The sequence below is a fragment of the Triturus cristatus genome, chromosome 1_1, assembly GCF_964204655.1.
Source record: "Triturus cristatus chromosome 1_1, aTriCri1.1, whole genome shotgun sequence".
Classification (NCBI taxonomy): Eukaryota; Metazoa; Chordata; class Amphibia; order Caudata; family Salamandridae; genus Triturus; species Triturus cristatus.
In genome coordinates, this window is record NC_140579.1 from 3,875,469 (window position 1) to 4,019,647 (window position 144,179).

General features: G+C 47.6%; 1 protein-coding gene across 1 annotated transcript; it reads left to right on the plus strand.

The window, feature by feature from the left end:
* Window positions 1-1,068: 1,068 nt before the first annotated feature.
* On the plus strand, window positions 1,069-104,350 carry LOC146869057 (E3 ubiquitin-protein ligase TRIM39-like). The gene is made up of 6 exons (XM_085650258.1): window positions 1,069-1,534; window positions 13,113-13,208; window positions 31,770-32,000; window positions 70,869-70,891; window positions 95,736-95,785; window positions 103,525-104,350. The coding sequence occupies exons 1-6, from the start codon at window positions 1,124-1,126 to the stop codon at window positions 104,034-104,036; spliced, it is 1,323 nt and encodes a 440-aa protein (XP_085506384.1). The 5' UTR covers window positions 1,069-1,123; the 3' UTR covers window positions 104,037-104,350.
* Window positions 104,351-144,179: the final 39,829 nt, after the last annotated feature.

Consider the following 144,179-nt stretch of genomic DNA (forward strand, 5'->3'; position numbering starts at 1 on the left):
CTTCACACAGGAGAGGTGCAGCACAGACAACAGCAGTGCAAGCTTCCCTCGCCCACAGAAGAGGTGCATCACATGCAACAACAGTGGAGGCTTCCTGCACACAGAAGAGCTTCAGCACAGACAACTGCAGTGCAAGCTTCCGTCACACAGGAGAGGTGCAGCACAGACAACAGCAGTGCAAGCTTCCCTTACACACAGAAGAGGTGCATCACATGCAACAACAGTGGAGGCTTCCTGCACACAGAAGAGCTTCAGCACAGACAACAGCAGTGCAAGTTTCTCTCACACAGAAGAGGTTCACTACAAGCAACAGCAGTGCAAGCTTCCTTCACTCAGGAGAGAAGCTGCAAAAACAACAGCACTGGGAGTTTACCTCACATACAAAAGTGCAGTACAAACAACAGTAGTACAAACGTCCCTCACACACAAAAGAGGTGCGACACAGACACCAGCAGTGCAAGCTTCCTTCACACAGAAGAGATGCAGCACAAACAACAGCAGTGGAAGCGTCCCTCACACACATAAGTGCAGCACAAGCAGTGCAAGCTACCCCGTGCACTGAAGGGTACAGCACAAGCAGCAGCAGTGCAATCTTCCCTCACACACAGAACGGTTAATCACAGGCAGTGGCTACAATCTTCTCTTAAACACAAAACTTCAGTTTTAAAGGCATTAACAAGTGAACATGTACAAAGTACAGGTGGAGTTGCGATCTGATCTGGACGGTTATTTACTGGCCTGACTAGTATTTGTATGCATGGCTGGAATAGATTAAAAAACATGAAGCAAAAGAGGGTACTTTGCAGGCTTTAAAACCTTAAGGTAAAATTGCAAATGCAGGAAGAAATTGCCTAAAAAGTATTTTAAAATATGTACAATTCTTAAACAATGATTACAATCAACATATTTAAAAAATACAAAGGATTTTACAAAACATCGTTTTTAAGTGCAGCTCCTGAGACCTGCAGAAAGTGAGAACAAAACCCAGTGGCAGTTCCGTCCTGCTCTGACTGTAACATGAACCCGGAAGTCCCAGCGCAGCCAGAGAGGGGCAGACGCACAGACGCACCCACTGCACACAGAGAGAAATGAAACTTAACTTTACTTCCTGCATCTCTGAATCATGGCGGCGGCAGCTCAGCTCGGGGACCTCAAGGAAGAGGCCACTTGTTCCATCTGTTTGGAATATTTTACTGATCCGGTGACTATTGATTGTGGACACAACTTCTGCCGCTCCTGCATCACTCAGAGCTGGGAGGGAAGAGATGAAAACTTCCCCTGTCCACAGTGCAGGGAAACATCTGGGAAAAGCCTCCGACCCAACAAGCAACTGGGGAACATGGTGGAAATTGCAAAACAGCTTCAGCTGCCCCCCTTGAGGCCCCCGGAGGAGAATCTGTGTGAGAAACATCACGAGAAACTGAATCTGTTCTGTGCAGAGGATCAAAGGATGATATGTGTGGTGTGCTGGGAGTCCAAGGAGCATACAACACACTCAGCAAGTCCTCTAGAGAAGGCTGCAGAGGAGTACAAGGTATGTCTATAGGCATTCAGGGATCACAGTGTCACACTATGATCCCCATTGAGGAACCTGCATATCACTATAAGGGGGAGGGGGGGGGGGGGCTTGTGTGCGTGTGCTTGGGTGTGTGTCAATTGAAGATCAGGGGCATGTCTGTGGACATTCAGGGATCACAAAGTCACTCTGTGAGCCCCATCAAGGAGGCAGTCAGAAAGTACGAGCTATGTGTGCACGTACTTAGAGGTCACAAGTCACTCTGTGTACCTCATAGAGTCGGCTGCAGAGGAGCACAGGGTATGTGTGTGCTCAGGATTCACTAGTGAATACACTCCTGGAGGCCTTCAGAAGTTTCAATGTCTCTGGGTCTTCAGTGATCAAAGGCGCCCTGTGAGTCCCATAAAGATAGTTGTCCAAGAGCACAAGTTTTGTGAGTGGGTGCTCAGAGCTCACTAATGAAGACATGCAATGAGTCATACAAAGGAATACAAGGTAAATAAGTTGGATTTTAGGAAATCACAGGTTGTTCAAGCCTCAAAGAAGGGTCTGGAAAAGAGGACAAGGCACGTCTGTGGGCATTCGGGGATCACAGAGGCACACCAAGCCCCAATAAAAAACCTGCAAACAAGGTGCGTGTGGGTGTTTAGGAACGATAAGTGAAGAGCACAAGGCATGTCTTTGAATATTCAGGGAAAACAAAGTCACCTGGTGAGCCACACCAAGGGGCAGCCGGAGAGCACAAGCTGTGTGTGAGTGTTCAGAGGTCAAAAGTCACCCTTTGTATAGGATGACCAGATGGCTCGTACTGGAACGCAATTTTTCTATTCCTGGACTTTGCTTTTATATATATTTTTTATCTGGTGTGTTGAATCAATCGGATTCAGTAAAATGAACCAAGACCACAACTCCCAGAATGCACTAATATGTTAACTCAAAAGCTCAGCAATGGAAAGTTTGAGTGCCTGTGGCATGGCGTCATCTAGTCACCCTCCCTGTGTGCGCCACTGAGGAGACTGCTGAAGAGAACAGGGTATGTCTGTGGATGTTCAGGGAATCAAAAAGTCACCGGAGAGTCCATAGAGGAGGCTGCTAAGAGCTCTTTGTATGTCTATGATTGTTTATAGGTCGTAATGTACCAGAGGGCCCCAAAGACAAATCTGTGCAAGGAGTGTATGTGGGTGTTCAGGACTTACAAGTGAAGACACTCTGTAAGTTACCCAGAGGAAGAACCTGCAGAGGAGCACAAGGTAGGTGTGTTGGTGTTCAGGTACCACAAGTGAAGTCTTTAAGAGGATACTAAGTATGTTTTCGGGTGTTAAGAGATCACAATTCACCCTGTGGATCCAATAGAAAAGTGTGCCCAAGAGCACACAGTATATATGTGGGAGGACAGGATTCCCAAGTAAAGACATCCTCCGAGTCTCACAGGGGAATACAAGTTATGTATGTCTGCTTTTAGGGATCATAGGTGGAACACTATGAGCCTCATAGAAGAGGATGCAGAAGAGCACAAGATATGTCTGTGGGTATTCAGGGGTCAAGTAGACTCTGTGGATCCCCTAGAGAAGACTGCCCAAAGTCACAAGGTATATGTGTGGGTGCTTAGGGATCGTAAGCAAAGGCACTCTGTGAAACCTATATAAGAAACAGGAAAAGAGCACAGTGTGGCTGTCGGAGCGCTGAGACCACAGGTGTATACCTTGAGCCACAGAGGCGGCTGCAGAGGATCAGAAGGGATGTGTGTGGGTGTTTTTGGATCTCACGTGGTACTCAAAGGGTTCAGTGTGGCAGTCACAGTTGTTGGTGTCAGAAGGCTTGATGCAGCAATGTAGGGTGTAGCACACAGGCCTACAAGGGTATCAGACACAGCAGAATATGTGCAGCAATGCAATGTGTAGCACACAGACCCAGAAGGGTATCAGACACAGTAGAATATGTGCAGCAATGCAATGTGTAGCACACAGGCCCACAAGGGCATCAGACCCAGCAGAAGATGTGCAGCAATGCAATGTGTAGCACACAGGCCCACAAGGGTATCAGACACAGCAGAATATGTGCAGCAATGCAATGTATAGTACACCGGCTCCCAAGGGTATCAGACACAGCAGAATATGTGCAGCAATGCAATGTGTAGTACACATGCTCCCAAGGGTATCATACACAGCAGAATATGTGCAGCAATGCAATGTGTAGTACACAGACTCCTAAGGGTATCAGACCCAGCAGAAGATGTGCAGCAATGCAATGTGTAGTACACAGGTTCCCAAGAGCATCTGTGCAGGTGACTCCCAGCAATGCAATGTGTAGCGCACAGGCTCTCACGAGCACCTGTGCAGATGACTCCCAGCAATGCAGGGTTCATCAGGCAGAGGTTCAGCTGAGATGGTTGCTTGTCACAGACCCCGTTGGAACCTGCCCTGATGTACACTCTCTCTGAGGGCAACTCCCTGATTCCGGTCATAGGCCCTAGAGCGGCTGATGTCTGCTCCCTATCTCTTGCTGTCTGTTTCTTGCCTTCTACTTTGTGTGGTGTCTTCTCTCTCACAGACCCTGTATGAGGCTGGCACCTGCCCTCTTGATGTAAATGTGTGTCGTCTGTGTACATGGCGCTGGTGTCTGCTCTCTCACTTTGGCGGTCTGTTTTCTCAGTCACAGGCCCTTTATGAGGTAGGTTGGTCTCCTGCTGTGCCTGTCTGTTCTACATCAGAGATCCTGTAGGAGTCTGGTACCCTCTCTCTCACAGACCCTGTAAGCTGCTGGCACTTGCTCACTTTCTGTGACTGTTCTGTATCACAGACCGTGTAAAAGTTTGGTTCTCGCTCTCTCATATGTGTTGTGTGTTTTCTGTTGCAGACCCTATATGGGGCTGGCATCTGCTCTCTTGCTGTGTCTCTCTTTTCTCTGTCACAGGCCCTGCCAGGGGTTGTGGCCTGCACTCTTCCTGTGCCTGTCACAGACTGTGATCATTTCTTTGGTTGTCTGTTCTCTCTCACAGACCCTACATGGGGCTGGCACCTGCTCTCTCGCTGTGTTCCTCTATTCTCTGTCACAGGCCCTGCCTGGGGTTGCGGCCTGCACTCTTCCTGTGCCTGTCACAGACTGTGATAATTTCTTTGGTTGTCTGTTCTCTCTCACAGACCCTGCACGGGGCTGGCACCTGCTCTCTCGCTTTGTTCCTCTATTCTCCGTCACAGACCCTGCGTGGGGTTGGGGACTGCACTCTTCCTGTGCCTGTCACAGACTGTGATAATTTCTTTGGTTGTCTGTTCCCTCTCACAGACCCTGCATGGGGCTGGCACCTGCTCTCTCGCTGTGGCTCTCTTTTCTCTGTCACAGACATTGCCTGGGGTTGGGGCCTGCACTCTTCCTGTGCCTGTCACAGACTGTGATAATTTCTTTGGTTGTCTGTTCCCTCTCACAGACCCTGCATGGGGCTGGCACCTGCTCTCTCGCTGTGTTCCTCTATTCTCTGTCACAGGCCCTGCCTGGGGTGGCGGCCTGCACTCTTCCTGTGCCTGTCACAGACTGTGATCATTTCTTTGGTTGTCTGTTCTCTCTCACAGACCCTGCACGGGGCTGGCACCTTCTCTCTCGCTTTGTTCCTCTATTCTCTGTCACAGACCCTGCGTGGGGTTGGGGACTGCACTCTTCCTGTGCCTGTCACAGACTGTGATAATTTCTTTGGTTGTCCGTTCTCTCTCACAGACCCTGCATGGGGCTGGCACCTGCTCTCTCGCTGTGGCTCTCTTTTCTCTGTCACAGACCCTGCCTGGGGTTGGGGCCTGCACTCTTCCTGTGCCTGTCACAGACTGTGATCATTTCTTTGGTTGTCTGTTCTCTCTCACTGACCGTGCATGGGGCCGGCACCTGCCGTCTCACTGTGGCTCTCTTTTCTCTGTCACAAACCCTGCCTGGGGTTGGGGCCTGCACTCTTCCTGTGCCTGTCAGAGACTGTGATCACGTCTTTGGATGTCTGTTCCCTCTCACAGACCCTGCATGGGGCCAGCACCTGCTCTCTCGCTGTGGCTCTCTTTTCTCTGTCACAGACCCTGCCTGGGGTTGGGGCCTGCACTCTTCCTGTGCCTGTGACAGATTGGTTGTCTGTTCCCTCTCACAGACCCTGCATGGGGCTGGCACCTGCTCTCTTGCTGTGTTTCTCTATTCTCTGTCACAGACCCTGCCTGGGGTTGGGACCTGCACTCTTCCTGTGCCTGTCACAGACTGGGATCATTTCTTTGGTTGTCTGTTCTCTCTCACAGACCCTGCATGGGGCCAGCACCTGCTCTCTCACTGTGGCTCTCTTTTCTCTGTCACAGACCCTGCCTGGGGTTGGAGCCTGCACTTTTCCTGTGCCTGTCACAGACTGTGATCATTTCTTTGGTTGTCTGTTCCCTCTCACAGACCCTGCATGGGGCTGGCACCTGCTCTCTTGCTGTGTTTCTCTATTCTCTGTCACAGACCCTGCCTGGGGTTGGGACCTGCACTCTTCCTGTGCCTGTCACAGACTGGGATCATTTCTTTGGTTGTCTGTTCTCTCTCACAGACCCTGCATGGGGCCAGCACCTGGTCTCTCGCTGTGTCTCTCTATTCTCTGTCACAGACCCTGCCTGGGGTTGCAGTCTGCCCTCTTCCTGTGCCTGTCACAGACTGTGATCATTTCTTTGGTTGTCTGTTCTCTCTCACAGACCCTGCATGGGGCTGGCACCTGCATGGGACAAGGTCAAGGGATGGTTCATCAGTCGAGGGGGTGTATGTTATGTTACATCCATTTAATAAAGCTCAATGAATCACACCTGGAGGTGCATCTTGGCACTCGGCCTGATCATAACTCGCACCTAATAACTGAAGCCGTCCGGTTTTCAACAGTTTTTTTAATTTAGCAAAATCCGAGCAGCAGCGGCAATAGAGTGGAAGCTGATTCCATGCTGCCGTGCAGTGTAGGAGAACGCTCTGCCTCCATATGTCGAGGCACGAATGCGAGGAATGGAGCACCTTGTCGCTGGTTCTGAGTGTGCGAGCAGGACAATGATAACGTAATGGGCCTTTCAGATACAAAGGAGAAATGCCCATGAAAGCTTTGTGGGTAACGCAGCATCTTTTGAAAGCAATGCGCTTTCTGATCGGAAGCCGGTGGAGGGCCCTGAGGATGGGGGCAGAAGGAGAGCCTGACGGGGGGCTACAAACCAAACAGGAAGCCGTACTGTGCACCACCTGTAGGTTGTTCATCTTGTAGTGGCTATGTGGCTTGTCATAGACAATTCCTGGTCTATTTTAATAAGTGTTTTTTGCAGATTTTCTTGGAGAGGGGACTGACCCCAGTTCAGGAGGCCACCGGTCATTGTCTTGGACAGGGGACTGACCCCAGTTCAGGAGGCCACCAGTCAGGAGACCAGAGATGCTGGGCTTTGCCAAACAGCAGACCTGCGTCTTCTCTCTGTTCAACTGAAGACAGTTCTTAGACATCCGCGCTGCCATATTCCTCATACAATCTCGAAATCGGTGTATGTCACCGTCCATGTCCTGTCCCAGGGAGATGATCAACTGGGTATGGTCGGTATAAGAAATGTCTTCAAAAGCAGAGGCTTTAACGGTCTGAGCCAAAGGAGCGACATAGATGTTAAACAGCGTCGGGCTCAAGGATGAGCCCCGTGGTCCTCCTTTGGGGATGGAACCAGACGAGATTTAAATGGACCCAGGGTGATTATTTGAGTCCGGCCATCTAAAAAGTCTAATAATTTAAGGAGAATTTCGGTTGCTGGAGGTGAAATTAGCACAAGATTATCTGTGTATGATGAACACACTTTTGAATTCCATTTTAGAAAATGTTTTTCAATGATTGCCAATGGCTGTGAGATGTAGCCGCTCATATTAATTTTGACATGGCATTGAAGCACGGGTTTCCACTACATGGTCACTTTCCATTTGACATAAGAAAAATGCACATTATGTCACAGGGTGAGGATTATTAAGATTGTATGACAAATGTGTGGTATATGTATAATGGGGAATTTCTGTTTTATTTCGAGCCCTGACGAAGTAGTTGGGCGAGATGCTCAAAATGACGAAACACGAGTTGGCAGTGGGCAAGGAAAAGTAAAGAGTGAACATGGAACAAAAATGAACTTCTTATTTGAAACCTAATTTCAGAAATTGCTTGTATAAATTCACGTGTGCATAAGACTGTATAATTATTTAAAAAGTCAGCCGACCACTGAAGGACAGTACCTCTCACACCAATCTCATGCAGTCTGCTGAGGGTCCAGCAGCACAAGCATAGCAGGGGCGCCCACATCCAAAGAACGGCGGATGGAAGCAGCGACTGCAGCCAGTGCAGTCTGTGTGCTGTGGGCCACTGAGGGGTCCAGCAGCACAAGCATAGCAGGGGCGCCCATATCTAAAGAACGGCGGAGGGAAGCAGTGACTGCAGCCAGTGCAGTCTGTGTGCTGTGGGCCGCTGAGGGGTCCAGCAGCACAAGCATAGTAGGGGCGCCCACATCCAAAGAACGGCGGAGGGAAGCAGTGACTGCAGCCAGTGCAGTCTGTGTGCTGTGGGCTGCTGAGGGTCCAGCAGCACAAGCATAGCAGGGGCGCCCACATCCAAAGAACAGCGGATGGAAGCAGCGACTGCAGCCAGTGCAGTCTGTGTGTTGTGGGCCGCTGAGAGGTCCAGCAAAAGACACCCAATTGCTGGACGGAATGCAGAACAAATCAAAACATTCACTCCCAGTCAAGAGATCTGGGTTAAATCCATCATTCTTTTGCTCACCACGCCACCACAGTTTAGACCTGGCTATATGCAAATCAGTCTTGACCCTGTGCCTCATGGGAACAGTCCAGACCGAACTGCCAAGCCAGGTCCTCCCTGGACTGGAAACACGCATCCTAGGACCGGTTTCGGGGTTTCACCCCTCTTCAGCCAGGATAGCTTGACTCCAGTGGCACAGTGAGCCCAGGACTCACATCTGAGCATACCTGGCGCACTTAGGGCGAGGAAGCAAAAGACACACAATTAATGGACGGAATGCAGAACAAATCAAAACATTCACCCCCAGTCAGCACAAGCATAGCAGGGGCGCCCATATCCAAAGAACGGCGGATTGAAGCACTGACTGCAGCCAGCGGAGTCTCTGTACTGTAGGCCGCTGAGGGTCCAGCAGCACAAGCACAGCAGGAGCGGCCACGTCCAAAGAACAGCGGATGGAAGCAGCGACTGCAGCCTGTGCAGTCTGTGTGCTGTGGGCCGCTCAGGGGTCCAGCAGCACAAGCGCAGCAGGAGCGGCCACGTCCAAAGAACAGCGGATGAAAGCAGCGACTGCAGCCTGTGCAGTCTGTGTGCTGTGGGCCGCTGAGGGGTCCAGCAGCACAAGCATAGCAGGGGCGCCCACATCCAAAGAACGGTGGATGGAAGCAGCGACTGCAGCCAGTGCAGCCTGTGTGCTGTAGGTTGCTGAGGGGTCCAGCAGCACAAGCATAGCAGGGGCGCCCACATCCAAAGAACAGCGGAGGGAAGCAGTGACTGCAGCCAGTGCAGTCTGTGTGCGTTGGGCTGCTGAGGGGTCCAGCAGCACAAGCATAGCAGGGGCGCCCACATCCAAAGAACGGCAGATGGGAGCACTGACTGCAGCCTGTGCAGTCTGTGTGCTGTGGGCCGCTGTCAATCCAGATTGATAGGGATCTAGAATAGCACGATCCTCCAACAGTGTCAAGAGCTGTTTGTTTACACAGGTTTTGAGCATTTTCCCCAACAAAGTGAGGAGGGATATGGGACGATAGTTGGGCTCCATGTTAGATTTTATAAGTGTGAGGAAGAGCACCAGAGCCATCTTCCAAGCTGCTGGTGATATCGCTGACTCTAGAGAAAGGTTGAATAACGATAGGATGGAGGGAGCGAGCACTGCCGATAGAGCATCAAAAGGGATGCTGTGCCGGATCCTGGGAGCATGAATGCAGACGGATTGCTGTCTGTTTTTTCCTTCTTGCGTTGTTTTGTCTCCATTCTGGTGTTATCCATGCTCTTGGTCTTGGGTGTCTCCTGGACGTGGCTAGTTTGTTTGCCGGGTAAGCTGGGGGTCTTGGTATTGATGTCTTTATAAGTCATGCAAAGGATCTGAAGATGATCTGGGCTGGGCAGAGCAGCCAGTGTAGGTCTTTTAAAGTGAAGGTGATATGATCTCTTCAATCCCACGATGAGCTGCGCCGCTTCATGTATGCTGGCTTTCAGGGGTGCTAGGGTGGTTTTGGGGCGACTGTTGAACAGGGCCTTGCCTCTGCCCCCAGGGGAAAGGACTTGTAAGTAAGTTCTGAAGTCATCTTCCAGGAGAAACAATTTCACTTTCTTCAAGAGAGAACATTGAAATCAACCTTTCTTAGTCTTCTTCGCAGTGTGTTGCTTGAATGAGAGGTCTGTGCCGAGGGTGGGGGTAAACCCTGGTAGGTTTAATTCGGAGACCCAGGCTTAAATCTGGGGCTGTTTTGAGCTGTTGGGATACAGAAAGAACTCAGTCTTTTTGGGGTTTAACTTTAATACATTTGTTGACATTCAAGACGGGCGGGATTTGAGGCTGTGGCTGGGTGAGGATATTTTATGTAGCGTTGAGTATCATCTGCAGACTGATGGATCCTGATGCTGCTGTCTGTCAGGATGGATCCCAGAGAGCCCATGTATTTTATGTAGCGTTGAGTATCATCTGCAGACTGATGGATCTTGACGCTGCTGTCTGTAAGGATGGATGCCAGAGATCCCATGTATTTTATGTAGCTTTGAGTATCATCTGCAGACTGATGGATCTTGATGCTGCTGTCTGTAAGGATGGATGCCAGAGATCCCATGTATTTTATGTAGCTTTGAGTATCATCTGCAGACTGATGGATCTTGACGCTGCTGTCTGTAAGGATGGATCCCAGAGAGCCCATGTATTTTATGTAGCGTTGAGTATCATCTGCAGACTGATGGATCTTGATGCTGCTGTCTGTAAGGATGGATCCCAGAGATCCCATGTAGAGGTTAAAGATGAAGAGAGAAAGGATGGAGCTCTGAGGTACTTTGCAGGAGACGGGGATTTTCTGTGGTCTTGCAGAACCTATTTGCATGAACTGGTGCCAGTTGGTGAGGTTGGATGTGAACCATTTCAAGACCGGGTCTGAATATCCCACTTGTTGTTTTAGGGTGTTGATCAAAGCTGGATGGTCGTCTGTGTCGAAGGCTGCAGAGAGGTCCAGGAGCAGGACCATGATGTCAGGAGTTTTTCTTGTTGTTGAGGAGGGGGGTGTTGTCGTCTGCTTGGAGTGTGGCTGTCTAAGTGTTGCAGCATGATCTGAAGACAGATTGGAAGTCCTGTAGGATATTAGCCTTGCTGCTCTGGAGTATGGCAACTGCTTTCTTGTTGATCTTCCCTATAAATGGAAGGTGCTTAATGGGCCAGAAGTTTGTGAAGTCGGCTGGGCCCTGGGATGGTTTCTTTTGCAGTGGAAAGATATGACTTCTCTTAACAGTGCTTGAAAGTGTCCTATGTCTGAGGGAGATGTTGACAGTGTGGTAGAAGGGCTTAAGGGCCTCTCCTTGATGCAATTTGATGATAGATGAATGAAGGGTCTCGTCATCATCGGAGGTTTCTTAGACTAGAGTTTAGGAAATTGGGGAGATCCATGCGTGAGACTGGATTGAAGAAGGTCCATTGGGTGGCGTGGCAATCGGGGATGGTTGGAAGCGGATCGAGTGTGGAGGTGGTGATAATGTTGATCTGATTTGTTTGATGGCATTGCATTTGTCGACTGATGCAGGGACTGTGGGTTTTGAGAGAGGATTGGTTCAGTGCTTGACAGCCTTGAAGAGGGCTTTGCTTCTGATGGTTGTCTCACTGATGATCGTTTGGTAGTAAAATAATTTAGCTGCGATGATGAAGGACCTGCAGTTATAGTTAGTGTTTTTAGTAGGGTGTTTGGCTTCTCCTGTTTTCGTATTGCACGTTTGTTTTCGTTACGCTCTGACATCTGTGGTGGTCTGAAGTGTCTGGCAGGTCATTGAATGTATTACAGAAGGAAGTCTGATGGAGTGGAAGGTGATTATTCTTGTTTTCGATTGTCCTTGATACTCTGGTGTAGTATATGCATTGGTCAAGTTGAGGATGGAAAGGTGGTCAGTCCAGTCGAGGGCTATAGGTGTCTAGCTGCAGATATTGGGAGATGCTGATAGAATGAGGCCTGGTGTGTTGACTTTGTGTTGGGTTATTGATAGCTGTTTCATTTCCGGTGTCTTTAGAAGTGTGTAGAATGCGTCCTTCATGTATTTTGTGTTGGAGGTGGAAGTCTTCGAAGAATGTGCGGAGGCTGCGTTGAATGGAGGCCGTTAGTGTATACTGAGGATGCTGTTTTGGAGATTGCTAGAGGTCAATAGCAGGAGAGGAGCTTGAAAGAGTTGGGTCTTGTAGAATTACTAACTGTGAGGGTCAGAGTGTCTGGTGTGTGACTTCAAGCCTCCCTCGTCCCGGTTTGAGTGTGATCTATGTATGGAAGCATCTAATTGTAGGGCTGAGGACGCCCAGGGTGTGCGTGAAGGAGGGTGTGAACCAGGCTGGAGGTTGAAACTAGGTTGTATCACTGCACAGTATGCATTAATGAACATCAATCAAGAAATGCACATACAATGTACCTTTTTCCATTCTTTTAGCCCAAAAATGCTTCCTGTTTATTCTTGGCATATGGGCTGCACACATGGTTATTGCACTGATAAAAATGTGTTAGATTAGATATTTTCACATGGTTGTGTGTTGTTCTGCCTATTAAAACCTTTACCTATAATTGGTCAAAAAGGGATGATAAAATCTGCCCAGGTTGTTGCATCCACGATGAGGAAGAAATTCATATTCTGTTTTTTTGCTCAGTCTATAATAGACCAAGGAAATACTGGCTGGTTCCACTATGTAGAAACTTGGGCATAAGGAGTCATTTGTACTCGTTCAGAATATTGAAAACGAGCACTGCTCCCCACATAGTCTTTGCAGTTGCTAAATTTTTAACGGCTATGTGGCAGATAAGGTCCAAATTACTTAAAGTCTGACTATTGTGGTAATGAATTCTAACTGTTCCTTGCAATTTGATATCTTTTGTATACTGATTTTATGGATTTTATTAATGGTTTTTACTACAAGTGTTTGTTTTATGCTGTTACTGTATATTTGCATCTTTTATGGCCTAATTGGCCGAAATAAAGAATTATTGAGTTGAGTTGAGTTGTTCTAAAATATGTCATAATGTCTCTAGGACAACGATTGTTTTTTAAAGTAGTGCCAAGTCTAAATCTTTCCATGCAGTTAGGCTTAAATTGAGCACAGTGTCTTTCTAGGCAAGAACAGGACCAAAGAAGTGACACCGTTGTCTGTGTCCTTGTCTGTGATACTTGGCGCTGGTGCTTACACTCCTGATATGTGCGACTGGTACTTACAATCTGCATATGTGTGGCTGGTACTTACACTATTAATGTATGACTGGTACATACAGTCTAGGCACGTGTGGCAGATACTGTAGTGACTCTTTTCTGTAAGTAAGACCGCACTCTACAGATCTACACTTATTTCTTGCGCTCTCATCTCTGCAGGTAAAACTTCAAGAGTGGCGGCGTCTCCTGAAGAAAGAGGAGGAATATATTCTGGAGTCGAAACTCAAGGAAGAGGAACCATATAAAACCATGAGGGTGAGAGGCTGCAGTGAGTGCTGTGTCGGTGTGTGCCTGTATATGTCTGTGCCCGTGTCTTTGTAAGGACACACAGAGGCTGATGAGTCGCCCTACAGACTGGGTCATGGTCCCCACCAAATAAATATACTGACCGGGGTCACTGTGCTTGGATATTGGGACTGAAATCAGCCAAAGACTCATCCTAAAAAAAATAAAAACAAGAATTAAACGTCTGACCTTAAGGTAGCACTTATTTACTGGTGTGTGTTATGTAAATGTGTGCACAGATATCGCATTCGCTGTCAGTGAGTAAATACCAGTGTGTGTGTTTGTGTGCGCACGCATATGTGTGTGCGTGCATAATCATGCTTTGGTGTACGTGTTGTTTATGTATTCATGTATGGATGGCCCTGGAGTTATTCATGGGAGTGCATGCATGTCTACTTATCTCTGTGTTTTTGTGGGCATGAACGAGTGTTTCTGTGTGTCTTCGTATGCATGTATATATTTTGAGCCATAGAGTATCCAGACGCATGTGCTCATATATGTACAAGTGTGTTTGAGGGTTGTGTATGCTTCAGTCTGGATTTATTGGCTGTGAGTTTGTACTTGCATATGTGAATACCGGTCTAGGGGTTTGCTTATAGCATAATCTGGTGGTATTTGTGAGTGGGCAAAAACATGGCATCTGTATGTGTGTGCGTCTGTGAGCTTGTGTGTGCATAGATCTGGAGTTGTACATCAGTCTGTATGTGTGTGCATCTGTGAGCTTGTGTGTGCATAGGTCTGGAATTATACATCAGCCTGTATGTGTGTGCGTCTGTGAGCTTGTGTGTGCATAGGTCTGGAGTTATACATCAGTCTGTATGTGTGTGCGTCTGTGAGCCTGTGTGTGCATAGGTCTGGACTTGTACATCAGTCTGTATGTGTGTGCGTGTGTGAGCTTGTGTGTGCATAGGTCTGGAATTATACATCAGTCTGTACGTGTGTGCGTCTGTGAGCTTGTGTGTGCATAGGTCTGGAGTTATACATCAGTCTGTATGTGTGTGCGACTGTGAGCTTGTGTGTGTGCACAGGTCTGGAGTTATACATCAGTCTGTAAGTTTGTGCGTCTGTGAACTTGTGTGTGCATAGGTCTGGAGTTATACATCAGTCTGTATGTGTGTCCGTCTGTGAGCTTGTGTGAGCCTCAGGTCTGGAGTTATACATCAGTCTGTATGTGTGTATTTCTGTGAGTTTGTGTGTGCATAGGTCTGGAGTTATACATCAGTCTGTATGTGTGTGCGTCTGTGATGTTGTGTGCATAGGTCTTGAGTTATACATCAGTCTGTTAGTGCGTGCGTCTTTGAGCTTGTGTGTGCATAGGTCTGGAGTTATACATCAGTCTGTATGTGTGTCCATCTGTGAGCTTGTGTGTGCATAGGTCTGGAGTTATACATCAGTCTGTAAGTGTGTTCGTCTGTGAGCTTGTGTGTGTATAGGTCTGGAGTTATACATCAGTCTGTATGTGTGTGCGTCTGTGAACTTGTGTGTGCATAGGTCTGGAGTTATACATCAGTCTGTATGTGTGTGCGTCTGTGAGCTTGTGTGTGCACAGGTCTGGAGTTATACATCAGTCTGTAAGTTTGTGTGTCTGTGAGCTTGTGTGTGCATAGGCCTGAAGTTATACATCAGTCTGTATGTGTGTGCGTCTGTGAGCTTGTGTGTGCATAGGTCTGGAGTTATACATCAGTCTGTATGTGTGTGCGTCTGTGAGCTTGTGTGTGCATAGGTCTGGAGTTGTACATCAGTCTGTATGTGTGTGCGTGTGTGAGCTTGTGTGTGCATAGGTCTGGAATTATACATCAGTCTGTACGTGTGTGCGTCTGTGAGCTTGTGTGTGCATAGGTCTGGAGTTATACATCAGTCTGTATGTGTGTGCGACTGTGAGCTTGTGTGTGTGCACAGGTCTGGGGTTATACATCAGTCTGTAAGTTTGTGCGTCTGTGAACTTGTGTGTGCATAGGTCTGGAGTTATACATCAGTCTGTATGTGTGTCCGTCTGTGAGCTTGTGTGAGCCTCAGGTCTGGAGTTACACATCAGTCTGTATGTGTGTATTTCTGTGAGCTTGTGTGTGCATAGGTCTGGAGTTATACATCAGTCTATAAGTTTGTGCGTCTGTGAGCTTGTGTGTGCATAGGTCTGGAGTTATACATCAGTCTGTATGTGTGTGTGTCTGCGAGCTTGTGTGTGCATAGGTCTGGAGTTATACATCAGTCTGTATGTGTGTGCGTCTGTGAGCTTGTGTGTGCATAGGTCTGGAGTTATACATCAGTATGTATGTGTGTGCGTCTGTGAGCTTGTGTGTGCATAGGTCTGGATTTACACATCAGTCCCATCAGTCTGTATGTGTGTATTTCTGTGAGCTTGTGTGTGCATAGGTCTGGAGTTATACATCAGTCTGTAGGTTTGTGCATCTGTGAGCTTGTGTGTGCATAGGTCTGGAGTTATACATCTGTCTGTGTGTGTGTGCATCTGTGAGCTTGTGTGTGCACAGGTCTGGAGTTATACGTCAGTCTGAATGGTGTGCGTCTTTGAGCTTGTGTGTGCACAGTTCTGGAGTTATACATCAGTCTGTGTGGGTGTGCGTCTGTGAGCTTGTGTGTGCACAGGTCTGGAGTTATACATCAGTCTGTATGTGTGTGCATCTGTGAGCTTGTGTGTGCACAGGTCTGGAGTTATACATCAGTCTGCATGTGTGTGGGTCTGTGAGCTTGTGTGTGCATAGGTCTGGAGTTATACATCAGTGAGATTACATATGCATCTCTGTGTGAATATGTGTATGTACGGGTGTGCCTATGTGAGAGTGAATCTGGTGGGTTTGTTTATACACAGTCTGGAGATATTCATCTGTGCATGTGCACTACTGAGGTCATTTGCCTCTGGTGTCCTGAAGTCTGTCCTCCTATGGCTCGACACTGGGTCAGGGACATCCCTCTCTGCCCATGACTCCCAGGATAGCGAGGTCGAGCAGTCAAAGGCTTCTCACGGAGGTGGAGGGCGGGGCAGGCATTCAGAACTCAACAGTCAACCAACAGATGCAATAATGTTATGTCTGTTATGTTATGTTATGTTATGTTATGTTATGTTATTATAGAGCGCACGATTACCATTCCGGTGTCCTGACGCTAAGCATCAACTACCTAAGATGATAACATAACTAAAACTGGGGAAAAAAAACATGTTTTAAGACCCTTCCTGAAAACGCAAAATCAGGGGTGTTTCTTTACAAAAAAGGAAGTTCATTCCAGATTCTGGATGCACTGGTTACAAAGCTTCTGCCTCCCCATTTATCTTTTTTAAAGCAGGGAGTTTTCACTACTTTAGCGCCCGTTGATCTAAGGGTTCTAGACGGGATGTACCAGGAAAACTTGTTTCTTAAAAACTGTGGACCGGTCCCGTTCAAGGCTCTGAACACTATACATAGTGCCTTGAATCGGGATCTCAGATGAGTAGGGAGCCATAATAGCTTTTTTAGTTCTCCTTTGACTGAAACCGACTTAGGGGTCCTGGTCAGCAGTCTGGCAGCTGCATTTTGAATAGTTTGAAGCCTATTTTGATGTTGAGCTTGTATATTGACATAAAGACTGTTATAGTAGTCAAGACGTGACAATATAAGTGCAGTCACCACCGTTCTAAGGTTACCCTCAGAAAGAAGGAACCTGATTTTCCTAATCAATCTCAATATCAGAGAACATCCAGATATCACCTTGCTGACCTGATCTCCCATATTAAGTTTTTCGTCCACCACAACGCCCAGGTTTTTAACTTTCCTACAAGGTGTGGGACAGAGGCCAAGATCAGCAGGCCACCTGTCTGGTGTCCACATCAAGGGGTTGTTGCCAAATCTCAAAACCTCTGTTTTAGCTGAATTCAGCTTGAGGCAATTGGCCGACATCCAGCTGGAGATCGCACCCATACAGTCTGAAAAACGTACTCCTGTTTCTTTTTCAGCTCCCTCCCTCACTGACAGTACAATTTGAGTGTCGTCCGCGTAGGAGGTGGGCTGAAATCCAAAAGATCTGATAATGCCAGCCAGGGGTGCAACATAAATATTAAAAAGAGTGGGGCTAAGAGATGATCCCTGCGGCACCCCACAAAGCAGAGAAAAGGGTTCGGAGGAAATACCGTTGAGTTCAACGGTTTGTGACCTGTCCTTAAGAAAGGAGTTGAGCAGATTCCATGCTTGACCTCTAATCCCGATCTCTGATAGCCGATTAAGTAATACCATGCGATGCACGGTATCAAAGGCCACAGATAGATCTAAGAGAATCAGCATCGCGTTACCTCCCTTATCCATCACCTCTCTGATCTCCTCTGTTGATTTAAGGAGCGCCAGCTCAGTGCTGTGGAAAGCTCTGAAGCCGTATTGTGAGGAGTCCAACAAGTTGTTGTGCTGGAGGAAGTCACTAAGTTGCCTGTTTATGGCCTTTTCCAGTATTTTGGCTGGTAATGGGAGTCTAGAGATGGGACGATAATTTGATGGGTCCTTAGGATCTAGAGACTGTTTTTTCAGTAGTGGAAGCACTGAAGCTTTTTTCCAAATATTTGGAAAAAATCCTGATAGGAGTATGTCATTAAACAAGGGTGTCAAGACCCTACAAGTGGTATCAGCTATCTGTTTAATGATCCATGTGGGGCAGGGATCACTCGGGGCACCAGATTTTATGCTATTCATAAGTTTCACGGTGTCCTCGTTTTGCAAAGGAGAAAAGCAGTCCTAGGTGCTGCCAGAGGGATGAGAGATTTCCGCTTTGACATCATTTAGATTTATATCAATCAATTCAGACAAAGAAATAAAGATTGATTCGACTTTTGATTGAAAAAACGCCCCGATGGTGTTGCAGAAGTCCGGAGCAACAGAGTCGTTCGGCATCCTAGGATTTGACAGTTTAATAACTGTTTTAAACAGCTCCTAAGAGTCAGATTTAGCTTTCATGATTTGAGTGCAAAAATATTCTTTCTTAGCTGACATGAGAGCTTGTTTATAATTAGAAATAGTTAGTTTAAAATCTAATTTATCAGACATAGCATAATTCTTCCGCCATATTCTTTCAGCCTGTTTGCATAAAAGTTTTTTCTCCCTGAGCTCTCCTGTATACCAAGGAGCAGTAGGAGAGGCCCTTTTCAGTATCCATTTTTTTGGAGGTGCCAATTTAAGACATGCATCCATTATCCAGCTGTTATAAGAACAAGTGGCTTCTTCAATGTCCCGTGGAGCTGTATACATAGTGTCAATGAGAGAGGATTCCAGTTGTTTGACATCTAATTTACCCCATGCTCTAGTAGTGATTTCCTTTTTTGGTTTGGAGCCAGTAGGATACTTCGTAGCACATTTTAATTCAAAATTAATTATAACATGATCAGACCAAATAATCAGAAGAATGGAGATATTAGCTAGATCACAGTTATTGGAGAAAATCCCGTCTAAGGTGTGTCCTTTGGTATGAGTCGGGAAAGAGACCAGTTGTTCAAGACCTCCTATGGCCATAATATTGTTAAGTCTAACAGTATCTGGGTCGTCAGAATTTTCCAGGTGAAAATTAAAATCGCCAAGCATCACAAATGATTTTTGACTCAAGCCTTCTTCTAATATCCCGTTTAGGGAGTCCATAAATCCCTTCCTCTCTCCTGGTGGACGATAAATTAGGATCCCAGAAAAAGGCTTATAAAGTGCTGAGAAAATTTTAAAAGACAGTGCTTCACAAGCCTGGACACAGACAGGTGAGAAATGTGGAGTGAGCGACTCATGATATATCACCGCAATCCCTCCACCCCTTTTCTGGGTGCGATCCAGAGAATGACAATGAAAACCCAATGGAATGGCTTTCACCAGATCCGGACCCGAAGTGCTGTCTAACCAAGTTTCTGTAACAAAGGCCAGTTTGATATTATTGTCCTCCAGAAACAGGGCACATTCCAAAGAGTGTTTCACTAATGACCTTGCATTAAATAAAATACATTTCAGTTTGGCGTCTCTTCCAGTACCCCTATCCAAAACCTGAGTAGTTACTCTAGGTTTGATAGGTAGGTTAAGTAACTCTCGGAGCGGTGTGAAACACTCCCTACACACTGAACTCCCCCTAGCTACATCTGCAGCAATGTTGTTTTCGTAGAGGGAACACGGGGACAGTTTGTGACAATGAAAGGCTGTGTCCGCCTGATTTAACATGTGCAGTTCCTCACCTGAATAGTATCTTCTGTCCGGTGGCGGAGGGCCAGGGGAACAGGCCCTGCGCCCGGCCCGAGCACGGAAGGGCGCAGATGGGCTTGCCTTAGGCGTGCCTTCGGCGCGCCAGCGGCGTGCCCGCTGCGCTCGTCCGCTGCGCGGGCGCGTCAGCATGTCCGTTAAATATGCCCCACCTAAACCACTGGACCGCTAGCCGGCGGAAGTGGTGTTTTGATGCCGGAAGAAAGATTCCAACCAAAGTGCTGAGTGCAACAAAGCAAATACACAGTAAGCCCTTAAAATCACTATAATTTAAGAGTACATAAAAACGGGTTTAAAACATACAGCAATCACCAGAGCAGTAGCTTTAGATAGCGTCACCAGCGAGCATTTCAACGCAGCTTCGCTGTCTAGCCCTGTTCTTAAGAAATAAAGTCCTTTAAGCCCAAATAAAGGGAAACACCACACAGTTCAATAAAGATACAGTTGCAGGGTTGCAATGTACAATCCCCAAAAAAGCACTGCACCCCCTCTGGTGCCCTTCTCCCTCTGCAGAATTTTTAATGTCTGTGGTCTCCTGTATGTTCTGAGCACCCAGGTACCCTCGTAGGTGATTAGCCGCGTTCTATAAATCCTGTTTGATTGGTTGATGTCATATGGGCAGACTCCGTTCGCTCTGGGTCACCCCACTGGCTGCTGCGTAGATCAGTTCAATGGCTTTTGCCTCAAAGAGCTCATACAGGCAAGATCTATATTACTCAGACCGAAGATTTCTCTGCCCTGCTATACCTACTCTGCGGTGGCGTGCTCGGAGTGCCCATTCCTGTATCAGCGGATTCAGCCACGCGGATCTGTAGGGAAGCCTCATTTGGGACAAAGACTGCTGGCGATAATCAGCTCAGCAGACCTGCACGGCGACACTTGTCTTTGGCCGCTGTGGCCTCTTAGGCCCGTTGCACACAGATACTCGCTCATAGCAGTTGCAGCCTCAGGGTCTAGTCTTCAGCGGATGGTCATCATTGGCAGTTGCGGCTTCCCAGGCCGGATCAGTTCTTTCCATCAACGCTGCTGGTGGTTCTTCCTGGGCAGGTTTGATATCAGGCAGCAGCAGGCACTTATCAGGGCATCGTACAACCCAGTGGTGATTCTCACTTGAATGATTCAGCGCTGCCCAGGGAGATCCCACACAACACAGATAACTCTTGTCCTCTCTCCGACCGGCAGTCACTTTCTCTGGATGTTTCTCATGCCGAGGATATGCTGGGCTTCTCTCCTTGACAGGCAGTACTCTTTCAGCACGTGACACTCTCCTTCCCTCTCTCACAGTCAGGCTCGTAGGTGCCCGGCAGGTCCTCAGCTCTTCCTGAAAGTGATGCAGACTTCAGGTGCTTTTCCCTCACCTCTGGGAGACGGTCTGTTGTGCAGATACCAGCCCTGGTCACACAGCGATCCGAGTACCGTACAAAGCACTCCCGTCCTTGGTCAAGATGATCTCAAAAGCGGGGGATCTTTCCTGTGTTCGTGACTCTGTCGGTGGATATTGCTTGACCTGGCCGTTGTGTCAAGGGTCCCTGGTTCTTGCTCCTGCCTTGTGTGTCTCCCTCACGCCGCCGCGTGCATCACCTTCGTGGCCGCGCACAGAAGGGGGACTACGTCTTCCAGCAGCACCTGGGGCACCTGGGGCGGAAGCTCACGCCCATCAACACCTGGAGGCGCTATTAAAGTGAGGACAGCCCCGGTGGAGCAGGGGATCTTTCCTGTGTTCGTGACTCTGTCGGTGGATATTGCTTGACCTGGCCGTTGTGTCAAGGGTCCCAGGTTCTTGCTCCTGCCTTGTGTGTCTCCCTCACGCCGCCGCGTGCATCACCTTCGCGGCCGCGCACAGAAGGGGGACTACGTCTTCCAGCAGCACCTGGGGCACCTGGGGCGGAAGCTCACGCCCATCAACACCTGGAGGCGCTATTAAAGTGAGGACAGCCCCGGTGGAGCGGGGGATCTTTCCTGTGTTCGTGACTCTGTCGGTGGATATTGCTTGACCTGGCCGTTGTGTCAAGGGTCCCTGGTTCTTGCTCCTGCCTTGTGTGTCTCCCTCACGCCGCCGCGTGCATCACCTTCGCGGCCGCGCACAGAAGGGGGACTACGTCTTCCAGCAGCACCTGGGGCACCTGGGGCGGAAGCTCACGCCCATCAACACCTGGAGGCGCTATTAAAGTGAGGACAGCCCCGGTGGAGCGGGGGATCTTTCCTGTGTTCGTGACTCTGTCGGTGGATATTGCTTGACCTGGCCGTTGTGTCAAGGGTCCCTGGTTCTTGCTCCTGCCTTGTGTGTCTCCCTCACGCCGCCGCGTGCATCACCTTCGCGGCCGCGCACAGAAGGGGGACTACGTCTTCCAGCAGCACCTGGGGCACCTGGGGCGGAAGCTCACGCCCATCAACACCTGGAGGCGCTATTAAAGTGAGGACAGCCCCGGTGGAGCGGGGGATCTTTCCTGTGTTCGTGACTCTGTCGGTGGATATTGCTTGACCTGGCCGTTGTGTCAAGGGTCCCTGGTTCTTGCTCCTGCCTTGTGTGTCTCCCTCACGCCGCCGCGTGCATCACCTTCGCGGCCGCGCACAGAAGGGGGACTACGTCTTCCAGCAGCACCTGGGGCACCTGGGGCGGAAGCTCACGCCCATCAACACCTGGAGGCGATATTAAAGTGAGGACAGCCCCCGCGTCGCGGGACCGCGCGCGGGCGGCGCCGGGCTGAGCCTGGGCAGAGGGCGGGCTGTCCGGGGCCGAGTGAGGCCGGGCCGGGCCAACTCTCCAGGCGCCTTGTCCTTGCCTTAGGACGGTATTGTGACTATCTGACCATTAGCTGTTGATTATTGACTGCATTGATCTGGGTTTTTGACCGTTTAACATACTGGTAGCCCTACCCTTTGTAACGTACTGTCCTGATACCACCTGCCAATGGCAATGTCAACTCGGTCGGGTAGAGGAGGCACCTCAGGCGGCAATTCAGTGAGTGGCACATTAGATCATTTTATAATTCGCGTTTGTTCTGTACTCGAAAAAGAAATTGCCCTCACTGAACGTCGTCTTTCCCTTGACGTGCACCTCGACAAACGCTCTTCACTTGGAAATATCGCTTCCGTTGTGTCCCCTGCCCCAGTAAACAACATTATACTTGATGGAACGCAAATGGGACATACGCAACACATGTCACCTACTGTGGCTGTCCCATCTGTGAGACCTCCAGCCCATGGCTCAAATCCACAGATCAACTTATCGTATTCCCCTCTTTTCCCTACCACATTAGATGTTCTTGAATCTACTAACACATCCCTTTCCCCCGAAATTTGTATTTCTTCTGAGCCACCTATCTCAGCAAGACAGAATCCTATTTTGAGCAAAAGCAAAAGTGTGGGCAGTGAAATCATTGGGGATCAATCAAAAGTTTCCAAGAAATGCAAAGGGAAATTGCGTAATACTCTTGGAAAGAAAGCTGGTCGCACAGTTTCTTCCCAACCTCACCACCAGATATTACGACCATCTCTTGTACAGACCCCTAACTTAGTTCCCACAAATCCTGTTGAGCAGTGCACTTTACGTTCTGAATCACTAGAGGTTCCAGAACTCCAACATTCGCTTATCGACCAAATTAAATCACTCATTAATTCTCTTCTATTACCTCTGATGGAAAGAATGTCAATATTGGCTGAGAGGCTTGAGAAGTTTGAACAGTCCTCTTTGGATAACTTCTTTTCCCTTAAATCTTTAATCAAGCTGCACTCAAAAATGGGCCAACAAAATTGTGTAACCATTGACCCCCTGCATACTACCCGTGCTGATCCTGCTTCTAAAATAGGTTCATTACACCTAAATGTGGCCTCATGCCCAGGGGTAAAGAATGGAATTACTTCTCCTGTCATTAAATCCCCGGCATTTACATCTCAATCGGGTACTTTATCCAAAGGAAAGAAATTACCCATTGCTCCAACTGATAGCCCCATAATTCTTGAAGCACCAGCCCGTGCGGCTAATCCCGAACAGAACCCTTCTAAAACTTTTGTTAAAGGCCCAGCCCAAGATCACCTGAACAGCGTCGCCAGTCACCCTGTGGAAGAACTACCCCATATTAATCTTCCGCCCGAGTGCCAGCCTTTTGTTGCTGTTCTAACAGGCATTCCACACCTAAAGGCTGGCAAGTCGGAATCTTTCTCCGAGCTCAAAAACAAGACGTTATACTGGCTGAATTCTAATAGGCCTCTCCCTAGGCATCTGGACGGCTATGTTCTTCATGTCAGGAGGGTTTCTTGGGTGGGGAACAGACCAAAGCAAACGTCTGGTGATTGTGTTGTCATAAATTTCAGGAATCCCTACGTAACCAAGCTAATTTGTAACAACGGATATCCAGACTCTAATACCAGTGGGATACAATGTCTAGACTTAAGCCATTTTTATTTTGACCCTGTGTATTCTTATCACTCACATCCCTCTCCCTTCCACCTGCCTCAGGTTGAAAATTTCGTGGGAAATTGGCCACTTCGTGGAAATGTCCACCTTCCTTTCGTCCAAAATAGGTATTGTGCCCCTTATGGGTGCTACGACTCCTATTGACATGAATCCATTTCTTCAGGGGACAAAATCTACCCTTCTATAGGAATACAAAAAACTACTACTTTAACTGAGGAATTCCCCCAAAATATTCAACAGTGTAGCTTGCAGCCTATTTCTTTTCACCAGGCTAGTAACTGCCCTGTGCTGCCCTCCTCACACAATCCCTTACAGGTCTCTACCAACTCTCCGGGTCCTATTATAACCCAAGATGTAGCAACTGAAGTTTCCTCCTTAAAGGTTCTTAGCTGGAACGTAGCTGGTCTTTCCAGCAAACTTGACCTACCAGATTGGAACTCCTTTATAACATCCTACTCCATCTGTATTTTCCAGGAGACATGGAGTATAGTGCCCCACCATATGGTCGGTTATACCACTTTCTTCATACCGGCCATTTTACCATCGACAGGAAGAGGTCGCCCTTCGGGCGGTCTCTTGATTTGGGTCAATATCTCCACTGGGTGCTCTGTAAGGAAGGCTTGTATTGTTTCTCCTGATATTTTAAAACTTACCTTAAGGGGCTCCCATGGTAGGAAGTCTCTTGTGATCTTCAATGTTTACGCCAGGGGTCTCAACGGTGGTGCATTATCGCCTGTATTTCCACTCCTTGAGGATGAATTGCGTAAGTGTCAACATACATCCCATATATTAATAGCTGGCGACTTCAACTGTTCCTATGAGCCTCTCGCCTCATTGGATCTTCCTGACCTTTTTGAGGATGATCTCAAAAGAGGCATTCCATTGCTATCCCTAACTCCTATAAAGAAATGGACGAAAACAGCCATATTTTTAAATACTATGAGCCTTGAGTTTGGCTTAAGGGCTGCAAATGGCAGAACACCTTCTGACTCTCAAGGCATGCATACTTATAATAGGACCAATTGCACATCTCGGATCGACTATATACTTCTCGATCTTAATCTCTGGGCATACGAGGTAGACATGGAAATACTCCCCTCACATGATAGTGACCACAATCAGCTATCTCTTAGTATAAAATCATTATGGGAAGATATTCGTGGGATTCTGCCCCTTCCAGTTACTAGCATTATGCAAACCCATGAGGTATGTCCCGCTAATTGCGAGAGACGCCTTAAATGGCGTAATGTGTGCCTAGACGATGTAAAAGTTGATTTAATTAGATCAATATTGCAGGAAGTGCAAGTCAATCTAGCCTTACTAAGTACCCATGTCACTCCCCCTGATAAGGCTTCTTTGATCTTCCAAGATACTATAAGTAAGTTGGGTAATTTATTCCGTATAGAGGGTAATGGTGGCCCACCCCGAGGTGTGACCAAACGTATCCCCATTGATGGGTGGTACACACCGATTTGTAGGAAGAAAAAATCTGCCCTAATCGCGGCTATCAAAACAAGGATCATATCCAAGATCCAGTTGGCTAGGAAGGACTATAAGATTACTGTCCTTAATGCTAAAAAACTTTGGGAAGAACAGTATTGGCAGACATTAAGAGAGGCTTCTCTCAAACGAGATTCCGGCTCTTTCTGGGAGATAATTAGATCCAAAACCAGACCAGCTCATGTACTCCTAACATGTAACATTACGAGCATGGCCTGGTTTGAACATTTCTCTAAACTTTATTCTTCCCGGCCAGAAGATTCGGGGACACCCTCCATTGAAGATGTCCCCTCTCTTGCGAAAGCTCCAAACACCACTCCTTTTACTGAAAGGGAAGTAGCTTCTGCCATTAAGTCTATTGTTCCCCTGAAGGCAGCTGGCCCAGACGGCATTCCTGGTGATGTTTTAAAACTTGATCCATCTCGATGGGGGAAGCTTCTTTCTAGCCTAATCAATGCCATTGACAACGGTGCCTCGGTTCCCGAGTCTTGGAAGGGGGCGGAGGTCGTTCCCATATTTAAAAAGGGAGCTAGAGACGATCCAGCGAATTATCGCCCGATCAGTCTCATTGACTCATCTCAGAAGGTGATCGGGAAAGTGATTTTGGAGAGGATTTCATCTTGGGCAAACGATAATAATATCCTCTCTGACTACCAAGCAGGCTTTAGGGTCGGGACAGGCACCATAGAGCAGGCCTTCAGATTGTTCCTCCTTTATTGGAAGGTTGTACTTCTTGGAAAGGGCAGTCTCTATCTTGCCTTCATCGACCTGAAAACAGCTTTCGACCTTGTCCCTCGCGACACTTTGTGGCGTGTTCTGGCCAACATGAATATCCCTTCTTATTTGTTGGCCTTATTAATGAAACTACATGAGGGAAATTACGCCCAAGTGCGATGGGGGTCCCAGGGACAGAAAACGGAGCGAATCCCAGTGAACAGGGGCGTCCGCCAGGGATGTGTTCTTGCCCCTACCCTATTCTCACTTTATGTGAATGGTGTAGTGGATCATCTGAAAAAAGTTCCTTCTGATGCACCATCCCTGGCGGGCGATCGTATTCCAACTCTCCTGTTCGCGGATGACACTCTCCTGCTGTCTAAATCACCAAAGGGACTGCAAACTCTGCTTGATAGCTTTCAAGCTTTCTGTAGTGCTAGAGGCCTTATTATAAATACTTCCAAAACCAAGTATCTAATCATAAATCCACCTAGGAAGTTAGGGCGGCCCCCAGTTTTGAATTCGGTTCCCCTAGAGCTGGTGAAAGAATTCGATTACTTGGGTATCCGCATTACAGACACCATGTCCTGGTCATCCCATCTACGAAAAATGCTACTAACCCACAAGAGGGTTACTGGCGCTCTTCTCAGGGAACATCGATCCTCCACGTCCCGGCCAATAGCTCCAGCTTTGGACATATATAAAGCAAAAGGTGTGAGTTCGGCACTCTATGGTGCCGAACTATGGGGCTTAACTAATACTGATGAGCTTGCCAAGTCCGAATCTAGATTCTATAAGGAACTGCTGGCACTCCCACAGAGCACCCCTTTAGTACCGTTACTAATGGACCTAGGGTGCCACTCAGTGACACACTTGGCAAAAGTACGCCCCCTACTCCTATGGGCCCGGATTTGGCGGACCCCTGAGTTAGCTAAATATGCGGAGGGTCTTTCCGACATATTATCCATCCCTTCCTGGCATAAAATTAAATGGTTGAAAGAAGTCAAAGTTTTGCTTTATGATATCGGCCTCAAAGATGCATGGGACAATAAAACTTCCCCCCCAAAAGCAGAACTTAAGAAACTCTACTGGAGTTGGGTGATTGCAAAAAGAAACTTTAACTCTCTTGGCGGCAGCAGAACTATTGAATTCCTCACGATCAAAGATGTAGTGTGCTACGAGCCTTACCTTGATATAATACAAAAGCCGTATGATCGATCTCTTTACATCAAGTTCAGGATTGGCACCCTCCCGGTTCGTGAGCTGACCGCACGCTGGAAACCACCCTCCCAGACGTCACCATATTGCCCTTTTTGTGAGTCCTTAATCGAGTCAATCGCACATGTCCTATTTGCTTGCCCGAGATATAAAATCCCAAGATCCTATTGGCTTACTCCCTTATGCAAAACTCTGGGAACACGTGACCATTGTACAGCTTTGCGCATCTTGAAATCAGATGCTCGACCTTTTTATGCTTGTGTTCTGTCGAAATTCTTGAGGTGGTCCTGGCTGCTAAGAACTAAAGCCCTTGTAGCCCTTAGCCAAGTTGGATGATTCATTTCCCCCTCTGTATATATTTTCCTTTTAAATTGTCTTGTTTATATGTCTATATGTACTTTTTAAAATTTTGCTGTTATCTCGGGATGCATGGTTGTTAACGCATTTTTTGCGGCTTGTGTCTATCTTGTATGTTATACTGTATGCGCTTTTTAAGATATGTTTTTTTATCGAAATAAAGCTTATTTCAATTCAAAAGCGGGGGATTTGGGTCCTACTTTATTGTACTCATTTTGGAGATGGGGGAAGCAGATCCGCTCTCAGGCTTTGGAACTGTTTTTTGTTGATTCTTTTTCAAATGTAATATTCAAGCTGTCTCTAAGACACTGTCTTTGTGTTAGGTGATTACACTCATAGGGGGCGGCAATGATGCTGGCGTCAAGCAGGAGTGTCCAAAACAGGGGCACAATGAAGTGTGAGATCTCTGCAGCTGGCTGTCATCAGCCTTCCTGAAGCAGTAATGAGAGACAAAAGGGCAGGTCCTGCTAAAATAATTCCCGTCCTAACAACAAAAACTGCTGTCCGACCCATCACTATTACCATCTACTCAAAGGCAGTGCACAGGAAGAACTAATCAGCAGCGCTTTGCTAGTAAGGACTTAAACTTCATTTCTAAGGGCAGCCCTGTCTCCGCCCTCACTCACTTTTAATGTCTGGATCTCCACCCTCAAGCCACAGAAATGCAGTCAATGCACTTCCATTGTCTTGGAAAGCTGTATCCATCCTCCATCTTGTGCCGGAAGGATACAAACTGGATGCCACTGGCCCCACTATTCAGACTCTCACTATACACAGATTCCTATTACCACACATGTGCTGCACATCCACTGTACACACGTGCACTGGATATGCACACGGAAGGTTAGCACATGGGACTGGGGCTCACACCAAAGCAGTACAATAGACTGCACTCTCATCGGACATGGAAAGAGGTCTGGTCATAACTAATGATCCACAAAACGTGGTACGCTGCCACCACCACATTAGGTGGCTAACTCAGGACAAGGGAAGTAGTGTCATCTCGGTCATGAGTGCGCGCTTGGCGCGCCCCTCCACATCAGCAAACAGGTTCTGAACCTCACTTTATCAAGGATGGGCCAAGGATTCTGCACAGGTTACAGTAGCGGATTACACGGCCAGGCAAGGTCAGGATACCAGTTTCACATACAGTCGGGCACTCACTGTGGGCATACATGCCTGTTTATCAGTCTGAAGACATTCCCGTCCTAACATACCCTATCGTACAGATCACTGTCTACCTTCTGTGGCTTTCCCTGGTGCAGGACATTAACTACCCAATCACGCTCTGGGACTCAGTTGGTAGAATTTTCACATTGCCAACAGATCCCCCAACTCCCTGTCCTGATGAAGACCGCTACAGAAGTCCACAAAGGGTAGAAACACTGTGGCCAGAACATGACGGAGAACCATGGTTGGCATTGGCAGTCGCCCCTTACCCTAATGCAGGACATTATTTGTCCAGTCACTCTCTAGGATGCAGATTGTGAACAGGTCCTGTAGCTGAGAACTCTGTCCTGACGAAGACCCTTATAGGTCCACAGAGGGTCGAAACAACAAGGAAGAGGACTCTGAATTTAAAATTGACTATGAGAGGGGCTTCCTTTAAATCAACAGTGAAGCATATAATTGATATGCCCCCCCCGCTGATGTCACAAAAGACTTTTCCTTCATCTTGAGCGGGTTAAAGGTTCCTGTATTGTATCAAACTCACAGAACGTTAATTAATCATGGTAGTGATGAGGTATACGTTTCTCAATTTAATAACATAAACTTTCATTATTACAATTCTGTATGCAACATATATGCCAATAATATTAAAAACGTAGCAAAATATGCTGCATATTAGATTTGTCATGGTTCACACCTTTAAATATCTCTAAAACAATTAATGCAAATGTGTTGTTTCCTTAGAGACTATGACTGATCCGTGTTTCTTCAGCAATTTCTTTAAGATGACTTAATTGGCACTAGCTGTATACTAGTGCCCAGCACAGGAGCAGAACCCTCTACCTGTATATAAGTGACACATCACAGGACCACAACCCTCTTACTGTAAACTAGTGACACAGCACAGGAGCACAACTGTCTACCTGTATACTAGTGACAAACCACATGAGTGACATACCTCACCTGATAACACACAGGCTCCTGCTCTAAGCTACAGTGTGACATAACTCACCTGATAACACACAGGCTCCCGCTCCAAGCTACAGTGTGACATAACTCACCTGATAACACACAGGCTCCCGCTGTAAGGTACAGTGTCACTTACCTCACCTGATAACACACAGGCTCCAGCTCTAAGCTACAGTGTGACATACCTCACCTGATACACACAGGCTCCTGCTCTAAGCTTCAGTGTGACATACCTCACCTAATAATACCCAGGCCCCTGCTCTAAGGTACAGTGTGACGTACCTCACCTGATAACACACAGGCTCCTGCTCTAAGCCACAGTGTGACATACCTCACCTAATAACACACAGGCTCCTGGCTACAGTGTGACATACCTCACCTGATAACACACAGACTCCTGCGCTAATTCACAGAGTGACATACCTCACCTGATAACACACTGGTCCCCACTCCAAGCTACAGTGTGACGCACCTCACCTGATAACACACCGGCTCCTGTTCTAATCTGCAGTGTGACATACCTCACCTGATAACACATAGGCTCCTGGCTACAGTGTGACATACCCCACCCGATAACACACAGGTTTCTAGCAACAGTGTGACATACCTCACCTGATAGCACACACAATCCTGCCTTAAGCTACATGGTGACATACTTCATATGATAACACAGGCTCCTACGCTACAGTGTGACATACCTCACCTGATAACACACAGGCTCCTCCTCAAAGCCACAGTGTGACATACCTCACCTGATAACACACAGGCTCCTGCTCTAAGCCACAGTGTGACATACCTCACCTGATAACACACAGGCTCCTGCTCTAAGCCACAGTGTGACATACCCCACCCGATAACACACCGGCTTCTGCTCTAAACTACAGTGTGACATACCCCACCCGATAACACACCGGCTTCTGCTCATAGCTACAGTGTGACATACCCCACCCGATAACACACAGGCTTCTGCTCTAAGCTACAGTGTGACATACCTCACCTGATAACACACCGGCTCCTGGCTACAGTGTAACATACCCCACCTGATAACACACAGGTTCCTAGCAACAATGTGACATACCTCACCTGATAGCACACACAATCCTGCCTTAAGCTACATGGTGACATACTTCACCTGATAACACACAGGCTCCTGCTCTAAGCTACAGTGTGACATACCTCACCTGATAACACACAGGCTCCTGCTCAAAGCCACAGTGTGACGTACCTCACCTGATAACACACAGTCTCTTATCTCAAGTTAAGAACAGATTTCTAACCAAACTCCTCACCCATCTCCTATAGGAATTGCTTAATTACTGACAGAAACTAGTTCAGTAACATTGATTTATCTTGTAGTTCTCCATTCAATAACAGAATACACATAATTTTTTTATGATTCTGAATGGGAAATAACCACACCAGTGATTCCCCCTCACTCTGAATGAGAGTCTTAGTAGGACTCACCCTGTGCGTCTCCTTCTGGGCGAACATTTCCAGTGTGCTGGCAGGACAGGGGCAGCCTGCACACCACGCACATCCTCTCTTTCATCCCAAGGGCTCCAACTTCCCGCCCCCCATTTACATTCTATTGTGCTAGTCACATCCACTCACACTTGACTTCAGCCAGTCTCCACTCAGCCTGTCTCTGGGTCTTTGACTGTCTCTGCCTGTGGTGGGTTCGCTTCCTTGCACTTTCTTCATGGATCTAACTTCGCTGCAGCCTCACAAATTCTGACCTCCCAACAGTTTGTGAGGTGTCTGAGGACAGGGGGAGGCCAGAGTGGGAGAAGGATGGAAGACAGTAGAAGGGAAGGTAGTAAGAGGCTGCAGTTCAGAAATTAGGAAAAGCACATTAGTGGTCTGATATTTGAAGGAACTATCAACCCCTCCACCCTCACCCCTCCCTCTGAACTCCCACTCTAGGGGCAGCTTTTAGGGAGCTTTTTAATATCTAACCAGCTCTTGTGTCTTTGCTTCTGACAGGACAAGTTAAGAACTGAGAAGAATAAAATTGAATCTGGGTTTGAAAAACTGCGGCAACTCCTGAAAGAACACGAGCAAACACTTTGTGAAAAACTGGAGGAGATGGAGAAGAAAATTACCATGGTAGAAAATGCAAATATCACCAAACTGTCCAATCAAATCACCTCTCTCAACGCCCTGATAACAGTAATAGAAAAGAAGTGTGAGGAGCCAGCGTGGGAACTCCTGAAGGTGAGAGATCAATCAATCAATCAATCAATCAATCTACTTGGATTTGTAGAGCACGGCTAATCGCCCGTGAGGGTATCCAGGCACTGGGCTCTTGCTGGGATCAGTTGAAAAGCCAGGTCTCGATTCCTTTTCTGAAATCAGGGAGAGAGGATGATGTTCGGAGGTGCAGGGGAGGTCGTTCCAGGACTTTGCAGTAAGGAATGAGAAGGAACATCCTCCACTGTTAATTCGGCGGATGTGGAGAGTGTGAGTGAGGGCGAGGGAGGTGAAGGGCAGGTGTCTGGAGGGTTGGTGGAGGTTCAGGCGTTCGTTGATGTATGCTGGCCCTTGGTCGTGGACGGCCTTATAGGCGTCGGTCAACATCTTGAATTGGCATCTTTTCTGGATGGAGAGTCAGTGGCGGCTCCTGAGTTGGGGGTGATATGGTTCCTCCCGGGGAGGTCCAGGATGAGTCTGGCAGGTGAGTTCTGTGTCATCTGGAGTCTCTTCAGGAGTTGGATGATGAGTCCTGCGTAAAACGCGCTGCCGTAGTCCAGCCGGCTGGTGACTTGAACTTGAGTGACAGCTTACCTGGTGTTGATGGGGAGCCTTCTGAAGATCTTTTGGAGCATGTGGAGGGTGAGGAATCAGACGGAGGAGACTGCATTGATATGGTCTGGTGAGTTTGCTGTCCAGGATGATGCTGAGGTTTCGTGTGCGATCTGTCGGTGTGGATGTGCGTCTGAGTTAGGAGGGCCATCGGGTGTCGTTCCACAGAGAGGTCTTATTCTCAGAAAATCAACACTTCCGTCTTATCCATGTTGAGCTTCAGGCAGTGGGTCTTCATCCAGTCGGTGACGATCGTCATGCAGTTGTGGAAGTTGGTCCTGGTGGTGGAAGGGTTTTCTGTGAGCGAGAGGATGAGCATCGTCTGTGTAGGATATGATGTTGAGGCCGTGGGTTCTGACGATGTTGGCCAAAGGCATCATGTATGTGTTGAACAGGGTGGGTCTGATTGAGCAGCCTTGAAGGACGCTGCAGATTATGCTCTTGGGTTCCGAAGCGGAGGGTGGTTGGCAGATCTTTTGGGAACGTCCTGTGAGGAAGGATGTGATCCATTTGAGGGCGTCTCCCTGGATCCGGATGTGGCGGAGTCTTTTGATGAGGGTGTGGTGAGATACGGTGTTGAACGCTGCTGAGAGGGATCACGGCCGTTGTCTCTCCACGGTTGAGGAGGGACCTACTGTCATCGGTGGTCAGGGCAGTCTTGCTTCTGTGGTTGGCGTGGAAGCCAGTTTGGGAGGTGTCCAGCAGATTGTTGTTTGGAGTTCATGAATAACCCTGGGCAGACAACTACGCTACGCTCGCGAAGTTTGCGTAGTTTGTGCTACTTCGCGCTACGCGAATTGCACGTAGCACAGTGCAAAATCGCGTAGCGTAGCGTAGTTGGCATTTTTTGCTCGCCCTGCGGTCCTCAACGCCAAGATGGCGACCGCGAGTGAACAAAATGACATCCCGGCGAGACTTTTTCCTCGTTCGCGATCAGCAACATCAAGTTGCTGATCGCGAGCGTGGAAAATAAACCTTCCAGTGAGATTCTCAACGTGGGGAGGACAGGTTTCTCATTGCGAGTGGTCGCGTATGCTCGTGACTGCTCGCAATGAGAAACTACCAGTTCGCGTTGAGAAAGCTGCCGCTCGAGTAAAAATCTACTAGAGCGGCAGAAAACGACAGCTCGCACTGTGCAAGGTGCCGTTTTCAATGATTGCACAGTGCGGACAAGCATCCGGCACTGTGCAATCATGGCGAACAGCGCACTACGCAGTTCGCGTAGTGATACGCGGATCTCGCGTAGTGCGAAGTGCACTTAACGTAGCTACGCGTAGCGCTACTATGCGAACTACGCCCAGGGTTATTCATGATGGCTGTGGTGCTCTGTGTGGTGAGCAGTTTCCATGTGGTGAGCGGATGGTTGGGTGTGGCATCAGTTGACATGAGGAGGCTGTAGAGGTCTTTGTTAATGCAAAACTCCAGGCAATTCCAGTTACAGTAATTAACATGGAAATGAAAGAGAAAATTGTGAAAAAAGCTGAGCCAGCATCTTAGAGAATTGAAAAAAAACAAAGTCCTCCTTTTCTAAGAAGTTTGAAAATATTTCTGTTCTAAACAGTTACTTTTTTCCTGAGACAGATGGCCACTTACGTTTGCGTTCACCGATCTTTTTTTAGGGTGAACGGCTATATAACTAGCCATTTGGAATAGGTAATGACAAACTCACTGTTTTTTTCCGCCCCAGATAAAGATTGAGATTGAGACAGAAAACTCTTTAGTTTGAAGAGTGACAATTTTATTTCACATGTAACCCTTGGTCATATTACAGAGTGTGTGACATGAAAGTCCGCAAATTGCTGCCCGCCAGGAACAGAAATTTGATGTATAACTCGATTATCATGAAACCATGAACGGCAACCAAATTCCTCACCAATTTGGCTCAGGGTGGGATTAGAGCTATAAACCTCCTCATTGTGGTCATATGCCGTCACTTTTGACAGTGATGCTCTGCTCTGATAGGTTGATTAGTTTACAGCCCAGAAGCTTCATGAGAAATAGCTCCATGTAAAGGGCACTAGATGAGGGTGACAGAGAGCATCCAGGACATCCCTCCGAGGGTGAAGGAGAACATCCCTCTGAGGGTGACAGAGAGCATCCCTCTGAGGGTGAAGGAGAGCATCCCTCTGAGGGTGACAGAGAGCATCCCTCTGAGGGTGACAGAGAGCATCCCTCCGAGGGTGACAGACAGCATCCCCCCCGAGGGTGACAGGGAGCATCCCTTCGAGGGCGACAGGGAGCATCCCTTCGAGGGTGACTGAGAGCATCACTCTGAGGGTGAGAGAGAGCATCCCTCTGAGGGTGACAGAGAGCATCCCTCTGAGGGTGACAGAGAGCATCACTCTGAGGGTGACAGAGAGCAACCCTCTGAGGGTGACAGAGAGCATCCCTCTGAGGGTGACAGAGAGCATCCCTCTGAGGGTGACAGAGAGCATCCCTCCGAGGGTGACAGAGAGCATCCCTCCGAGGGTGACAGAGAGCATCCCCCCCGAGGGTGACAGGGAGCATCCCTTCGAGGGCGCCAGGGAGCATCCCTCCGAGGGTGACGGAGAGCATCCGTTCGAAGGCCACAGGGAACATCCCTTCGAGGGCAACAGGGAACATCCGTTCGAAGGCCACAGGGAACATCCGTTCGAGGACCACAGGGAGCATCCCTCCGAGGGTGGCAGAGAGCATCACTCTCTGGTTCCACAGCCAGTTCTGAAACAGTCTTAGTTGAAGTAGTTTATAATGACCATGACCTGTCAATGTTGCTACAAACATGTAATTTACCAGTTAATCCAAACACACGTTCAAATGCCATTTCTGCTTCTAGGAAAATAATAGATAGTAAAGCTATGTTTCCCTGGGTGACCAATTTGGAAATCAAGCCAACCATCACCAGTGTAGCTAAAGGTTTGGCGTATAGTTTTGTCCAGTAAGACCCACAGTCCAGGGGAGGCTCATCCGTCTCACAAGAGAGGACCACTCTTGCCTCCTGCTAGAATGATGGACCCGGACCCATTGATATGACCTTGCGACTCAGTCTAGGATGCTCTCCCGTGACCTTTTGCGGTAGCCTCTCTTACAGATACAGGAAGATGACTCCTGACCTGGTGATGAGCCTCTTGTGTCAGTCATGGACGGTGGCCCATGAACTGCTGATGAACTCAAACGGTCCTGTATGTTTGGGTTGTCTGATGATCGTGGTCCTGGGCTTGCTACTTCCCACTACGGCAGTAATTCTACTATCTTAGAATTTCAATAGACAATACACAGATGTGGGGAGAAGTACCCTCAAAGAGCGTAGAATTTTAGAGAGACATGTAAATAACAAACAATATGGTTATTAGGTATACAAAAAAAAAAGTCAATGTTTACTAGAAAGAAATTTTTTTGACACATCCTGAATCATTTTGAACTTAAAACACCATTTACATCATTGATGGTCATGAATTACCATGATAGTCTTATGCTCAGGTCTTCCTAAAAGCTCTGATGTCACAGAGTATTATATCACAAGTGCTGGTCCTCTGAGAGTGGTCATCGAGGTGTAGTCATTTGCTGTGAATCAATATAGCAGCTGCAGCGCACACTGGGGTTCACGGCTGTAAACATTGAACCAATAGTGTTTCCCAATTATTTCTTCAATTGTTTACATACTCTCTTAGAGTTATTATCTATTTATAGTGAGGACACTTTTACTTTCAATCTGGTGTCATCCTCTAAACAGTGCGCTTGAGTCCTTATTCTGACATGAACGTGTAAATTAGCCACTCTGCATGCAGGTCATAGGCAACTTGTCATAAAGGGTAGAATACTCGAAATCCTCTGTTCATGCCTGGTTATAGAGGGTCTCCCATCTCAGCCTCTTCACTCCAACAGCGCACCCCATTCTGGGAGGAATGAATCCCGTGATTGGCAGGAGTTTCACAGAAGCAGATCCTGTAAAAGTCCATAAGTGGTCACAGTTCTTTGTTCTTCCTGGGCGGGTGTGACCTCATTTTCTAGATGGCTTCCACTTACACGCACTCCTAAACTACTCCTTCTGCCGGTACCTCCACCTTTTGCAGGGCACTCTTCTAGTGCTCATTCTTCTTGTACCTCCTCCCCCGGCAGAGAACTCTTATAGCACCCCATTTGCTTGTACTTCCTACTGCAGGCCACTCTTATGGTTCCCCTTCTGCCTTTTCCTCCTCTTGCAGGGCACTCTTCCACTACCCCTTCGGTTTTTGTTATGTTATGTTAGGTGATATTTATATAGCGCACTGACACCAAAGTTTTCCTGGCGCTTAACCACATAAGAGAGATAACGGAACAAGATGAAAAATAACAGTAAGCTGACTAGCAAGGAAGAGGGAAAAGGGAAGTTTTTAGCAGTTTCCTAAAGTTGAGTGGGGAGGGACTCGACTTGATAGAAAGAGACAATGAGTTCCAGAGGGACGGGGCCAGAAGCGCAAAGCAGCGGCCACCGAACTTCTTGGTTTTAACTCTGGGAACAGTCAGTAGGTGAAGATGAGCAGAACGTAGGTTACGTGATGGTCGATGGGCCGTAACTAAAGATTGCAAGAAAGCAGGACTGGTGCAATGAAGGGCTTTATAGATAATACACGCCACCTTAAAAGCTGCCCTTTGTCCAACTGGCAACCAGTGAAGTTGCTGTAATAGTGATTTTGCCGACTGCCACCTAGAGAGTCCGTAAATGAGACGGGCCGCCTGGTTCTGAACGACCTGAAGGCGGTGCAGTTAATGCAGGTGATGAAAGTAAATGGCTGATCTTACGGATCTTCCTAAGCTGGTACATGGAGGAGGAGATGACAGCCTCTACTTGGGCTTTTAGCGAGAGATCTGCATCAATTATCACGCCAAGGCTTTTCACTGATTTAAGCGGGACCGGAAGAGGGCCCAATTAAGTAGGCTAAAACTGCGGACCCCAGTGAGCAGAACTGGAGCCAGGGAGTAGTAGTTCAGTCTTCCCCGGATTCAACTTTAGTTGATTAATATTCATCCATTCCAGTATATGAATCATGACAGAATGGAAGGTCTTAGCAGCATTAGGGGAATTGAGAGGAAAGATGATTTGTAAATCATCGGCGTAATTATACACCGTGATATCCCAGTTCCTAAGTGAGTGGATGAGAGGACCAATCAATCAATCAATCACTTATAAAGCGCGCTACATACCCGTAGGGTCTCAAGGCGCTGGGGGGGGGGGGGGTGCCGCTACTGCTCGAACAGCCAGGTCTTCAGCTTCTTCCTGAAGGAGAGGTGGTCTTGGGTCAGGCGCAGGTCGGTCGGGAGGGAGTTCCAGGTCTTGGCGGCCAGGTAGGAGAAGGATCTTCCTCCTGTAGTCGCTCTTCGGATGCGGGGGACGGCGGCGAGGGCGTGGTTGGCTGATCGGAGGTGGCGTTTGGGAGCGTAGAAGTTGACTCGGCTGTTGAGGTAGCTCGGGCCTTGGTCGTGTAGGGCTTTGTGTGCGTGGGTGAGGAGGCGGAAGGTGATTCTCTTGTTGACGGGGAGCCAGTGAAGGTCTCTCAGATGTCCGGAGATGTGGCTGGATCGTGGGATGTTGAGGATGAGTCTGGCTGAGGCGTTCTGGATCCTCTGGAGTCTCTTCTGGAGCTTGGCGGTGGTACCGGCGTAGAGGGCGTTACCGTAGTCCAGTCGGCTGGTGACGAGGGCCTGGGTGACGGTCTTCCTGGTCTCTGTGGGGATCCACCAGAAGATCTTCCGTAGCATGCGTAGGATGTTGAAGCACGCCGAGGAGACGTTGTTGACCTGCCTGGTCATGGAGAGGGAGGAGTCCAGGATGAAGCCCAGGTTTCGTGCATGGTCCGTCGGTTTGGGTGCGGTGCCCAGGGCGGGAGGCCACCAGGAGTCGTCCCAGGCGGAGGGTGAGGAGCCCAGGATGAGGACCTCCGTCTTGTCCGAGTTTAGTTTCAGGCGGCTGGACGTCATCCACTCGGCTACCTCTTTCATCCCTTCGTGCAGGTTGGCTCTGGCGGTGGCGGGGTCGTTGGTCAGGGAGAGGATCAGCTGGGTGTCGTCGGCGTAGGAGATTATGCTGAGGTTGTGTTTGCGTACGATGGCCGCGAGGGGGCTCATGTAGACGTTGAAGAGGGTGGGGCTCAGAGATGATCCTTGGGGGACGCCGCAGATGACTTCGGAGGCCTCTGACTTGTACGGTGGTAGGCGGACTCTCTGTGTTCTTCCGTCGAGGAAGGAGATGATCCATTCCAGCGCCTTGTCCTGGATTCCGATGTTGCTGAGGCGCCGTACTAGGGTGCGGTGGCAGACCGTGTCGAATGCCGCGGAGAGGTCTAGGAGGATGAGGGCCGCTGTTTCTCCATTGTCCATCAGGGCTCGGATGTCATCGGTGGCGGCGATGAGGGCGGTCTCGGTGCTGTGTTTGGCTCGGAAGCCGGACTGTGAGGGGTCGAGGGATCCGTTCGTCTCGAGGGAGGCGGCCATCTGCTTGTTGACGGTCTTCTCGATGACTTTGGCTGGAAACGGGAGAAGCGAGATGGGGCGGTAATTCTTGAGGTCGGTGGGGTCCGCTGTTGGTTTCTTGAGTAGAGCGCTGAGTTCGGCGTGTTTCCAGCTCTCAGGGAAGATGGTGGTGTCGAAGGATGTGTTGATGATGTCTCGCAGGTGGGGTGCGATGACAGCGTCGGCCTTGTTGAAGACGTGGTGAGGGCAGGGGTCGGTCGGTGATCCGGAGTGGATGGAGTTCATCGTGCGGATGGTGTCTTCGGTGCTGATCGGGGTCCAGGCGTGGAGGGTGGTGGTGGGGGGGGTGGTTGGTCGGTCATGGTGTGCGTTGGTTGGTTGTTGAAGCTACTGTGTATGTCCGTGATCTTGTTGTGGAAGTATGAGGCGAGGGAGTTGCAGAGGTCTTGCGATGGGGTGATGTCGTTGTTTCCTGCGCTGGGGCGGAGGTAGAGGTTGAACAACAGCGGTGTTTTTAACTTCTCCTTCAGCGGTGGTTTTTAACTTCTCCTTCAGGGCACTCTCCTATTAATCCTTCTGTTCGTGCCGCCTTCTTCTGAAGAACACTCTAGGATCCCTTCTGTTCATACTAGCTCCTCCTGGGCACACTTCCAGCATCCCTCCTGCTCATACCTCCTCCTCCTGGGCACACTTCCAGTACCTCTTCTGCTCATACCTCCTCCTCCTGGGCACACTTCCAGTACCTCTTATGCTCGTACTTCCTCCATGGGCACACTTTCAGTACCTCTTCTGCTCGTACTTCCTCCTGGGCACACTTCCAGCATCCCTTCTGCTCGTACTTCCTCCAGGGGCACACTTCCAGTACCTCTTCTGCTCATACCGCCTCCTCCTGGGCACACTTCCAGTACCTCTTCTGCTCGTACTTCCTCCTGGGCATACTTCCAGTACCTCTTCTGATCGTACCTCCTCCTGGGCACACTTCCAGTACCTGTTATGCTCGTACCTCCTCCTGGACACACTTTCAGTGAATCTTCTGCTCAGTGAGTTGGTCTCTTCCACCGAGGAGGGTTAGGGCCCAATTCCCTTGCACCGCTCCTTACTTACCAGTCAGAAGGGCTGATGACCTCACAAGGCAGGCTTCTCACTTGGGGTTGTAATCCACCAATCACCTTTCTCCAGCAGACAGCTCCTCTATTCAATAGGCAGCCTACAGCTCTCCTTGCAGGGGTCCTTTCCAGGTTGCCCTCACCTGTAAGGAAGCAGCAATCCGGGATCTGGGATCCTGGCTCTGGAAATGGAATATTTATCTCCATCAGTGCTTTGTGGGTCTTGACACAGGTCAAAGAGACTCCTGGCACAGTGACCTGGGTTTCTTACTTGTATTAGTCCTAGTTTTTAGGGCTCGCGCCCTGCGTTGCACTGCGTAGCAGTGCTCGCGCAGGCCAGTGCCCTTTTGTCCGGGGTTTGAAAACGGACACTGGAATCGCATACGCTTGTGCGTGTGCTTTTCCTTTTGGGTTCCGCTATTGGGCTTTGTGTGCGTGTTTTTTTTAAACAGAGCACGCAATAGGCCAAATGCGGGCGCATTGCTCCGCCCATGGCCTATTGGTGTCTGTTACGCGCACCAAAGCCCATATGTTTTCAATTGTCGTGCCCAGACACGGGTGCGATAATTGAAAACACATATGGCTCACAGTGGTGCGCGCGTGCTCCACTCGCACGCGTGTTTTTCTTTTTACATTAGCGATCGCTCTTGCAATCGTTTTTTTTGTTTGCCTGCCTGACCCTGGTTTTTTCTTGGTTCGGAGCCGCGGACACACACGCAGCTTCAGATAATTTAGTTCTTAGATTTATATTAATCATAAATAGATTATATTTCTGTTTACTGCGGCGTCGTGCTGTACCCATCTGTGGAAAGGTTAGTGATGGCATCCGCATGCAGGTAGGTACCAACGCTGAACACTGGAGCGGAAATGTCTCGCGGCTTGCTGCACGGGGAGGAGGAAGGAAGGGGGCTGGGGAAGTATAACGTCTCTATCGTGGATGACTGACCTTTGAGAAGTGTCATGGGGATCGTGAACTCTGACCCTTGCCTTGACGCGGTCTGTGGGGGAGTGCCCTCAATCCATTATCAATAAACACATCGCTGGCGCGTGGCACCGTGGAAAATACTGCCTACCAGGCATGGCCCAGCGCTCTTTGGTTTCCTGTACTCTCGTTGGACGTTAGGGGATATTTTTCTTCCACTAGCAGTTGGGTAACAACGCTTCGCTCATTCATCACCCCTAGCTTCTCTCACCGACCACAACCATAGCAGAACGAACAGTTCAATTGAATTTGTCCTTGGGACAAGGGCAGGGTCGGACTGGGACAAAAAAGTAGCCAGGGGGAACCAAAATAAAAGTGTCCCCCAGTAGCTAAAATAAATGGCCCAAATTTGCAAATAAGGCCCGTTTTCAACTTGTAAAGACGCTGCATGATTATTTTGCAGGGTACGGGAGACAGCATGCGTTTGTATTTGCTGGCTGCAGGCAATGTTTGCTGTAATAATGGGAGCTTAACAGTAACTAGCATTGAAAATGCAATAGGTTTCGTTTTTAGGTCTCGCCTGACCCAGCGCATGCGCTGGTCTGGTGAGACTTATTGAGAGGGCTCCAGACAGTGCTACCAGGCCAGCCTAGAGCTACAGTGCATGTGTGCGGGCGCGCTCGCAGCGCTTTACCGCGATTACTTTCACTTTCGCGGCCGCACGGCCGCTTTGATATTTAATCGTGATCGCGATCACTTTCGCGGCCGCATAGCCAATAGGTCTCGCTTTTGGGACCTTATAAGTATTTAGTTATGCAACTGTTGCATAGCTAAACACTTATAAGGTCCCAAAGACGATACCTATTGGCTATTCCAATGCTTGTTTAAATGTTCTTGTAAGAGCATACAAAATCAGAAATGTGTAATTCTCGTAAACTGCACATATGCAATTGTGGCTGTCATTTAAAGAGGATATTTCCAAAATTAGAATTCATTGCGTTTTCCCCATTAAATCTATTGTGCGTTTAGTGGCATCGCTTCACAAGCGGTTTCTGTTGCACAGAGCATCATTTTTTTTTTTCTCTTGTTTTTCCTATTCTTCTAGGAGGGCTTGGCAGCTGCAGTTTGCTACCTTGCTGCTCCATTCTCATTTTTAAATGCACCATTCTATGATGGACATCCACCATTTTGAAGTGTTACAGTTAAATGAAAGCCACAATTGCAGCCTCATCATGAAGTATGAGTACATGCATGTTATCACAGAGCGCAGCGTCATGCTGGGGGAAAAAAGGTGCCTGCATCATGACTTTCTTTCAAGAGGCTGCTCGCAAGCCCATAAGTCGAGGAACAACGTTTACAACGCAACTGTTACAACGCACTACACTTACAACGCATTTTTTACAATGCAACATCCACTACAACGCATTCCATTACATAGCATGACACTACAACGCATTTTTAAAAACTACCTTTACAACGCATTCCATTACATCGCATACTACCTTTACAACGCATACCATTACAACGCATAATATTACACTACGCTATCCAACACATACCCTACTGTTGCACCCCCTGGAGTTAGAATAGTAATTTTTACCCCTATACTATCCAACACTTACCCTACTGTTGCACCCCCTGGAGTTAGAATAGTAATTTTTACCCCTATACTATCCAACACTTACCCTACTGTTGCACCCCCTGGAGTTAGAATAGTCATTTTTACCCCTATACTATCCAACACTTACCCTACTGTTGCACCCCCTGGAGTTAGAATAGTAATTTTTACCCCTATACTATCCAACACTTTCCCTACTGTTGCACCCCCTGGAGTTAGAATAGTAATTTTTACCCCTATACTATCCAACACTTACCCTACTGTTGCACCCCCTGGAGTTAGAATAGCAATTTTTACCCCTATACTATCCAACACTTACCCTACTGTTGCACCCCCTGGAGTTAGAATAGTTATTTTTACCCCTATACTATCCAATACTTACCTTAAATGCAATTTAATATTATGCGTTGTAATGGTATGCGTTGTAAAGGTAGTATGCGATGTAATGGAATGCGTTGTAAAGGTAGTTTTTAAAAATGCGTTGTAGTGTCATGCTATGTAATGGAATGCGTTGTAGTGGATGTTGCGTTGTAAAAAATGCGTTGTAAGTGCATGCGTTGTAAAAGTGTGCGTTGTAACGACATACATCCCCATAAGTCATCCTGCTGAGGGCTGAATTTTGGACTTTCTTTTTGACAGCGCGATTATTTCTTTGATATGGCTTCCTATCGGTGTGTGATTTCTGGGGGTATGTTCATGTATTTTAGGTTTTCTACAATCTTTCAAGTGAAAGGCTATATCTGTCTAAATCTATATCTTTCCATTTGTGCTTTGTAGTTGACATTGCCATTCAGAATCCTTCAATTGCCAAAGTTCTTATCTCTCAGATGAGTTGGTTTCCATTAGTCTAACCTCATCTTATCCTTTTTTTCTGAAAATGTTTGATTAGCCAGTAAAGGTTCTATGGCTTGTATTGCGTAAATCAAAGCAGTACAATACTTTATCCATCTTTTACTACTACTCCTAAATTAAGATCCACCAACTGAGAAATGTACTAAATAGATGAGGCAGCATTGCTTTTATTGTACATCTGCTGAAGCATTTTCATAAAATGTGCAAGTGGTCCAAGTAAAAGAAAACAAAAAAAACACCCTATATTCACATAACTGTATGAACTTGTTGCCCCTTATTGGCCCTCCTTATTCTGTGTTGTGCCATAATTGTGAGTGAAGGCTCTTGCTTAGTTTTCTTGTACCCAAAGTTCTTGTTAGTGTCTCAACAAGAGGATTTGCTTCTGATGTCGATGGCCGCTACTATAATGTCTTGGAAATAAGTCTGTTGTGGTGGAGAGACTGGTGGCTTAGTGGACTAATCCATCCCCTGCAGGGGCCTGTGTTTGACCTCATGGTCACCGGCGGGTCCACTCAGCCTTTCATCCTTCTGAGGTTGATTAAATGAGTACCATTCCGTTGAGTAAAACTAAACATTTGTTATTCTGCCCCAAGATACCCTTCTGGGTGAACGTGTGCTTCACAAATACACGTTATTATGTGATGGTGAATGGGTGAAGCCTCTGGATCAGAGGTCTTGAAACATTTTTTTCCTCTGAGCCCCCCCCCCCCCCCTCTCCCCCTCCCCACAACAAAATATTTGAAAGTTGGGTCCCCCTTCGAAACTATGGCAAGGACTGGGGAGCGGATGGGCAGGGCTGAGTGCAGTGGGTCGGGCCTTATTAGATCATTTCATGGATATTTTGTCAGTAGCTCCTAATCCACAATAAAGCTGAAACCTACAAAGAGCAAATTCATCAAACCTACTGACCAACACATTCTTCCCCCTTATCGGTGTGTTGTGTTCACGTGGCGCCAAGGCAGCTACACCTGTTGCACTAGTGGAGCGGCTCTGAGGACATGGGTCTCCTTCGCCAGCCTCCCACCAATGGCTGACCATCACTGCAGGCTTGAGGCAGGCTCTGCATCTTGTTTTTTGGCGGTTTCATTCAGCTCAAACTCTGCTCAGCGGCATTAGAGCGCTCCTTTACATTACACAGGGTCAGATTAATTTTGTTTTTAGGCACATGGAGATGGTGATTTGCCCACGGGACGTTGAGTTCACATCGGGAGCCAGTAAAGGCTTGAACTGATGGAGCCACTTGCAGCTCCGTAAAGGCTTTTGATTATTGAGCGGTAATTTGAGGGTGTCACCAGCTGAGTTTTTGAGGGCTTCTTTTTTTCAATGAACACTTATCAAAATGTTTCTAGGTGTAGTCTGATTACTTATTACTAAACTATATAGATAACAAACATTGGCATAGCCAATAGGTCTCGCTTTTGGGACCTTATAAGTATTTAGTTATGCAGCACAATATCCTTGGTGCAATAAAATCAACTGTAGCATGGCTAAGCACTTATAAGGTCCCAAAGGTGAGACCTATTGGCTATGCCAATGCTTGTTTTTGTTGCTAATCACAGGCGCGTTTTATATGCAAACCCTGTGCCTGGATTCACTTCACTAGAGCACACACTGCATTCCCACACACACAGTGCTTGTGACACACCTCACTAAGCACTAAGAAGAGCCCCCACCCATCCCCTCCCTGCTCCATTAAGGAGCCCTGCCCCTCCCTTTGTTGGCCTCGCTCTGCTTTCACTTCCGCTCTTTTCTGTCTCACCTGTTTCCTCAAAAAGGAATTGTGAGGGATGCAAGTGTATTACATCCAAGTATTTTAATCGAACAGTTGCCTTTATCTGCTCACATTAGCATACTTTAGTTTTTCAGACGTTGCACGAAGTTACATTGTCCAATTTAAAAGGACGTTTCGCACAGTATATTTCTACAATTGTATAGGTTTTTAGAGAGAGGTGTTAAGTGACTGCGAAAGCCCCTGCCATTAGACCTCCCCCCAACCCTACCTCCCGCCCGCCCCCTCCTCTTTGCCACAGCCTCACGCCTCTTGGACACCCCTCCAACTCACTTCAGAGGGAAGACCTGTGCTCCACAAGCACGTTCCATTGGATCGGACAGACGGCCGTACTCCTGCCCCAGGGCAGGGACATGAGTTTGACCCCGTGGTCACAGGCTTGGCTACTGTTGTGTTCCCGGCCTCAGCCTATCATCCTTGTGTGGTAGAGGAAGCATGTTCAAATTATTTGGGTAACAATCTGATATATCTCACAGCACCCAGCTCAAACAAGCGCCTAGAGGCCATTCTGTTTGAACTGCTGATAACTGAGCAGGTCTCACCACAACCGATCTCTTAAAGGCTCCGAGAGGACTTTCAGCTTGCCTGTCACTCAGTACTTCTGTCCGGTAAGCAGTCTGGTAGGAGAGAGTATGTGGCCTAACGGCTAGAGCAGTCGAACTTGAAGCTGGGGAACCGGTTGCGAGTATCAGCAGGGACGCTCAACATCCTGTGATTCTGGGCAAATCCCCGTGCACAACAACAACAAAAAACAAGCATTGGCATAGCCAATAGGTCTCGCTTTTGGGATCTTTTGAGTATTTAGTTTTGCAACGATGGGAGGGTGGGGGTGAATTGAAAGCAAAGACAGGAGGCTGGGAGAGAACTGAATGCAACAGTCGGAGGATAAGAGGAATTAAAAGCAAGAATGTGAGGGTAGGGGGATTAAAAACGATGGGACAGTGGGAAGTTTTGAAAACATGGTTGCCAAAACTAACGGTTCCAGCCTGCAGTAGATCACACGTGCATCAGGACAATCTTGTGGATTCGCAGATACTGCGTTAGCAGTTAGGGTGGGGTATATATCATCAAAGACAGATGCAATCCAACATATACACTTTGCAATATTACTTATGAAACTCCATCTACTAAATGTTGATATTTATCTACAGCACTTTGCTTCAGACTTGTTGGCGCTCTATAAATCGATTCATACTGCACCAATAAGCGGTTTACTATATGACAGGAGGCTGTTTAACAGAAACGCCACCCATTGGCGAGGCTGCAGAATGCCCAGAGGCCCGGGGATTGTGTGTGAGGGTGCAAATGGGGCATTTCCCTGATGCCAACGAAGTGTAGTATAGCGTACTTGACGTTCCAGCAGGGAGCTCATGGCAGCTGCGCTAGGGTATTCCGGGGTGCAAAAGGGACCCTAGGTGGCGGGGGAGTGGGGGCAACGGAACACAGAACTACAGGACTACTAGGGTAGCAGGGGGGCTCAGGTTGCAGGGGATATCAGCAGAGGGCTCGGAAAAGCCCAGAGGCAACAGAGTGGCTCGGTCCGAGAAGAGCTGAGGAAGGAAGGGGTCAAAAGACCACAATGGCTGCATAAAGGTGAGAGGAAGACTGAGCCTGGGTGGGGTGGTAGAGTGCTGGAAGGGCGCGGGAGCAACTAAGCAGCAGGATGTGCGTTAGTCTCAACAAAACGGAAAGGATGGCGCTTTGTTCAGACAGAAGGAATGAAGCAATGGTGATTAAAAAGAAAAAAACCTGGTGCGTGTCCCAAGCCTCGGAGTGCTTCGACTACTTTGTCAGTGAGTGACTCGAGAAGCCTAGCTCAGTCGGGCATTCAAACGCTGCTCTGACGCGGCCAATGAGACGGCAGCATTCATGCCACTTCAACTCAACTCGGCCACGGAAATGACGTCTCCTGAAAGCAGCTGTTCGCATTGGCCATAGAATTATAGCAAGTACCAGTGCCTAATTTGTAAACAAGCGCAGCCCAAGGATGGCGCTTTGTTCAGACAGGAGGAATTAACTAATACACGAGGTCTCGAATGCTCGAGCTAAAAATATGAAAGTGCCTGGTGCAAGTTAAAAACACATGAACATGCACGGCGATGCAAGTTAAAAAACATGAAAGTGCACGGACCAAGTTAAAACAAGACAAGTCCGGCGGAGCGTGGCGCGCGCGCTTGGCGGGGGCGGGGGAGCGCATTCCAGGCGGGGGAGCGGACCCTTTGAAGTGCTGCCAAACGTATTGCATGGCGGCACGATGCGCGTGATTGTGCGTGTGCTCGCCAGGCAATCCGCTTTTGGGAGCACTTTTGGGAGCCCCTTACAATAGTCTCGCTTTGCGATCACTTACGCGATAGCAAGGCGAGACCTAATGAATGTGCAGCTTGTGCTTCGGGTCAAGTTCGAGCTATATAAAACTCCGTAAAAGTATTATAATTCTCTCCCTATCACTAACACACAATTCGTCCCTGCCCGTAGAGGACATTCCGTTTCAGGGCTAATTAATCGGTGACTCTCGTAGCACGCATTTCACTCAAGCGCCAAGAGGCCTTTCGAAATGCAGTGCTAATCATTTGGTACTGCTCAACATCATACGCTTACCAGACAAGTGCCTACAGTGCATTGAGACTGCACTGCAAGTAAATCACTACTTCTCGCCAGCATCCTGTTCATGCAGGCGCCTAGAGGCTATTCAGTATGCAGTGCTAATAATTACTTATCAGCATCACACAATCATCATACAAGTGCTTGCAGTACCATGAGCAAGATCTCTCACCAGCACCCTGTTCATACAAGCGCCTAGAGGCCATTCCATATGCAGCGTTAACAGCAGAGGCGCATCTAGAGGCAAATTTCGGGGGGGGGGGGGGGCTAAGAAAAAATTTCGGGGGGGGGCTGAATCTTTTAAGCAATACGCAGAGTGGAGCTGCAGGGGCTCTTAGAAGGGGTGAGGCCTCATTAACATGCAAATGGTCTTTTAAATACCTGTGAAGTGCTCGGGTGCGGCTGTGTGTGCGCCGGGAAGCTGCCTCATCCCGGGCTGCCACACACGACGGGGGGGGGCTGAAGCCCTTTGAGTCCAATGGGTGTTGCACGCCTGGTTAACAGCAATGCAAGCTCAATGACCTCTAGGCGCTTGCATTCCCCCACACACACAGTGCTGCTGTTGACACACACCTCACTAAGCACTACACCAGTTTCAAGCACGCACTTGCCCGGCTCGTGCTCCTAGCTTCCCTTTACTCCCACACTGTACATTTTCAAATATTTCAACAGAGCACTGAAGAATTTGGCGAGGAGGGATGGGGTTATCAGAATTCTTGGGGGGATGGGCACACAGTCTCTTTCACTTTCGGGCTGCGCGTCCATGTTTTTAGGTCTCGTTGAGCCATGCGCTGGCTCGGAGAGACATTGTCTATGTGAGTTTTCAAAGTGCTGCTGGCTGGCCTAGCGCTTGCGTTCACGTGATCGTGCACGCGCGCAGCCGGCCGCCAGCAGCACTTTGAAAACTGTGCTTTAGCGCTTCATCGCGATCACTTTCGCTTTCAGAGCGATCGCGATGACTTTCGCAAAGGTTACAGGGCAGTGTGGAAATATTATATTGTAAACTGCATTAATAGAGCAATTGCGAATTAGGAGCTTGAAAGCGGCCGAATAGAATAGCCATTTTAAACTTCATTAGAAACAACATGTTTTTAGGATCAGAGATAAAATGCACTTTCAAATTTTAAAAATAATATTTTACTTTGATTTATTTTGAGCAACATAGTGAGTTAGAAGACTAAGTATAAAACAATCAAACTTGTGCAAACAAGTGAGCTTGAGAAAAGTTGCGTATGTTTTCCCTATTATTTTAATATGAGGAGGACACCACCTTGAAGTTTCAAGATGGCCGTACTGTTTGACGAGGTTCACCAATATGGGGCATCCATAGGTTGTTTATTTCCTGATCATTGGCCATCTTCAGAGCTCTGTCCTATTGGATAGCAGCTCCGTAACCCCGCCCATACACGGAGCGGTGTTATTAATGATACTCAGTGCTGCTGCGCTTTGACGCTATATGTTCATCCCTTTACTGATTGGGATAGCCAGCCAGTGCCGTAAAAGCAAAGGTTTTAGATCGTTTATGTTTGACATTTTCATAATTTCAGTGTGATTTTGAGTGACATTCTACAATTATGAGTGACACGATCTCGTAACCCAGCCAAGTGCCTCATTTCATCACTCTACCTCACTGACTTACTCCGTGACGTCATGTCAGTGATTCTGTGCCGCGGGTGATTAGAAGACTATTGACGGCAATATTAAGATGAGTTCTTGCGCTGTAACGTCCAGCAGCTTCAAGGTGTGTGCTTGTTGTGTGCACGCATGTGCGTGCACAGTATGAGTGGAAAGGTGCATGTCTATGGGTATCTCTGTGTGGAAGGGGCTATTTGGGGTATGTGTGTATTAGTATGTGTGTTGTGTGTATCTTTATGTGTTCTTTCTGCCTGTGCCTGTGTGTACATGTGCAAGTATGTCTGTGTCTACCTACATGTGCTAATGGCCATCTGTGGTTCTCTCCGAGTTGTGCTTGTGTGTGCATGCATGTATGCATGTGTGAATCTGTTTTTATTTGTTTTGTAGACGTGCTTACCTGTGTGCTTGTTAGTGTGCCTGTAAGTGGTGGTAATCTCTTCTAGCAAGACTATGGTTCTGTGCGCCTGTTTGTTCGATGCATGTGTTTCTGCGCGTGTTTCACTAGGTCTGTATGTACATTTCTTTTCATTCAAGTGTTTTTGTATATGTGTGTGAATGGTGTGTTTCTTAATATGCATGGGGTTGCGTGTGTCTTGGTGTAGGCTGGCTGTGCGGTATGTTTGTGTTTCTGTATGCTATGTCAGAATTTGGGTAACTTGTATATAGGTTTTGTGTGTGTTTGTGCATGTATGTGTCTTTTTGTGTGCCTGTCTGTATTTCTATGATGGTGTGTCCTTTTCGGGTGGGTGTCTGGTTGAGTATGAGTATTTGTCCAGGTACAGCCGGAATGACTGTCCTGCAAAGCACAGCATATAGTGCTGGCAGCCAAGCCAAGAACGCACAAGCAGTGTCTTTGTTGTAAATCTGCAGTTGTGGTGCGAGGGGTCTCCTGGAAGGGCTCTTTCTCACTCCTCCTCCCTCTGGTGGCCGGCACTCGTTCACTGTGCTGTTACTGAAGCATCCCTGCCTGTCTGCCATTCTAATGGCCTACTTATGGGACCGTATCAATGAGCACAGTGGACTTATGCAAATTCACTGCTCAAGAAAGCGTTGCCAAGTTGGCTTTAAAATTCTGAATTCCACGTACAGAGGTCTACACTGATTCATCGAAGGAAAACAGCAAGTGAGCGACTTCAGGAGAGGCTGTCTGTGCCATATGAGATGTGACCCGAATTACCACTCCCTTTTATGAGCAGGGCATGCTGTACATTGCAACGCATGCTGGTACTGTTTGTACATTTGACTGCTACCTCCTTACTGGTAAACCACTCTTTGATCATTGCAGAGAACAGAAGTCTCCAGCCTTCTCTGGGATATAAGTTGCTGCTGCTCAATGAAAACCCCCGGAGCTTCTATTTCAATGGTGACCACATGAGGTGAGATGACTTTAGTGGGCATGCGATGCAAGATTACCAGTAGGGATCCCCTCAGTGCATCACGGAGGGTTGCCAGAAGGCCTCCGATGCAAGATTACCAGTAGGGATCCCCTCAGTGCATCACGGAGGGCTGCCAGAAGGGATCCGATGCAAGATTACCAGTAGGGATCCCCTCAGTGCATCACGGAGGGTTGCCAGAAGGCCTCTGATGCAAGATTACCAGCAGGGATCCCCTCAGTGCATCACGGAGGGCTGCCAGAAGGGATCCGATGCAAGATTACCTGTAGTGATCCCCTCAGTGCATCACGGAGGGCTGCCAGAAGGGATCCGATGCAAGATTACCAGTAGGGATCCCCTCAGTGCATCACGGAGGGTTGCCAGAAGGCCTCCGATGCAAGATTACCAGCAGGGATCTCCTCGGTGCATCATGGAGGGTTGCCAGAAGACCTCCGATGCAAGATTACCAGCAGGGATCCCCTCAGTGCATCACGGAGGGCTGCCAGAAGGGATTCGATGCAAGATTACCAGTAGGGATCCCCTCAGTGCATCACGGAGGGCTGCCAGAAGGGATCCGATGCAAGATTACCAGCAGGGATCCCCTCAGTGCATCACAGAGGGTTGCCGGAAGGGATCCGGTGCAAGGTTACCAGTAGTGATCCCCTCAGTGCATCACGGAGGGTTGCCAGAAGGGATCCGGTGCAAGATTACCAGTAGGGATCCCCTCAGTGCATCACGGAGGGCTGCCAGAAGGGATCCGATGCAAGATTACCAGTAGGGATCCCCTCAGTGCATCATGGAGGGTTGCCAGAAGGCCTCCGATGCAAGATAACCAGTAGGGATCCCCTCAGTGCATCATGGAGGGTTGCCAGAAGGCATCCGATGCAAGATTGCCAGCAGTGATCCCCTCAGCGCATCATGGAGGGTTGCCAGAAGGCCTCCGATGCAAGATTACCAGCAGGGATCTCCTCAGCGCATCACGGAGGGTTGCCAGAAGGCATCAGATGCAAGATTACCAGCGGGGATCCCCTCAGTGCATCACGGAGGGTTGCCAGAAGGGATCCGATGCAAGATTACCAGTAGGGATCCCCTCAGTGCATCACAGAGGGCTGCCAGAAGGGATCCGATGCAAGATTACCAGCAGGGATCCCCTCAGTGCATCATGGAGGGTTGCCAGAGGGCCTCCGATGCAAGATTACCAGCAGGGATCCCCTCAGTGCATCACGGAGGGTTGCCAGAAGGGATCCGATGCAAGATTACCAGTAGGGATCCCCTCAGTGCATCACGGAGGGCTGCCAGAAGGGATCCGATGCAAGATTACCAGTAGGGATCCCCTCAGTGCATCATGGAGGGTTGCCAGAAGGCCTCCGATGCAAGATTACCAGCAGGGATCTCCTCGGTATATCATGGAGGGTTGCCAGAAGACCTCCGATGCAAGATTACCAGCAGGGATCCCCTCAGTGCATCATGGAGGGTTGCCAGAAGGCCTCCGATGCAAGATTACCAGTAGGGATCCCCTCAGTGCATCATGGAGGATTGCCAGAAGGCCTCCGATGCACGATTACCAGCAGGGATCCCCTCAGTGCATCACGGAGGGTTGCCAGAAGGCCTCCGATGCAAGATTACCAGCAGGGATCCCCTCAGTGCATCATGGAGGGTTGCCAGAAGGCCTCCGATGCAAGATTACCAGTAGTGATCCCCTCAGTGCATCATGGAGGGTTGCCAGAAGGCCTCCGATGTAAGATTACCAGTAGTTAACCCCTCAGTGCATCATGGAGGGTTGCCAGAAGGCCTCCGATGCAAGATTACCAGCAGGGATCCCCTCAGTGCATCATGGAGGGTTGCCAGAAGGCCTCCGATGCAAGATTACCAGTAGTGATCCCCTCAGTGCATCATGGAGGGTTGCCAGAAGGCCTCCGATGTAAGATTACCAGTAGTGATCTCCTCAGTGCATCATGGAGGGTTGCCAGAAGGCCTCCGATGTAAGATTACCAGTAGTGATCCCCTCAGTACATCATGGAGGGTTGCCAGAAGGCCTCCGATGCAAGATTACCGGTAGGGATCCCCTCAGTGCATCATGGAGGGTTGCCAGAAGGCCTCCGATGCAAGATTACCAGCAGGGATCTCCTCAGTGCCTCATGGAGGGTTGCCAGAAGGCATCCGATGCAAGATTACCAGCAGGGATCCCCTCAGTGCATCATGGAGGGTTGCCAGAAGGCACCCGATGCAAGATTACCAGTAGGGATCCCCTCAGTGCATCATGGAGGGTTGCCAGAAGGCCTCCAATGCAAGATTACCAGTAGTGATCCCCTCAGTGCCTCATGGAGGGTTGCCAGAAGGCCTCCGATGTAAGATTACCAGTAGTGATCCCCTCATGCATCATGGAGGGTTGCCAGAAGGCCTCCGATGCAAGATTACCAGCAGTGATCCCCTCAGTGCATCATGGAGGGTTGCCAGAAGGCCTCCGATGCAAGATTACCAGTAGTGATCCCCTCAGTGCATCATGGAGGGTTGCCAGAAGGCCTCCGATGTAAGATTACCAGTAGTGATCTCCTCAGTGCATCATGGAGGGTTGCCAGAAGGCCTCCGATGTAAGATTACCAGTAGTGATCCCCTCAGTGCATCATGGAGGGTTGCCAGAAGGCCTCCGATGCAAGATTACCAGTAGGGATCCCCTCAGTGCATCATGGAGGGTTGCCAGAAGGCATCCAATGCAAGATTACCTGTAGTGATCCCCTCAGTGCATCATGGAGGGTTGCAAGAAGGCATCTGATGCAAGATTACCAGCAGTGATCCCCTCAGTGCATCATGGAGGGTTGCCAGAAGGCCTCCGATGCAAGATTACCATTAGGTATCCCCTCAGTGCATCATGGAGGGTTGCAAGAAGGCCTCCGATGTAAGATTACCAGTAGTGATCTCCTCAGTGCATCATGGAGGGTTGCCAGAGGGCATCCGATGCAAGATTACCAGCAGGGATCTCCTCAGTGCATCATGGAGGGTTGCCAGAACGCATCCGATGCAAGATTACCAGCAGGGATCCCCTCAGTGCATCATGGAGGGTTGCCAGAAGGCACCCGATTCAAGATTACCAGTAGGGATCCCCTCAGTGCATCATGGAGGGTTGCCAGAAGGCCTCCGATGCAAGATTAACAGTAGTGATCTCCTCAGTGCATCATGGAGGGTTGCCAGAAGGCCTCCGATGCAAGATTACCAGTAGGGATCCCCTCAGTGCATCATGGAGGGTTGCCAGAAGGCATCCGATGCAAGATTACCTGTAGTGATCCCCTCAGTGCATCATGGAGGGTTGCCAGAAGGCATCCAATGCAAGATTACCAGCAGTGATCCCCTCAGTGCATCATGGAGGGTTGCCAGAAGGCCTCCGATGCAAGATTACCATTAGGTATCCCCTCAGTGCATCATGAAGGGTTGCCAGAAGGCCTCCGATGTAAGATTACCAGTAGTGATCTCCTCAGTGCATCGTGGAGGGTTGCCAGAAGGCATCCGATGCAAGATTACCAGTAGGGATCCCCTCAGTGCATCATGGAGGGTTGCCAGAAGGCCTCCAATGCAAGATTACCAGCAGGGATCTCCTCAGTGCATCATGGAGGGTTGCCAGAAGGCCTCCGATGCAAGATTACCAGCAGGGATCCCCTCAGTGCATCATGGAGGGTTGCCAGAAGGCATCCGATGCAAGATTACCTGTAGTGATCCCCTCAGTGCATCATGGAGGGTTGCCAGAAGGCCTCCGATGCAAGATTACCAGTAGGGATCCCCTCAGTGCATCATGGAGGGTTGCCAGAAGGCCTCCGATGTAAGATTACCAGTAGTGATCCCCTCATTGCATCATGGAGGGTTGCCAGAAGGCCTCCGATGCAAGATTACCAGTAGGGATCCCCTCAGTGCATCATGGAGGGTTGCCAGAAGGCATCCGATGCAAGATTACCTGTAGTGATCCCCTCAGTGCATCATGGAGGGTTGCCAGAAGGCATCCAATGCAAGATTACCAGCAGTGATCCCCTCAGTGCATCATGGAGGGTTGCCAGAAGGCCTCCGATGCAAGATTACCATTAGGTATCCCCTCAGTGCATCATGGAGGGTTGCCAGAAGGCCTCCGATGTAAGATTACCAGTAGTGATCTCCTCAGTGCATCATGGAGGGTTGCCAGAAGGCATCCGATGCAAGATTACCAGTAGGGACCCCTCAGTGCATCATGGAGGGTTGCCAGAAGGCCTCCGATGCAAGATTACCAGCAGGGATCTCCTCAGTGCATCATGGAGGGTTGCCAGAAGGCATCCCATGCAAGATTACCAGCAGGGATCCCCTCAGTGCATCATGGAGGGTTGCCAGAAGGCATCCGATGCAAGATTACCAGCAGTGATCCCCTCAGTGCATCATGGAGGGTTGCCAGAAGGCCTCCGATGTAAGATTACCAGTAGTGATCTCCTCAGTGCATCATGGAGGGTTGCCAGAAGGCATCCGATGCAAGATTACCAGTAGGGACCCCTCAGTGCATCATGGAGGGTTGCCAGAAGGCCTCCGATGCAAGATTACCAGTAGGGATCCCCTCAATGCATCATGGAGGGTTGCCAGAAGGCATCCGATGCAAGATTACCTGTAGTGATCCCCTCAGTGCATCATGGAGGGTTGCCAGAAGGCATCCGATGCAAGATTACCAGCAGTGATCCCCTCAGTGCATCATGGAGGGTTGCCAGAAGGCCTCCGATGCAAGATTACACTGCATCATGGAGGGTTGCCAGAAGGCCTCCGATGTAAGATTACCAGTAGTGATCTCCTCAGTGCATCATGGAGGGTTGCCCGAAGGCATCCGATGCAAGATTACCAGTAGGGATCCCCTCAGTGCATCATGGAGGGTTGCCAGAAGGCCTCCGATGCAAGATTACCAGCAGGGATCTCCTCAGTGCATCATGGAGGGTTGCCAGAAGGCCTCCGATGCAAGATTACCAGCAGGGAACCCCTCAGTGCATCACGGAGGGCTGCCAGAAGGGATCCGATGCAAGATTACCAGCAGGGATCCCCTCAGTGCATCATGGAGGGTTGCCAGAGGGCCTCCGATGCAAGATTACCAGCAGGGATCCCCTCAGTGCATCACGGAGGGTTGCCAGAAGGGATCCGATGCAAGATTACCAGTAGGGATCCCCTCAGTGCATCACGGAGGGCTGCCAGAAGGGATCCGATGCAAGATTACCAGTAGGGATCCCCTCAGTGCATCATGGAGGGTTGCCAGAAGGCCTCCGATGCAAGATTACCAGCAGGGATCTCCTCGGTATATCATGGAGGGTTGCCAGAAGACCTCCGATGCAAGATTACCAGCAGGGATCCCCTCAGTGCATCATGGAGGGTTGCCAGAAGGCCTCCGATGCAAGATTACCAGTAGGGATCCCCTCAGTGCATCATGGAGGATTGCCAGAAGGCCTCCGATGCACGATTACCAGCAGGGATCCCCTCAGTGCATCACGGAGGGTTGCCAGAAGGCCTCCGATGCAAGATTACCAGCAGGGATCCCCTCAGTGCATCATGGAGGGTTGCCAGAAGGCCTCCGATGCAAGATTACCAGTAGTGATCCCCTCAGTGCATCATGGAGGGTTGCCAGAAGGCCTCCGATGTAAGATTACCAGTAGTTAACCCCTCAGTGCATCATGGAGGGTTGCCAGAAGGCCTCCGATGCAAGATTACCAGCAGGGATCCCCTCAGTGCATCATGGAGGGTTGCCAGAAGGCCTCCGATGCAAGATTACCAGTAGTGATCCCCTCAGTGCATCATGGAGGGTTGCCAGAAGGCCTCCGATGTAAGATTACCAGTAGTGATCTCCTCAGTGCATCATGGAGGGTTGCCAGAAGGCCTCCGATGTAAGATTACCAGTAGTGATCCCCTCAGTACATCATGGAGGGTTGCCAGAAGGCCTCCGATGCAAGATTACCGGTAGGGATCCCCTCAGTGCATCATGGAGGGTTGCCAGAAGGCCTCCGATGCAAGATTACCAGCAGGGATCTCCTCAGTGCCTCATGGAGGGTTGCCAGAAGGCATCCGATGCAAGATTACCAGCAGGGATCCCCTCAGTGCATCATGGAGGGTTGCCAGAAGGCACCCGATGCAAGATTACCAGTAGGGATCCCCTCAGTGCATCATGGAGGGTTGCCAGAAGGCCTCCAATGCAAGATTACCAGTAGTGATCCCCTCAGTGCCTCATGGAGGGTTGCCAGAAGGCCTCCGATGTAAGATTACCAGTAGTGATCCCCTCATGCATCATGGAGGGTTGCCAGAAGGCCTCCGATGCAAGATTACCAGCAGTGATCCCCTCAGTGCATCATGGAGGGTTGCCAGAAGGCCTCCGATGCAAGATTACCAGTAGTGATCCCCTCAGTGCATCATGGAGGGTTGCCAGAAGGCCTCCGATGTAAGATTACCAGTAGTGATCTCCTCAGTGCATCATGGAGGGTTGCCAGAAGGCCTCCGATGTAAGATTACCAGTAGTGATCCCCTCAGTGCATCATGGAGGGTTGCCAGAAGGCCTCCGATGCAAGATTACCAGTAGGGATCCCCTCAGTGCATCATGGAGGGTTGCCAGAAGGCATCTAATGCAAGATTACCTGTAGTGATCCCCTCAGTGCATCATGGAGGGTTGCAAGAAGGCATCTGATGCAAGATTACCAGCAGTGATCCCCTCAGTGCATCATGGAGGGTTGCCAGAAGGCCTCCGATGCAAGATTACCATTAGGTATCCCCTCAGTGCATCATGGAGGGTTGCAAGAAGGCCTCCGATGTAAGATTACCAGTAGTGATCTCCTCAGTGCATCATGGAGGGTTGCCAGAGGGCATCCGATGCAAGATTACCAGCAGGGATCTCCTCAGTGCATCATGGAGGGTTGCCAGAACGCATCCGATGCAAGATTACCAGCAGGGATCCCCTCAGTGCATCATGGAGGGTTGCCAGAAGGCACCCGATGCAAGATTACCAGTAGGGATCCCCTCAGTGCATCATGGAGGGTTGCCAGAAGGCCTCCGATGCAAGATTAACAGTAGTGATCTCCTCAGTGCATCATGGAGGGTTGCCAGAAGGCCTCCGATGCAAGATTACCAGTAGGGATCCCCTCAGTGCATCATGGAGGGTTGCCAGAAGGCATCCGATGCAAGATTACCTGTAGTGATCCCCTCAGTGCATCATGGAGGGTTGCCAGAAGGCATCCAATGCAAGATTACCAGCAGTGATCCCCTCAGTGCATCATGGAGGGTTGCCAGAAGGCCTCCGATGCAAGATTACCATTAGGTATCCCCTCAGTGCATCATGAAGGGTTGCCAGAAGGCCTCCGATGTAAGATTACCAGTAGTGATCTCCTCAGTGCATCGTGGAGGGTTGCCAGAAGGCATCCGATGTAAGATTACCAGTAGGGATCCCCTCAGTGCATCATGGAGGGTTGCCAGAAGGCCTCCAATGCAAGATTACCAGCAGGGATCTCCTCAGTGCATCATGGAGGGTTGCCAGAAGGCCTCCGATGCAAGATTACCAGCAGGGATCCCCTCAGTGCATCATGGAGGGTTGCCAGAAGGCATCCGATGCAAGATTACCTGTAGTGATCCCCTCAGTGCATCATGGAGGGTTGCCAGAAGGCATCCGATGCAAGATTACCAGTAGGGATCCCCTCAGTGCATCATGGAGGGTTGCCAGAAGGCCTCCGATGTAAGATTACCAGTAGTGATCCCCTCATTGCATCATGGAGGGTTGCCAGAAGGCCTCCGATGCAAGATTACCAGTAGGGATCCCCTCAGTGCATCATGGAGGGTTGCCAGAAGGCATCCGATGCAAGATTACCTGTAGTGATCCCCTCAGTGCATCATGGAGGGTTGCCAGAAGGCATCCAATGCAAGATTACCAGCAGTGATCCCCTCAGTGCATCATGGAGGGTTGCCAGAAGGCCTCCGATGCAAGATTACCATTAGGTATCCCCTCAGTGCATCATGGAGGGTTGCCAGAAGGCCTCCGATGTAAGATTACCAGTAGTGATCTCCTCAGTGCATCATGGAGGGTTGCCAGAAGGCATCCGATGCAAGATTACCAGTAGGGACCCCTCAGTGCATCATGGAGGGTTGCCAGAAGGCCTCCGATGCAAGATTACCAGCAGGGATCTCCTCAGTGCATCATGGAGGGTTGCCAGAAGGCATCCCATGCAAGATTACCAGCAGGGATCCCCTCAGTGCATCATGGAGGGTTGCCAGAAGGCACCCGATGCAATATTACCAGTAGGGATCCCCTCAGTGCATCATGGAGGGTTGCCAGAAGGCCTCCGATGTAAGATTACCAGTAGTGATCTCCTCAGTGCATCATGGAGGGTTGCCAGAAGGCCTCCGATGCAAGATTACCAGTAGGGATCCCCTCAATGCATCATGGAGGGTTGCCAGAAGGCATCCGATGCAAGATTACCTGTAGTGATCCCCTCAGTGCATCATGGAGGGTTGCCAGAAGGCATCCGATGCAAGATTACCAGCAGTGATCCCCTCAGTGCATCATGGAGGGTTGCCAGAAGGCCTCCAATGCAAGATTACAGTGCATCATGGAGGGTTGCCAGAAGGCCTCCGATGTAAGATTACCAGTAGTGATCTCCTCAGTGCATCATGGAGGGTTGCCCGAAGGCATCCGATGCAAGATTACCAGTAGGGATCCCCTCAGTGCATCATGGAGGGTTGCCAGAAGGCCTCCGATGCAAGATTACCAGCAGGGATCTCCTCAGTGCATCATGGAGGGTTGCCAGAAGGCCTCCGATGCAAGATTACCAGCAGGGAACCCCTCAGTGCATCACGGAGGGCTGCCAGAAGGGATCCGATGCAAGATTATCAGTAGGGATCCCCTCAGTGCATCATGGAGGGTTGCCAGAATGCCTCCGATGCAAGATTACCAGCAGGGATCTCCTCGGTGCATCATGGAGGGTTGCCAGAAGACCTCCGATGCAAGATTACCAGCAGGGATCCCCTCAGTGCATCATGGAGGGTTGCCAGAAGGCCTCCGATGCAAGATTACCAGTAGGGATCCCCTCAGTGCATCATGGAGGATTGCCAGAAGGCCTCCGATGCAAAATTACCAGCAGGGATCCCCTCAGTGCATCACGGAGGGTTGCCAGAAGGCCTCCGATGCAAGATTTCCAGCAGGGATCCCCTCAGTGCATCATGGAGGGTTGCCAGAAGGCCTCCGATGCAAGATTACCAGTAGTGATCCCCTCAGTGCATCATGGAGGGTTGCCAGAAGGCCTCCGATGTAAGATTACCAGTAGTTAACCCCTCAGTGCATCATGGAGGGTTGCCAGAAGGCCTCCGATGCAAGATTACCAGCAGGGATCCCCTCAGTGCATCATGGAGGGTTGCCAGAAGGCCTCCGAAGCAAGATTACCAGTAGTGATCCCCTCAGTGCATCATGGAGGGTTGCCAGAAGGCCTCCGATGTAAGATTACCAGTAGTGATCTCCTCAGTGCATCATGGAGGGTTGCCAGAAGGCCTCCGATGTAAGATTACCAGTAGTGATCCCCTCAGTGCATCATGGAGGGTTGCCAGAAGGCCTCCGATGCAAGATTACCGGTAGGGATCCCCTCAGTGCATCATGGAGGGTTGCCAGAAGGCCTCCGGTGCAAGATTACCAGCAGGGATCTCCTCAGTGCATCATGGAGGGTTGCCAGAAGGCATCCGAGATTACCAGCAGGGATCCCCTCAGTGCATCATGGAGGGTTGCCAGAAGGCACCCGATGCAAGATTACCAGTAGGGATCCCCTCAGTGCATCATGGAGGGTTGCCAGAAGGCCTCCAATGCAAGATTACCAGTAGTGATCCCCTCAGTGCATCATGGAGGGTTGCCAGAAGGCCTCCGATGTAAGATTACCAGTAGTGATCCCCTCAGTGCATCATGGACGGTTGCCAGAAGGCCTCCGATGCAAGATTACCAGCAGGGATCCCCTCAGTGCATCATGGAGGGTTGCCAGAAGGCCTCCGATGCAAGATTACCAGTAGTGATCCCCTCAGTGCATCATGGAGGGTTGCCAGAAGGCCTCCGAATTAAGATTACCAGTAGTGATCTCCTCAGTGCATCATGGAGGGTTGCCAGAAGGCCTCCGATGTAAGATTACCAGTAGTGATCCCCTCAGTGCATCATGGAGGGTTGCCAGAAGGCATCCGATGCAAGATTACCAGCAGGGATCCCCTCAGTGCATCATGGAGGGTTGCCAGAAGGCATCCGATGCAAGATTACCTGTAGTGATCCCCTCAGTGCATCATGGAGGGTTGCCAGAAGGCATCCGATGCAAGATTACCAGCAGTGATCCCCTCAGTGCATCATGGAGGGTTGCCAGAAGGCCTCCGATGCAAGATTACCATTAGGTATCCCCTCAGTGCATCATGGAGGGTTGCCAGAAGGCCTCCGATGTAAGATTACCAGTAGTGATCTCCTCAGTGCATCATGGAGGGTTGCCAGAAGCCATCCGATGCAAGATTACCAGCAGGGATCTCCTCAGTGCATCATGGAGGGTTGCCAGAACGCATCCGATGCAAGATTACCAGCAGGGATCCCCTCAGTGCATCATGGAGGGTTGCCAGAAGGCACCCGATGCAAGATTACCAGTAGGGATCCCCTCAGTGCATCATGGAGGGTTGCCAGAAGGCATCCGATGCAAGATTACCTGTAGTGATCCCCTCAGTGCATCATGGAGGGTTGCCAGAAGGCATCCAATGCAAGATTACCAGCAGTGATCCCCTCAGTGCATCATGGAGGGTTGCCAGAAGGCATCCGATGCAAGATTACCAGTAGTGATCCCCTCAGTGTATCATGGAGGGTTACCAGAAGGCCTCCGATGCAAGATTACCAGTAGGGATCCCCTCAGTGCATCATGGAGGGTTGCCAGAAGGCACCCGATGCAAGATTACCAGTAGGGATCCCCTCAGTGCATCATGGAGGGTTGCCAGAAGGCCTCCGATGCAAGATTACCAGTAGGGATCCCCTCAGTGCATCATGGAGGGTTGCCAGAAGGCCTCCGATGCAAGATTACCAGTAGGGATCCCCTCAGTGCATCATGGAGGGTTGCCAGAAGGCCTCCGATGCAAGATTACCAGTAGGGATCCCCTCAGTGCATCATGGAGGGTTGCCAGAAGGCATCCGATGCAAGATTACCAGTAGGGATCCCCTCAGTGCATCACGGAGGGTTGCCAGAAGGGATCCGATGCAAGATTACCAATAGGGATCCCCTCAGTGCATCACGGAGGGTTGCCAGAAGTGATCCGATGCAAGATTACCAGTAGGGATCCCATCAGTGCATCATGGAGGGTTGCCAGAAGAGATATAACAAGCATTGGCATAGCCGATAGGTATCGCCTTTGGGACCTTAGCCATGCAACAGATGATTTTGTTGCGGCAAGGATATTGTGCTGCATAACTAAATACTTATAAGGTCCCAAAGGCGAGACCTATTGGCTATGCCAATGCTTGTTTTTTGTTGTTGCTAATCACAGACGCGGTTTATATGCAAACCCTGTGCCTGGATTCACTTCACTAGAGCATACACTGCATTCCCCCACACACAGTGCTTGTGACACACCTCACTAAGCACTAAGAAGAGCCCCTACTCATCCCCTCCCTGCTCCATTAAGGAGCCCTGCCCCTCCCTTTGTTGGCCTCGCTCTGCTTTCACTTCCGCTCTTTTCTGTCTCGCCTGTTTCCTCAAAAAGGAATTGTGAGGGATGCAAGTGTATTACATCCAAGTATTTTAATCGGACAGTTGCCTTTATCTGCTCACATTAGCATACTTTAATTTTTCAGACGTTGCACGAAGTTACGTTGTCCAATTTAAAAGGACGTTTCGCGCAGTATATTTCTACAATTGTATAGGTTTTTAGAGAGAGTGTTGAGTGACTGCGAAAGCCCCTGCCATTAGACCTCCCCCCAACCCTACCTCCCGCCCACCCCCTACTCTTTGCCACAGCCTCACGCCTCTTGGACACCCCTCCAACTCACGCAAATAACAATGTCTTTTATTTTTGTTTTCGTTATTAAAACATAAATACAAAAACAAAACTAAAAGCCATTGTCATTTACAATGCTAATAGCTCAAACTCGCGTCAATGCGAGACCTATTGCATTGCAAATGCTTGTTTTAGATGTAGATGAAATTTCGAGAGCTCTATCTCTGGAGCTGGCTTCAGGGAGTTCTGACATTTTATTTATTAGCACGGACTGGTCGGGCTAAAGTCTTTGTCACTCAATCTTGGCAGGAAGAGAGAGTTGAGCTGTGTGTGCCGTGACTGAGGAATCTGAGACAACGGCTCAGAAGAGAGGCCTTCCCTCCCGGCTGCTGCACAGAACTGCAATAACTCTTCTGGGGATGAAAAATGGAGGAAGTGGGCAGCGAATGACCTTCAGAGCATCATTTGTCTCCCTCATTCCTTTCCTTTCACAGAAGTCTGGTCCACTTCAAAGACCTGAAGAAGGTTTCCACAATATACCTCCCTATCTGGCGGGCTCCCTCCATCCTCCATCATATGTACTATTCACACACAGGGGATCCAAAATGGACTCCTGTCCCCATACATTAAATCACAATAGACAAACTCCATGCTCACCCAAACCCATATATAGCACACATGTAACATCCACACTCTTCGTTGATGTCTAGGCGCTATAGATTACAGCATGTTGCTAAATTGTAACAAAGATTATAGTCTAGGAGACCCCATTACGACTCGCATCACTGCAGGGGTCCAAATACCTATATTCAAAGCGTGACATACAGAATGTTCATGGAAAGAAACCAAATTCCATTTGTCGCTCTCGCTGTGCTCTCAGTGTGTGTGATATCACCTGTAGGTCTTGTAAAATGTCTCCTCTACTGGTGGAAATCATTCGTGATTTATAATATTATGTGAAGTTCTCAATGTGCTGGGCCATGTGACACAGATTAGAATATAACAGACAATGCAGTGCCACGTGACCCCATTCCAAATATCACAGACTATGTCATGTGGCCTCATTCAGTAGATCCTACACTGCACTGCTTCATGTGATAACATTCAGAATATCACAGATTGTGTCATGTTTTAGACCAGCAGACTGTGTCATGGAAACTCATTCGTATGACCCACTGCTGTATTATGTGACCAGGGGTGTTGATTCTAGGAGTGGGCGGAAAACTCCGCTTCTTTGGCACAGTTTTGCCACATTCTGTGCTCTGCTTGGAGCACGGAGTTTGGCAAAAACTCTGCCTGCGGACACCAGAGCAGAGTTTAGCGCCCGCCCTACCAACACTGCTTGAAAATCAATCTGCTCCCATGTATGCGAGTGGGAAAACTAGCTGCTTACATGGGCATTGTGGGCTTTGTGCATCTCTGAAAAGCCCGAAAGCTGTAAAATGCCTACACACATCCGTGCCCACACTTTCCAGTTAGAGTCTGAAAACTATGCCCTTCATCGCCCTTTAATGTTTCTTTAATGACCCCTTTCATTCTGGCGACAAAGCTGAATTTATAATATAAAACTTCTGCTTCTACCAGTAACACTGAAGACGGTGCGGAAGTACGGCAGGATTTGCTGTTGCTGTTGTTAGAGTGTTACAGAGTTGTTACAGAGTGCCATAGCTGTTGGCCTGAGACTGGGTCACCTTCTCTTAATGAATAGGTAAGTGGTCTCCGCTTCCTCCTGATGCAATGCCCCCATAGGCCAATACTTGCTCACATTGGATACTTCGTATTTGTTGTTATGATCTGCTGGTAAATATTATGCGCAGTTCACACAGCATGTCACAACTTGGACAATAACATCAGAACATTGGAATTCTTTATAGGAGGGTGACAGAGGCAGCGGACGTGTGCGGAATAGGTGCACGACTGTCCCTCTTGCAAATCCTGCTCGTTCTACGGTTGTAACTTTTTACTGCATGAAACCGTTGGTGCTACCAGTAATCCGTGTACACCAGGGGTCTCCAACCTTTTCTGTTGAGAGAGCTACTTCTGATCAGTAAAATCATTGTGAGCTACTAAAGGCCGAGCAATTGGTGCATTGTTCCCAGGGTCCCCCCTATTGCCCCCTAATAAAGTACCGCTCGCAAGTGGTCCCTCGGCACAAACCAGAGCCAGAAACCGATTTTACATCTCTCTCATTATTTTATTACAATTTATAATGCTTCCAGTGAGGGCTTTTAGGCGCTGTCCATAGGCCAAAGTCGATAGGAGATTGTCATTTGCCCCGAATCAGAGGATGTGGAGCCTATGCCGGGACTCTAACCTGGATCCCCAGCTTCGAAGTCAGCAGCTCTGGCCCTTACACCACACCCTCTAAGTCATTCAAATTCAATTAAAAGAAATGTAAAATAATGTTCCCGGCTCCAGTTTGTGGCCAGGAATGACTCTGATTACTTTATGTATTTAAAAATAAAAGCTCCCTGTGAAACGCTGCTTTAATTGACATGATCAGGACTCGAAACATTCAAAAAATGGAGGTCTAGGGACTTGAATACTCTACTGAGAGTCTAGAGTGCAGCTAATAATTCAACAACATACACACACCTCAGCTGGCGCGTTGGGGTTTCCGAGATGGGATCTTGCGAGAGGGATGGGATACGAACCCCCGAAACAACACTGTATGCTCACGTTTCCAGTTATCTCCGGACACAGAGTTGTGAACATGCACCACCCGCTCGCCCACCAGTCAGCCTGCACTGCCAAAAGAACAAGTATTTAAGTGACCTTTCCTGAGATAACAGTATAATTTTTCTTTTAGTTTTATATAGCGCAAACTCGACCAGAAGGTCTCAGAGCTCTTTTCATGAGCACCAGTTGCGTTACAGGCGAACACATTCATTTTGTTAGGCATTGAGAGATTAACTGATTTGCCCAGATTCACAGGATGTTGAGCATCCCTGTTGAGACACAAACCCGGTTCCCCAGCTTCGAAGTTGACCGCTCTAGCTGTTAGACCACATCCTGTCCCCTAATTATATCACACACCGGAATTGTGAACCTGCCTCTATTGTTTAAGATGTGGGAGCTGGAGCGGATTCCAGGGTCATGCAAGTGCCATCTCATATAAAAGCTATTAGTTAACGGGTGCTGTTGTTGGTTATTCATTTTGGATAGCACCCAGAAGGTCATGCTGCAGGGGGCTGAAGGGGAACCCCCCATCATGTCACTTGACTCTGAAGAGAAGGGCGCACTGCACTGACGGAAACTCACCAGCACAAACATGCACACAAAAGGGCTTTTTTAAGTGTAATAATGTTTACATTAGACTTTTAGTTACCTGAATTCAACAATGAGCAACACGCGGAGGGGCTGCAAGCATGTCAAGCTATACCATTTCCATAGAATGGCTTGGTGGAGCGGGGGCTCAGCCAGCTTCTGAAGCAGCTGATGCACTTCTGTTTCTAGAGAAAGCTTCACATCCGCAGGCGCCGCACTAGCAAAGCAGCTGATGCACTTCTGTTTCTAGAGGAAGCTTCAAATCCACAGGCGCCGCACTAGCAAAGCAGCTGATGCACTTCTGTTTCTAGAGAAAGCTTCACATCCACAGGCGCCGCACTAGCAAAGCAGCTGATGCACTTCTGTTTCTAGAGAAAGCTTCACACCCACAGGCGCCGCACTAGCAAAGCAGCTGATGCACTTCTGTTTCTAGAGAAAACTTCACATCCACAGGCGCCGCACTAGCAAAGCAGCTGATCCACTTCTGTTTCTAGAGAAAGCTTCACATCCACAGGCGCCACACTAGCAAAGCAGCTGATGCACTTCTGTTTCTAGAGAAAGCTTCACATCCACAGGCGCCGCACTAGCAAAGCAGCTGATGCACTTCTGTTTCTAGAGAAAGCTTCACATCCACAGGCACCGCACTAGCAAAGCAGATGATGCACTTCTGTTTCTAGAGAAAGCTTCACATCCACAGGCCCGCACTAGCAAAGCAGCTGATACACTTCTGTTTCCTGAGAAAGCTTCACATCCACAGGCCCCGCACTAGCAAAGCAGCTGATGCACTTCTGTTTCCTGAGAAAGCTTCACATCCACAGGCGCCGCACTAGCAAAGCAGCTGATGCACTTCTGTTTCTAGAGAAAGCTTCACATCCACAGGTGCTGTACTAGCAAAGCAGCTGATGCACTTCTGTTTCCCGAGAAAGCTTCACATCCACAGGCGCCGCACAAGCAAAGCAGCTGATGCACTTCTGTTTCCTGAGAAAGCTTCACATCCACAGGCCCGCACTAGCAAAGCAGCTGATGCACTTCTGTTTCCTGAGAAAGCTTCACATCCACAGGCGCCGCACTAGCAATGCAGCTGATGCACTTCTGTTTCTAGAGAAAGCTTCACCTCCACAGGCGCCGCACTAGCAATGCAGCTGATGCACTTCTGTTTCCAGAGAAAGCTTCTCATCCACAGGCGCTGCACTAGCAAAGCAGCTGATGCACTTCTGTTTCTAGAGAAAGCTTCACATCCACAGGCACTGCACTAGCAAAGCAGCTGATGCACTTCTGTTTCTAGAGAAAGCTTCACATCCACAGGCGCCGCACTAGCAAAGCAGCTGATGCACTTCCGCTTCTAGAGAAAGCTTCATGTCCACAGGCGCCGCACTAGCAAAGCAGCTGATGCACTTCTGTTTCTAGAGAAAGCTTCACATCCACAGGCGCCGCACTAGCGATGCAGCTGATGCACTTCTGTTTCGAGAGAAAGCTTCTCATCCACAGGCGCCGCACTAGCAAAGCAGCTGATGCACTTCTGTTTCCTGAGAAAGCTTCACATCCTCAGGCACCGCACTAGCAAAGCAGCTGATGCACTTCTGTTTCTAGAGAAAGCTTCACATCCACAGGCGCCGCACTAGCAAAGCAGATGATGCACTCCTGTTTCTAGAGAAAGCTTCACATCCACTGGCGCCGCACTAGCAATGCAGCTGATGCACTCCTGTTTCTAGAGAAAGCTTCTCATCCACAGGTGCCGCACTAGCAAAGCAGCTGATGCACTTCTGTTTCTAGAGAAAGCTTCTCATCCACAGGCGCTGCACTAGCAAAGCAGCTGATGCACTTCTGTTTCTAGAGAAAGCTTCAAATCCACAGGCGCCGCTCTAGCAAAGCAGCAGATGCACCTCTGTTTCTAGAGAAAGCTTCACAGGCGCCGCTCTAGCAAACCTACATTTTTCAAGTGCTGCAGACAGAGTCACTGCAGGCGGGGGATGGCAGAGGCAGTGTACGCACATCCCGCCTTGTATATCAGCCAATGGGAACCAGCCAACATGGACTGGAAGCGCACTAGTTACTGACGGTGGGCAGTCTAACACTGTTCTTGCAGGACTGACGTCACTCGCTTTGCCCAACCCCTCTCCAGTGAAGCTTAGTAGCCAATGGGAGCAGTTGGTGTGTGCGAAAGCGAGCAGGAATGGATAAGAGGCCAAAAAGGCCTGAAAATAAACAAAATTGCTATGACAGGATACAAAAGTGGGGGTCAGGCTGCGAGGTACTGACAGGTTGTTGGCGAGCTATCAGTAGCTCGTAACCGACCGGTTGCAGACTCCTGCTTCAAATGTTTCTGGATTTTCTCCCCATAATTCTAGACAGTAATTTCATTGAAAATTAGCCAATGTATGACCACAGGTGCTTGCTTATTAATATTAAACATTTATCATCCTGAAGTCCTACTGTAATGAACCAACATACGGCTATGGGACGCTTGCTTATTATTCTGAAATTTTATCATCCTGAAGTCGTACTGTATAACCGTTTTAGTGCCGCTTGACCTTCTCAGATCGTCTCCGAGGCTGCATGGTAGCACTTAAGTGATGAAGTCTACATTTTACCAATCAGAAAATGTATATTTTTGTGCCTCACTCATCTGGCTTCCCCTTGTGATTTTATTTTTCACTCCTCTTTTGTTTATCTCTCGACACCCTTCAATTTCATGGTCCGTTTTCATGATATTTTTTCTATAGTCTGATAATTTTCTCAGGCATCTCTTATGTCTGTTTACCAGGTTAATTTTCTGTCTTGTAAAACATCTTGAGAAAACATAAATCCTGTAAAATAGTTTATTACCATATCTGTTACTTACTCGAATCGCTTCTCGCCCTCGTCTTTGCTACTCCCTGGGCTAGGCATGAAGATGAGGCGGTAACAGTAGAGGGACTGAAGGAAAGGCAGCAAGGGATAGAAAATACCCAACCACTGCATGGCTTCATAATAAAGGCATACTGTGATTGGCTATGTCCTTCTGTAAAGCCAAACCTGCTGCCTCCAGGACTAGACCTACTCTTCGCCTCTTGAGCCAACCCAGAAGCTGCTTCACAGCATAAGAGCAGCGTCGGGATTGGTTGGAGCAGGCAAAGTCAGCTCTCCTCTGGAGACCGGGGTCTCTGCGGATATGATCCCTGGCTCACTAACGTTGTGCGGGTAGGAGAGGCCTTATGTGCGCATGACGGGTTGGTCATAGGAAGACATCCATCCATCCTGACATGCGCACTTACACATCTTTAGACCCAGACACTCTTCTGGTGCTGTCTATATTGATGCCACGTCCCGGCCCACTCATAAATTGAAAATCTACTGCTTGCAATGTGCAGCCAGCCCACTGCTGTAATATAAGCACCGCAACCGGGAATATAAATTGTTTAAATGCATATTAGGGTCCAGGGGGGCAGCAAATACAGCAATGGCCCCATGGAGAAATCGCACCTGGGTGGAATTACATCTAGTACATCAGGACTAGAATTTTGTGATTGTTGCCCACCATATGTCATGGTTTTCCTCCCTTATGCCAAGAAGCATCTCCAATGAGCTAGTGCTAGTATCTTGCCACAGTTACCCCCTATGCCAAACATTGCCTCCAGTCTGCCAGTAGCAGTGGTTTTCACAGGTGCCTGTCCATGCCAGCAATTGCCTCCAGTATTCCAGCAGTAGAATTTTTCCATAGGTCCCTTTATAAGCCACAAATTACCTTCAGTATGTAAGGGCTAATGGCAGACTAGCAAGCATTACATCATATTCTCACTCACATTTACTCAACCAAACTCAATCATTCATTCTCACTCAGTCTACCTCACTCTCACTCATTCTTACTCTGACTCCAACATACTTACTTGCTCTAGCTCTGTCATTCTCACACACTCTGTATCACTCATTCTCTCTCCTTCATTCACACTCACTCCAACTCTTACTCACTCATACATTTTCACTCGTGCTCTCTGACTCACTCATACTCACTGACACTCATCTTCACTTATTCTCACTCCCTTTTAGTGGCTCTCACACACTACCTGTCACTGACACTCGCTGTTACTTACACACACTCATGCTGACACGTACAAACACATTCACAAACACACAACCACACTCCGATCCCCAAGCTTGTACCCCACGTACATTTAAAAGCATTTTTTATTTGTCATCTGCCACAGAAGTACTCATTCTAGATCCTCGTGCCCCATTTTTACTACACTAACAGTGAATAATAATCTATTATTCACTATTAGTTTAATATAAAATTGTTTGAAATACAAAGGTGGAGCACGGCTCCCATAAGGGCGAGCTTCCGCTGTGTTCTCGGTACTCATTTTGCTACCTCTGAAGCCAGAAGTCGCACATGCAGTGCCAGGGGTCACAAGGGGCAAGACAGGAGTCACAGCTGCGACCCCTGGCAATCCCTAAATGATGCCCATGCATGTGACCCTGTTAGGAACGTCATACAATGTGCCAAGTGACCTCATTCAGAAGATCAGAATGTGCTGTGTTTTGTGACTCCATTCAGAATGACACTGTGCTGTGTCATTACCATTCAGAATATCACATTTTCTTCTTAGTCATGCAATACCCCAGAATGTACTCTGTCATGTGACCCCACTCACTATTTTCTAACCATAGGTAGTTAAGTGTTTCACTACCAAAAATACTGCCATAACTTTAACATCTCCTGTGGAAACTGATTTCACTGTGTTTGTTTCTCTGTTTTGCAGGATGTCAGAAGCACCCTAAGCAGGTAAGGCTGGTTTATTATCCTCCTGTCAGTGTGTAAGGAGCAGATCTCAATGCTGCGGTGTGTAAATGCCACTACTGAGCTCACACAAAGTGTTAGGGAACTTTCAGACCCTCATAAAATCACTTTACATTCTCAAAACAAATCTTAAGTCCTCAGAAACCTTCCCTGCGTCATCCGGAAACGCTCTTAAATTTTCAGAAATCCCTGCAAGTTTTCAGCAAACTCTTTTGAGTCTTGAAATAATTGCCACAGAAATGAGCTGCTGTCCTCACAAAACATATTTGTATCTTTAAAGCTTATCTGAAGTCGTACGAAAAGTACCCTGAACATACAGAAAAAGCAAGCCCATTCTGGAAAAGTCCCCCCAGGTTTTCCTAAATTCAGAGTTGTGCAAACACTAAGTCATAATTTCCTAACTATACAGACACATATGGTGGCTATGTTCACAACAATTGCAGATCCAATTTTCAGCACTATTGTTAGGGATGTTAGATCATACACATATATCTTCATGTGGAGTAGAGGTGCTACCATGGTACTACAGACACCCTGCCACCTAGGGTGTTCACCTGCTTAGGACAATGTCCTTGGCAACAAATATACACAATAATAAGTACTAGAGCACACATAGAAATTCCATTTAATAAATAAAGTAGTCCTAATATGAAGTCCATCAAATGTTTTGTTCTTTTTTGTGAAGTTATTTCATTCCATTTGTAGTTTCCACAATGTTCGGTTTATATATAAGCAGGAATGGCCAATATCTGGTCTATACGAGCACAAGCAGCTGACACGTGTTTCGTCCATTGGGCTTTGTCAAGGCTGCAGAAAAAATACATACATTGGAATGGAACATCATCTCTCATGCGATCTTTTACGTAAAATTCATATGTGTCAACCTCATATAGCAGTGATGAGGCGAAGGAAAATAGCGACATGAAATTATATATGCCGGTCACAACGCAATGAGGATATTGTGTAAAAATGCATTGTAGCGTCAGCTCACCCAAAGCCATAAAAAGTGTTACCCATGATAGGCGATGTTGACCGAAAGATAAGAACCCAAGGAAGGGGGCCATAGAGAATGCCTGTATATATTATAATACAAGCGAAAAACTAGATTTTGCATGCATTGTGCTCTCTAAGATACGAAGAAATATGCATGTTTAGTGTTCCATTTTGCATGCAAGGAAAGAATAAACATTAGTAGTGAGATTTATTAAGAATATAGAATACCTGAGCGCCCTGTAGTAAGGACAATGTCCAAAAGTAGTCCGAGAGATGCAGAGAAGATCTTGTCGGAATCTATTTAAAATATATATAAAATTGTATGTATATGCGACCATCCTGAGGAAAAAATGATAGTGTGCGGAAAAGTAAACATTAGTACACCACAAGGAGAGCGAAGTCTCCTTAGTAGTAGAAAGGGAAGTGCAAATAACAACATATAAAAGTAGACCATTTCAGAATGGAAACTGATCACCCAGGTGAAACGAGGGAAGTGATTCCATGTGTAGTGCAATACAATTAAAAGGGCCAATTTATGAATATTTGTCTTGTGAATTTCCTAGTGGAGTGGGAAATAAGCAAGAAGCATTTTATGACTGACTGGTGGTGATCGGTCAGTATAATACCAAAAGAGGCCATCTGGGGTAACCTACCAAACCCACACATTTCTGAAAACTAGAGACCCGGGAGAGTCCAGGGAGGTATGGCTTGCGTGGATCCCCCAACGTTTCCCTAGCCAGAATCCCCTGCAAACCTCACATTTTGCTGAAAATATCATAATTTTCTCAAATGTCTGTGTGAGAAAGTTGTAGGATCACCGGATTGACACAAATTTCCAGACACTCAGCGCTCCCCCAGGTCTCCCGATAAAAATGATACCTCACTCGTGTGGGTGGGTCAAGTACCCATGACAGGCAAGGGCCCAAAACATATTGTGGAGACTTCAAAATTACCCATCATAAAACTACCTGGTTTTGTAGGAAAGGGGCACTGGCGTTTTTTGCCCCCGGGATCGCGGCCATCTAGGGGAACCTACCAATCCCACTCATTTCTGAAGACCAGACAACTCGGGGAGTCCAGTGAGGTATGGCTTGCATGGACCCCTCAACATTTTCTTACCCAGAATCGCCTGCAAACCTCAAATGTAAGTAAAAAAATCACTTTCTCCATATTTTTGGGCGTGGGATCACCGTGCCGGCACAAATGTACTACCACCCAACGTTCTCTTTGTTCTCCAGAGCAAAATGATACTTCACCTAGGTGCCGGCAGAGCTAGCGTTCAAAATCTACAGGTAGACACTTTGCATAAAAAGGGTCAGTTTTCACTGTAAAAATGTGGTATGTCCAAATTGCGTTTTGCACCGTTTCCTGTCGCGTGGCCTATGCCTACCCACACAAGTGAGGTAACATTTTTATCGGAAGACATTGGGGAATGCAGGGTGGGTGGAATTTTGTGGATCCACACAGATTCCACAACTTTCCATCACAGAAATATGAGGAAAATGTTTTTTTTGTTTTACAAAGATTGAGGTTTGCAAGGGATTCTGGGAAGAGAACCTGGTGAAAGCCACACAAGTCACCCCATCCTGGATTCCCCTGGATGTCTAGTTTTCAAACTTTTATAGGTTAGCTAGGTTTACATCGGTGCCAGCAGAGCTAGAGGTCAAAGTCTACAGCTAGGCACTTTGCAAAAAAAGAGTTGGTTTTCACTGTAAAAATGTGGTGTATCCATGTTGTGTTTTGCACCGTTTCCTGTCACGGACACCAGGCCTACCCACACAAGTGAGGTATCTTTTTTATCGGAAGACTTTGGGAATGCAGGGTGGGTGGAATTTTGCGGATCCACGCAGATTCCAGAACTTTCCATCACAGAAATCTGAAGAAAATGTGTTTTAAAAAAAATAAAGTTTGAGGTTGGCAAGGAATTCTGCGTAAGAGAACCTGGTAAAAGCCACACTAGTCACCCCAAACTGGATTCCACTGGGTGTCTAGTTTTCAAAAATGTATAGGTTTGCTAGGTTTCCCTAGGTGACGGCAGAGCTAGGGTTCAGAATCTACAGCTAGGCACTTCACAAAGAAAGGGTCAGTTTTCACTGTAAAAATATGGTGTGTTCACGTTGCGTTTTGGGCTGTTTCCTGTCGCTGGCACTAGGCCTACCCACACAAGTGAGGTACCATTTTTGCTGGGACACTTCGGGAAACATAGAATAGTAGAAGAAGTGTTTTTGCCAATTGACTTTATATGCATTTATCCCTTCCAAATGTAGGACAGTGTGTAAAAAAGTATAATTTTCAAAAAAGCCCTCTAATTCACTTGCTGGTATAGGTACCAACATATATGGAGTTGTGCAAATAACCACTGCTTCAAAATACCCTTTTGTTGTTCCCATTTTGGAAATACATAGTTTTCCACGATACCTATTTTTCACTCTTTATATTTTACCAAGTGAATTGCTGTACACTCGGTACACAATGAAAAACCATAGCAAGGCGCAGCTCAGTTACTGGCTCTGGGCACATCGGATTCTTAGTGAACCTACAAGTCCTATATATCCCCACAACCAGAAGGGTCCAGTGGATGTAACGGTATATGGCTTTAAAAAATCTGTCATATTTAAAAGAAGTTACCGGTGACAACGTTGGCACAAATGGCTGAATTTTCAACTCATTTTCAATTTTCCCTGTTTGGTTCTCTAAGAAAACATCGAAGAATCTACACAAATGACCCCTTACTGAACTCAGAGTTTTGTCTACTTTTCAGAAATGTATAGCTTTCCAGGATCATTATTGCTTTCATACCCATTTTTACCATTAACTGAAAGGAGGTTGAAAGCACAACAAATAGCAACAAGCATTTGCAATGCAATCGGTCTCGCCTTTATTTAGCTATGCAGCACATTAGCCTGGGTGCTGAAACATCTACTGTTCTTTAACATGGACGGGAACTAAGCACCAAACGGCGTGACACTCCAGGTATGGGAACACATGGAGTGAAATATTGCCTTTCAGCAGAAAATGGTATAGTCCTAAGCTCTGTTTTTAATATAAAAGCAGGGCCTTCAGTGGTCATATCACTGAAAATACAAGATTTGAAAAAAATATTATTGTCTACAGGTGCTCGTGGAAGACTATTTCTATAAACTGGAATCTAGAGAATGCTAAAGTGATTCTGGTATTTTACTAACCTCTGCTGGTCGTTTTCTATCAAGAAAGTTAAATAGAAGTAGTTGCCATAAAAATTAAAAAAAGAAAGTCCCTCAGCAGAAAGCAAATCTGGTCTTTTACTGAACTCTGCTGGTATTAAAAAATATAATATCCGCGCTGACATTGCGCCCGGGCTTCAATAACTGCATGGCCGAGACCAGCTTATACAGGACTGACCATTCATGTAGCACACGCCACCGACTGAGCGGCTTCCAAGCACTTTAACAACAGATGTTTCTGTTAGCCAAATCAAAGATGCTCATGTTATCAGCCATTCAAGAATAAAAGGATGAGGTGGCCCTTCTGTTACTCCAAACCAGGTGACACAGAGATCTATACAGGGGGCCCATTACCCATCTAGGCTATCTCTCCATCTTGTCCGGGAGCAGAAGGCCATGGAAATGCAAATGTCAGCGATTGCTGAAAATATGCAGCAGAATCAAGACAAGCAACTTGTCCTCAGTTTCAATTAAAAATAGGTTAATTTCCAAAACAAACCTGGAAGTCGTCTGCTGTATGATTCCTTCAAAGCTAAGGGGAGGGGGTGGGGGGGGGGATCTGTAGGTCGGTGGTTCCTGAAGAGCTCGGTAAATAAACTTGGAAAAAGTAAGGCACGATGCTTGGGGACAAAGCTGCTTCAGTGCTCCGGGGCTGGTTGACTTTCTGTCTGTTTCCTGCTTGTCTTAGCCCCGCCTCCGCGATCACATGACCTAAACTGTGGCTAAGGCGAACAGAGAGTGCAAAAAAGTGAAGAACTAGCAGGGGCCTTCGGGGAAACATCGTTGCCTCTTGTGACAGTGCTCAGTCACTCGGAAATCCCGCCTCTGCCATCGGGCGTGCTTTCTGTCTCGATTAGCGGCGTGCTTCTCTTCCGGCTCTCCTGGTAAACACCTTCCTCTTCATGAGCAGGAGCGTGTGTTTAGCGGCTGCTGGACGACGCATGCACAACATAGCCGTCTGGACAGGTCAGGCAAAAGAAAGTGCGAATGTTGGCAACCAGTGATATGAAAAACAAGCATTGGCATAGCCAATAGGTCTCGCTTTTGGGACCTTATAAGTATTTAGTTATGCAGCACAATATCCTTGGTGCAACAACATCAACTGTTGCCTGGCTAAACACTTATAAGGTCCAGAAGGCGAGACCTATTGGCTATGCCAATGCTTGTTCTTCCAGCCTACATTAAGGGGTATTGTATTAGCCCACTTCAGCCATTGGCTGACTTCACTATGAGTTATGCCATGCAGCCCTTTCACAAGGAACACATGCAAAGTAGTTCCCTTCAGTGTAGATTCACTGGTGCAGCCCCGCATTTTTTAAGACCAAACAAATCTTTCAGCACAAAAGCATACATGAAAATAAAACTGCCTAAGAGAGAGGGTGAGAAGGGAGGGGGGAGTGAAAGCAAAGAGAGAGGGGGTGATTGCAAAATGCGCGCACTCTATTTATTTAACAAGAACAAAACGGAACACTTTCAGCTTAAAAAAAAAGAAAGAAAATGGAGCTGACTAGGAGGGAGGGGGAGAAGGGAGGGGGTAGTGGAAGCAGAGAGAGAGGGTGTAATTGCAAAATGCGCACACTTTATTGATTTAACAATAACAAAACGTAAGCAAAATGCGCGCACTCTATTTATTTTCCAAGAACAAAATGGAGCACTTTCAGCAACAAAAAAAAAGATGGCAAATGAAACTGACTAAGAGGGAACAAAACGGAACACTTTCCGCTAAAAAAAAAAAAAGGAAAATGGAGCTGACGGGGAGAAGGGAGGGGGGAGTGGAAGCAGAGAGAGAGGGGGTGATTGCAAAATGCGCGCACTCTATTTAAAAATAACAAAACGTAAGCACAATGCGCGCACTCTCAGCAAATAAAAAAAAAAGATCCAAATGAAACAGACTAAGAGCGACGGGGAGAAGGGAGGGGGGAGTGAGAGCATAGAGAGAGGGGGGGGTGGAGAAGCATTGTAAGACTTAATGAGCCATTACAAAAGCCAGATGACTCATGCGCACGTTCAAGCGCGCGTTCCCGCACGCTGGAGGCCGAGAAAAGCCTTTGGTTGCACTTTTAAAATCCAGTTACTAAATTCTCTCAGAGCAACGTATGGGCTGGCTCAGGCGAGACCTAAAAAGCATTTACAAATGCAATAGGACGCGTATTTACGCGAGTCCTATTGCATTGTAAACAAAAATGCGGGCACCGAAGAAGGCAGGAATGGGAGTGGGTGTGTGGGTGGTGGTGGCCAGAGAAGTCACAGACTGCGGGAGGGAACAGGGGGAGGCAGGGGAACAAAAGAGTTGCTGAAGTAAAGGGGCTGATAGCCATGGAAGGATAAACATGACGTCATGGCAGTAAGGAGGCGAGACTAATACGCCGGCAACCAATCAGAATGCAGCATTTCAGTTTTGAGCCAATCAAAAGCATGGGCAGAAAGTGGGCGGAGCTTCCCCCACAATACTGTATACAGCACCTCTCGACGAGACAGCGCATGCGCTGCCTAGCCGAGACCTAAAAATGGGCTATGTCCCAGTAAAATGCCCAAACTGCGTAAAACATTTTGGTTTTCCAACAAAAGTCTGTCAGTCCCTGAAAGTCGGGAAGATTGTGATATCAGCACCACAAACCCTTTGTTGATATCATTTGCAGGGAAAAAAACAGACGCTTTCATCGGCAGCAATTTTTCAAATTTTTCCCCCAAAATTCAAAATTTTGCTGTATTTTGGCTAATTTCTGGATCCCCTCCAGGGGAATCCACAAACCCTGGATACCTTTACAATCCTCAGGATGTTGGAATAGCAGGACGGAAATTTGACATGGATACCTTATATGGCCAAAAAGTTACAGGGGCCTAAGCACGAACTACCCCAAATATCCAAAAAAGGGCTCAGCACTGGGGGAGGAGGGGGGTTGGAGGGTAGGCCCAGCAGTTAAGGGGTTAAAAGTGAAAAAACATATCAACAAACATACGTTCTTCATGTCTTGTGTAGTTAACATCCACAGCCATTCTAAGATCATCTAGCACTGCAAGGAGAACAGTTCTAGTGTTTCTGTTTGGGTGAAATCTGTCCTTTGATCTCAAGCCCTGTCTTCGTTATACTCCCCTGTAGTCTGGCCAGGCTTGTCTCAGGTGCACCCGACTCTGGTCTTACAAGGTATGGCCCTGTGTTACCTTCCTGTGGTCTCATGAGTCCTGTCTCTGTTGTACCCCCTTTTGTAGTCTCATGCCCTTGTCTCTGTTGTACCCTCCTCTGGCCTTGTGGCCGGGCTACGCTCTCCTCTCCTGTGGTGTTGTAAGGCCTGGTTGTGGATTTACTGGTCTCCCTCCATCGTATTCTTCCTGGTGTCTCTTGAGACCTGGCTCTGCTGTCCTTTCCTGTGATCTCAAGTCCTGTCTTGGTTATACTCCCCTGTAGTCTGACCAGGCTTGTCTCCGGTGCGCCCGACTCTGGTCTTACAAGGTATGGCCCTGTTTACCCTCCTGTGGTCTCATGACTCCTGTCTCTGTTGTACTCCTCTTGTAGTCGCATGCCCTTGTCTCTGTTGTACCCTCCTCTATGCTCTCCCCTCCTGTGGTGTTGTAAGCCCTGGTTGTGGATTTACTGGTCTCCCTCCATCGTATTCCTCCTGGTGTCGTTTGAGACCTGGCTCTGCTGTCCTTTCCTGTGATCTCACAAGTCCTGTCTTGGTTATTCTCTACAGGTTTGTCTCAGGTGCACTCTTCTCTGGTCTTACAGGGTATGGCCCTGTTTTACCCTCCTGTGGTCTCACAAGGCCCAGCTCTATTTTCCACTCATGTCCTCTCGCAAGGACTGGATCTGTTGTACTCCTCCTAAAATTCCTATCAGCCCTGATTCTGTTGTACCCTCCTGTGCTCTCATCAGGCCTGGCTCTGCGGACCCCCTCCTGTGGCCTCACAAGGCCTGGCTCTGTTATACCTCCTCCAGTGGTCTCACTAGGTCTCACTCAGTCATACCCCCTCCTGTGGCCTCACAAGGCCTGGCTCTGTTGTACCTCCTCCAGTGGTCTCAGTAGGTCTCGCTCAGTTAAATCCCCCTCCTGTGGCTTCACAAGGCCCTTTTCTGTTGTACCTTCTCCAGTCATCTCACTAGGTCTCGCTGAGTTATGCTGCCCGTGGTCTCTCAAGGTCTCTCTCTGTTATACCGCCTCCTGTGGTTTTACCAAGTCTTGTGCTTTTACACCTCCTCCTGTGGTCTCACTAGGTCTCACTCTATTGTATCTGAAAGATATTGGGATATTAGTTGATGGGGTGAGAACCCCACTCAAGCAACAACCACAATCTATATGAGGGTGAACTATAAAAGTCCCAAAGCAATTTAGAAACATAGAGTTTATTTTAATAAGTAAAATGATACCAAAACAATATGAATCCAATAAATAGTACCAAATTTATTAATTTTTAAAAATTTAGGTAGAAATAGCGCCAAGAAACACAAAGCGCCAATTTCAGGTATCTGGTCACGAGGAAGTGAGATAAAGTTTTAAGGTCCGGACAATAGCAATGGAGTGAGGATTGGACACAAGGACTATGGTAGTCCCACTAGGAAGTTAGGGCCAGATGTACGACCATTTGCTTTTGCGACTCGCAAATTGCGAAAAATTGTGAGCCGCAATTTGCAAGTCGCAAGAGAAAATGTATAACAGTGTCAGAGACACTGTTAGCGATTCCCAATGGGGTCGCAAAATGCAAGGCTCATGAATATTAATGAGCCACTCTCAATTTGCGACCCTATTGGGAATGGCTGGCCAACCAAAGAGGGTGGTAAACTGCAAATGTTTTGCGACCACAATTGCGGTCGCAAAACAGTCATACATGGCATTTGGGGTCACTATTAGGAAGGGAACGCCCCTTCCTAATAGCGACTCGCAATTCCTAATTAGAGAGTTGCAAATAAATTGCGTCTCGCTATTTAGGAATTGTACATGGCCCTGTAGGTTTTTGCATGCGCAAATGGGTCGCAAACCCGTTTGCGCATGCAAAAACGGGTTGTACATCTGGCCCTTACTTTCTCAAGTCCTCGCAATGAGCACTATTCTTGGTGGCAGAGGCCTCCCATTGGCAGTCATCGTGAACGGTCGTTGTCGTAGCGAAGATCAAGTCCCACTGGAGCTTTGCATTGCTGGTCCATATTTGGCACAAAGAAATGACTTTGCAGCCACGAGGAGCCCAAAACATCTGTTTCTTCACCTTTTCTGCAGGAGGAGCTTCCACTGAGGCCAACCAACTATCCAGGACCTGAGGTCACCTGTTGTGAATCAGGACTCACTTCAGACAAAGGTCAACAGCAGGCTCAGGCAGGTCTAGGCAGGTCTCGTTGGTACTGGTCAGCAGGGCAATTGCAGGGGGTCTCTGGACGTTTGTGGTGTCACTGTAGCTCACACAGGGCATCGGCGGACTAACCCTTGTGATCCAGGCCAGCAGATCCAGTCCTTTTTTTCCAGACAGCAATGATGTCCTTCCGGCAGCAGGGCTGTCCTTCTGAATCTTCCAAACGACTAGGAGTGTTCTGATGGGATGCTTTGAAGGTCCCATTTTCATACTAGTGTCAGCTTTGTGTGGGGAACTTCCCCGACCAACACTAAAACTGGTTCTGGTCAGTTCTTCCTCCCCATCCCCTGGTCTTGTCTCAGAACTGTCCAGGGCGACAAAGGCAAGGCCAGGCCTGATGTTAGGTTCCCTTGTGTGTGCTGCAAGCAGAGTCTTTAGAAATGTAGTTAAGGTAGGGTCCAGCTTCTCCCCAGCCATTCTATCAGGAAGGTCCTTTCCCCTCACATGCTTTGCTCAGTGTCCGGAAGGAATACACAACCCACAATAGGTGAGCCAATCACAGTCATGTAACTGAGGACACTGGCAAAAAGGCACAAATAATTTGAGCAGAAAAATGCCAATTTTCTATAAAACTGAAAAATAACTTTCTAAAGATGGCGTTTTCAAAATTGTCATTTTAAATTCAACTTCACCACTACAGAGGATTTTCAATTAAAATGTATTTGAGTGTAAACACTATTTCCCTATTAGTTCCCAAACTGAAGTTATCACGTATTAAGTTTAATAAGGTAACCCAGTGTTAGCCTATGGGAAAGATAGGCCTGCACAGTGAAAAATGAGTTTTTCACTACTAGAACATGTACAACGGAAACACATGTCCTATGTTTTCAATTCAATGCACCCTGTCCTTGTAAGTATTAACAAGCATTTGCAATGCAATAGGTCTCGCATTTGCGAGAGTTAAAGCTATTGGCGGTGTAAATGACAATATAAGTTACCCATGTGCTTTGCCTCACAGTGCTGTGGCCTTTGGTACCTTATAAGTGTCTAGCAGCAATGCAGTTTATTATCCTGGGTGCTGTGTCGCCAGGGACTAAATAACCATACAATTACTATACACTGGGTCATGCAGTCTGATTCAGGAATATAAGCGTGCCCCTGGAAACATTTATGGACGCATCCCAAGGCTTGAGGACCTGTGATGTCTAACTGAACAGTGACTCCTGTGACTGCCCCCCAGAGGCCATAACACAATAAAATATACATTTGCCTTTTCCTGTCCTGTCTGGCAAACGCCATGAGAGGAGGCCATCTTCTGATTGCTGGTAGCTGTAAAAACCTGTCTCTTCATCTTTTTGAAGAATAAACAAAAGCCGTGTAATACAGGGTTTTATCTCTATCTCAGGTTATATTTATTTATTTATTTGAAAAGTTTTATAAAGCGCGAACATGACCCAAACGTGTAGCAGTGCGCTGTACAAAGTGGCGTAAGTATGAGTACAACAACAAAATGGATCAGAAGAGATAACTTAACAATCAAAAGGTCAAGGAGGCAAAACACAAGGTCAAAGGGGGGCTTGGGGAGTCAGCCAGAGTAGCGGGACCAGAATGGTTTCAGCAGAGAAGAAACATAAACCCAATTGAAACAGCACGTTACAAGAGAGTATCCAGACCGGAGTAAGAAGTAGATTGAGATAATATCCGTGTTAATGCTGTCGGAGATCATTCAGGAGTAGCCATTTGGCATGTTTTTGAAAGAGGCAGTAGATGGGTTGGTTCTGATCTCTGGGGGAAGAGCGTTCCATATTCTTGGAGCGAGACCAGAGAAAGCATGATTGTAAATTCCTTTCTTATTGAATTTGTGAGGATTCAATAATAGGGTGTTAGAGCTTCTGAAGTTCCGACTCGAGCCTGATAGCTCAGGTTTTTATGCCAGGTAAGCGGGGGTGTTGTGATGAATCGCTTTGTGCGTCAAGGAAAGCTATCTTGAGCCTGATCCTCGCTTCAATGGTCAGCCAGTTTAGTTGAATTTGGTCTGGCGTGACGTGGTCAAGTTTTCTAGAGCCAGTGATGAGTCTGGCCGAAGCGTTCCGTGTGGCTCTAAGCAGAGCCAAACTAGTTTTAGGTAGCCCAGCAAGGGTCACCAAACCATATTCCAAGTGTGAGATAACTAGGGATTGTACAGCTGGCTTGATTTTCCTACGCGTGTTGAGCTGAAGATTGGCTCGTCTAATAGTAGCGCTGATGTGATCTTGCATATTCAGGTATTTGTCCAGGGCTATACCTAAAGATTTAGCCAAGTCAACAACATGTGGTGTGCAGTTAAGAGCAGTAAGTTGTTTGAGCCACTCATGGGTAAGTGCAGAGTCGTTGGGGGGGCAATCAGATGGAATTCAGTTCTGAGATTATTTAACAATAGATGGTTATGAGTTAACCATTGTTGAGTTTTTAGGAGTGCATCATTTAGAGTGTTTTTGTCATCTGGAGAGGCGATCTTCAAATATAGTTGAGTGTCATCTGCATACGTATGGTACTGGATGTTAGAGCGGTCCAGAATATCGGAGAGAAGTTCCATTAAAAGGTTGAAAAGAGTGGGCGAACGTGCGGAGCCTTGAGGTACTCCAATGGTGACCGGGGTACTGTTTGCAAGGGATTGGTTGACTTTGAAAATCCCATCCTATATTGAAGAAGAGGTTTTCATGTTTAACCCCTTCGCCGCGGCAGGAATTCCGCCGCGGCGCTGGGGGGGTTTGGGGGCAGGTGCGGTGGCGCTGTGCTCGTGACGGAACCACTCCGTCACGAGCCACGGTTGAGCTGTGCTCATGACGGAGTGGTTCCGTCACGTCTCCGCCCACTGCGCTAATCGCCCGCACAGGCGGGGGATTAGCGCCGCTTGGGCGGAGCGGCCGCCAACAGCCGTAGCATGACGGAACCACTCCGTCATGAGCACAGCGCAACCGTGGCTCATGACGGAGTGGTTCCGTCATGAGCGGGGAAGGGGTGTATAGTGTTAAATGCTGAGGACAGGTCAAGAAGGATTAGAAGACAAGGGACATTTTGATCAAGGTATCTCAAGGCGTCCCCAACGATGTGAGTTGATGCTGTTTCAGTGCTGTGCCCCGCTCTGAAACCCGGCTGGTAGAGGTCAAGGAGCTGAAATTTCTCAATACGGTTTTAGAGCTGTGTGTGGCCGATTTCTCGAGCAGTTTAGCTAGAGCCCTGATACTGGTGATTGGATGGAAGTTGTTAGGATCAGCTAAGTCGACATTGGGCTTCTTTGGGATGGGAGTGACTTGACCCGACTTGAGGCAATCTGGAATCATCGCATGTAAGAGGGATTCTTGGATGATCCGGGACCACAGTGGGAGGATGGCGGAATTGAGATCTTTAAAAAACTTGGCTGGTAGTGGATCACTGAAGTGATTAGAAGGTTTTAAGGACGCCATAGATTGGAGCAGCTCCGTGTCATCTGGAAGAAGAAAAGTATTCCATTATGCGTTGATTTTGTGGAAGGAAGGTGCACTCGCTGCAGTAGGTTCCATAGGTTCCTCTGAGGATGCAAGGGTGTTCACAGGGAGCAAATTTGGAGTGGTAGGTTGCAGCTCAAGTTAAATTTTCCTCGCCTTTTCAGAGAAGTGTGCTGAGAAGTCCTCTCCACTAGGAAAGGAGATTATATGTGTGGAGCTATGGTTGGTAGAGTGGTTAGCTTGCTGTTTGATGATTTCGGACTAAGCCCTGAAGTGATCGGTTTTAGCATTGCGAATAAGTTTGTTGTATGCGCTTCTCATCTTCCTTAACTGATTGAGGCTGGAAGTGGATGGAGAGTTTCTCCAAAGTCTCTCTGAAAGCCCACGTTTGCGACGTTCATCATTTAGAGAGCTATTAAACCAGGGTCTGGATTGTTTGATCAGAATCCTTTTTAGTTGCTTAGGTGCAATAGAGTCGAAAATACTCGTCATAGAGTTAATGGTATGATCAGTAAGGTCGCCCAGATTGGTCATATTAGGGCTGGCTTAAGACTATTCTTGCTAATGGATGTTAGATCACTAATGTTGATGTCTCTCAGGTTACGAGACAGTTGATTGATTTTATGTGGTTGGCCCTGTCTGCACATGACCTTTTCCAGGATGCAGAAGGATATTTGGTGATGACCAGTCACAGGGTAAAATATCATCAAGTTGAATGATGTTGTCTTTAGCTATGATAAGGTCGATATAATGAGGTAGAAATAAAGGGCCCGATTCACAAAGGTAAACTGAGATGAAAGCCTAACTTTACACATTTTTGTGTTCATAAAGGGCATTTGCACGCATTAAAGTTAGACTTTTCTCTCAGTTAAACTTAAGTTTTGGTCTTAAGTTTAACTGAGACCAAAACTGAGACAGAAGTCTAACATTACTACTCTTAAATGCCCGTTGCGAATACCGAAAGTCGTAAAGTTAGACTTTCGTCTCAGTTAACCTTAAGTTTTGGTCTTAAGTTTAACTGAGACTAAAACTGAGACAAAAGTCTGACTTTACTATTCGTAAATGCTCTTTGTGAATACCGAAAGTCGTAGGTTTAACTGGGACTAAAACTGAGACAAAAGTCTAACTTTACCATTCGTAAATGCCCTTTGTGAATAGCGAAAGTCCTAATGTTAGACTTTTGTCTCAGTTAAACTTAGGTTTTGGTCTTCAGTTTAACTGAGACTAAAACTGTGACAAAAGTCTAACTTTACTACTCGAAAATGCCCTTTGTGAATACCGAAAGTCCTAAAGTTAGACTTTTGTCTCAGTTAAACTTAGGTTTTGGTCTTAAGTTTAACTGAGAGTAAAACTGAGACAGAAGTCTAACTTTACTACTCGAAAATGCCCTTTGTGAATACCGAAAGTCCTAAAGTTAGACTTTTGTCTCAGTTAAACTTAGGTTTTGGTCTTAAGTTTAACTGAGAGTAAAACTGAGACAGAAGTCTAACTTTACTACTCGTAAATGCCCTTTGTGAATACCGAAAGTCCTAAAGTTAGACTTTTGTCTCAGTTTACCTTTGTGAATCGGATCCAAAGTGTCCAGCAAATCCCAATAAATGTATAAGTCAACGGTGATATGTTTGAGTCAACCCTAATTCAAAAAGGCTCAAGATCAGTAATTTGGAAACCATGAAGGTTTATTAAAATATTAAAGTGCAATACTGAAGGTAAAACAATAGATGGTCTCAATTGCGTAATATATGAGTCATTGGGAATAAACAGTATGAACAAAATAAAAAAATGGTCTAAGTCCAAAATATGCAGCAAATCAATAGAATATCAGGCAGCATCCCTAGCGGCTCGGGAAAGAGTCTAAAATATCTCTCTGGCTCACCCGCAAACACGCATCCTTTTATAACAAAATTAACCATAATAGCAACTTAAATCGCACAGTTAGCATAGGGTGTGCCAATGTACTGCATATTGTCCAATCAGAATACAGATGTAATATGTCATTCAATGCCACCATCCTAGCACTATCTCTCTAAGACGATAATAATTAGCTCTACTTTTCCCTGAAGTCATCGGACGTTTTAGCACAAACCTGGCTACGTAACCAATATCAGCTTTAGAAATGGATAGGACTACAGCGAGTGAGCAGGAAGAGGCAGTGAAAAGCAACAATTCAACTAAAAAGCAGCGTATCCACACAAAGCATCAGGGTACATTTTGCTTTGAGCAGTGTCACTGAGATATAAAAACATGGCTATTTCCTAATCCAAGATGGAGTCAGAGCCTAATTGAGGCCTAATTCGCCTATGTCAAGAAAACACAGTTCTGTACTTCACTGCATTGTCATTTCAAATGAATAATGCTAATTTTACTAAGCGAACATTAATTAAACTGAAAATAACACCAACAAGGTAATACATCTGCCAAGCGACACCTCAACAATTTTAAGTATAATCAAGCTGCCTGAAGTGTGCCCTATCATATTTCTCACATACCCTTTATGCAAAAAAATCAAAGGGGAGTGGACCACTTGTCCTGTATATCCAGGGTCTTTCACGTTCTTGGTTCCTTCATAAAAGAACCCTCATAACTATACACAGGTATGGCAGCGGCATGAACTGGGTTACCGCTTATGTGTAATAGTACAGCATCATCATTGGGTCTTTTTTTGTGTGTATGCTGACCTCCACCCGGAGGAAGACCATCTGGTTAGACAGTAGCGTCCAGACATGAAGGTTCAAGAGGTGTGAGAAGGTTCATGTCAAGTGAATTAAAATCTCTGAATCATTGTTTCAAAAGCAATTTTATTCTGGAGATCTTGATCAGAGAAAGGTAAAAGAAAAATTCAAGTGCGGAGGAAGACCGAGTTACTGGTCTACCGTACTTAAAAAATTAAAGGTCAAAGGTCGACATGTTTCAGCCTACTGTCGTAGTCTATAGGCTTTCATCAGGACCAATGCAAGGAGAACGCATTATGGCTCCTTATCTAGTGAGAATCTCCCACTAACCTAATTAGAGAGGTCAGTTCGTTTATCTGTACCTCATATATAGAAAGTTCCGTATTCTGGAGGTGCCCGGGGGCGTGAGAGAACCGTATTTCGGTGTCTCCTCGTTCGCTGACTTGTTCTGCCTCTGTCCGCTGCGCCTCCGATACCCTTTAAACATGAGCATGCAGATTAGCAGTGTCAGATTTGCTGTGATGTGATTATACCTGGAGTCAGTACCACTCCAAACTCTGCCTATAAAAGGCATATAAACAATAATACTCTTCTCCAAACCATAATATGGCTCCTTCTGTAAGCCATACAGAGAGTAACAAGGGCCACACTAATGGCAGATGACATGACATGTCAATTTTGAAGACTTCTATATTGCGTTGCCTTTCTCTTCCTGCTTATATTCTGAATCAACAAGGAGAGGAGATCCCTTCGACAGACTGAACGTAACTGGAAACAACACCCTTCAGCAGCACATCTAAAACTTCTCCGCCAAGCCAGAAATGCCTACAATAAGAAAGTCCTCAACTCAAAAAAATAATTTTTCAGAACTGAACTGGAGAACGCCAAAAATCAACCAAGCAAGCTGTTCGACTTGGTCAAACACCAATCCAACAAACTAGCGAAAACCTCCAAAGAAACACCAAAACCCCTAATAATAAGCGAGGAATTCTCTTCCTTCTTCTGCGACAAAATCTCTGCCCTAGGAAATGAACTTAAATCCGCAACTCACCACCAAAATCAAAATCTGCCAGCTCTACCTCTTCTCTCCGCGTTGTCCTCCCAAACCTCACCCAAAAACCTAGCACACTGGGCCAATTTTAAAATCTACGACGAGCACTCTATCTCGAAAATTCTTGCCTCTTTAAACCCGAACAATCACTTCAATGATCCTCTCCCGTCTAACTGCCTAGCTGCCGCTTCTCAGGCTATGATCCCTTCCTGGAGCTCAATAATCAACGCCTCCCTCCTACAGGGCTCAATTCCTGATTCGCTCAAGGCTGGCTAAGTTGTCCCCATCCTAAAAAAAAACCATGCTGGACCCTGCTTCCGCTGAGAACTATAGACCAAAATCCCACTCCTAGCCAAAGTTCTGGAAAAATGTGTGCAACAGCAGCTGAGCCTACACATCAACACATTTCAACTGTTAGGTGACTTCCAATCCGGGTTCAGATCGGGACACAGCACGGAAACCACCCTCCTCCACAATTTAGATGACGCTGTCCAAGCCCTCGACCAAGGCAAAACCTGTCTCCTAATCCTCCTAGACATTTCCTCTGCCTTCGACACGGTTAACCACCAATTTCTCCTTGAACGCCTTAAACTCAGGATGGGGTTGGATGGCAGTGTCCTTAAATGGTTTAGATAGGTCTACATAAAAATCTCTTCCCCTGAGGACATTTTCTCCCTGAACGAGGCCCCGAAGTCCACTGGCTCACCGCCAACCAACTTAAACTCAACGCAAATAAAACTGAATTTCTTCTGATCTCCCCACCCAAACCCAATCCAGACATCCAGGAATGGATCAAGACTATCACAGCACTAAACTGCCCTCCTACCATTGTTGACTCGGCGAAATCGCTTGGAATAACCCTTGACGGCAGCCTGAGAATGCGTGGGCATATAAACTCGATGGCCAGATTCCACCTGAGTTATCTAATAAACCTAATACCCTTCCTCGATGTGTCCGACCTTAAAACAGCAATCCAGGCACTAGTCCTTTCCAGACTAGAATATGGATGCTGTACTCTTGCAGGGCTACCCAAGAAATCTCTGGTCCCATTGACAGCCTGCCTCAACACCGCCGCCAGACTCCTAACCGGCTCAAAGAAATTCCACCACATCTCTCCCCACCTCAAATCTCTGAACTGGCTTCCCCTGGAGGCCAGAATACAATTTAAACTGGCCTGCATTACTCGCACACAAACAGGAGGAGCCAGAAACTCCCGATCCGCCAAAGACCTGCTGCTGCAACAAGCACGCTTATGGAAGAAAAAAATCTACAATCGGGCCTTCTCTGGGGCAGCGGCAAGGATTCGGAACGCTCTCCCACCCGCCATCAGAAGGCTCCGTCCTTGGCACACTTTAAGAAGGAGACCAAAACCTTCCTAATGGGTAAATACCTCGTCTAATGAACATGTTACTTTATTAACATTCTATGGATGATACCTATTCCTGCACTCCTGGGCATCCCCCCAAGAGTTGAGGCTACGTGCCTTCTTGTATAATGTATCTACCTGTTTTAATTTCTTTCCCACATGTAGCCGGGACTTTAGACTGCGTGTTTTTCTTGCATTATGTAGCCCCTATTTTACCCAATTGATCCCTCCCTTCCCAACGCTTTGTATATCACCCTTAATCCTGCAAAGCGCTCTGATACCCTCACGGGTCTGGTTTGCGCTCTATAAAACTATAAAATAAATAAATAAATGTCTTCAAGACAAGCGTAACATCACCCAGTTATGATTTTTACTAAGCAGCACTTTGCACTCGTCCACTTTTTATTTATTTTTTCCTATAATATTTAAGTAGTAAGTTTAGGTACGTGCTGTGAAATAAAGTCGCCATGTAAAAGGATGTTGGTTAATATTCAATGCGCGGCTTAAGGTGTAGTAAGTTTAGGTCCGTGCTGTGTAATAAAGTCGCCATGTAAAATGATGTTGGTTAATATTCAATGCGCGGCTTAAGGTGCATCACTCAAACCAGGATACTTCTTAGCTATCACTTTACAACGTGTTTTGTATATTTTCAATGACTTCAATACCATACATATATTCTTCTTACCTGCTCTCCTCATAAATTTACAGGTTCTCTGATCACAATTGTGAAAACTAATTAAAAGTGATAATTTATTTGTTTTGTGGATATTTACAGTGGCGTAGTGTAGCAAAGGTGCTTTTGTGTCTTAATGCGTGAAGTCCCCTGCATGGCTATTGGAGGACGTCCGGGACTGGGGCAGACATATTGGTAGTAGGCAGGTCAGCGGGCTAGGCTTTCATGCCCCTGACGATACTTGAACGGCCGCTGGCGCGAACGCGCGCTGTGAAGTCCACCTGAGGCTTGAGCCAGGAGAAACCAACGCTGCACTCCCAATTATTGCTTTTTTGCACATAGTCCTGCCATTTGCTGCATATTTTGAAATCTATTTTTAATTTGATTTTAAGACTTGCGCATTTGCACTCTGCACTAACCTGCCATTGCTGTCTCGGCGTGAAGTCCCCCGCACGGCTATTGCAGGACTTCCAGGACTGGGGCAGACATATTGGTAGTAGGCAGGTCAGCGGGCTAGGCTTTCATGCCCATGACGATACTTAAACGGCCGCTGGCGCGAACGCGCAGCAGACGCGCGCAGCGGGCGCGGCGCTGGCGCGCCAAAGGCAAGCCCGTCTGTGCTCGTTCGACGCTCATCGCCAGCCCACCTGCACAATTTATACCATTTATGGTTAAAACCTTACAGTACTCGAGTGAATACTTGAAACACCTTAATCGCATTACCCCTACCCAGATGTGCTGTGGCCTTCAATTTGATGATATGCCCCCCCAGGGACAAACAACATGTCCAGGGTGCAACACCAAACTACCAAATCTATTGCTTCGACCGATAGCTGTATTAAAACACCAGCAAACAACAAGAGAAAAGGACACTGCCCCTACCGTCCGAAAGTGTGCCCTCTTAAACGCTAGGTCCCTGGTCAAGCACGGTATCGTGCTTCTCTTATAGAAGATGAAAAGATAACCATTGCATTCATCACAGAAACATGGACAGACGGGGCTTCAGGTCCGGACTTGGTCAAAGCTACACCTCCAGATAACCTTTGCTACACGCTAAATAGGCTACATAGGAAAGGGGGGGGGAGCAGCTATTATTTATCACAACTCCATCACGGCCTCTTCTCATCCTATAACCAATGATGAATGCGAAGCAATAGTTTTGTTTTTTTCTCTCACACCATTTTACTTTTAAAGGCACCCTCATTTATAGGCCACCAGGCACGAGAGGACGATTTTTAATACAAGCAGGCAGCATATTAGAAAAAGGAATCAGCACGAATGACTACACTATATTAGGAGATTTCAATTTCCACCTTGAGTTACTCTCTGATCCAGACACCTCTAGCCTACTGGACCTGTTGAGAGGCGGTAATCCAGAGCAACTGGTGACTGGTGCAACTCACCAGACTGGCCACACCCTTGATGGCATTTTTTCTAACACCTTTCAGCTGTTATTCACCAGCAAAAAGAGCGTGGAACAAAATAGAAGCAGAGGAGCTACATCAATTATTAACATCGACTCTTACCCCAAACCCTAAAGATCTTGACAAGGCAACCAGATCCTATACTAAGTGGTTAGAAGCTGCTGGAAATAAGCTAGCACCCAAAAAACGTCTTCGCCATACCAGGCAGCAACTGTCCTCCCCTTGGTATTCTCAGGAACTCAGGCTCCAAAATGTGGCTTGTAAGCACCTGGAAAGAAACTGGAGGAAGAAATACAAGGAAAAGGACACATTGGAATACAAACTAAGTCTGGTACAATACAAACAGCTACTTAAAAGAACGAAACAAGAGTATTATTCCAATAAAATTAAACTGCCCAAAAACTCGCCCAAAGAGCTGTTTAAAATAGTAAATACACTTGCCCTCTCAAACTCTCCTACCGTCCCAGCTAGCCACGACTTGTGTAATAAAGTGGGCAAATTATTTTTTGACAAAGTTAGTGGTATTTTCTAAACCTTCTCCCACTCTACAGTAAAAACATCGATCAACTGCACAAATGGCCACTTGAGAGAAATAAAAGATGCCTCTCTTTTTGACCAATTCGCCTTTTTAATGGAATCTGACACTCAATCTCCTCGCTAAAGTTAAGTCAGGCTCTCCCTACGATCCCTGCCCGCCAGCCGTAGTCAAACTAATGGCAGAGCCTGCATCACGAAAATCGACTTCCATCATTAACACAATGTACCTGGAAGGATACTTTCCAAAAGATTGGAATCAGGCACCAATCTTGCCCATGTTGAAGAAACCTAATTTGGACGCCAATGATCCAAATAATTTCAGACCTATTTCCAGACTACCACTCCCGGCAAAAATCATTGAAAGAAATATGAACTCTCATCTTAATTTTTGCAAAAATCTCAAGTGCTGAATCCAACTCAATATGGTTTCAGAGAGAGCCATAGCACGGAAACGGCGCTCCTCAAATCCACAGAAGAAATTAGGACCATTCTTGACCAGGAAGGAAACGCTGTACTAATTATGTTGGATCTGTCTGCAGCATTTAATATGGTCCATCATGCTCTGCTGATGGACCGTTTGGAGGAGATGGGAGTCAAGGGCATGGCCTGGAAACTGCTCAAATCCTTCCTCTCGGAGAGAACACAAACGGTGGCCCTTGACAAATTTGAAGCAGAGTCTTTTTCTCTACCCTGTGAAGTGCCACAGGGGTCCTCGCTTAGCCCGACGCTATTCAATGTTTATGTGTCCTCCCTGGCTCCTCTAATTGAATCCTTTGGTTTCAATTTGACATCATACGCCGTTGACACACAAATCGTGGTGACTATACTGCCAGAAGTGATCCAGGAAACCGCATCCAAGTTGCAAGACTGCATGAATGCCGTGGGCATATGGATGGCCCAAAACTGCCTAAAACTTAACGCCACAAAAGGTTATGTTGTTTGGCAATAATCCTAAATTCTGGACCCCTAGGCGCTGGCCGGAAGCATCAGGCCCGCACCCCACCCCGATTAGGAAGGTGAAGAACTTAGGAGTGTGGATAGACGACAAACTTAGCTTCAGGGATCAGGTGAACACAGTGACTTCATCAACATCATACATTCTCAGATAATGCAAAAAATTAATGCCACTTTTACCCAAAGAGGCACAACAAACAGTGGTCCCAGCTCTAATAATGTCGGGATTAGATTATTGCAATAGTCTGTATATCAAGATCCACGAAGGGTCGCTGAACAAATTACAAATCCTTCGAAATGGTGCAGCCATTCTTTTCACAGGCACACCAAAGTTTGAATCGATCTCAGCCAAAATAAAAAACTCCATTGGCTTCCGGTCAGGAAGCGCTTTCACTTCAAGGCGCTATGTCTGGTCTTTAGAGCCCTGCATGGAACTGGGCCGGACTTTTTAAACCAAATATTTCGTTGGTATACACCAAAAAGAGCTTTGCGGTCATTTGATGCTAATCTCGCGGTGGTGCCCTTGGTGAAAAAGGCTAACTGGGGTGGCAGAAGCTTTGTTGCCAATGCGGCCAAAGCACGGAATGCCCTCCCACCTCACCTAAGAAACATGAACAATCTCCTAGCCTTTCGGAAGGCACTAAAAACATGGCTTTTCTCAAAGTAAACCTGTTAAGAACTACACCGATGTTGTCCTCAGTCAGGGCTTCACACAGCGCCAGGACACCTTCGGGTAACAGTTAGTGCTATATAAGTTCCAATAACATTAACATTAACATGAAATTGGATTCCTTTCCCCCGGCTTTTAATAAAAAAAATATATAACACAACTAATATGGATGGCAGGCTCCGTCAAAACACGGCCAGTGGTTAAAGGGTCCAGATGTCTGGCATGGGGAGCACGTGATCACTGCGTGTGCTGTGATCTGATTTGCTCTATGTTGCTAAGTCATGTGGCATCTGACTTTATGGTGTTTTTGGAGCGTGCGTAACCCCTCCAACCTTGCGCACTTTATTGGGGCCAAACTCCCTTAACCATTGTACTGTCTCTTCACCAATCTGTGGGATTTATCTTGTGTTTCCCTTCCATGCATTTGTCTGCCGGCTCTGTGCCACCGCACATGTGGCCTGTCAATCAGTAACCTTGGGCCTAGGTCTCAGTGCTTGCCAGGCTACGTATTTGCGCGTCGGGTTGATGTGGCGTTCACAACGGGTGAATTTGTTAATAAGGACGAGATCTTTTTCACATAAATGAATGTATCATTTGTCATATCAGCATTAATTTCTTCCTAATTAACAGTGGGATACCTTAGTTAAGTTTACATCCGGTATTTCCTCCAAACTCTGAGTTACGATGATCCTAGGATTCCTAATCTGGTTTCTGGTTTGAAGCCCTACCTTCTCTTTAGCTCATGTCATAATCTCTGTCTTCCCCTTATTGATTAGATATCCTGACAGACTCCCAAATTCTCTGGCATGCATCTCAAGCTGTGGAACAGAGAGCTCTGGGTTCGATGCATACAGAACTATGTCATCAGCAGACAGTGCTATTCTGGCTGGTAACCCTGCAGCTTCAAAGGGAAGAATGGTCTAATCCTGCCGAATCATCTGCAAAAAGGGCTCAATATATACACGGAACAGAGTTGGCGACACAGGACACCGCTGTCTAGTTCCCCTCGATATCTGAAACAAAGCTGTAAGTTCGCCATCCAAAATCTTAGCTGCCGGCACCTTATATAGCATTTGCACAACTTCAGTAACATTGCTGCTGAAACCGTAATCCTGTAATACCTCCCAAAGATAGACCCAATTAACCCTATCAAACGCTTTAGCAGCATCAATTCTTGCGATTGTCAACAGGAGATTAGAGGCCTCGGCCATATCATTCGCACCAATGTCATTGGGTTAATTCATAGAGCTTCCTTCCAGGCACAAACCACTTTTGATCGAAATGGATCAACTTTTGAAGGACATCTGACAACCTCTTAGCCAAGATTCCTGGAATCCTTTTGTAATCACAGTTCAACTAAGATATAGGTCTGCAGGAATCCACTGACCTAGCGTCTTTACCCGGCTTAAGGATCATAACTACAGGTGCCTCATATTAGGAAGGTGGAATTTAGCAGACTTCCAGAGAGATCTCATTAAAATAAGATACCCAGAAACAGAAAGAGGATTCAGTTGGGATCCCGTCTGGGCCTGCTGCTTTCCCTTTACTGAGCCTCCTAACCTGTTCCCTCATCTCTCCCTCTGTGATCTCCTCTGCGCCTGCTGCTTTTCCTTTACTGAGCCTCCGAACCTGTTCCCTTATCTCTCCCTCTGTGATCCCGCTTGGTCCTGCTGCTTTCCCTTTACTGAGCGTCGTAACCTGTTCCCTTATCTCTCCCTCTGTGATCCCATCTGGGCCTGGTGCTTTCCCTTTACTGAGCCTCTGAACCTGTCCCCTTATCTCTCCCTCTGTGATCCCGCCTGAGCCTGCTGCTTTCCCTTTACTGAGCCCCTAACCTGTTCCCTTATCTCTCCCTCTGTGATCCCGTCTGGGCCTGCTGCTTTCCCATTACTGAGCCTCCTAACATGTTCCCTTATCTCTCCCTCTGTGATCCTTCCCCTACGTCCTAAAATCTGCTGTTCCGTAAGACGTGGGAGTTTTTGTTTTGCAACCTGTTTTTCATTACTAAGCGGTCTGGGTTCATATCTTCCTTATATATCCCACTAAGGCTCTCCAATATCTTAGTTGTAGAGATTGGTGACAAGGTTTACACCGGCAGGAAGTGGATGTGACAATGTTGTGTTGTGGGTGCTGTCGGGAATTCACGTGGATCTCAGGCAAGAAGGTATTTATTAAGTATATACACGAGACCCCACAAGGAACAGATGTAAGCTGTTAGTCAATCCCCCTCTCACTGAGCAACTGCCGCTCCTAGAAGACCCACGCTGAGGCACTCCATAGCATCACATGAAGCGCGCTGGTCTCACTGAGCAAACTGCCTTAGAACACCCACATCCTCTCATAAGATGTTAAAGGTACTTTTGGATATCCTTAGAGCTTTGACTGTTGTGTATGAACAGTAACTCACACTGAGCACTAGTCCGCAGGCGCTGGTCTTAATACTGAATCTTATTTCAAACACAGGTCCTATGTGATGTTCATTCTTTGTTCCTGTAGCTGTCATTGCTCTTTAATACAAAGATGATGTTTGTTATTACAGGTGTGATAATATGAAGATTCAGATCCCAGAGGTGGTGAAGAGTTATAAAGGTACATATCATTGCGATGATTAGCTCTGAATATTACTGTTCATGAAAATGATATGGTATGATATGGTGTGCTGTGGTATGCTATGGTAAGGTGTGGTATGGTATGCTATGGTAAAGTGAGGTGTGCTATGGTATGGTATGGTTTGGTATCTATGGTAAGGTGTGATGTGCTATGGTATGGTGTGCTATGGTATGGTGTGGTGTGCTACGGTATGGTATGGTGTGGTGTGCTATGGTATGGTATGCTGTGGTGTGGTAGAATGTATGATGTTACAACGCTTACATTTACAACGCATGCCTTTACAACACAGTTTTTACATCGCAACATCCTTTACAACGCATTCTTTTACATTGCATGCCATTACATCGCATTTTCACAAACTACCTTTACAACGCATAACATTACTTCGCATTATACCTTTACAACGCATAACGTTACAATGCATACCATTACATCGCATTTAAGGTTAGTGTTGGATAATATAGGGGTAATAATTACTTTTCTAACTCCAGTGAGGGCAACAGTAGGGTAAGTGTTGGATAGTGTAAGGGTACTATGCGTTGTAATGGTATGCATTATAATGACTTGCGATGTAATGCCTGCGTTGTAGTGACATGCGTTGTAATGATATGCGTTATAGTGATCACATGCGATGTAATGGCTGCGTTGTAATGACATGTGATGTAAAGGATGTTGCGATGTAATGACTGCTATGTAAAGGTAGTGCGATGTAATGACAGCGTTGTAAAGGATGTTTCCCAGTGTGGTATGGTATACTATGGTATGGCGGGCTTTGGTATGGTGTGGTGTGGTATGCTATGGTATGGTGTGGTGTGCTACAAAATGGTATGGTATGTATGGTATGTTATGGGATGTTATGGTGGGATGGGGTTGTATGGTATGGAATGTTATGATGGTATGGAAGGTGTGGTGTACTATAGGGTGAGATCATGGTATAATATGGGATGGTTTGGTATGGTGGTAATGGATGGAATGGGATGGCGGTATGATATGGTATTTTATGGCATTTAGTGGTAACGTGCACTCACGTCAGGGTACAGTTACTTGATTTGTCTCTAAACTGTCTTTTCTAGATTTTTCTAGATTTCTACTTATCTCTATTCTGTATACGCGCTGCTGCATTTCCTTTCTTTAAATCATTCTTTCCCTTGGACATTCATGCTAAGTGTATCGGAAATTCAGATGCGGTAATTTCACACCTCACATTTATTTATTTATTTATGGGTTTTATATAGCGTCTGAATCACCTCCAAAGGGGTATCTCTGCGCTTCGGACCTTGCTGTTGGACAGGCTGACGAGCATTATCAGAACAGAGCAGTCTTAAGAAGCTTTCTAAATCGGAGATAGTCAGGACATCGTCTCAGGTGAATGGGGAGCTGGTTCCAGTAAAGGGGAGCGAGGGAGGAGAAGGATTTCCCACCTAACCTTGATTTCCTGATCCGTGGGACCAAGGGAAGCGATTTGGTTCCTGGCCGGAGGGTCCTAGAAGGGACATAATGATTACGTTTCTCTGCGATGTAGAGGGGGCCGCTGTTATTCAAGGCCTTGTGGACGGTGCAGCAGTATTGAATTTAACCCGCTTGCGCACTGGATGCCAATGAAGCTGTTGAAGGAGAGGAAGGGAGGCAGTTTTCGGGGGGGCATTCGAGACAAGGCGCGCTGCGGTGTTCTAAACCACCTGCAATCTGCTCAGTGAGGACTCATTGGCCGAGACCAGGAAAGCGTTGCAGTAGTCTAAGCGGCTTACTACCATTGTCTGAATGAGGGTTTTGCGAGTGGAATCTCGGAGGAAAAGAAAAACTTGCCGTTGCAAACCCAGCACGTAGAAGCAGGAGCCAGCAGTATAAGCGGCATGCTCCTTCATGGTCAAGGCCCGGTCTACGCGAATGCCCAGGTTTTTAACAAGGGCCTGAGGGGCGGGGGGTGCCAAGGGCTACTGGCCACCAGTCTGGTTTCCACAGCAAAGATGCCTCTCTGCAAAGCATAATCTCCGTCTTCCCTGAACAAAGGGAGTGGATTTATTAAATGAGAAGAGGAGCTGAGTGTCGTCAGCAATGCATATGAAATCGGCGTAAAGCCACAGGTCCTGGGGAGGTCGGCTAAGGGAGCAACATAGATGTTGAATAAGGGAGGGTTTAAACATGAGCCCTGGGGAACTTCCTTGGTCAGTTCCATTGTCTTTGACCGAAAAGGGCCTAAATTGATGGTCTGGGAACGGAAGGTCAGGAAGCTCGTCATCTACTAAAGAGCAGGTCCTGAGTCCAATCTCCTCCAATCTCCTGAGCAAGATCTGGTGGGCGACAGTGTCGAACGATGATACTGTTATGATACTGCTAGGCTTGACAACTGCGAGTAACTCAGTTACTGCAGTATTCTGGGACTATTGAATGGGAAATGACCTCAGAATTTGGTATTTACCACATAACACATTGGGGTATATTCTCAAGAACGTGTAATAACCATCGCAAATTTAGCTTAACGCAACTTTGCATATCGCAGTTTATAGCGAGAAAACAACACCGGCTTGATGTTCAATTTCCAACCCAGCGGCACCATGCGATAGCAGCATGATAACGTGCCAAATGACAGCGTAAAAACCAATGCGACAAACAAAAAATACAAAATATAAGCGGTCAAAAATTTGTGATGCCACAAAGCGTGATACCAAAATTAGCGAAAACCAGCGACAGGCCTGCAATTATCATGCGTCATGCGGGAAAATGCACTATAAAAGCAACAAAAAAACCACCAAAACCTATTGTTATGTTATGTTAATCGGGTTTATAAAGCGCCTGGTTACACTGAACAGTGTGTCCCCGCGCTGCGGTGCACGTCGCACTGATGATCACGGAGACCTATCCAGGCGGGAACAGGTGAGTTTTCAGTTTCTTCCTAAACATGCCCTCAGAGGGTTCCAGCCGAAGGCTCTTGGGAAGTTTGTTCCATAGTTGGGCCGCCAGAAAACGGAAGGAGCGACCACCCATCCTAGCTCTCTTCACAGCCGGGACGCGCACCAATCCCCTCCCCTCAGACCTCAGGTGGCGGGTTGGAGTGTAGGGGGTAAGGAGGTTCAACAAATAAGCAGGAGAGGTTCCCTGGATAATGCGATGACACACACACATCGCTTTAAACCAGACTCGTTCTCGTATAGGCAGCCAGTGAAGAAAGGCCAGAGCCGGTTTAGAGGCAGTCCTCCTCGGGGGCATCAGGATCAAGTGGGCTGCAGCGTTCTGAACGCATTGAAATCTCTTTATACACCTGCCGGTAGCACCCAGATATAGGACATTCCCGTAATCAAGACGAGATGTCACGAGGACGTGAACTAGGGTCTTCCTAGCAGCAATAGGTAGTATATCCATGGTTTTACGGAGACTTTTAAGGATTCCGAAACAGGCTCCTGCGACCCGCCTGGTGTGATAATCAAAGGATAGGTGAGGGTCCATCCAAACCCCCAGGTTTTTGGCCTGGGCGCATGGGACAGGGGTGGGGCCCAAGTTCTGCGGCCACCAAGCAGAGGACCATACGGATGGAGCTCTTCCCACCACCAGTACTTCTGTCTTGTCACCGTTAAGTTTCAGACAGTTTTTTTCCATCCTGGAGGCTAATTCTTGCAGGCACACCACCAGATTGGGAGCTGCCGACTGCTGTTCCTGGGTCAAAGACACCACCAACTGGGTATCGTCGGCATATGAGACGACTTTAATCCCAAAACCATCGGCGATCTCTGCTTAGGGAGCCACATAGAGATTAAACAAAGTAGGGCTCAAAATTGAGCCCTGTGGAACCCCCTGCTGCAATCCTATGACCCTAGAGTAGAGCTCGCCCTGCCTCACCTAGAAGCTGCGATTAGCTAGAAATGATATAAGCCAATCTAAGGCCCTCCCAGACATGCCTCCTTTCTTTAGACGGTGGACTAGAGTGTGGTGAGCTACCGTGTCAAAGGCCGCACTAAGATCCAACAGGATCAGGGCGGCCGTTTGGCCAGCATCCACATACTCCCGAATGGTCTCAGTTGCCAAGAGAAGGGCCGACTCCGTTGAGTGGTGTTTACGGAAACCCGATTGAGTGGGGTGAAGGAGGTGACATTTCCCAATATGAGCTGTAAGTTGTTCATTTACCATTTTCTCTGCGATCTTAGCAAAGTAGGGTAAAAGAGAGATAGGTCGCAGATTGTCTAAACGCTCCGGGCCTAACTGAGTTTTTTTTGGGAGGGGAAGTACTACTGCCTCCTTCCAGCAACCAGGGACTGTGTTGGTCCTGAGTGAGACCTCCAGGAGATGTCTGATAAAGGGCTCCAAGGTTTCTACACACCCCTTAAGCCTACTCAGGGAGGTCGGATCCTTAGGGGAACCAGACTTGATGCTCAGGCAGATTTTTTTCAGGATTTCAGGGGGAGGGATCACAAAACTATCTAGTCTCTCATCCTCCCCTAGAGGTCCTGACACATCCAGAAGGTCCTGGTGGGCCTCGGCCGACTCAGGAAAGGTGGAGTAGATAGTCACCACTTTGTTAGAGAAAAAATTCGCTATGAGGTTACAGCGTTCAACTGACCCGGCGGCAGGAGCTGCCACTGTGTTCAGGGAAGAGATCTCCTTATAAACCTTGATTAAATCCCTAGTAGAGTTCCCTGAAGACTCAATTCTTTCTAAGTAATATTCCGCCTTAGTTTTCCTGATGAGTCCATGGTATGCCTTCAGCATTGCTTTGTACTTGCACCTGCCTGGGGTTGAGAAGTCCTTCCTCCACTGCCTTTCAGCTCGTTTGCAGTCTGCCTTAGCATTTTTCAGCACTGAATTAAACCAGGGTGCAGACTTCTTTGCTCTAGTAAATGTTTTCCATGACCAAGGGGCTGTGCTATCGAGTGCTTCTCCTAGCCTCCTATCCAACTCTGAGCAAGCACTGTCAGCATCTTCCCCCCTAGGCGGACCCCCATCTGGAGGGCGTTCTTAAACTTGCATGGGGAAAAGCCACCCCATTTCCGGTAGGTTATTCCCTCCTGCAAATTCTCTTGCACCTTAGGCTTAGGCAATCGCATGACAAAAGGGACTAAATGATGATCAGTCCAAACCAAAGGCTGTGGTGGACCAACCTCTACTGCCTCCCAGTTAGTGAAAATGGGATCAAGCAGATGACCCTTCTGGTGCGTGGGCCAGGCAGCACTAAGATTTAACTGTAGCGACGCGAGTTCTTGGTTTAGCGCCGCAGCCACCGCGCATCCTGTATCTTCCAGGTGCAGGTTCAAGTCACCTAACACAAGAAACTTGCTATATCGCAGGGCTGGTTGAATGAGATATTCAACCAGATTAGAAGCAAAACGGGAGGGGTAGCCCGGAGGCCGATAGACCAGGAGGCCCTTGATAATGCAGTTACTATCAACCGTGATGGTAAAAAGGCCTGCCTCACTATCGATAAGAGGGATGGGCTCAAGGTGGCATTGGATGGCAAGTTTATAAATCATTGCCACTCCACCTCCTCTACCCGAGTCCCTATCAATTCGCTTTACAGTGTAACCACATGGAATCGCCTCAAGGAGTTCAGGAACTGAGTCCTCATCCAACCAGGTTTCAGTAAGAAACATAACATCCATCTTTTTGTCGATTAGGAGATCATGAATCTCAAACCTGTGCTTCCTGAGAGAACGACAGTTCAGTAGACAACAACTCAACACTGGCGAGCTCCCCTTATTCTCATGTCCATAATTGAACGTAAAAGCGCAGTGCCTGCACATTCTCGCTGGGCCACCGGCACGCATCTTATGGGCACAGATATCTGCAGTTTGGGAGCACAGGGCGCGAAGGTCCTGGCTAGAATAGTCGAGTTTTAGACCAGAACTACGAGGGGGGGGTCCCTTTCTCTTTCTTTCTTTCTTTCTCTCTCTTTCTCTCTCTCCCTGTCCTTTGATGAGTGCCTGACACACCTTCTTATCTTGGATATTGTCTTGCAGGCTGTGAGTCACACATTGTCCAGGGATACCCCGCCATGACTCTTCAAAATAGTTGTTCCGTGACAATTGTGGATGTGACATTTATTTTGGTCTTTCAATGGTGGATGTATGAATCAGGATTTCAGTGCTCACATGTATGTTGATTGTTGCAAATGTGTGATATCAGGCGGGTGCTTTTGTTCATGTTTTCGTGCCGTCGATGTGCAGTGTATTGGTCAGGGGGAGCTGGGGGGTATCCGGGGTGAGTCCCGGGGGAGAGGAGGGGCGGTGGTCCTGGGGGTGGTCCTGGGGGTGGTGGCGGTGGATGTTGTGGCCCTCTTGGGTGTCCGGCACGCATGTTCCGTGGCTCCATGGCATCTTTGTTCTTCAGGTGTGGCTCTGGGCTGGGCTCTCTTTTCTGGTGCAGGTTTTAGTCTGACTTTGCACCAGGTCGGAGCAGGTGTTAGTTTCCTGGTGCTAACGCGTCTTATCGCATGTTTTGTGATCTTATCGCAGATCTGGCTGGTCGTTGAGAATGTTGCGGTGTGGTGGTGTTGCGGCTTTGTGCACGGGAACGCCTGCTCTACATCTCATTAGCGATAGTTGCCGGGGTCATCTGTGGCAAGGTTTTTTGAGGATGCTATCGCCGGAAAACTGGTGATATTGGCTGTTTGCACCAGCTTGTTAATGGGGCGGTAAATTTATCGCGACTTTGGCTGCGATAAAGTGCTGATAACTCAGCGATAGCTCCTTGAGAATATGCACCTCTATTTTCCAGAATTTTAGCACCAACAGGGACCTAGCGCATGCATCTACACGGACCCAACGCATGCATCTACACTGAGCTAGTGCATGCACATGCACTTGCCTAATGCATGTATCTACACTGACCTAGCGCATGCACCTACTCTGGCCTAGTGCATAAACCTATACTGACCTAGTGCATACATCTATACTAACCTAGTGCATGCACCTGCACTTACCTAGCACATAGACGTACACTGACCTAGCACATGCACCTACCCTGACCTACTGATTAGTGCTGTATACCTTTGTATAGCTCTGTTACTCTGTGCCATCTAGTACAGTGTACTGACTTTTACAGCATAGCTTCCAGTAGCTCTGTCACTCTGTACAAACTAATGCAGTGTATTGACTAGTACTTTATACCTTCTAGTAGCTCTCCTACTCTGCGCCAGCCAATGCAGTGTACTGACAAGTGCAATATACCTTGGAGTCGCTCTGTTACTTTGTTCCATCTACTGCAGTGTACTAACTAGTGCAGTATGCCTTGGAGTTGCTCTGTTTCTTTGTAACATACAATTCAGTGTACTGACCAGTACAGTACACCTTCTGGTAGATCTGTCGCACTGTACCATCTGCTATAGTGTACGGACTACTGCAGTGTACCTTCTATTATTTCTCTTACTCTGTATTATCCAGTGCTGTATACTGGCTAGTACTGTGTATGTTCTAGTAGCTCTCTTACTCTGTACCGTCTGATGCAGTGCACTGACTAGCACAGCATACTGTTGAGTCGCTAGTACAGTGCCCTACCTGCTGTCCTCTCTATGTAGGTTTGGTGTAGTGTGTGCTGTAGATGAATGTGCGCTTTAGGACAGTGAGCAGTCTAGTGCCGCTCGCTTTAGAGCAGTGAGCCGTCTAGTGCAGCGCTCTCTAGCGCTGCATGCTCCTTCCAGATGTGGTGTAAATTGATCAGATGTAAAACAGAAGCAGTAATTACAGCCTTTCTTCGTGTCATTAAATCTCTAATTGTGAATCTCTTCTCTGCAGTGATGGTGACTCTGGATCCTGACACGGCTCATCCTCGGCTCCTCCTGTCTGAGGGGGGGAGACGTGTGAGAGACACGGGCAGAGCACAGCGCCTGCCGGACACCCCCAAGAGATTCACCATCTACATCTGTGTGCTGGGGAGCGAGGGGTTCACCTCCGGCAGACATTACTGGGAGGTGCAGCTGCTGCGGGAGGGGGAAGCGTGGCGTGTGGGGGTCGCAGCAGAGTCTGAGACCAGGAAGGGAGAGATCACATGGTCACCTGAGAGGGGAGTCTGGGCTGTGCAGGGGTGGAGGGGTCGGTACACGGCTCTCACCTCCCCGGAGACCCCTCTGTCCCCTCGTGAGAAGCCCCTGAAGCTGGGGGTGTATCTGGACTACGAGGGGGGGCTGCTGTCCCTGTACAATGCTGACTCCATGGAGCTTCTCTACTCCTTCCCGCGGGCGCCCTTCACGCAGAGGCTCTTCCCGATCTTCTGTCTCTGGGAAGGAGCGGAGCTGAGGCTGGTGTGAGCCCCCCCCCCCTCAACTGTCATCCACAGTTTAAACTTCAACATTCCAAAGAATCTTCAAACTCCAACATTCCAAAGAATCTTCAAACATCAACATTCCGAAGAACCTTCTTCACAAGGACCCTCCAGCATGTTACCATGACAACCAGAAGCCTCACCTGAAACTATGTATCTCTTTTCCTTGTACAGTTTTAAAACAAGGGCAGACAATGTTTGCCGTGTGACTCATGCACCAAATAGCATGTAAACATGATAAAGTCTCTGCAGAATTAAACAAGCATTGGCATAGCCAACAGGTCTTGCCTTTGGGACCTTATAAGTGTTTAGGTATGTTGTAGAGCAGTGTGGCTGCTGTGCTCCATGCTGCAAACTTGGTGTCTAGTGCAGTGACGTGGGGGCAGTGGCATGGTGTGGTGTGTTGTTATAAGGTGTGTGTTGGTGGGATGCATGTGGGTAGTGTGCTGGGGTGCATGTGGGTGGCATTTGCATCTTTACAACAAAAATCAAACATCACCAATTGTAATTAGATTAATAATGCTTGTCTACAAACTATTGAAAGGGCAATAAGGGTAAATGTAATATGCATAGCCCCATGGACCAACCTTACAAGTTACCTTTACATTTTTATTGTTGCCTGAATACCTCTGAACACACAAGGACATGTTCTTTGCAGCATGAATCTTAATCCTCTGCCCTACTTTAGCATCACTGGAAACAGCCACTAAATTAAACTCCCATCTCTGTAAGCAGGAACATTAATCGCCAAAGTTACCTTTACATTTGTATTGTCGCCTGAAAACCTCTGGACACACAAGGACATGTTCTTTGCAGCAGGCACCTTAATCATCTGCACTCCTTCAGCATCAGTGAAAACAGCCACTAGATAAAACTCAGACCTCTCTGCTGCAGGAACATTATTCGCCAAAATTACCTTTACATTTTTATTATTCCATAAAACTCCCATCTCTCCAGCATAAACATTAATCCCCAAAGCTGGCTTTACATGTTTATTGTTGCCTAAAAACCTCTGAACACACAAGGATATGCTCTGTGCAGCAGGCATCTTAATCCTCTGTGTCACTTTAACATGAGTTGCAAACAGCCTCTAGATAAAACTCTATTCTCTCTCTGTATCAGGAACCTAAATCGTCAAAGTTACCTTTACATTTTTATTGTTGCCTGAAAACATTTAAACACACCAGGATATGTTCGTTGCATCAGGCATCTTAATGCTCTACACTACTATAGCATGAGTGGAAACATGAACTAGATAAAACTCAGATCTCTCTCCAGCAGGGACATTAATTGCTAAAGTTACCTTTACATTTTATTGTTGCCTGAAAACCTCTGAACGAACAAGGACATGTTCTTAGCACAAGGCATCTGAATCCTCTATGGTACTTTAGCATGAGTGGAAACCGACATTATATAAAACTCCCATCGCTCTCCAACAGGAACTTTAATCGTCAAAGTTACCTTTACATTTTTATTGTTGCCTGAAAATCTCTCAACACACAAGGATATGTTCTTTGGAGTAGGGAACTTAATCCTCTGCTTCACTATAACATGAGTCGAAACAGCCACTGAAAACAACTTTAAACTCTCTCTACAACAGGAACCTTAATCGCCAAAGTTACCTTTACATTTTTATTGTTGCCTGGAAACATCTGAACACACAAGGACATGTTCTTTACAGCAGGCATCTTAATCCTCTGCACTACTTTAGCATGCGTGGAAACAACCACTAGATAAAACTTCCATTTCTCTCCAGCAGTAACATTAATCGCCAAAGTTACCTTTACAATTTTATTGTTGCCTAAAAGCATATAGACACACAAGGACATGTTCTTTGCAGCAGGCATCGTAACCCTCTGCGCTACTTTAGCTTGAGTGGAAACAGCCACTAGATAAAACTTCCTTCCCTTTACCGCAGGAACATTAATCGTAAAAGTTACCTTTACATTTTTACTGTCGCCTGAAAACGTCTAAACACACAAGGACATGTTCTTTTCAGCAGCCATCCTAATCCTCTGTGCTACTTTAGCATGCTTGGAAACAGCTACAATATAAAACTCCGATCTCTCTCCTGCAGGAACATTAATCGCTAAAGTTACCTATACATTGTTATTGTTGCCTGAAAACCTCTGAACACACAAGGGTATGTTCTTTGCAGAAGGCATCTTAATTCTCAGTGTCTCTTTAACATGAGTGACAACAGACATTACATAAAACTCCATTCTCTCCCCAACAGCAATTTTAATCGTCAAAGTTACCTTTACATTTTTATTGTTGCCCAAAAACCTCTGAACACACAAGGGTATGTTCTTTGGAGTAGGAAACTTCATCCTCTGCGTCACTTTAACATGAGTCGAAACAGCCACTGGATAAACCTCTAATCTCTCTCTACAGCAGGAACCTTAATCGCCAAAGTTACCTTTACATTTTTATTGTTACCTGGAAACCTTTGAACACACATGTACATGTTCTTTGCCGCAGGCATCTTAATCCTCTGCGCTACTTTAGCATGAGTGGAAACATCCACTAGATAAAATTTCCATTCCTCTCCACCAGGAACATTAATCGCCAAAGTTACCTTCACATTTTTATTGTTGCCTAAAAACCTATAGACACACAAGGACATGGTCTTTGCAGCAGGCATCTTAACCCTCTGTGCCACATTTACGAACGAATGGAAACAGCCACCAGATAAAACCTCCTTCTCTTTCCCACAGGAACATTAATCGCCAAAGTTACCTTTCCTTTTTTTGTCACCTGAAAACGTCTGAAAACACAAGGACTTGTTCTTTTCAGCAGCCATCCTAATCCTCTGCGCTACTTTAGCATGATTGGAAACGACCACGAGATAAAATTCCGATTTCTCTCCAGCAGGAACATTAATCGTAAAGTTACCTTTACATTTTTATTGTTGCCTGAAAACCTATGAACACACAAGGACATATTCTTTGCAGCAGGCATCTTAGTCCTCTGTGCTACTTTAGCATCAGTGGAAACACCCACTAGATAAAACATCCTTCTCTTTTCCACAGGAACATTAATTGCCAAAGTTACTGTTAGACTTGGCATCTTTTGGCGTGTTTCCCCTGAGTTTTGTTTTCTGATCTCCCGGTTGTGACTCTGTTTTTGCTGGTGTAACGTTTCTGCGCACTTTCCGCACTGCTGATCAATGGTAAAGTGCAGGTGCTCCTGTGATAAATTATGTTATGAATTGGTCTTTCCATGATTGGATGCTTGATTTACTTGTCAGGGCACTACGGGTGCCGGGGCTGGTGAATCAAATGCTACTCGTGGGCCTGCAGCACGGATTGTGCCACCCACGTACTTAGCCCGAAAAAGGTATCTCAGACCTGCCATCGCAGAGTCTGTGCGCAATTGCGACTGCCATGTTGAAGCGGGCCGTGCCTACACTGGCTGGTAACAGAACCTTCCCTTTTCTTACATATAAGGCGCCCCTAAGGTAGGGCCAAGGTACCCCTCTGGGCAGAGTGCATTGTATGTGAAAGGCAGGACATGCCCGGGTGTGTGTGGTGTGTCCTGATAGGGAATACAGTCAAATTCGCTCTTCACTACTGCCCCCTGACTCCTGAGGCTTGAGCCGGGAGACAGTGTGTAGCTGTGCGCTGCGCATTATATCGCTGCTGCTAAATCTGCCGCACTGCAGAGCGCTCTGGTACTCGTTTTTTAATTATCGTGTCCTGTGAATATTTTTAATTAAAATCTCTTTTCTTACTTGATCTTTGCTCTTACCTTATTGTTTTGTCACGCCTGGCATTGGAGGGGGGCACTGAGGCGAGTTGACACTGGTGGTGGAGGAGGGGTGTGGAGGAGCTTAGGCGTCATATTGGGTGGGTGTGTGTCGGTGCACTAAATATTTTGTATTGCGCCCTTTATATGCCGGCACTACGGCGGCCGCGCAGCGGACGCACGCAGCGGGCGCGCCGCTGGCGCGCCGAAGGCGCGCCTAGGGCAAGCCCGTCTGCGCCCGTCCGCGCACCGCCATCGCTAGTCGCCAGGCACCCTGCTCAAATTTCCACCGAGCATATTAGTTATTCGCGTGCGGAGCTGTTGGGGCTGGAGGTACAGTGCTCTACGGTCCGTTGGACGCCCCAGGCTGCTCCTTTTAAGTGCAATTCTTGTATGTTCCAGTTAGCTGGTCTGGACAGAATGCCTTCTGCTCCTGTGTTTACTGATTTTAAGTTCCTCAGCCTAAACTGCAGGTCCCTTATGAAACACCATGCGGAGGTGTTTGATTTACTTTACGAGGAGGCCCCTGATGCAGTATTCCTAACTGAGACCTGGCTTTCACAGGACTCAGTAGCTGTACCTTGGCTTGCCCTTCCTCAGGGTTATGTGTTGAAGACTGTCAACAGAGAGGGGGGGCGTGGCGGCGGCATCGCTATAATTATTAAAGATGCCTATAGTTGCAGCTTTATAAAAGATTCTATCATGGACTGTGAAAGTGCTGTGTTTAAAGTTATGTTGACCCCCAATTTTACCATGTCAGGTCTTTTAGTTTACCGCCCTCCGGGTCCTGCGACTTGCTTTAAGGAGGATTTTCTTACTAAGATTGCTCGCTACGCTGGTAGGGCAGCAAACTTTACCATTGTAGAGGATCTTAATCTCCACCTTGAGTTGCACGAGAAAGCGGATATCTCCAATTTTCTGGCTGATATGGAGGCATTCCAGCTGGCTCAATGCGTTGCCGAGAGCACTCATGAGGCAGGGCATTTGTTAGACCCTATTTTCTCGAATCTGCAGTCTATACAAGTCGTTTCTCCAGTTCCACTGGCTTGGTCGGATCATTATCTGGTCTCTTTTACCTTGCAACTGCAGGGGAAAGTAGTCCCCTCTAGCCCAGTCCCTGTACTGAAGCGTCCTTGGCACAAATTAGATCTTGGCCAACTGTCGGCCTGTTTGGCAGAGAGTAGGCCCCCAATGCCTTGTGACGTGGAGGCTTCAATTCCTTGGTTCCACGAATGGGTTGGCCATAGCTTGGACACCTGTATCCCAGCTCATCTGGGAGTAAAAAGCAGAGGGTTCTCGAACTCCTGGTTTGACGCTTCTCTTGTTTCAGCCAAAAAGGGCTGTAAGCATCTGGAACGTGTCTGGAGACGTTTTTATGACGACTCAGCTAAGCGGGAATATCGGGCTGCCATAAAACAATATCACCGTCTTATTAAGAAGGCTCGGACTGAGTATGTGGCAAAGGAAATCGTGGCCAGTACTAATCCTTCTAAGTCGGTATTTGCCCTACTTAAGAGCATGAAAAGTGCTGGATCTGTGGTCTCTTCCCCGATTGTTTCCAACCAGCAGTGTAGTGAGTTGGCCGGCCATTTCCTGGCTAAGGTTGAGCAGATCTACTCTAACCTGCCTCTGGTAGATCAATGCTTGGGGAGTGAGGCTTCCATCATCTCTGGCCCCTTGGTGGGTCACAGCTTAACTTCTTTTCCTCCTCTATCTCCCGATGAGTTCATTGCTCTCTGTCGGAAGATTAAGTCTGGATCCCCAGTTGATCCTCTCACTCCTGCTCTATTTTGCCAACTCCACTCTGTGATTTCCCCGTGGGCTCGGGGGTTAGTAAACTTATGTCTTTCTTCTGCAGTGGTTCCTAGAGCGTGGAAACATGCTAAAGTTATGCCACTGCTCAAGAAGCCTTCCCTGGACCCCCGGGAACCGGCTAATTATCGACCCATTTCCCTTCTTCCCTTTCTGGCCAAGGTGACAGAGTCCCACGTCAATGCTGTTCTCTCTGAGTATATAGATCACAATGCCATCCTTGACCCTTCGCAACATGGGTTCCGTGAGCGTCATGGGACTGAGTCTGCACTGTTGGCAATGTCGGAAGCCATTAGGGACAGTCTGGATAGGGGTGATTCCGTGGCTCTGGTCCTATTGGACCTTAGTGCCGCCTTCGACACCATTTCACATGCAATTTTACTAACTCGTTTGCAGGAAATTGGTGTCGAAGGTGAGGCCTTGGGCTGGTTTCGCTCCTTCATGAATGATAGGTCATTTCAAGTGTCTATGCCTCCGTTCCATTCCCAGGAGCATGCCCTGCTTCAGGGCGTACCGCAGGGCTCTGTTCTTAGTCCGCTCCTGTTCAATCTCTATGTTCGCCCCCTGGCTGCGGTAGCTAAGAGTAAAGGTCTTGCATTGGTGTCATATGCTGATGATACCCAGTTGTTGATTTCCTTCTCCAAGAACTGCAATGACAACTTGAAGAAATTTAAGGAGGATCTCTTAGCAGTGGCGGACTGGATGGCGGGTAATTTTCTGCAGCTCAACGCCAGCAAATCCGAGATTTTATTACTCGGGAAGGACCAAGATATATGGTCCGAACAATGCTGGCCGGAACGTCTTAAACCTGCAGCCTCTCCTAAGAAAGTCGTAAAAAACCTTGGGATGTGGTTCGACAAAGGTTTGACGTTTGATGCGCAGTCCAAGACTGTGGCTGGGGTGTGTTTTGGGCTTCTTCGTGGCCTAAGACCCGTGATTGGTTTTTTTCCACCCAAAATACGCCAAACCATAGTCCAGGCCCTAATTTTGTCTAGGCTGGACTACGGGAACGTACTCTATTTGGGCGCTAACAGAACTAGCATTAAAGTTCTGCAGCAGGTCCAGAACGCCGCTGCACGACTGCTGGTAGGGATCCCCAGGTCAAGTTCAGTGACTGCCTTGCTCCCTACATTGCACTGGCTCCCTGTGGAAAAACGTGTCCAGTTAAAGGCTCTTTGCTTGGCTCACAAAATTTTATCGGGTCAGGCCCCTTTGGGCCTGGCCAATCTACAAATGACCTACACCCCTAGCCGCCCTCTAAGATCGGCGGGCTGTGCCTTGGTCTGTGTCCCTCGCATCCAAAAAGCTAGAGCTGGCGGCTGCTCCTTTCGGAGCCTTGCCGCCAAACTTTGGAACTCTCTACCGTTTTCTATCAGATCTATTCAACAGCATTTTCCTTTTCGTAAAGCGATAAAGACTTGGTCGTTCTCTGGTCCTGCTAAGCCTTTATAGACTGTGTGGCCTGCTGTGTCTGTCGCTGGTGATTGGTCTTGGTCAGGGTCGCGCTGGGACGCCCCGTTGCTGGGGCAGCCATGCGCGTTACAAATTGAACTAATAATAATAATAATAAAGGTCACCCCTTCCCCGTAGGATGGATCGCGCAGATGGTTTATAACGTCTTATAAACACAACTGGCCTGGGGAAGAAGGTAAAGAAATAAAGTTTAGTATGCCTGAACACGGAATCTAAACACACAGCTTTTAGCGAAAGTGCCCTTTTCATTCTGAGTTCATAAAGGCCACTTTTAGAAAGTGAGTATTAGTTTGCTCGGTCATCCCGTGTGCCTCTGCTGGAAGGTGAATTGCCTGTCTGGGTTGTCGGTGACAGAAGGCTGGGGAGCAGGTGTGGCTCCAGATAGACTAGGTATGTCAGGAAAGGGCTGAATAGACCTGGGCTGCGATGGGGAAAGAGGGAGAAGATTTCCTTGCACCTCAAAGGGGCCTGGTCTGCCTCTGACAAAGCCGTCTCCACCTCCTGCCAGGAAATCACACCAGAGAAGGCCGGACTGGTTCTGGCCGGGCAAAGACACCCTCTGCCTGAAAGATCAAAGGATTTCTGGGTACAAATACTGGGGCTCAGACTGCTGAACTTTAGAACTCATCTGGAACAAGAAGACTGCCAAGAAGAAGAGCCGGAGAAGCTGCGAAAAGGAACGACTGCTTTGCTGGGTGCTTTGCTGGGCTGACCTGCAGTGGCTGCTTCTCTCTTGGGCAGTGAAAGGCCTGGACTGGACTTTCTGCGACCAAACTTGCGAGTCTCTCCAAGGGCTTGAGGTAGAGCTTGCCTCCTGTTCACGAAGTCTCAGGAACAGCAAAGACTTCAAGTTCTTCGACCCTCAGCACTAGGGACTGTGTGTTTTGTGCTGCAACCCGAAGAACACCAACTCCACGACGTCTACGATGACCCTGCTGACTCTGTGTCCTGAAGGCACCGCAGAGGGCACCGCTGCAATGCCGCACGGCGACCCTGGTCTCACCGGCAACGCCTGCTGACGCCATCACCGAGCCACTGCTCGCACCCCGACCTGTCGGCACCGCACTCCCCACCGCCTCGCTTCACGCTGAAGCTCGGCACCACAGAGGACACCGCTGCAATGCCGCACCATGACCCTGGTCTCACCGACGACGCCTGCTGATGCCATCACCAAGCTACTGCTTGCACCGTGACCTGTGGGCACCGCACTCTGCACCGCCTCGCTACATGACGTCGCCGTGGCCTTCCTGATGCCACCGCTTACCGCCGAAATCGGGGGCACCGCTCGTAAGTCACACAGCGCACCGCCCTCATCCCACACCGCAGCCTTGGCTCATCGACGCCGGTGCCATCAACTCCCACTCGTTAGCCGACGACAGCGCTTCAGCAACGACAACGCCGCTGCTTGCACCGTGACCAGCTAGCACCGTGACGAGCCCTGCCTTTATCTCGCACCACGAACCTGGTCTCACCGACACCACCATCTGATGCTGCCACCGAGCCGCTACTCGCACCGCGACCTGGGGGCACCGCACGCCGCACCACTGCACTTCAAACCGCAGCACCTGACGCCTGTTGGCGCCAGCGCTCCTGATCCCATCAGAAAGGAGCTCGACCTGCAACGCAAGTGACTTCAAGGGCCCCATCGCCCTGCATTTCTGAAAGGTACTGTTTGCGGGTCCTTTCGACACTGCAGCTGGCCCCCGACCTGCGGCCTGCCGGAACTCTTTTGGATTTGTTTGTACACGACGCCGTGATAGCCCTGGACGGAGCTATCCACATCAAGTAACTTTGTTGGAATCTTATTTTTTATAATTAAAGACTTTTCTTTTAAATAGTATTGTGGATTTTTATCGTCTTTGGTCTTGTTTATAAAAGTTTTGGTTATTTTTCTAAAACTGGTGTGGTGTCCTTTTGTAGTGCTTACACTGTATTACTGTCGGTTGGGTGCAAAACGCTTTACACACTGCCTCTAAGATAAGCCTGACTGCTTGTGCCAAGCTACCAAGGGGGTTAGCAGGGGTTATTTTCGGAGTGTAACTCCCTTATCCTGACTAGAGTGGAGGTTTCGCCTGGCTCCTGCCCTAGCCAACCGGAAACCCCATTTCTAACAGTTACCTTTAAATTTTCATTGTTGCCTGAAAACCTCTGAACACACAAGGGCATGTTCTTTGCAGCAGGCATCTTAATCCTCTGCACTACTTTAGCATCACTGGAAACAGCCACTGGATAAAACTCCCATCTCTCTCCTGCTTGAACATTAATCGCCAAAGTTAACTTTACATTATTCTTTTTCCCTGAGATAGTACTGCAGGGTGACCTCTCCCCAACTCAGCTAACATTTTTAAACCCTGGATCGCCAACGATCCTAGTGTAATGCAAGCTTCCTCCCCTGACCTTCGCCCACAGATCGTTCAGGTGCTCACCATAAGTGTCTTTATTAATGCACAGGTTATTTTATGTTATGTTATATTAAATTTATACAGCGCTCATCTACTCAAAGTGTCCCGGCGCTTACTCCAGAAAAGGTGCAAGAAACTAAAAGAGCAATGTTTTCTAAACAACAATGGGTCGTGAATGTCCCGGAGTGCCAATGGTAGCCCGTTTCAGGTCAGACCGGCTTTACGAACAAAAGAGTTCCCACCAAGCCTTTGGCGCTTAAACCTAGAAATCTGCATCAACAGCTGATCAGAATAACAAAGCTGTCTACTAGGTCTGTAGAAAACAAATCTCTTTTGAAGATAGGAGGGACCTGACCCATACAGGGCCCGATGTACAATGGATAACATCTTAAATTTCAGCCGAGATTCGACTGGGAGCCAATGCAAGCTGTGTAAATGGCTCCGGACACTATGTGTGGGAGAAAGGCCCAGAAGCAGCCTAGCAGCAGAATTTTGAACTACTTGCAGCTTTTTAACCAAATAAGCTGGACTACCAACCAGAATGGCGTTGGCATAGTCCAAACGAGACAGAATCAAGGCCCGGACCACAGTTTCCTTGGCACTAACAGGCAAAAGAGGAAGAAACTTCCTCACAATTTTAAAAGTGCCGAAGCAGGTTCCTACCAGTTTCTTCACATGAGTAGAAAAGTTAAGGTTTTCCTCGAACCAGACACCGAGATTTTTTACGGCGCCCTTACCTATAGATGGACGAGGAAAACCCGAAGGCCACATCCTTTCCCTAAAATCCGCAGGGAACGATCCATACAAAAGCACTTCCGATTTTTCTTCGTTGCACTTCAATTGTGCACTCACCAGCCAGTGAAACACGGCCGTCAAACAGTGCTGAACAGGTCTAAGGCAGGGTGACTTCTCCCCAGCCCACCTAACATATCCAAAGCTTTAATATGAAATCTGACCTTTCCCCTGACCATATTATGTGTTTAATCTGATGCAAAGTCAAAAATTGTAAATGCGCTTTAAAGTTCTCCCTTTTTTACAAACCATAAACCTGGCCAGTTACCAGCCTCTTGTTTGTTTTTGTTTTTTTAATCCGAGGACCTTTTAATTATAAAGGAAACAACTGCTTTCTGCACTAACAGCTGTACACGTGGCAGCAGATTTGAATTTACTGTTATTTTTATTAACAGAGGTATTGTTTTAACCCGTTCCCTGCTCATGACGGAACCACTCCGTCATGAGCCACGGGCGCCGTGTGCTCATGACGGAGTGGTTCCGCCATGCTGCGGCCGTTGGCGGCCGCTCCGCCCACGCGGCACTGATTTCCCGCCTGTGCGGGCGATCAATGCAAGTGGGCGGAGTCGTGACGGAACCACTCCGTCATGAGCACAGCACGCCCGTGGCTCATGACGGAGTGGTTCTGCCACGATCATGGCGGCGCCGCGCTGACCGTGAACCCCCCCCCAGCGCCGCGGCGGAATTCGTGCCGCGGCGAAGGGGTTAATATCCCGTTCCCATCCCTGACATTTTCCACTGAGGTAGGTTTAGTTATGCCTCCTGGGACGCTGCGTTTTCCTGTTTATCAGCGCAGCATCACCTCAGCACAGCACTAACTCAGCATCACTCTGCACCGCCTTAGCATCAGTGCAGCACCATCAACTAAATATCACTCAGCATCACTGCATCACTTCAGCACCAGCACACCACCACCTCAGCACCACCTCAGCCTCAGTCAGCACCGCACACCTGTCATTCAGCATCACACTGCAGCACTTCAGCACCAGCTCAGCACCACATACATGTCATTCAGCATCACTTCAGCACCAGCTCAGCACCACCCAGCCTCACTCACCACCACATACCTGTCATTCAGCATCACTCTGCATTACTTCAGCACCAGCTCAGCACCACCTCAGCTTCACTCAGCACCACATACATGTCATTCAGCATCACTCTGCATCACTTCGGCACCACCCCAGCACCACCTCAGCACCACATACCTATAATTCAGCATCACTCTGCATAACTCGGCACCGCCTGAGCATCAGTGCAGCACCATCAACTAAATATCACTCGGCACCGCCTCAGCATCAGTGCAGCACCATCCACTAAATATCACTCAGCATCACTTCAGCACCAGCACACCACCACCTCAGCTTCACTCAGCACCACATACCTGTCATTCAGCCTCACTCTACATCACTTCAGCACAACCACACCACCACCTCAGCACCACCCAGCCTCACTCAGCACCACATACCTGTCATTCAGCATCACTCTGCATCACTTCAGCACCAGCACACCCCCACCTGAGCACCATCCAGCCTCACTCAGCACCACATACCTGTCATTCAGCATCACTTCAGCACCAGCTCAGCACCACATACCTCATTCATCATCACTCTGCATCACTTCAGCACCAGCTCAGCACCACCTCAGCCTCACTCAGCACCACATACCTGTCATTCAGCATCACTCTGCATCACTAGCTCAGCACCACCTCAGCATCATTCAGCATCACTCTGCATCACTTCAGCACCAGCACACCCCACCTCAGCACCACCTCAGCCTCACTCAGTACCACATACCTGTCGTTCAGCATCACTAAGCATCACTTCAGCACAACCACACCCCCACCTCAGCACCACCTCAGCCTCACTCAGCACCACATACCTGTCATTCAGCATCACTTCGGCACCAGCTCAGCACCACCTCAGCCTCACTGAGCACCACATGCCTGTCATTCAGCATTACGCTGCATCACTTCAGCACCACCTCAGCCTCATTCAGCACCGCATACCTATGATTCAGCATCACTTCGGCACCAGCACACCCCCACCACAGCCTCACTCAGCACCACATACCTTTCTTCAGCATCACCTCCGGACCAGCACACCACCACCTCAGCACCACTTAGAAGCACCTCAATATGCCCTTGGTATCTGGCATCTGTTGATTCACCCCTAATATCTGCACACTGCTTATGTTGTAATTCAGAAACTATTTCCTAACATCCACCCTCCCTTGTTTATGCCCCCCTCCGAAAAAACTATATATAACAAACAAGCATTAGAACAAGCAGGTAGAAGTTGCCAGCATTTCAAGGACAAAAACTAGAAGACATTTTTTATGTAAAATCATTTACTACAGTAGTTCAGTTGTACATAATGCCTTCTTGGTTATATGTAAGTTAAGAAAAATGCTTAGAAAACTATATAATTGTAACTTTTCACATTTTCAACTTACTAAACATAGCTAAAACACATTATCAAAACCAATAGCTCTGGCTAAACACTTATACGGTCACAAAGTGGACTTGCTCCTTCCACAGTGCAGTGCAGTCTGGTAGCTGCTACTGCGGTCCCCATCTGCTGCTTTTTGCGCCACTGACTCAGAGGTCAGGAGTTCGAGGCACTCCTCCATCCGCAGGCTCCTGCCTACACCTCATCCCTGGTGGTCCAGTGGTAAAGCGTCACTGCTCTGCTGCATGATTGCCGTCCTGTCCCTCTTTTTGCTGTTTCTGTCCATCTATGCTTTTTTCTTTCCCGTATCGGCCTCTGCATTTGGCTTTGCTTTTTCTCTTGCTCTCTTGCATTTTTCTCTATCATTTCTTTTTCTTCCCTCTCCCTCGTTGCCGCTGCGTTCCCCCGCAGCCCCCCTCCAGTGTCCTTCCCCACTCCCACGTGTCCTGCCTCCCAGCTGTCCCGCCCTCTTGCAGCACTACTTAATGGCGGCCGCTGTTATCCAGCGGCGTACTAACAACAGATACTCCACTACCCTATACTCACCTGGTCCATTAAACATACTCCTCATAAAACAAGTAGCAAACCGCTGGAGTCAAAGTTTATTTATAATTTATAAACTCTAAGATCAGTTGTTCATTATTCCTAACTAACCTTTCACTGATCAAAAAGTTCTTTCCTCTGGTCGATGGACCATTAATTGAACTAAATGATGATGATGATGCACAGAAGTTTAACTTTATATATATATATATCTCAAAGTAAATAACCAAAGATTCAGGAATATTTTAAAGCTTTATCTAAATTAAATGCACGTGAACCACTTCAAACCCACAATACAGGCACCCTTATTCACAGAGGAGATAAATCCATTAATTAAACACATCCATTAGCTCACACAATGACTTATACTCAGAAAGGAGAGGATGGAGAGAGAAAAACATCAGCAAATACGCAAAATCTTTAGTTACCAAGAATGTTGTGAAGACCAACTCCCTGGCCAAAGAGTTGGTAAGGGTCCCCTAGGATAGGTCAGGCGACAAAGGCTTCAGGACAGGAATCAGGACAGAATAGTGGACCTCTGTAGAACCGACAAATTTGTCGCACCCTTCTCTGACACTCTCTTCCTCCTCGAAATTCTTCCGCGATCTTCTTATCTAACGATATTGCTTGGGATAGAAAGTTCTGCATTTGATTCTTCAACAGCATCTCACAGCTTCTTCACCGACATCAGCATCTCTTGCCACTCCAACAGCACCCATGTCTCACAGCATCTCACCTCCCGAATAGACTAACTAAGACTGCCCCAGTTATACCTTTCTGTTTTCATAAACCACCCACTAAAGTTGCAATATTGTAAAAATACGAAATCTAATTGGACAGGCAAGGGGAGTTAGGTCATCACACCATGCTTACATAGCACTTTTTTTAAGTTGTCCATTGTTAATAAACCCATCCCCTTAATTCTTTATTCAATCTTTATTTTCCCACCCACATTCACACCATAATTGCAACATTTGTCCTTAAAGTTCATGCCAATCCTTCCAGGCTGAACTCTTGACTTCTCTTCTCTCACGCTAGGATACTCTGGTGTCCTTGTACTTCATCTAAACTCTTCGTCATTCTTCCGAGTTCACTTCTCAACAGCCATGCGCATAGATCATGTGACTCGGCTCATTTCAGACATGCACAAGAGGCCCAAACGCACTCTAATAATAATATCAAGAAAACAAATGTTGCTTATAGAAATAAATGGTTTCACTGTATACCACCCAACTCTTCTCTATTACCATTATTTATTAGTACTTTCCCCGCATTAGCTTTAGTAAAATAGCTTGTTTTCAAGACAGCTAGGCAGGTGCCATGCATATGGGCCTTAAAGACGCCATATTAGTGCTTCCTGCTCATACGCAAGAAATTCCCTCCAAGTATTTGACGTCATATTTCGAAGATACAATCGACACATGCACAGTAAAGATTTCCCTGTTACAGCCGCGTTTAGTCCTTCCTCCGTGTTACTCCCATTAGTAAAAACATAGGCAAGCTTCTCTAACCCACATCTTGGTGTGGTGCTCGTTGGTTATTCACGAAACTTAATTAATATCATGTTAGTAAGTAACGAGCGGATTACATTCAAACAAGTCTCTTTTTAATGAGTCCTTGCTCCATCAATCCCCTCTCTGATGGCATTTTGTGCCATCATAAAATTACCCATCCCTAACCAGATTCCAACTTTCAGTATTCCTCAATTTCATTTTCCTCTTTTGCTTTTTCCTCTTCCCCTTTGTTCTCTAAATCCCTCATCTTCTTATAAATCCTCCCTTTCATTTCTTTCATGTCAATCTCTTTGTTTTCCCTCTTTCTCTTCTTTTCTTTTTCATTTATTTCATATTTTCTTCTTTTTCCTTTGTTTCTACAACATTTACACAAAATCATTATTACTAATACTATTATTATTATACCAACTAAGGGGAAGATTATTTGACCTATAGGACTTTTCCCTATATCAGCAAACCAAGTCCCTATTGAAGTTAGACTTTTTGTTAGTCTTTCCCAGACACTGTCAAACTCCAGCGGTTTCAATTTTTCATGAAGTTTTGTAATATTCTTTATCCCCTTGTGTGCCAATGACGAGCTGGACTCATCATGAAGCACAGTCGCGCTGTGCCCATGACGAGTTCGCTCGTCATGAGGCATTCCCTGTGGAATCCCTCTGGTGCGGGCACTAGAGGGATTCCCTTTTAGTGAAAATAGCCTCGGGAGCTGGGGAAGAGCTTCCCCAGCTCCCGAGCCCCCCCACCCCTTTCACTGTAATGACGATCGGCGCGCACGACGCGCCGACGTCATTACAGTGAAAGTGAAACTGAAATGTGCCAAGAGGCTCATTTCAGTTTCACTTTCTACGTGCTCAGGGGGCTATCTCAGCCCCCTGAGCACGTAGAAAGACGGGAGAGGTATCGTTGGAAAGGGGAGAATCTCCCCTTTCCAATGGTACCCCTCCCCACTGCTTGGGGATCGCCACAGGAGGGCGATCCCCAAGCAGGGATCCACCCACTAGACACCAGGGAGGCGGGAGCGGCCCCTTGGGCAAGGGCCTTTGCTCCCCCCAACTGACGTTGGCACCATTTAGTCTTTTTGCCCCCCCTGGGGGGCAGATGGGGGCATTAGCCCCCAATCTGCCCCCCCGGGGGGGGTAAATAGCCCACTAGACACCAGGGAATTTAAAAAAAAAAAAAATAGGGGTGGGTGCTGCCCAAAACGGGCAGGCCCATGCCCCCACCCCCCCCAATTACTACAGTCTTTCTGCCCCCCCCGAGGGGCAGATGGGGCATTGGCCCCTAATCTTCCCCTTCGGGGGGGCAGAAAGCCCACTAAATACCAGGGATTAGTTTGTAGTTTTTTTTAGGGTGGGGGCTGCCCGCAATGGGCACGCCAATGCCCCCACCCACCCGCCACCATTACAGCCTTTCTGCCCCCCCTGGGGGGCAGATGGGACACTGGCCCCCAATCTGCCCCCCCCCCGGGGGGCAAAAAGCCCACTAGACACCAGGGAATAAAAAATATTAAAATAAATAGAGGTGGGGGCTGCCCAAAACGTGCAGGCCTATGCCCCCACCCCACCCCCCAATTACTACAGCCTTTCTGCCCCCCCGGGGGCAGATGGGACATTGGCCCGTAATCTGCCCCTTCGGGGGGGGGGCAGAAAGCCCACTAACTACCAGGGATTCGTTTTTAGGTTTTTTTTAGGGTGGGGGCTGCCCGCAACGGGCACGCCAATGCCCCCACCCACCCGCCACCATTACAGCCTTTCTGCCCCCCCTGGGGGGCATCAGCCCCCAATCTGCCCCCCCCGGGGGGGCAAAAAGCCCACTAGACACCAGGGAATAATAAAAAAAAAAAAATAGAGGTGGGGGCTGCCCAAAACGGGCAGGCCCATGCCCCCACCCCACCCCCTAATTACTACAGCCTTTCTGCCCCCCCGGGGGGCAGATGGGGCATTGGCCCCTAATCTGCCCCTTTGGGGGGGGCAGAAAGGCCACTAAATACCAGGGATTCGTTTTTAGGTTTTTCTTTAGGGTGGGGGCTGCCCGAAACGGGCACGCCAATGCCCCCACCCACCCACCATCATTACAGCCTTTCTACCCCCCCTGGGGGGCAGATGGGGCATTGGCCCCTAATCTGCCCCTTCGGGGGGGAGGGGGCGGAAAGCCCACTTGACGCCAGGGATATTTTTAGCGCAATTTTCTTTAGGGTGATGGATTGTATTTAGGGTAGAGGCTGCCCGAAACGGGCACACCAATGCCCCCACCCCCGCCACCATTACAGCCTTTCTGCCCCCCCCCTGGGGGCAGAAAGCCCACTATCCACCAGGTATTTTTTTGCGCAATTGTTTTTAGGGTGTGGGCTGCCCGAAACGGGCACGCCAATGCTCCCACCCTCCCCCACCCCAAAAAAGACAGTCTTTCTGCCCCCCAGGAGGCAGATGGGAGCTGTAGCCCCCAATCTGGCCCCCCCTGAGGGGCGCAGAAAGCCCACTAGAAACCATGGATTTTTTAGTTTATTAGTGTAGGGGTAGGGGCTCCCCAAAATGGGCATGACAATACCCCGACCCCACCCCCAGAGAAACTCCAGTCTTTCCACCCCCCTGGGAGGGTAGTTGGTGGCAGCGGCCCCTGATCTGCCCCCTGGGGGGGCAGAAAGCCCACTAGGCGCCAGCGAGTACGCAGGCTTTTTTTATGCGTGGGGGCTGCCCAAAATGGTCATATCAATGCCCCCACCCCCACAAAAAATAGCCACAGTCTTTCTGCCCCTTTAGGGGCATATCGGGATGAAACCCCCTTCCCCGATTCCCCCCCAGGGCGGCAGAAAGCCCACTGGGCTCCGGCTTTTTTTTAGAATGTGCATACCTGTGGATTTTGGGCCCTAGCGCAGTTGGCACGTAGGCAAACCTAGCAAGCCTGTACATTTTTTAAAACTAGACACCGAGGGGAATCCAGGATGGGGTGACTTGACTGGCTCTCACCAGGTTCTGTTACCCAGAATCCATTGCAAACCTAAAAATGTGTCCAAAATAACACATTTTCCTCACATTTCTGTGGTGGAAAGTTCTGGAATCTGCATGGGTCCACAAACTTCCACCCACCCCGCGTTCCCCAAAGTCTTCCGAGAAAAATGGTACCTCAGTTGCGTGGGTAGGCCTAGTGCCCGCGTCAGGCAAGGGCCCAAAACCAATTGAGGAAACATCAAAATGACCTATCACAAAACAACCTGGTTTTGCAAAGGGGGTCCTATGAGTTTTTGGCACCGGGCTTGGCGGCCATCTAGAGAAACCTACCAAACCCACACATTTCTGAAAACTAGACACCCGGGGGATTCCAGGGAGGTATGGCTTGCGTGGATCCCCCAACGTTTCCTTACCCAGAATGCCCTACAAACCTCAAATTTAGCTGTAAAAATCACCTTTTTCACAAATTTTTGTGTGGGAAAGTTGTGGCATCACGGGGCTGACACAAATTTCCTACCACCCAGCGTTCCCCCGGGTCTCCCGATAAAAACGGTGCCTCACTCATGTGGGAGGCCCAAGTACCCGCGACAGGCAAGGGCCCACAACTAGGGGGCCGCCGAGCACCGGGCCAGAAACCCAAGTGACCCGTTGGGTTTTGAGCCATTTCCTGTCGTGGGCACTATGCCTACCCCTACAAGTGAGGTACCATTTTTATCGGGAGACTTAGGGTAATTCAGATTTGTAAAGGACCTATTGACTTTCGATGCATTTCTGCCTTCCAAATGAAAGACATTGTGTAAAAAAGAAGTCATTCTAAAAAATGACTGATAATTCTCATGCTAGGATGAGTATTCCCAATTTCGGAAATGTGCAAATATCTACTGTTTCTAAACTCTATATTTTGTTCCCATTTCAGAAATACATAGGTGTCTTTCATACCGATTTTTCCATGAACACATTTTTACAGAATAATTACTATATACCCGGTACATAATAAAAAACCATTGCAAGTTGCTGCTCAGTTTTTGGATCTGGGTTCGTCGGGTTCTTGGTGAACCTACAAGTCCTATATATCCCCACAACCAGTAATGTCCAGCGGATGTAACGGTATATTGCTTTCAAAGAGCTGTCATAATTAGAAGAAGTTACAGGTGAAAACGTTGACACAAAAGTCTTTTTTATTCAACAAATTTTCAATTTATCCTATATTTAACTGTTAGTTTCTATAAAAAAACCTTGATGGATCTACACAAATGACCCCTTGCTGAATTCAGAATTTTGTCTACTTCTCTAAAATGTATAGCTTTCCAGGATCCATTATTGCTTTTGTACCCATTTCTACCATTAACTGGAAGGAGGTCGAAAGCACAAAAAATAGCAAAAATAGGCTATGTCCCAGAAAAATGCCAAAACTGTGTAAAACATTTTGGGTTTCTGACAAAAGTCTGGTATCCCCTAAAAGCTGGGAAAATGGTGATTTCAGCCCCACAAACCCTTTTTTGATAACACTTGCAGGGAAAAACTCAGAAGCTTTCATTTGCAGCCCGTTTTTCCCATTTTCCCAAAAAAAAACTAAGTTTTGCTGTATTTTGGCTCATTTCTGTGACCCCTCCAGGGGAATCCACAAACCGTGAGTACCTTCAGAATCCCCATGATGTTGGAAGAAAAGGACGCAAATTTGGCGTGGATACCTTATGTGGTCAAAAAGTTACAGGGGCCTCAGCGTGCACTACCCCAAATAGCCAAAAAAGGGCGTGGCACAGGAGGGAAAAAGACCTGGCAGCGAAGGGGTTATATACCCTCCAATTTCCTTGCTTTTATCAGGAATGTAAGTACAATAATGTTGAACTTTTAACATTCCACAGACTCCACCCTCGTTTGCTAATAAGATATCAAGCGCAAGTCGGTTTTGTAAAACCATTGACCTAATCGCAACCATCTCCGTGTTAATCATCAAGAAACCTCAAGCAGTATCCATCAATAGATGATCAACTACTGTCGACAATTTACAAATTCTATGTGAATTCAGAATGACTCTTACTGAAGGTATCAATGCACCAAATATATCACCTACTATTTCTGAAAAACTAGCTCTCTTTCTTCATGTTAGTCCATTAGGGTTTTCATTGCTTCCAGTGATTCTTTTTACATGATTTATTTTCGGTAATACAATTCCAAAATAGCAGCTTCCGTAATATCGTGCAGGCACCTTATAATAAGCATTATTACCACACACATAGTAAACCCCAGGAAATGCAGGATCAGTTCACCCTTTTTGCCCCCAACTTCCTAAAAGTAGGAAGTTATGTTCACAGTCACTGGAACCAATGAATACGTTATTATAATCTGTCTTTAATCTATGGAGGCAGGTCTTCCCTTTCTTCACAAAGTCTAGGGACATCGCAGCATGTCTTGCCAGGTGTATAAATTCCCTCACTTTCAGCCATGATGGTTCATGGGTTTTCTGTTCAGAAGCTTTCTTTTGGAAATCCTGTCTCCTTCCCTCAACTAAATTCTAAAATGATTTTTCTTCTTCACGTAATATACAGGTTAAATTATTCTTGTGTGCTTTAACTACATTTATTGACTTCATTGTTTGGAAAAATTCACCCATAAACTCTACATTTTGTCCACTAAGCACTGGATTCATGTTTCTTCAAATAGGAAGTTCTGAAAATACTACATCTAAGTTTGAATAATAATACAGAAGTTTTCCCGTTGCATAGAATAGACTTGCTAGTACACTACATGATATACCATATGTTAATGGTAATTTGTGATATGTAACTACTTCCGATACTGACGCTGGTAATTTCATACACACATAAAAATCACTAATCTCCATTGTATCTACATACTGAAATAACAATTTTTTGAAGACATTTAAAGATGTGTCATTATCTATTATTGTGTGTTGGAATTCTGTCTCATCTGCTGTTTGTAATTAAACTCTATCTCCTTTAAATGTAGCTGGTTTCTCATTAGTAACTGTATCATTCTTCTTGTTTGTTAACATAAGTAAAGGCACTGCTACTGTTAAGAATAGCCATACTAAAATCACTAATATAATACTACATATGCAAGCTTTACAACATCTTCGTACGAAACTGTTTTGGTTGCTCGGGGACTCTATTTCTCGCCATTTTAATCTGAGAAGATAATATTTCCTTTTACTTTCAGCAGCAGGAATTTCAGACATCAATCTATGGACCAATACATTTTTCAGATTCCTCTCTTATGTCCAGATCCTCAAATTCTTCTACGATAACATAGGTCCACTCAGGGGCCTGGTATTTATTGTTCAAAATTCTCAATCTTGGGCTTCTTCGTAAGTTTTTCTCATTTAATTGTCTAGACCAAGTCTGACTTGTAATATTTTCAGAGGGTTTTTGCACAATCTGTCCTTTTTCTTTTGAATCACTCTTCACCTGTTTCTGTTCAGGTCTTTTTATTGTTATTTCATCCATCTGAACCTGTTCTTCTTCTAGCTGGCCCTGTTTGAGTCTACTTTCAAATTGATTTTCTTATTCTGCCCAAACTTGTTCTTCTTCTCCTATCTGATCCTGTTCAGGTCTTACTACAATTTGCTCTTCTGCTACCTGAACGTGTTCTTCTTCTCCTATCTGTCCCGCCTCAAGGGTGTGTACAGTTTTGTTCACTTTTACCTGAGTAAGTCCTTCTCTCCCTCTCTGTTCCTGCCCAGGTTCTAGAGTTGCTTTGTTCACTTCTTCCTGAGCATGTTGTTCTATACCTATCTGTTCCTCACTATTGTCTTGTCTTTCTAATCTTGTTCTGCTTCTGGTTTGGACAACAACTTCAGGTATATCAATCACTGGTATCCATCACTCCTTAGTTGTGCTTGGTTGTTCAAAGTCTGCTTCTTCGGAATCTATCACTCTAGATTCTTCGACTTTACAACCTTCAGCTACTTCAACTGATTCAGTCAGTTCTTCATCAGAAGGGCCGGAACCCTTTTGGAATGGATAGCATGAATCCAATTGGATAAACCTGCACACTTCACTGCTGTAGTAGTGACCAGTATGACTTGGCGAGGTTCATCCCACCTGGGTGCTAGGCACGACTTTCTGGCGTGTTTCTTCACTCCAGGATTCAAATCATCCGCTTGCATTGGCTGCCTGGCATGATGCCATGATTATCTCATGGGGACTTAATCTGGTTTTCTTGTCAGGAATACTTCGGAGTCCCATCAACACAAGAGGCAATGCATCTGGCCATGTCAGTGATGTGGATGCACATACTTTTGCCAGTCTTGACTTGATTGTGCCATTCAATTGTTCAACCACTCCAGAAGCCTCTGGGCGTTATGCGCAGTGCAGTTTCTAATCAATTTTGAATGCTTCACAGATTAATCTAATTATTTCACTATTAAAGTGAGGTCCTCTAGCTGATTCCAAAGTGACTGGGAAACCGAATCCAGGAATCAACTCCCTCAACAGTAACTTAGCAGCTGTAAGGCTGTCATTTCTCCTAGTGGGATATGCTTCCACCCATCGGGAAAACAAACACACTATGACAAGGACATACTTCATTCCTCGACTTGGAGGCAGCTCTATGAAGTCGAGCTGCAGTCTCACAAATGGTCCTTCTGCCTTTCCAATCTTCCCCCAACTGACTACTCTTTTCCTGCCTGGGTTCTGCTGTTGACAAATTAAGCATCTCTGTCAAAGACTCTCTGCGACTACCCTGAACCTTGGATTGTACCAATTTTGTCTGAATAGTCTAATCCTGCCGTCTTTACCTATATGCGTGTCGCCATGATATAATCTGGCCATTTGAGAAAGTAGGCAATCTGGCATAATTGGTCTGCCATCAGGGTAAACCCACACATCGTCTTCTGCCCTTCTTTCACAACCTGCCCTCATCCAAAGTTACTTTTCACTAATTTCAACTTCATCCTGTAATTGTCTCACTTCATCCCATGTTTCAGGAGCTGAGAAAAACACAAGTTGACATCTGTTTTCACTTGTTTCCATTTTTCGATTAAGTGCCATGTTATTTCTGGCACAATATTGAGCAATTTGGTCAGCGTATCTGTTACCTGCCGCTACATAGTGATTTCATGACTGGTGAGCAGCCCACTTGACCACTGCTATTTCTTTTGGCAATTGTTTTGCTTCCAATAATTCCTTCACAATTTTCCCGTTTCTTATAGGAAATCCTGAAGAAGTCAGAAATCCCCTCTGCATCCAAAGCTGGCCATAGTCATGCACAACCCCGAAACCATATTGAATGTCAGTAAATATGGTTATTCTCCACTTTTTCCCAAATTTGCATGCCTTTACTAAGGCCATCAATTCAGCTACTTGTGCAGACTTGATTCCTGGTAAATGTGATGCTTCAATTCTCAGGCCAGGTGCCATTGACAAATAGTTTGTGATCTGGCTCTTGCACAGGCTCTTATCCTATGTCAGGGCAGGGCTTGGTACACATTCCAGTCACATCAAAACAGTCATGATCCACTTCATCTTTCACTTCTTCACAACAGGGATCCGGCAATAGTGTGGCGGGGTTCAGTATTGTATATCTTATTACTGTCACATTTTCTGCTCCCAAAATCACTTTTTCATACTTAGTCATCCGACTAGGAGTGAGTTGCTGAGTTTGAGTTCTTGTTAAGAGAATCTCAACCGAATGTGGGACTAAAACCTTAATTGAATGTCCCATCATAATAGATTCACTTTGCTCTAGGCTCATACAAGTAGCAGCAACTGCCTTTAAGCAGCCAGGTAAAGCTGAAGCCACGGGATCCAAAGTAGCAGAGAAATAAGCTACTGGACGTCGGCTTAATCCATGCCTTTGAGTCAAAACTTAGAGTGCTCAACTTTCTCTCTCATAACAGAACAATGGAAATTCTTTCCTATAATCTGGCATGCCTAAAGCAGGGGCCTCACACAGACAATCTCGCAATCTTACAAATGCTTCCACACATTCATCAATCAAAATAATCGGGTCTTTTGCACTTCTCTGGGTCATCTGAATTAATGGTTTGGCTAGCAGGGAGAACCCCATAATCCACTGCCAACAGTACCCAACTATTCCAAGAAACATTCTCATCTCCCTTTGGGTATGAGGTAGGGGCATTTGCTTGATTATTTGTATCCTTTCCCGGGGTTACTTTTCTAACTCCTCCTTCTAATTTGTGGCCTAAATATTTTGCTCCTTGTTGACAAAACTGCAATTTTTTGGGAGACACTTTGTGTCCTCCTTCTGCCAAAGGGTTCAGTAATGCAATTGAGTCAGTGACACAATCTTCTTGTGTTTTTGATGCAACCAGTAGGTCATCAATGTACTGAACCAGGACTGAGTTACGGGGCATGACTAATGTTCCTAAACACTTTTTCAGGATCTGATTAAAGATTGAGGGGTTCTCTGTTTACCCTTGAGGAACTCGACACCATGCCAAGACACAGTCTTCAAACCTAAAGGCGAACAAAAACTGACTGTCTGGATGCAAAGGAATAGAGAAAAAGGCTTTGCATAAATCGATTACTGTAAACCAACCTGCATTCCAGGGTGTCTAATATAAAATCACTGCAGGATTTGGTACTACTGGACAACAAGGCACTACAAGTTTTTTTCTTCTTAAATCCTGTACTACTCTGTACTTTCCATTAGGCTTTTTAAGTCCTATTATGGGCGAATTTCAAGGACTACTCATTGTTTCATTTAAAATGCCTTGTTCAATCATTCACTCAATTTCTAGAGCAACTCCTGCTTTCACTTCTGAACTCATCTTGTATTGTCGTGTGTTTGGATAGACTGCAACTTCTTTCACTGGATCTACATTTGCCATCAATCCAATTTCTTTTCCTGTAAAATCACACACTTCTGGGTTCACTGTGGTTCTCAACTCTTCTGTTAATTTATTTGGAGTCATCAAGGAAAACATTTAATTTACTTCAGTACCTTGCTTGGCAAGCATTACCTTATATATAATATCTTCATCAGGTGTTTGGAAAGTGACACCATCCGGTGTGCAATAGATTGTGCAATTCATCTTGCACAGTAGGTCCCTACCTAATAGATTTACTGGACTGGAATTGCAAACTACGAATCTATGCATGTCTTTAAAATTTCCAATATGCACTTCTATTGGCATTGTAAGTGGGGTTTTAAATTGCTGATTTGATACGCCTACAACTTGCATTGTGTCTTCCGAGAGGGGTAGGTTTGGAATGTCTGCTGTTCTCACAGTAGAACGGGTAGCACCAGTATCCAATAGAAAAGTGATGTCATTACCTTCCACTTTCCCATCAACAAATGGACCTGACTGATCTACCGGCAAGGATGGGCCAAGTACGCACTCCTTTTCCTCCTCTCTCAGGCACTGTCATTGCTCATCAAACCCATTGTCATTATCCTGTAAAAGATATTGTGAAATCACAGAATTTTTCTTACCACTTCCTCCTTGAAATCTGGCGTCCGTATTGTGCTTTTGATGGTTCACAAAGTTTGGCATAGGAGCTGGAGGCACCCGATACTGTGGATTAACTACCCGCTGTAGCTGATTCATAACCCCTTCATTCTGCGTCTATGGGTTTAAATTTTGATTTGGCCCATTATTATTCTGAATACTCTTACACTCATTTTTCTAATGTCCAAGCTTTCCGCATCCATGACAAGGAAACTTCTTTTCCGCGTCCTCTCTATTTATTAGTTGTGAGAAGTTGGCCTGGTATATGCTGTTCACTAGTTAAAGTGGACACCTTGCACCAGTACAATTCGACTCTTATGGTAGTAGGTTTAAGACAACCTTTTAAAGAAATCTATCCTAGTGGTAGCTGTGGAGAGCAGCCTTCAGGCTAAGTCTTTAGAGGAATGTAAAGCAGCGTGTTTTACCTTATAATCTCTTGAATCACTAAATGAAAGGACACCACACAGATATATATATATCAAATATATATGTATTTATTACTAACAACTCTCTACTAATCTCTTTATGAGATTAGAAGTCAGGAACATACGGACAAATCAACATTTCACAATAAGTTAAGCACAAATATGGCTGGGGCCCTAGGGGCGTACCAGACCATATATCAACGACTTGCAAAGGGGCAAGGCCTAGGGCCTTCAGAAGTGCTGGGGCATCACGAAACCACCCAAGGCAGATAAGTAAAGGACCCACGGGAGACGCATGCAGTGTGAGAACACAGCCGTGAATCCCTATTGACTCAAATGGAGCAAGTCGCGATTGGAAATTAAGAATTTAAGGATACTTCTGGAGAGTCTACAAGCAAGTCACTTACAGGGTAAGTAGTTCTAGAGCCAACACCCACAGGAGCACCGTAGTGCTGGAGTTACCTCACCCAGGGAAGCCGGGTGCATAGGTGTCTTTTGGTGTCGGGTCGCGACGTCGTTTTCAATGGGAGCCAAAGAAGACTTGCTGCTTGTGAAGACAGGAGAAGTGTCCGGTGGAATCCAAGGCTGGACTCAGAAGAAGGAAGACCTGAAAGCAGAGGGGACAGTGTTCAAAGTCACTTGGCAGTGACCCGGGGCAAGGAAGATGGATGCCCACTGTCGTTGGGTGATTTCAGGTGATCCACGGGTGTCTTGACTCTCCAGCCACGAGGTCCAGTGGGCGTCGACGACGACCAGGAGCTGGATTCGGCGTGTCCCACGAAGTCTGCAGCTTACTGCGGTGTCGTGGTGCAGCAAGGTCTGAGGGACTCACCCAGCGAGGGTAAGTCAGGGCAGGCCTGCAGCAATCAGGGGAGCCCTTTGGAACTGTAGAAAAGTCATCTGGGGACCCACAAGCCAACCGGCAAGGGATCGCGAAGACGCCTCGGGAAGATTCACTCAACAGGGGTCCACGGTCACTCGGGACAGGGTAGGCCTCTGATCTTCGGAGGGATTCCTGCTGGAGGCTTGGACCACACGTGGTCCAATGCACAGGTTTGTGGACCGTTGTGAAGGGGTTGCACTCAAAAATAGTGCACGGTACCCAGGGATTGCGGTTCCTCGTCACTCGTGGGGTCCACTTGCCTCAGCGTCGCTGGGGACTCACGATGGCCTTGGAGAAGTCAGGAAATCCTCTTCGGCGGAAGCGATGGAGTTTGAGACCGTTGATTGCAGTTTTTGGTGCCTGCCAAGCAGTGGAGTCACTCCTTGACTCCAAGGGAGATTCTTCCGTCTTCCAGAGGTAGTGGAACGTCGAAGGTCCAGGATTCGTCCAGGATTCGTCTTCAGAGCGTCATCCAGGGGTATCTAGTTTGCAATGGCAAGGGTTCCCTAACTTATACTAGAAGGAAGGGAGGGAGGGAGTAGCTCTATGACCCCACCTATGGGAAGATCAGGGGAGTGGGTGGCTACACCCACGTCCCTTTGTCCAGTTTCGCGCCAGAGCAGGGGCAGGCAGCCCCTGAGCCGGTTTGAACTGGTGTATGCACAGAGGAGCCTACTGCTCCCCCAGTGCAGGACTTCAAAGCTCTAGGAGTGCACCAACCCAGCCCCAATACACTAAACCCTGTCTGGGAGGTGGTCACACCTCCCTGTGACAGGATACCTATTGTTGGGCCTCCTCCACTGCGAGTTTCGGTCATCAGCAGGAGGGCAGCCCAGTGTCTGTGACTTGTGGCATCCATTTTGTGATGCCAGGGCTCTTCAGGATTCTACCGCGTTTCCATAGTAGGTACATGTCTATCCTTCTAGAAGGGTGGGATCATACTCCCCCACCAGAGTTACTGGAGTGGGGGTATGATTCCAAAGCGTTTGAAACCAAACATGACATGTTTTGATGCAGCCATTCCAAAGTTGGCATTAACCGCTAGGTTATAATGCACTTAAGAGTATATGGTTTGACCACATTCACAAACAGCCCCAGAGAATACACTCTGAGAGCTGCAGAGGGGCCCTGCTCAGGCAGAGGCACCCCCTCACATGGAAACCAAGCACCCTGCCCTCAGGATTGATAGGGCCTGCCTTAGGGGTGACTGATAGGTTTAAATGTGTGTGCAGGGAGAGATATAGTGAACCTATATCTCAGTGAGGAGTGCTAGCACCACCTCACCCAGGCTGCAGTAGCAGGCCTGTGGTGTCAGATTTAGTCTGCTTCCCAGGGGTGGCATAATACATGCTTCAGCCCCTGGTAGGCCTGTGAAGTACCTATGCCCTTGGTACCTAAGGTATCATATACTAGGGGCTCATAAGGTACCACAGTATCCAATCACTAGTGCACCTAATATGCACTCCTAGTTGTTTAGAGAGAACAGAGAGGCTGGGGCCCTGATTAGCAGGGTCCAAGCCACACTATAGCCAGAAACCAGTGTAAACATCGGGAAAAAAGTGGGGGCAACATAAGAGGTAGATCCTACTCTCCTACACAACCCCCCCTAATGCAGGGACACTAAAATAACCTTGACCAGTTGAGTCTTCGTGTTCTAAGTGGAAATACCTTGAGAGTCCATCTGCATTGGCATGTTCGGTCCCAGGTCTATGTTCCACTGTATAGTCGATCCCCTGTAGGGAAATGGACCACCTTAAAAGTTTTGGGTTTTCACCTTTCATCTGTTTAAGCCATAGGAGGGGCTTGTGGTCAGTCTGAACTATGAAGTGAGTGCCAAACAAGTATGGCCTCAGCTTCTTCAGGGCCCACACCACAGCAAAGGCCTCCCTCTCTATAGCTGACCAACGTTTCTCTCTAGGGGACAGCCTTCTGCTAATAAAAGCTACTGGCTGGTCTTGACCTTCATCATTCAGTTGAGACAGTACAGCTCCCACACCCAGCTCAGAAGCATCTGTTTGGACAATGAACTTTTTGGTGTAGTCTGGACTCTGAAAGATAGGGGCAGTGCACATGGCCTGCTTTAGGTCTCAAATGCCTTCTGACAGCTAGCTGTCCACTGAACCTTTTTTGGCATTTTGTTTGAGGTAAGATCATTCAAGGGGGTCACTACAGATTCATATCCCTTTACAAACCTCCTATAGTACCCAGTCAGGCCTAAGAAGGCTCTCACCTGTGTCTGGGTGATTGGAGCAACCCATTCCATGATGGTTTGGATCTTGCTCTGTAACCTCCACCTACAAGGTGGCCCAGGTACACAACCTGACTCTGCCCTATCTGGCACTTAGTGACCTTGATAGTGAGGCCTGCTTTCTGCAGAGCCACCAAAACATTTCTGAGGTGGACCAGGTGAACCAGCCAGGAGGAACTAAAGACAGCAATATCATCTAGATAAGCTGAGCAATTAGTTTCATCCCTGCCAGAACTTTGTTCACCAACCTCTGAAAAGTGGCAGGTGCATTTTTCAATCCAAAGGGCATCACCACAAAGTGGTAGTGCTCACTAGGGGTCGAAAATGCTGTTTTGGCTTTTGCATCATCAGCTAACCTGATCTGCCAGTAGCCAGCTGTTAGGTCAAATGTACTCAGATACTTGGCTGAGGCCAAAGTATCAATCAGCTCATCTGCCCTGGGTATGGGATAGGCATCAGTCCTGGTGACTGCATTGAGGCCTCTGTAGTCTACACAAAACCTCATTTCTTTCTTACCACCCTGGGTATGAGGCTTGGGTACTAGGACTACTGGGCTAGCCCAAGGGCTATCTGAAGGCTCAATCACACCTAACTCTGGACTTCAGTCCTGATACAGTCCCTGACATGGTCAGGGTTGCCTGTAGATTTTACTCTTGACAGGCAGATTGTCTACAGTGTCCACCTCATGGGTGCACCAGGTAGTCTGACTAGGGATCAGGCTAAACATATGTCTGTACTGCTGCAGAACTTGTCTGCACTCAGTTTGCTAATGGTCAGTGAGGCTGCTTGCCAAAGCAACAACATCTACTGACCCATCATCAGGGTTCTGTGAGAGCAGGTCAGAGAGAGGATCATTCTCCTCCTCCTGTTCCTCATCATTTGCCATGAGCAAGCCCATGTCAGCCCTGTCAACATATGATTTCAATCTGTTGACATGGAGCACCCTCAGGGGGCTCCTGGGAGTCCCAAGATTCCCCAGATAGATGACTTCTCCCTTTTGCTCAACAATGGTATGGGGGCCACTCCATTTGTCTTGGAGAGCTGCTGGCGCCACAGGCTCCAACACCCACACTTTCTGTCCTGGCTGGAACACAGTCAGCACAGCCTTTTGGTCATGCCAAGCTTTTTGTAATTCTTGGCTGGCCTCCAGGTTTTTGGTTGCCTTCTTCATGTATTCGACCATCCTGGAGCAGAGACCAAGTACATAGTCCATCACATCCTGTTTAGGGGGTTTGAGAGGTAACTCCCAGCCCTCTTTTACCAAACATAATGGACCACTTACAGGGTGTCCAAACAGAAGCTCAAATGGGCTGGAACCAACCCCCTTCTGTGGAACCTCTCTGTATGCAAACAAAAGGCAGGGAAGAAGAAGGTCCCATTTCTGCCTAAGCTTCTCTGGGAGTCCTTTAATCATTCCCTTAAGGGTTTTGTTGAAACGTTCAACCAACCCATTGCATTGTGGGTGATAGGGGGTGGTGAATTTGTAAGTTACACCACACTCCTTCCACATTGCTTTCAGATATCCTGACATGAAGTTTGTACCTCTGTCAGAGATGACCTCCTTTGGGAAACCCACTCTGGAGAAAACTCTAATGAGGGCTCTTGCCACCACAGGGGCTGTGGTGGTCCTCAGGGGAATTGCCTCTGGGTACCTGGTGGCATGATCCACTACCACCAGGATAAATCTGTGCCCAGATGCAGTTTGAGGGTCAAGGGGACCAACAATGTCAATCCCTACCCTTTCAAAGGGTACCCCCACCACAGGTAGTGGTATCAGGTGGGCCTTTGTTGTGCCACCTGACTTGCCACTGGTTTGCCAAGTGACACAGCAGGGAGAAAACTCATTGGTGTCTTCTGACATATGTGGCCAATGAAAATGTGGAACAAGCCTATCCCAGGTCTTGTTTTGGCCCAAATGACCTGCCAAAGGGATATCATGTGCTAGGGTCAAGAGGAACCCCCTAAACATCTGAGGTATTACCAACCTCCTGGTGGCCCCAGGGGTTGGATCTCTACCCTCAGAATATAGGAGTCTCTCATCCCAATAAACTTTATGGGACCCACTAGCACTCCCAGCATCCTCAGCAGCAGCCTGTTGTCTGAGGGGTTCAAGAGAGGGGCAGCACTGTTGCTCCTTACTCAGATCTTCCCTAGAAGGGCCCCCTGTCCTCAAGAACTCAACCTGATCAGGCTCAAGTCCTTCTGGGGCAGTTCCTTCTTCAGGATCTCCTTCTCCTTCCTCAAGAGGTGAATCTGTGATCTGAAACAGAGGGGAAGGCCCAGCCTTAACCCTACTGCTCCTCTTCTTAGGAAGCACCTGGTCCATAGTTTCAGGATCCAGAGCTGGTTCAGTCTTATGCATTTTGGCCTGTGACCTGGTCACAGCAAATACCTCTGCAGGGAAGCCCAACATCTCAGCATGAGTCCATAACTCTACTTCAGACCAGGCTGAAGTCTCTAGATCATTGCCCAATAGACATTCTAGAGGGAGGTCTGCACTGACTACTACCTTCTTGAGGCCAGATACCCCTCCCCAGGAGAAATTCACAACTGCCAGACTATGGTTGGTCCTGACATTGCTTGCATTGGTCACCTGGTACATTTCGCCCAGGATGATCTGTCCAGGGTCCACAAGATCCTCTGCCACCATGGTGACACTAGCACCTGTGTCCCTAAATGCCAAAGCCTGTTTGCCATTTATTACAGGCTGCTGTTTGTATTTGCCCAGATTACTGGGGCTCACTAGGAAGGATATATCAATGTCTCCATCACAAATCAGCATTGTCTGAGTGGGTATTCTGACTAGGCCAGAGTCCACTTCAGAACCCAGGGTCAACCCTACTATACCCTTATTCTGAGTACCACCTCCACCAGTAGCTGAACTAGGGGGAACAGTTGCCTTAGGGGCAGGAGTGGTGGTGGTTTGCTCTTTGGACTTGTTACAATCAGAAGTCCAGTGCCCTTTCTGTTTACAGAATTTGCACCAGGGCTTCTTTTGGCCTTTTCCCTTGTTGGATTGTGAATCCCCACCAGATGCAGATTTTTGGGGCCCTTGTGAAGACTTCTGATCTTTTGACTTATCCCCACCTTTCTCGGAGCCCTTAGAATCCTGCTTCTTGGTGTCACTCCCTTGGTTCTGGGTTTTCTGCCTCACCCTGGTTCTGATTCATTTGTCTGCCTTCTTTCCCAATTCTTGGGCAGAGATCAGAGTCCACCAGGTATTGATGCAACAACTGGTTCTGGCAATTATTAAGGATCTGTTCTCTCATCATTAGATTATACAATCCCTTGAAATCAGTAACCCTACTGCCAACCAGCCAACCCTCCAGAGCCTTGGTTGCACAATCTACAAAGTCAGTCCAGTCCTGAGTCTGTGCCTTTTGGGTATCTCTGAACTTCAACCTGTACTGCTCAGTGGTTAAGCCAAACCCATCTATCAATGCACTCTTCAGGACTTCATAGTCATCAGCATCCTCTTCTCTAACAGTGAGGAGCTTGTCTCTACCTTTATCTGAAAAGGAGAGCCACAAGATTGCTGCCCACTGTGTCTGGGGATAGCCCAGTGCTCCGGGGGCGCTATAATGCTTGACTTTGCAATTTAGTGCGGTGATGCGGACCACCACACTTAAATGCGTTAGTCTAAGGCCTGATGAGTGGTACTTGGCAGGGCTCAGCACGCCACTGCACAGCAAGGCTCGTACGCAATGCACAGCTACTGCCTGTCACTAGGCAGAAGCTAGGCCAGTACTCTGGTGTCACACCAGGGAAGCCAAATGCTCCCTAATATATATTGGTAGGTGTGGGGCAAGGCTGGGAACACAATGAGGCAGTTCGTAACAGCAGATGGATGGCAAAAGCGAGGATAGTGTACGGAGTTAGGTGTGCGGAGCCTCTTAGAGTGCGTCCAGCACCTTGGCCTTGCAAGCCACCCAGTGTGATTCTCTGATAGTACCTGTGAATGGCCATGAATGATGTCTGACCGGTTCTTATTTTGAGTTGGTGATTTCTGGTGAGGCCCACACGCTCCTATTTTTGGGGACCAGTACTTATTTTTCCTCATGGGAAATTTCTTGAGAGCAGTAGAGAGAAAATACAAAAGAGAACAAAGGAGTAAGAGACGACAGAAAAATTGTCACAAAAGGAGAAAGCAGCAACCTGCAAGAATTAGATACAGGGGGGGGTGTCTGGCACTGGGTTAAAGAGGCGTGAGGCAGATTCAAGAGTGAGAAAAAAGGGCGGGGAGTGTTTGGCACTGGGTTAAAGAGGCATGAGGCAGATTCAAGAGTGAGAAAAAAGGGCGGGGAGTGTCTGGCACTGGGTTAAAGAGGCGTGAGGCAAATTCAAGAGTGAGATAAAGGGGCGGGGAGTGTCTGGCACTGGGTTAAAGAGGCGTGAGGCAGATTCAAGAGTGAGATAAAGGGGCGGGGAGTGTCTGGCACTGGGTTAAAGAGGCGTGAGGCAGATTCAAGAGTGAGATAATGGGGCAGGGAGTGTCAAGTAAAGGGTTAAGGAGGCGGGAGGCAGATTCAAGAGTGAGATACGGGGGGGAGTGTCTGGCACTGGGTTAAAGAGGCGTGAGTAGCCATCTTGAAATTAGTGTGTGCAATGCAGTGATTAAAGTTAAGGTGTAATATTAAACAGAACTTCTTTATTCCCATAATGAGCCCAGCAGCCGAGTGCATTCCTGCTCTCAGTGGAACGACAGCACACTTGAGTAGTCGGATCAACAACTATATTTATGTAGGTATGTATAGGGAATATAATAGATCTAGCCAAAAGTCAGTGGTCCATTGGACAGGGTCACAGACTAGCATAAAGTCAAGAAATGAGAAGAGAGCCAGCTGGGTTATGGACAGTTAATAGGATGCGATGTAGAGGTTTTTTTTTTTTAAAGTGGGTCTTCAACTCTTTCCTAAGCTGTAGGAGCATCGTGGTGGTCCCGATGAACACAAGGATGTTGTTCCAGATCCTCAGTGCATGGAATGGATAGGAAAGGCCTGCTGCCTTCTTCGTTATATTTTACACTCCTTAGTCTGATTGTTTCTTGTCTACAATTGTGCCTAGAACCATCAGAGATGATGAACTTGTTTGCAAGATGAGCAGGGTGCTGGTTTCCATGGCTTTTAAAATGATCCAGCTGGTTTTGAAGATGGTGTAGGCTGGCAAGGGGAGCCAATGAACTTCCATGAGGATGGGGGTGATGATATGACCATATTTCTTCAGGTCCTGGCTGACACGTGCTGCAGAAAGTAGGATGCCCTCAAGAGGTGCCTGTGTATTGAATGAGAAGCCATGGAGCAAGGCATTACTACCATTCAGATAAGACAGCATGAGGGCTTGAACAGCAGTTCTGATGTCACTTTCTGGAAGACATGGTTTCACTTTCATTAGAAGAGAGTACTGGTACCAGTCCATCAATGTATTCCATGAGGGTGAGGTTGGTGTCCAGGGTGAATCCAAGTGACTTGGTATTTGGTGAAGGTTGGAGTTCAAAGCCATCAAGGTTCATATCGTTGAGTCAAGTTTGTACTGTTACTTGTTTGTTGTTTTTGGGAAATACCGAATTCGGTCTTGATTGGATTGAGCATCAGGTAGGCACTGGATATCCCAGTCTGAATGATATGCAGGCAGTGTTTAAAGGAATGGATGTCTGAAGCAGAGGACACTTCCAAGCCGAGCATTGTATAATTGTCATATTGGTGATTCTTGATAACAGACGCCACTATGGAACACTGCGGGACTTTGCAGGTGTTGGTGATCTTTTGGGAGTTGAAGGTGCCCAAGTCAACAAAATGGTGTATGTTGGAAAGTGTAGGAACAGACCCAGTGAAGGACATTGCCTCTGAATCCCATTTGAGAATCCGTAGTGTGTGTGTGTGAGGATGGGCAGTTCAACTGTGTTAAAGCCAGCTAAGAAGTCCAGCAATATCTAGAGGCAGGGACAGCTTAATATTTGGTTCAGAGACCATCATCTAGGATGTGTAAAGTAACTGTCTCCATGCTGCAGTGTGAGCTGAAGCCAGACTGATAGTCAGAATGGTTAGAATGATGTGATCTTGGAGTTGTACATAGACTGTTTTTTCATTGATATTGCAGATGAATGGTGGGTGAGTGATGGGCCAGTAGTTGGCGAGATCATCAAGGTCTAGTGAAGGTTTCTTTATGAGTAAGAGGATCTGGTCTGTCATGAGAGCTTCTGGGAACATGCCTTAAGTGAGGGAGGCAATGACAATGGTGAGTAGCGGTGAGAGAGTGTCCCCAGACAGAGTGTTAATAAATTACAATGGTAAGACATCATCTTCATAAGAAGTGGCATTGAGATAGTTGAGTATGTCGGCAAGATGTGCAGCAGGGTGTACAGACATAATATTGAGTTTTTTAAAATAGATATACATTAATATCGAGTTTTTAATATCGTAGGGACAGAATATCGATGTCAAGAATATCGACCAGAATATCGAATTTAAGGTAAGAAATATCGAAGTACATAATATCGAAGTTATTAATATCGATACAAAAATATCGATGTTAATAATATAGATGTTTATATTACTATGTATTTTATATGTATGTATTAGATGTTTTTTGTTAAGTATTGTATTTTTTTAACATATATGTATGCATTTTTTAGAAGTTAGTATTTTTATTTTTTTTTAAAGTAAATTATGCATTTTAGTACTGTAGCAGGATGTGGGTTTATAGGGGAATAGGGTGGGAAGTAATTTAATTGTAATGAAGTAATTAGTATTTTTTGGTAATTGGTATTGATAATTAATTGATTGTTAATGTATTATTAATTGGTTAATTGATAATTATGTTAATTGTATTACATTTTTTGAGCGGGATGTGGGTTTATAGGGGAATAAGGTGGGAAGTAATTTATTTGTAATTATTAATTATAATTTATTGGTGTAGTTAATTAATTTACTGTTTATTAATTATTAATTGGTAATTCATTTTTAATAATGTATTAATTGATAAATATGTTAACTGTTTTAAATTTTATGTGGAGAGAGTTGTGTTTTTATTTGGGAATCAGGTGGGAAATAATTTAATGTTACAGTAATTAATGTTTTTAATTTATTGGTATTTTTAATTAATTTATTGATAATTTATTAATCAATTATTATTTTAATTAAAAAAATATTTAATTTATAAATTTGTTATTTTTAATCCCTACGCCATCTAATGTTTGCCCCACTGTTGCGCTCTCTGGAGTGGGAATAGTAATTTTACCCCTATGCTATCCAACGCTTTCCCTACTGTTGCACTCTCTGGAGTGGGAATAGTAATTTTTACCCTTACGCTATCCAACGCTTTCCCTACTGTTGTACTCTCTGGAGTGGGAATAGTAATTTTTACCTCTACGCTATCCAACACTTTCCCTACTGTTGCACTGTCTGGAGTGGGAATAGTAATTATAACCCCTACGCTATCCAACGCTTTCCCTACTGTTGCACTCACTGGAGTGGGAATAGTAATTTTTACCCCTATGCTATCCAACGCTTTCCCTAGTGTTGCTTTTTATGGACTAAGTATATACATTTTATTTTAAATATACATGTTTAATTAATTTTAACATTATGGTGCCGATTCCGATCCTGTAAAACCCGGGTACGAATGGTCGTACGGAGCGTATTCTCCGTCCGACTCATACCCGGGAAAACCACCTTACAAACCCGCAAGTACGATTCGTACAGAAATACCATTCCCGTACGAATCGTACAAAACACTGACCGGCAAAAATATACCCACAATTCCGATCTGGGACATCGGGTACGTGACGTCCGGGCGGAGTCAGGCAGCGTTTTACGAACCAGCAAGTACGATTCGTGCATACATCACTCCGCACGGCTAATATTTTACGGCAGGCAAAAACTCCCGGGAAATTGAGGACGACGCGAAGAAGGAGCACCTGTATGCGACGGACAGCCATGAACCCCATCCTACGTGTCATCCCGGCCCTCATAGCCTACGACCTGGTGCACAGAAACCGACGCAGACGCCGCAGAAGGTCAGAACAACACCCAGGGGCAAAGGGGGGAGGGGGGAGGGGGGACAGGGGCAGGAAACATAACCTCCACCCAAGTAAAAAAGTATACATGCTCTGTACATACATTACCTCCAGGGTCTGGTCACTTCGGGGGGGGGCGTGTCCACCAAGGCCTGCGTCCCGCCACAACGGAAGTGGACGTGGACGCGTCCCGTCACCACAACAATGGTGGTACGCACCGTACCCACGCCTTTAGAGCGTGGGTACGGGTCGTACCACGCCTACCCCTACATCACCCCAACAATGATAGTACGGCCCGTACCCACGCTCTAAAGGCCTGGGTAAGGGCCGTACCACCATTATTGGGGTGACGTAGGGGTACGCGTGGTGCGACCCGTACCCATGCTCTGAAGGGCTGGGTACGGGCCGTACCCCTACGTCACCCCAACATTGGTGGTACGGCCCGTGCCCAGGCCTTTAGAGCGTAGGTACAGGCCGTACCACCGTTCTTGGGGTGACGTAGGGGTATGCGTGGTGCGACCTGTACCCACGCTCTGAAGGCCTGGGTACGGGCCGTACCATCAATGTTGGGGTGACGTAGGGGTACGGCCCGTACCCACGCCCACCGAGCGTGTGTACGGGCTCTGAGGGCGTGGGTATGGGCCGTACCACCATTGTTGGGGTGACGTAGGGGTACGCATGTTACGACCCGTACACACGCTCTCAGAGCGTGGGTACGGACCGCATCACGCGTACCCCTAGGGCACCAGTACATCAGTGATACAAGGCGTACACACGCCACAAATGATGTTATAGGGCCTGGTGCAGCATCTGACCAGTATATTGGGGGGGGGGGTGTATGCCCAGGAGAGCAGTGTACTGCACCAAGGGTGCAGGCGGGTGGGTGGGTGTCTTGCTACGATCCACATCAGTGGACAGAGACATGGGGTGGGTGCCTATCACTCCCAGCAGTGCCCAGACATATGAGGGGTGGGTGCAGAGGACTCCCAGCAGTGCCCAGACATATGAGGGGTGGGTGCCTATCACTCCCAGCAGTGCCCAGACATATGAGGGGTGGGTGCAGAGGCCTCCCAGCAGTGCCCAGACATATGAAGGGTGGGTGCCTATCACTCCCACAGTGCCCAGACATATGAGGGGAGGGTGCCTATCACTCCCAGCAGTGCCCAGACATATGAGGGGTGGGTGCCTATCACTCCCAGCAGTGCCCAGACATATGAGGGGTGGGTGCAGAGGACTCCCAGCAGTGCCCAGACATATGAGGGGTGGGTGCAGAGGACTCCCAGCAGTGTCCAGACATATGAGGGGTGGGTGCATATCACTACCAGCAGTGCCCAGACATATGAGGGGTGAGTGCCTATCACTCCCAGCAGTGCCCAGACATATGAGGGGTGGCTGCAGAGGACTCCTAGCAGTGCCCAGACATATGAGGGGTTGGTGCCTATCACTCCCAGCAGTGCCCAGACATATGAGGGGTGGGTGCCTATCACTCCCAGCAGTGCCCAGACATATGAGGGGTGGGTGCAGAGGACTCCCAGCAGTGCCCAGACATATGAGGGGTGGGTGCCTATCACTCCCAGCAGTGCCCAGACATATGAGGGGTGGGTGCAGAGGACTCTCAGCAGTGCCCAGACATATGAGGGGTGGGTGCCTATCGCTCACAGCAGTGCCCAGACATATGAGGGGTGGGTGCCTATCACTCCCAGCAGTGCCCAGACATATGAGGGGTGGGTGCATATCACTCCCAGCAGTGGACAGAGACATGGGGGTGTGTACATCATCCTCAGATGAGCAAAACTCCATGGGTGTGTGAAGGCATCCACAATGTGCGACTATGTTGATAGTGCCATAACAACACATCACTGACAGCAGTGTCCCACTCCCATGAGGATGGATGTTCTTCCCCCACTGCATGACATACCACATGTGGGTGCGATGACAAATTACACATGCATACCCACCCCTGGCGGTGGCAGCACAATACACACACTGAGATCATGCAACAAGACTGTATAGTCATGTTAAACCCTACTAAACTAAGAGAGCCAAAGGGAACACACACTGTCACGCACATTCCAGGACTGATAGGAATGTACAGGTGCTGTGGCAGTCAACAAGTTGTTGTCTCCCATGGAAGGAAAAGGGTGGAGTACCCACAGATACAATGCCCACAATTGTCAGTCAGGTGCCCAAATACCCTGCAGAACAAGTAACATATGTGTGCTAGGCAGGGAGTACACACATGCATAGTGCGGAAAAGGGACCATGTCCACATGAAGCCATGGCAACATACTCCATACACAAGTACAGTGACTACCAAGGATGGCACAGACGATGCAGGCGGAGACTTGCTGAGCAGGCATGGCCAAAGTTGAAGGGATCCGTCACACACCAAGGAAATGTAGACACAGGTCAGCACAACAATTGGGAAACACCCTGCAGGGAAGATGTCAGGTGCCACAGAGGAAGCAAAACTCCTTGGGACAATGTCACCAAACAATAAGAGCTTACATGACCAAAGATTATTTGCAGAGACCTTGTGATGGCACGCAGATACCAGGCTCCACCCCATGAGCAGCACACTACAACATTTCCCAGACACCTAACACATTACCACCACCCCAACTCAGGGAGCAGCAGCACCAACAGCAATACCAGAAAAGCAATAGTGTGCAAATGAAAAACAAATTGCTTTATTCAGCATTTACATTTTTTTTTTTAATTTACACTATATACAAGGCCCATAGGCCAGTCCAGATGCGAAGTCCTGGGGGGGGACACATTGTGACGTGTCTCCCCTAGCTTGCCTGCACATTTCACAGTTCCTGTTCATCCACTGGGGGGGGCATCATGTGGGTGGGAAGGACCAGGCACCGCAGGGGCAGGAGGGGCAAGGGTAGGTGTTGTGGGTGCAGGGACAGATGACTCCACCACAGGGGGTGGGGCAGCGCCAAAGGTGGTGGTTAGGATGGCGCTGCACACGTTCGCAAGTTCTTCCAGCGTCTCCCTTGCACCCGAAGGAACCACAAGCCCCAAAGGGGGGGGGGGTTGGAGAGATGGGTTGCAGCGCTACTGGGGGAGGTGGTGGACAGGGTGGGGACTCAACTCCCCTGCCTGGGGACTTCCTCGCCCGCTTGCAGGGTGGTGTCACACTGGGGCTGAGGGACAGACTAGCCATGAAGGTCTCTTTGTCTGACTGTCGGGCAGGGGAGCTAAGGGGAGTGGTTTTTGAGGAAGTGAGTCGTGAGGACTGCGGACTCCCACTGTGGCTGCGTGTCTGCCGTTTGCCCCCAGACCCAGTGGGTGTGCCTACTTCCCCCTGTGTGTGCGTGACAGGAGGTGTGCGCTTGGCCTTCCCTGTTGGTGTGCTGCCTGTGTCTGGTGGGGTGCATGCCTGGGGACGTCTGGGTGTGCTTGGGACAGGCATGGGAGTGGGAAGTGTGGATGGT

Coding starts and splice junctions, on each gene's coding strand:
- LOC146869057 (XM_085650258.1), top strand. CDS start 1,124: ATGGCGGCGGCAGCTCAGCTCGGGGACCTCAAGGAAGAGGCCACTTGT. Junction 1,535..13,112: donor AGGCTGCAGAGGAGTACAAG/GTATGTCTATAG, acceptor TCATCTCTGCAG/GTAAAACTTCAAGAGTGGCG. Junction 70,892..95,735: donor GTCAGAAGCACCCTAAGCAG/GTAAGGCTGGTT, acceptor TTGTTATTACAG/GTGTGATAATATGAAGATTC.